This window comes from Cyprinodon tularosa, unplaced genomic scaffold (genome assembly GCF_016077235.1).
Source record: "Cyprinodon tularosa strain WSP-4 unplaced genomic scaffold, ASM1607723v1 ctg388, whole genome shotgun sequence".
NCBI classification, from domain to species: Eukaryota; Metazoa; Chordata; class Actinopteri; order Cyprinodontiformes; family Cyprinodontidae; genus Cyprinodon; species Cyprinodon tularosa.
Genome location: NW_024039105.1, coordinates 266837 through 411015, shown reverse-complemented (window position 1 = coordinate 411015; position 144179 = coordinate 266837). Strand labels below are relative to the sequence as shown.

The 144179-nt window shown below is 37.9% G+C and overlaps 6 protein-coding genes across 7 annotated transcripts in view; 2 read left to right on the top strand and 4 right to left on the bottom strand.

The window, feature by feature from the left end:
* Window positions 1–23284: 23284 nt before the first annotated feature.
* Window positions 23285–26762, bottom strand: gdf3 (growth differentiation factor 3). The gene is made up of 2 exons (XM_038297480.1): window positions 26454–26762; window positions 23285–24323 (listed from the first exon to the last, which is right to left on the bottom strand). Exons 1-2 carry the CDS (start codon window positions 26722–26724, stop codon window positions 23470–23472), a joined length of 1125 nt encoding a protein of 374 aa, XP_038153408.1. The 5' UTR covers window positions 26725–26762; the 3' UTR covers window positions 23285–23469.
* Window positions 26763–34435: 7673 nt separating this feature from the next.
* On the bottom strand, window positions 34436–74169 carry trappc10 (trafficking protein particle complex 10). 2 transcript variants are annotated; one of them, XM_038297456.1, is made up of 24 exons: window positions 74150–74169; window positions 68043–68198; window positions 57973–58054; window positions 54655–54790; window positions 47852–48051; window positions 47241–47436; window positions 47042–47153; window positions 46691–46938; window positions 46471–46617; window positions 45672–45786; window positions 45302–45378; window positions 45038–45129; window positions 44166–44306; window positions 41818–41927; window positions 40969–41501; window positions 40654–40795; window positions 39250–39408; window positions 38806–39035; window positions 37682–37782; window positions 37397–37520; window positions 36578–36742; window positions 36281–36461; window positions 35149–35343; window positions 34746–34993 (listed from the first exon to the last, which is right to left on the bottom strand). In XM_038297456.1, the coding sequence occupies exons 2-24, from the start codon at window positions 68101–68103 to the stop codon at window positions 34746–34748; spliced, it is 3795 nt and encodes a 1264-aa protein (XP_038153384.1). In that variant the 5' UTR covers window positions 68104–68198; window positions 74150–74169. The 2 variants fall into 2 exon arrangements, with proteins under 2 accessions (XP_038153385.1, XP_038153384.1); XM_038297457.1 differs by lacking the exon at window positions 74150–74169 and having other exon boundaries at window positions 34436–34993; window positions 68043–68103.
* Window positions 70956–72970, top strand: LOC119791362 (the record flags this gene model as incomplete). Its single annotated transcript, XM_038297432.1, has 10 exons — window positions 70956–71036; window positions 71168–71287; window positions 71366–71401; window positions 71496–71573; window positions 71681–71758; window positions 72322–72372; window positions 72444–72488; window positions 72584–72648; window positions 72728–72869; window positions 72965–72970. Coding segments are annotated over 10 exons (702 nt in total), but the record flags the coding sequence as incomplete, so codon positions are not given.
* Window positions 74170–77274: 3105 nt separating the features above from the next.
* cnga4 (cyclic nucleotide gated channel subunit alpha 4) lies at window positions 77275–88420 on the bottom strand. The gene is made up of 7 exons (XM_038297448.1): window positions 88188–88420; window positions 84656–84757; window positions 84446–84552; window positions 81475–82058; window positions 81132–81377; window positions 79050–79215; window positions 77275–78315 (listed from the first exon to the last, which is right to left on the bottom strand). Exons 1-7 carry the CDS (start codon window positions 88337–88339, stop codon window positions 77525–77527), a joined length of 2148 nt encoding a protein of 715 aa, XP_038153376.1. The 5' UTR covers window positions 88340–88420; the 3' UTR covers window positions 77275–77524.
* Window positions 88421–94181: 5761 nt separating this feature from the next.
* On the bottom strand, window positions 94182–128707 carry fam160a2 (family with sequence similarity 160 member A2). Its single transcript, XM_038297450.1, has 12 exons — window positions 128384–128707; window positions 120746–121185; window positions 115714–116118; window positions 114623–114853; window positions 112149–112394; window positions 109511–109678; window positions 109074–109153; window positions 107705–107874; window positions 104421–105779; window positions 101127–101305; window positions 100609–100771; window positions 94182–99204 (listed from the first exon to the last, which is right to left on the bottom strand). The coding sequence occupies exons 2-12, from the start codon at window positions 120869–120871 to the stop codon at window positions 98900–98902; spliced, it is 3432 nt and encodes a 1143-aa protein (XP_038153378.1). The 5' UTR covers window positions 120872–121185; window positions 128384–128707; the 3' UTR covers window positions 94182–98899.
* Window positions 128708–140340: 11633 nt separating this feature from the next.
* LOC119791382 overlaps window positions 140341–144179 on the top strand; it is a 9863-nt gene continuing 6024 nt past the window's right edge. The window contains exon 1 of the mRNA XM_038297447.1: window positions 140341–140413. The gene's annotated coding sequence lies outside the window, so the exon portion shown is untranslated. The remainder of the gene's footprint in view (window positions 140414–144179) is intronic.

The following is a 144179-nucleotide window of genomic DNA, read 5'->3' as shown; positions in this document are numbered from 1 at the left end:
ATAGGCACTTTAACGAGTGCCTATGAAACCAGTGCGAGAGCATGCATGAGCCCATTTCTCCTCATGCATGCTCTGTTTATAAGTTCCTGTTGGCATCGCTCATACGCTTACTTTCTAACAGAAGATTTGCAATTTTTTCCACTATGACAGACTCATCACCGGTACGTGAAAATGGAGACGAGCACGTAGGACGACCTTACGTAAACATACAGTATCACCACAATGATTGACAATAAAGACCACTTATTTTGATCATCCACCCAGAAAAAGAACATCCTCCACTATACCTTTAAACTTCCAAATGTCATGGTAAGTTTAGGTAAGCTTGTGTACAAAAAAAGAAAACTCATTTTGACACAAGTGATGTTTGCTAATCTCTTCATTGATTTTTTTCTCCAGTGCTGGTGACAGGATATTTCCACCTGTGACCATCAGTACAGAATCATTTTCTTTTGCTTTACTCTGAGTGCACAATGGAAACAGTCCAATAATAATAAATATTTAATAATAAACAATAACCTCAGATTAAACCTAAATACAACTTTATGTTTATTAACTGGATGGATGAAGTAAAAAAGAAGAGCCTTCTTGTAAAACTCCTTCTCGCCTGTTGATTTGTAATTAGCTCTTTAACTCATTCTCTTTGTTAATGTAAAGAAACTACAAAGGAGGACTACCATCAAAAAGGAAGACAGTAGCAGTTAAAATGGTTTCATTTATATAAATTTACAAATGACTTTGGCAGGTGACTGAGATCTCAGAGACACTAAACTGATGTAACTCCAGGCCAATGCCTAAGAACTTCCTATATTGCTTTTTTTCTCTTTAAAAATGTAAGAACTCTCCCGGGCTTGATGATGAAAATGGCTGCTTCTTTGTGCCACCTAACCACTGATGATGGTAAAGTAAAAACAAAGGAGAGCAAAACTTTTTTAAACATCACATTCTTTAATGCTTCACAGTAAAGTTATTTCAAATTGGTATCACCTAAATCTGTTTTAAGCGGTCCGTTTACTTGTTGCATGTATTTGACGTGTTTTAGATACATATACTCTTATTTCGAGGACTTTGAGGCGCTCCTGCCTTTCCATTTGGCCCTAAGCAGTGGCTTAAAGGAGCTTGGTGAAAGTTCATGAGGTTTTGCAGACATTTCCCCTATAGCATCACGTTGAAATGACACTGGTGTTGCGTATGTGCATTGAAGAAAAGGAAAAGCAACTGCCCAGGCGTTTTGTTTAGAGGGATAATACCTTCTGATGTTAGAAAGTTAGAAAGATTGTGTGATGATCCTGGCCCTGGAGCTGATTCTGCGTCCAATTTACTCTCTGGTTCAGTCTCCACCCTCTCTGCAATTATTTCTACTGGTTTCACCTGTCGCCACCTGCATATAAGCTCCGTCCTGATCAGTCTCCAGTGCAATGATGTAATTTGGCCGTGTAGACAGCGGAGCCTAAACAAAATTATCAATAAATACAGCAGTTTTATTCAATGCACACATGCATTTGAATGTCTTATGTGTGCAAATTCACCACCGTGAAGCCCTAATATCACATGCATAAGTGCATGCTCATTCTCTGTGCAATTATGGCTTGCTTTCCGGGTGGCCATCTCTCTTACTCCCACATGGAAATTTTCCTTTTATCACTTTGAGGTTGGTAACCACCCGAGAAATTAAATAGTGGCTGTGTTAGATTTTGGCAGGTGCGTCCTCCGAAGGACCCAGCATACCTGGACTGGGTCCTTCTGAGGCTGTGAAAATGAGGAGGCCAGAAGAGTTCAGCTATAGATCCAAACAAACTGAGCCTTCTCCAGCTGTCACCACCCCTCACTCAGGTTAAGCTCTGTAGCCCAACAACCATGACAGTTGATGCACAAAGCAGGCAAAGAATGGATGCTAAACTACATACTACTGTTCTGTATTGAAAATATTTTTTGAGGAGCTTTAGCAGCAGTCATGTCATCATGTCATTGCAGATTTTAGATTTTTTGTTCCCACACTGTACAGATAATCAAATCTGTGCTTTACAAGGACAAGGACAGCTAAAACCTTTCAATAAACCAGACATTACCTGCCACATATCTGACTCAATAACCATTTAGAATAAATATTTGCATTAATTAAAGACAAAACTACTAACATACTTGTATTATATTAAACTACTGTTCTGTGCCATTTCCCTTTTTCCTCTGAGCACGGGGCAGCCATTTTGCTTGGAGCAGCCGGCTTGCTTGGACTCGCATTATATTACGGAATACCCAAGGCACAGAAGGATCAACATATTCTCGTTATCAGTTCGTATGAAATCGTACTAAAAGTTATGCACACTATTTCGTACGTTTTGGATGTTTTTCCTCAAAAAAAACAGATCAGTGCGCATGCGCTGGCAGACAGACAAAAAAAAGCAGATCCACGGACAGACGTAAAACTGGGAAAAACAGTGCAATAATCAGTTATTCATGTCTCTAACTACGTTGCTTGCTGTTTTATGTCTTAGGGTTAGGGTTAGGGTCAGGGTTAGGGCTAATTGTATTTTTAATTCTATGTTCTTGAATGGTGCGTAAGATGCACATGCACGTACGACGAAAAAAAACTTCCAAAACTTAGGAAATTACGGCGCATAACTTTTCATACGATTTCATACGAACTCATAATGAGAATACACTGGAAGGATACAGTAGACCCGTAATTCAATCCATCAAAAAGAAGGCTGCATTTGTGGACCGCACAACGAGGGGTATTTGCCTGTGTTCGAACTTACGCTCTAAACCCTAACCCTTCAATCACTGTATAGAATTTATGGGGAATATAGTCAGAGAGAGGTTCACTAGTATTCCTTCCTTGTTGGTCATGTGAATCCGGCTTCTTGCATGGTGCCTGCGCTATCTTTGTTCTCTCTTGCCCAAAAATAAATCTCATTATTTTTTGTGAGGAGAGCTATTGCAAAGCTTTCTGGGAAATATCTGCTTGTCTAGAGACCATGGTTGCATACTACTTTTCCTAGTGCATTGGGGGGATTTTTGAATCCTCTACCATTTCATCCACTAAACAATTGGACAGTCATAAAATGACGTAACCCATATAATGCTCTTTATAGATATTGGGGCGAAAGTTCAGACACAGCAGCTGAATCCAGACATGCCACAGCATAACACTATGATGTTTGCCCTCCGGAATCTTTAATGTTTTCTTCCTGGTTATGGCTCGTAACAATGCTGTAAATTCATGCTTTTGCTCACTAATAACACATCATAGAGAATACAATGCAAAATTAGAATATGAAATAAAAACAAAACAGTTAAAATATGAATCTATGTCTGACTTGGGGAGTGGCAGCCTAGTGGTTAGGAAATAGAACTTGGAATCCAGAGGTTCTGAGTTCAAGCCCCATTTTCAAGGACAGCTACTCTGGCTCCCTGAGCAAAGACACTTAAGCCCATACTGTTCCCCGGGCGTCGCACAATGGCAGCCCACTGCTCCCCAAGGGGATGGGTTAAAATGCAGAGAGTCCATTTCGCTGCTCTGTACTTGTGACAGTGTAATGACAATAAAGTTGAATTCTATTCTATTATCAATCAGGTATCGAATGGATCTTCTGTTTTTAATTTTGATGCACTTAATTACACGATTCATTTCTTAAACTATGAATTTGGTGGGATATGGAAGTTATCAAGCATCACTTTTAATTGTGGCAGAACTGGTCTGGATTTAAAAGTAAAAAACTTAATTGGTTACACTTGAATGCAGACAGGATATAAAATCCAAGAGCTCCGTGACAGTTGTTTACTGGAGGGTGAAAAAAATCCTCGGTTTTCACACAAAAACAAAAGCATATTGACTGAAGAGAAAGAAAATTAAAAAGAGACGATTGAACTTCAATCTATCAAAATCATTCCCCTAATTGCTTATTTCCAAAAGAAATTAACAAAGAAAATGTTTTTTGCTGAAAAAGGAAACAATCTCAGAGGGATGCAGCAACAAGAGCATGGGAGCACTGTAAAAAAGATTTTCAACATTTTCAATTTTATTTATGTATTTGATTTAGGTACAGATCATTGTCTTAAAGAAAGTCTGGTCTGGTCAGTCCTCTGCCTGATTATGGCACAAGAGCTACGCATAGGTTCTATTATTTCATGTAAACAGGTTGGAAAGGGGAATATTTCCCTCTGAATTATATTTCCTGAAGACAAACTACTGTAGATGAGTTTTATTTTTGAGTTAAAATTATACTGCAGATAAAAAAAAAACATCCACCCTCTACAGTAATGAGTTCCTATAAATTAGTTGGGTTGTTTGCTTGCATAACCATGATATGAGCTTTTGCTGAGTTAAGCTGTCAATACAATCCAAATTGGATCAATATGTTGTAAATCCAGTTGGTTTCTGGTCTCTGAGTCAATATAAATAAACCAAAGCAAGCTTTACATTCATCAGAAAACCTTGGTGTAAATAGTGAAATGAACAACCTTTAGTTATAAATACAAGGCTGTCCTGTTTCAGATCTTTGGTCAGGAGTTCATGCTGTTTCTTTGCAGTGGGAGGCTACACCTCCTTGCCCTCAGACTATGACTGATAAAAACCTCACTGAGACAGGGTTTTTCTTTCTCTGGAGAGGACAGTGATTTTAATTTTTCATTTGCAGACCATTGATTTTAACTTGTCTGCTGTGTAGGTGGGATGTAACCAACCTTTGCTCAAGAATTCAACAAGAATATGGTGGTAGGGTCACATTAAAATAGAAAAACGATTAAATGTTCAACTTTCTAAATTAACCTTTGGTTCATTATTATAATCTATTGACCCCACTTTTTAATGCCAAACATGTTGATGTAGTTTTTGAGCATCATTTTTTTTTTTTCTTAACCACCTTACCATCTTATCAATGTATGTAATTACATCTCATGTGTGACTCTTTAAATATCATTACTGTTTTATTTTATGAATTAGGACTCTTAAGATGCTTTCAGTCATTTAAAAGTGTGTAGTGCTTTAAATTCACTATAGGTTCAAAGTATTTTTTAACATAAAAATGTATAAAATACACAGAAAATATACATATTTTTAGCTATATCAACATAGAACTAGTTAGCCAGACAGATAAACAGACAGATGTGTCATTTACAATGGATTAAATAAGAATAATTATGTATTTAGGATCATATAATTGACTCTAGTTTATAAAAAATATGGCATGCTCTATTGTCATATAAAACAGATCACAATGACATTCTAAAGTGTTTCAAACATTATACATTTTGTTGTAAAAAGGATATATTCTTCACACTGTAACTCTTTAAAGCCTTGGTATAGTTTGACTGTTTTAGTCGATAAACAAATAGAATTAAGATATTTATCTTATGGATTTGCAAAGCTAATTTATAAAACCTGAGTTAAATTGCATAAATGGAGGTCAAAGCAAACTTTCCAGCTGTCACAGAGTCATTTGAATAAATAATCCTCTTTATAAAAATGAATCTTATCCCCATGAAGGGCTGTGACTTTAACAAGAGTGTGAATATCTAATATTGGTGCTTGATGCCCATTAAAGCACCATTTGTTTACAAGTTAATGTGAATGCGCTGGAGTGCATCAGTGTGAAGAAAGAGCTCAGCCGTATGATTTCTAATTAAACACTTCAACTGCCACATGCCCACACACACACACACATACACATATATGGGAATATTTGTGCTAAAGGGTCAGTGGTAATGGTGTCACCGCTGTCTGCTGGGTGTCCATTTGAGGTGTAGAGGTGTGTGTTGGTGGAACCCAGCTGTCACCTCATTACAGGACACTGCTGGCCAGAGCTCACACTGACATCCAGAAGCTAAATTAAAGGGTTCTACTTCACTAAAAGTTTTGTGGAAAGCTTTTCTTTTTTTATTTGCTGATGAGTTTCTGTAAAGCTGTTGGAAGCAGCTTTTACCATGAAATGTAAGAAAAAGTCTGCTGTCATTGCTGAGAAGGGCAAAGTAGATGTTTTGTAGGCTGAAATCCAAACAAGTTAACAAAAAAATCTCAACAATGGCAGCTGAAACTCTTACATTGGTCCAAGTCAGTTTGATGACATTTGGCTTAGAATGTTGACCAAACTAGCAAGGTTAGTGACAATCATATAACTAAGTAGCTTAGTTATACTCTGGAGGTTCAGGTTGGTTTTGTTGAGAGCTCAGCTATTAGTGGTGAACTTAACAGACTTAAAATCTGTAGAACAGAAGAAGATCAGTGGTGGAAAGTATCAAACTACATTGAATCTATTACTGTACTTAACCCTTTATAGGGCACTCAGTGAAATACTTTGAAAATCCAAATTTCAAGCCAATGGTATTGGAATCCAGGACAAGACCTTATTACATTTGTATCATTTAACAAATATGGTTATTTTGATGTCAAAAATTGTCAATGTAATAAAAACAAATGCCAACTTGCCCAAATATATATAAGAAAAATAACAAAAGTACTTCTATAAAAAAATGAGAGAAAGAAACACATTTTTTTGGTACAACATAACCTTAGAGGCATTAATGCTGACATTGGCACTGACATTATTTTAGCTTATACACCTAAATATAACTGTTAACTAGGCTTATTAACATTTCAATTAGCTTTTTACCCTTTTCTTGACTTTTTAACTCTTTCTTTCAACTTAATTTACAGTAGTAAATACATCATTCATTGGCTCATCTAACTGGTCAAATGCAAAAATAAGATGTAGAGCCATGTAGCAGTATCTGGATATAGTATAGTAGTAGCTGGATATAGATCTTGTGCTTCTAGATCCCACTGAGGGATGGGGGGGCTCCATTTGTAAGGGGGTATGCAAGTGATCAAAAACGGTAACTTGCCCTATAAAGGGTTAAGTACTTTTTCGTGTATCTTTATTTTAATTGGTCATTTTTTTGGGAGGTACTTATAATTTTCACTCCACTACATTTCCAGGAAGTTGCTAGTTACTTATTCCTTTTGGCCCAGCTTGGCTTTGTTATCCGCTGTTTCTGTTTTTCTCTCTTGAAAGTCATTTTAATCATGATGGATAGCAGCAGGCCTTAATCTGGACACCACAGTTTTAGAGATTTGCTTGACATTCCACAAATTTGAGAAACTCAGGGCAAATATTCTTTGCAGTTTTATTTTATCAAGGAGTTGTTGCCATGTGGCCAAGTTGTTCAGTAGGACTAGTTCTCAAAGCAGAGTTGCGTCTTCTTTGTGGGAACAGATCCTTAAACCTCTATTCCATATTGAAAGAATGAGGAGAATCATGACACTACTGTTTTCTTCCTGGTTTGTTTTTAAATGAAAAATAATAATCAAAATAGTTGTCCTTATTTTTATGGCATTTTTATGCTGAAGTTTAGAATTTGTAGCAGTGTTTCAATGCATCAATGCATGCAATGGTTTCTGAGAGTTACAAGGTTCTTTAAACTTACTATTAAACCAAGACATGTACTGATATTAGAAAGTTTTATTTGTATTTGTGAGTACTCAACTACTTTTACATCCATGTACTGTTGAATACTTAAGTATTTTTAAAAGTGAATACTACTTTTACTTGTTGTTAAGATTTGACTATTAGTATCAATACTAACAAGTACTACTGTTGGTACTTCATCCACTACTGGAGAACTTGTAAAGTGGGTGCAAAAAAACTTTAGACTCAAGGTTCCCATTCCAGTAAGATTATATCCTTAAACATAAAACCAAAGCCACAATAACTGATGAAACCCCAAGAAACCCTCATTAGTGGGTGGGCAAATCTTGCATTAATTTATATTGTCAGCCATCTATGACACAGAAAGCCTGCATGCTTTAATAGAAATATTTATTTTTTGTTGTTGTTCCTTCACATAGGAAAGTATGCATATAAAATGTGTTCTTAAGTTGCCATCTTTTAAATATCAAAAGTGACTCATCATACTTCAATCTTATTGTAAAGCTGACAAAAAAGGAAGTGAGTCTATGCTGCACTGTTGATGCTTTAAAGAACTGTCATATATTGGGCTAAATATTTCCTTAATCATTCCCTGCACCTTTGGGGGAATGCAACAGCAGAGTGACAAGCTTGTCCGTGTCTTGACATGCAAATGTCTTAGTGGGTGACCCAAACTGTAGGTTAGCATGTAAATGATGCAAAGGCTGGTGTTGCCAGGCAGGTTACATAGTGATTCCATTATCATTGATTAGGTGACGGAGTGCGTGGGCTTAATGTGTGTCAGAGTGAAACACACACTGTAAAAGGATTAGAAATATCAGAGCCAAGAAGAGCCTTTGTGCTGTCTGAAGCTAGGACGTTGGCCAGTCAGTAGTTAGTGTCAGACGGAGGTAATTATAGAGGTCAATGGGACAATGACTAAGAGAAAAAATTGACTCACAGCATTTTAGGGGGACAATTCAATCAGATCATAGAGTCAGATTGGTAAAAAATGTTCTGTCTTAGAAATACTAGCTGATTGTATGAAGTCATTCATTTGCAGGATACCTTCCTCTCGGATGAGCTTGTTGTGAAGACGCTTGCATTTTGTCATTAACTCTAAAGAAATCTCTCACACTGAGCATGCATTCAGCGACAGTTGAGAGGAAAAAAGTCCCTTACAACAGTAAGAAACCATCAACTGAACCACGTTCTGTAGGAGAGGCTTCTGCCAAGGGCAACAGGGGTTCAAAGGGAGAGACGCCGGCATACAAAAGGTAATGGTAAACTGGCTCCAGAGATTCCACTATCTAGGGAAGTGTTAAGATGAGGTCTGAGCCTGTTGTCATATTAAGGGATGAAAGAGAACAGATACAGTTGCTCACAGTTGAAGCTGAGTCCATAGCTTTGTCGAGACTACACTGAGAAACTCATAGGCAGCAGCCCAGCTGATATTTCTCTCCAGGATGGTGTCACAGCCAAACCAGAAAAAGAAAAAGAGAACATAAAGTTATGTGTTCAACTACGGTAACAAATACTACAGAATGGGAGAATAGAGATAGAATGAAGCAGAATGATGAAAAGTAGACCCCATGTCCTCCAGCAGCCTAAGCCTCAAGTAGCATAACTAAAGAAAGAAGCTCAGGGTAACCTAAACATTTTAGATGAGGTAAGAGAAAGGTAGAGCTAGGGTTCTGCTTTTGTATAAAACAGGATTTTGCCAGTAAGCTTTGGCAGTAAAGCGAATTAAGTCTCTGCCCCGTGGTTTTCATCAGTTTCATCAGTTATTAAATATTGCAGGGAAAAACACATCATGGTAAATGATCTTGCTTCATCTATTTTAATCTTACGCATGCTCTGTACATTCTATTTAAGAAGCAATCAAACATCAATAACACCCTCTTCCTGTAAGGCATTCCTGTTGCATATTTAATGAACTGTAAGTATTAAACTCTTGTGCATAACACACTTACAGCACTGGTAGTTATCTCCTGTCTTAATGGTATTTGTATCTCTGATCATCTTGATGTTTTTTTTATCCTTCCACAGAAAATCCAAAGAACTGAAAAGCTCACAATAATTTCCTATTAAAGTAGGCTACTGTGATAATATGCATAGATTAAACCCTCAAATGTATCAATATTCTGGTAATGATGCCATTTAGGCAGATAGGCTTCAATTATTCAAATAGCACCCACCTGGTGAATAAAGTAAGATATTTTAATTTGATTTTAAAGCACTTTTCTGGAAAATTTAGCCTGAAATAAAGAAATGAAAAGGCAACGAGCCTACCCACAGAAACACCCACATCCACTTCTTACTGAGATTCATGGCTCGTGGGCTCTGCAGTGGTCTGCTCCACACCTAACCACTAACCAGCCACCCCATGCTGTGAGAATACACACACACATACAGAGACAGACAGCATATTAACACTTTCATCTGAAGCCACATTGCCCCCTGCTGGTCGGTACAGAAACAGCCCCTTTGGTGTTAAAAGGTTTAGATAAGGGCTAATCAGCTTCCCTTAGGGCACGTGAGTATTTCTTCCATATGAAAACGAATGACATTGTTTAATGATAGACTCCTGCTGATAGTATAGATGAATTTTAATTTATGTGTTTCTCACAGAAAGATTTTACTGAGGTTGTGTGTCTCTTTAAGTAAAAAAAAAAAATCCATAATAGATTTTTTACTAAATGAAAAATACTGTGATATTTATTTCAACAAAATCTTCAATTAAAAGTATGTTACTAATTGCACAATATCTGTCTGATCAGCATTGGTCATTTATAAAAATGTTTGCCACACATGGACAAAATTGTTGGTATTCCTCAATTAATAAAACAACTGTCACAGAAATAATTTTAATCTAATAAAAGTAATAATGAATACAAATCTATAAAAATGAACAAATGAAAATCAGACAATGACTTTTCACCATGTTTTAACAGAATGGTTGAAAAAAAATATGTGAAACAGATCTGGATAAAATTATGGTATCCATAACTTAGTATTTTGTTGCACAACCTTTTGAGGAAATCACTGCAATCAAAAGATTCCTGTAACTGTTAATAAGACTTCCATCTTTTCTCAGCAGGTATATTTTTCCCACTCCCCACGTGGAAACTTCAAACTCCCTCATGTTTGAAGGGTGCCTTTTCCAGAATGCATGCTTCTGCTCCTTCCAAAGATGCTCAATAAGATTTATGTCAGGGCTCAAAGAAAGTCCATTTCAGGATCGTCAAGGTTTTCCTCTTTGCCCGGTCTAACTAACCTGACTCCGCCAGATGGATTTGCTCCGCATATCCATCTGGAAACCTTCCATAGAAGTAATTTTGGGAAGGGGCAAAAATACTGGTTAGCTGATTGGCCTATGTTGGTGATAGACGGGCCAAATAAACCAATCAGATCAATGAAGCATATGACGTAACAGAGCAACGACGAAGAGGAGCCAATTGATAGATCAAACTCTTGCCGAAACCAGTCGGGAGAAGAGCAAAAACATATTTTCCTCTGAGAAAAGCCTCCAGGGCAGTGTTTTGCTCTTCTTTCAGTGAAGGAATACAGTGTAATTCCGATAAAACTTGCTTGATAGCCACGCTAACGCTAGTTTCATCGGCTGAAGCCGCCATGTTCTTTAGACTGAACTGTCGCGCTTCTCGTTGCGTCACACCTCAACCCGCCTCAAAGCCAACGCTGATTGGACGTTCGTTTGAGAGTCTTCAGACTGATCTGCGTGTGAAACCTTGAAAGCTCGCGAGATCAGGATGGTCTCACGAGGCCACAGTCTACCTGGACTGGGTCCGTGGGAGTCCGTGAAAATAAGGAGGCCAGAAGAATTTTGGCTGTGGATTCAAACAGGTCCAGCCTTCTTTGGCTTTCATCGCCTGTACACTCTGTCGCCTTAGCAACCGTGAAAGTTGACACACAAAGCAGGCAAACAATGGATGCCAAACTTTTTACTACTGCTCTGGGTGCTAATAACGTTTTTTGAGGACCTTCAGCAGCAATACCATTGTCGCAAATATCAGATTTATAGTGCTCAGACAACAGATATGTTAGAATCTGTGCTTGAATTTAAGCCAAACCCATTTGCAAAGGGACAGACAAAACCTTTCAATGAACCAAACTTCACCAATCAAATTTGTGACTCAATAACCATTTAAAACAATTATTTTCATTCATTTCAGATGGAACTCATCATATACTTGTATTATATTAAACTGCACTTACAATATTTACCACTGTTTGGCAACATTTATTTTTCTCCTCTGAGCATGGAGCAGCCAGCTTACTTGGACTCGCAATGAAACACAGGATACCAAAAGCTACGTAGGATGCATTGGGCCTTTCCGTCAAAATGGACAAAAAGAAGGCTAGATTTGGTGTCACAATCTGAGCAGTCCTTGGTGCCACGCTATGACGGCTGACGGATCTGGCCTTCGGAGGACTCAGTGGCTGAATTCGAACTCAGCATAAGTTTGCGTTTTGGGTAATTACACTGTTGCAAGACCCAAGACCTCTGACTAAGACCAAGTTTTTTTTTTTTAGATTGGTCAGCAAATTTCTCTCTAGATTATATTGTACCCTGAAGAAATTGGAGACACCATATGTCAGAAGAAGTAATACAGGCCGAGAGCCTAACAGAGCCTTCTTCATTTTTCAGGGACAGTGTTCTTTTCTTGATATTCTTCATTTGTTCTCTGTTAACATATTTCCAACAATATTTGTTTCCAACAATAGTTTCCTCATTGGCAGTTTCCCATTTAGTTCACTTAGACTCAAACAGCGACAGATGTTGTGACCATACTCTGATGTTTCTAGAGTGTGAAGCTTACCTTTAATCTTTTTAGAGGTGTGTGCGGGCTCTATTGTTACCATTCATTATATCCTTTTCTTTATTTGTCTTAAAATTTCCTCCTGTGGCCACATCCAGGGAGGTTGGTTTTCTGAATATGTGCATCTGTAGTCAAAAGAACATTAAGTTGCTTGAAGATGCTCTTATAGTCTTTAACTTTAACATACTGGTCTATAATTCTCTTTCTAATCTTCTGAGAAAACACTTTCCTCTGCTTCATCTGGTCCATGTTGAGTGTGGTACACACCATGCCTCCAAACAGTACAGCCACCACCTGTAGCCCAATATACAGGTGCTGGTCATAAAATTAGAATATCATGAAAAAGTAGATTGATTTCAGTAATTCCATTTAAAAAGTGAAACTTGTATATTATATTCATACATTACATACAAACTCATATACACTATATTGCCAAAAGTATTTGCTCACCTGCCTTGACTCACATATGAGCTTAAGTGACATCCCGTTCCTAATCCATAGGGTTCAATATGACGTCGGTCCACCCTTTGCAGCTAGAACAGCTTCAACTCTTCTGGGAAGGCTGTCCACAAGGTTTAGGAGTGTGTTTATGGGAATTTTTGACCATTCTTCCAGAAGTGCATTTGTGAGGTCGCACACTGATGTTGGACGAGAAGGCCTGGCTCTCAGTCTCCGCTCTAATTCATCCCAAAGGTGTTCTATCGGGTTGAGGTCAGGACTCTGTGCAGGCCAGTCAAGTTCATCCACACCAGACTCTGTCATCCATGTCTTTATGGACCTTGCTTTGTGCACTGGTGCACAGTCATGTTGGAAGAGGAAGGGGCCAGCTCCAAACTGTTCCCACAAAGTTGGGAGCATGGAATTGTCCAAAATGTCTTGGTATGCTGAAGCATTCAGAGTTCCTTTCACTGGAACTAAGGGGCCAAGCCCAGCTCCTGAAAAACAACCCCACACCATAATCCCCCCTCCACCAAACTTTACACTTGGCACAATGCAGTCAGACAAGTACCGTTCTCCTGGCAACCGCCAAACCCAGACCCGTCCATCAGATTGCCAGATGGAGAAGCGCGATTCGTCACTCCAGAGAACGCGTCTCCACTGCTCTAGAGTCCAGTGGCGGCGTGCTTTACACCACCGCATCCGACGCTTTGCATTGCACTTGGTGATGTATGGCTTGGATGCAGCTGCTCGACCATGGAAACCCATTCCATGAAGCTCTCTGCGCACTGTTCTTGAGCTAATCTGAAGGCCACATGAAGTTTGGAGGTCTGTAGTGATTGACTCTGCAGAAAGTTGGCGACCTCTTCGCACTATGCGCGTCAGCATCCGCTGACCCCGCTCCGTCAGTTTACGTGGCCTACCACTTCGTGGCTGAGTTGCTGTCGTTCCCAAACACTTCCATTTTCTTATAATACAGCTGACAGTTGACTGTGGAATATTTAGGAGCGAGGAAATTTCACGACTGGATTTGTTGCACAGGTGGCATCCTATCACAGTTCCACGCTGGAATTCACTGAGCTCCTGAGAGCGACCCATTCTTTCACAAATGTTTGTAAAAACAGTCTGCATGCCTAGGTGCTTGAATTTATACACCTGTGGCCATGGAAGTGATTGGAACACCTGATTCCAATAATTTGGATGGGTGAGCAAATACTTTTGGCAATATAGTGTATTTCAGATGTTTATTTTGTTTAATTTTGATGATTACAAATGACAACAAATGAAAATCTCAAATTCATCATATCAGAAAATTAGAATATTACTGAAGACCAATAAAAACAAAGGATTTATAGAAATGTTGGCCAACTGAAAAGTATGAACATGAAAAGTATGAGCATGTACAGCACTCAGTATTTAGTTGGGCCTCCTTTGGCCTGTATTACTGCAGCAATGCGGCGTGGCATGGAGTCGATCAGTCTGTGGCACTGCTCAGGTGTTATGATAGCCCAGGTTGCTCTAATAGTGGCTTTTAGCTCTTCTGAATTGTTGGGTCTGGTGTATTGCATCTTCTTCTTCACAATACCCCATAGATTTTCTATGGGGTTAAGGTCAGGAGAGTTTGCTGGCCAATTAAGAACAGGGATACCATGGTCCTTCAACCAGGTACTGGTAGCTTTGGCACTGTGTGCAGGTGCCAAGTCCTGTTGGAAAATGAAATCTGCATCTCCAAAAAGTTGGTCAGCTGCAGGAAGCATGAAGTGCTCTAAAACTTCCTGGTATGTGGCTGCGTTGACCCTGGACCTCAGAAAACACAATGGACCAACACCAGCAGATGACATGGCACACCAAACCATCACTGACTGTGGAAACTTTACACTGGACTTCAAGCAACGTGGATGAAGTGCCTCTCTTCTTTTCCTCCAGACTCTGGGACCTTGATTTCCAAAGGAAATGCAAAATTTACTTTCATCAGAGAACATGACTTTGGACCACTCACCAGCAGTCCAGTCCTGTTTCTCTTTAGCCCAGGCAAGACGCTTCTGACGCTGTCTGTGGTTCAAGAGTGGCTTGACACAAGGAATGCGACAGCAGAAACCCATGTCTTTCATACGTCTGTGTGTGGTGGTTCTTGAAGCACTCACTCCAGCTGCAGTCCACTCTTTGTGAATCTCCCCCACATTTTTGAATGGGTTTTGTTTCACAATCCTCTCCAGGGTGCGGTTATCTCTCTTGCTTGTACACTTTTTTCGACCACATCTTTTCCTTCCCTTCGCCTCTCTATTAATGTGCTTGGACACTGAGCTCTGTGAACAGCCAGCCTCTTTAGCGATGACCTTTTGTGTCTTGCCCTCCTTGTGCAAGGTGTCGATGGTCGTCTTTTGGACAACTGTCAAGTCAGCAGTCTTCCCCATGATTGTGTAGCCTATAGAACTAGACTGAAAGACCATTTAAAGGCTTTTGCAGGTGGTTTGAGTTAATTAACTGATTAGAGTGTGGCACCAGGGGCCATCAATTTTGAACCTTTTCACAATATTCTAATTTTCTGATATGATGAATTTGAGATTTTCATTTGTTGTCATTTGTAATCATCAAAATTAAACAAAATAAACATCTGAAATATATGAGTTTGTATGTAATGTATGAATATAATATACAAGTTTCACTTTTTAAATGGAATTACTGAAATCAATCTACTTTTTCATGATATTCTAATTTTATGACCAGCACCTGTATATTCCCACTGACTGATTACAAGGTTGTAAACACATGTGATGCTAATTAGTGGATGAAGCCTCAGAGCATAACAGATTCAGATTCCTTTTTCAGATTCAGGTTATTTCTATGACCACTGAGGGTTTAATTGAATTAAAAGAGCAGATTGGTTCAAGTCTGCTTGATTGAGATGATTCACCAGGTAATGAAGCTAATTAATAATCCTGTTTGCTTTGATTATTTTTTCATGCATTATGTCTGCCAGTTCAATTGTCTCTGAATGATTAGGTGAGGCCACACAGAAAATAGATCTGTGATTAAAGTATTTCTCTGTAATGTAATTTGGGAGGTTTGTAGAGGAAAGAGAACAGCTTTGCTTTAAACAGATGATTCACATTTACCTGTACAATTTAAGCCAATTATTTGACTGGAAGATGGTAAATATTAATGATAAGATAAGCTTTAATTAAATTTTGGCCCATTTTTCCTCAATGTTCGCTTTTCAGTTTAATCCAGATTATGTATAAATAAATTGCTTTTCAGTTTTACTGATTTACTAATTTACTTAGTTAAATGAGCTGTTTTTGACAGCTTTAAACTGATACTGTAAAGAGAGGCTGGAGACAAAAATCCAGACAGGAAATAGCAACATGTAGGGAGTCAGGCTGAGTGGTTCTGGCTCCACAGGGTTCCTCTTGACTGGAACTGGTTATTCATTTCTCAATATCTCTGATCATGTGGGAGAATCAAATCACAGGACGAAACAAAAGTCAAGCTGTAGAGCGCTGAAGCTCTGCTTTTCATTCGGTTCTTCAGTGACTGGCTTAAGAATCTATAAGCTTTTTTTAGACCAACATTGGCGTGTTGTGGGGGTTTCAGATAATTAAAACAATAATGTAGATTCATATCAGTTTTTAGAGAGATGTGAAATTAAAAAACTACTAATTTGCTTGTAAAACACTGAAGTCATTGTTTTCAAACTATGGTGCATGTACCAATGTCGATCTTTGCTCCCAAAATAAATGCTGATGGATATTTGTGAAGTAAATGCAATTAAATGAACAGTAATTTAGAGCTAATAACCACAAAACTATAAGACAACTTACCCATGTTCTGATCTGAAGAGGAGAAATTTCTGGCATTTTCTAACTGCTAGTGAATGATCAGCTCAACGACTAGAGGGAATAATGTCTATTAATAATGTATGCCTTTTTATTTTGTGCACCAGCTAAATATTAATCAGAGGAGGTTGTGTTGTACTCTTTGATTGAAGGATTTTTAATAAGAAATCATGACCTATGCACATGAACTACTACTACTTTCCATTCAAGGTAGCCATTTTGGACCTGAGGTGGGATTTTATAGGATTCTTAAACTCACACATTCGACATTTAATCATTGATTGATTGGCAAATTTTTCAACTGCAACCATGAAATTTCCACTTCTGAGTAAAAATGGGACTCATACTTAAACCTAACATGTTAACAAATTGTCTGTTACCCCAAAGATAAGTTATGCTACTGATTTGTCCTCTAAGGCAGCACCTGAACAACAAAACATTATTGTAACAGAAATTATTATTATTGCTATCCCTAATGATGTCATGTTTTTGTAGTTGATAGGACTCTAGCGCTTTATCAGTTTATCAGGATAAATTGATTATTAAAATAGCTGTCAACAAACTTAGCAATCTAATATTGTTATTACAGTATACAGACTGAAACATGCTGTTTGTTAGAATAAAATCAGATCAATGCGTTATTTAAGCGTAAACACTATAAAAAGCATCTACATTTTGCATTTAAATGAACAAAACCTCTTTGTCTAAATATGCTCTATCCAGAAAGTCTCAAGGGGCATTATTTTAGCTTCACCTGGTTCAAATTCTGTAAAACCATGTAGAGTGCCTTTTCCTATCAGATTATAATTCTGTTATTCTAAAATACCGTCGCAAGATAAATTGTTTAGAAAAGTTCCGTAAAAATTCAAAAAATATCCACTGGACTTGGTTTCCAAGATTTGAAGACGTTTCGCCTATATAATATGGGACTCAAACTCACTGCGGATCCAGACATCTGAATTGAGAAAGCTTCCTGGAGAGGTGGGGAAACGTCTTCAAATCTTGGAAACCAAGTCCAGTGGATATTTTTTGAATTTTTACGGAATAACTATGACCTGGATGACTGAGAACCTTCATTAGCATGTTTAGAAAAGTATTCATCAGTTGCAGCAAAGAAGCTCTGATGTTAAGCCCTAAAAATTAAGTCATTGTAATTTTACTTGAATGTTTTCATGATGTAAATTTGAACGCACACATTTTTAAACAATTCCACTTCACATAGAAAAAGTTGCAAATCATGGTAAGTTCTTGTTTTAGCGTGCAAACCTCACAGTACGTTTAACGTAACCATAATTCTCTAAAATAAATCCTCTGACTATCTTTCCTTTGCTAATGTTGATTGAAATACAGAATAACTAACTGATACTCTGAGCATTGCTAAAAATAGCTGAACTGGCAGCAAAGAAAATACAATCACAGATCTAAGTGGTGAGTGGGAGGGGATGTGGGGGTGGTTGGTATAAGCCACATTGGCCCACTGGCTGAATGTAAGAAATGTTACAAAACTTAATCTGGAGCCAAAAAAAAAAAACTAAAGACAGTTTAAAGAGGAATTTATCTTTGCGGTCAAAATGTGGAAACTGAATAGATTGAACTTTTCCTTTTATATAATCTATTAAACATTAGCAATATTGAATGACCAGAAAATAATTGCTATAGTTTATGTGCAGGCAGGTTTAAAAATGTGTATTAAATAAAATTGCTCAAATTGTAGGATTGATTACGGCTGTGATTTTAAAGCCTGCAGGGTTTATAAAAGTATACTGATGCATATAACCTTTTCTCCTTCAGTATAGAGGTTTTGCTGAGTCTATTATCCAATTATACTATCCAATTTATTAAGAATGTCTTTATTTCTTTCTGAATACTTGAAGGTTTCATGAAGGCCTTGAACTCCAGCCTATTGAACAGCTTTTAACTGTCTAAAGTTAGGCTAAAGTCTGTGAGAAACCCGCTGATGTAAAACTAAACAGAGATGAATTAGTCCTGTTGCTCATCTATCACTGAATGAAGCTTCATTTGGGAGTAGGAGACACGGGTTGAGCGTCAGTTTTCGAGACGGGAAGCAAAACACTGCTGCGAGTCTGACTATTAGAGATTGAGCGTGCAGTGCTGCTCCCAGAGGGCGAAGTGGAAATGACTTTGTCTTTGACAGAAAGAGAGCTGTCGAAGCGCTCGAGGCTCTTTCCTTTTCCTGCCCAATCCCACCCCCCACCCCCGCTGCTAAGCTCACTCTCACTTTCATCCATCTTCTGTGTCTCTTCAGCAAAGTTACTCTGGGTGAAGGAACAATATTGTTACAATACGACTGAAAACAAATTGCTTCGTCTGATTATATATAAAACAATTAAAAAGGAATTAGAATAAAAGGGATTTGATCTTCAAAGACGTGTGGCTGGTTCATTTCTATGCTCTTCAAATAATAAGTCATTCATATCGACTTAATGCCATTGTACACCTCATTTTATCTATAGCAATAACGTGATTAAAATAAGACAGTGGTTCCATTGGTATGTGAAGCTCAAGAAAGTGTTTAGAACCACATACTGAAACAGTTTCTGAAACAATCCAGTAACTTGTTCAGCAGCCTGTTATCTGCCTTCTTGCAGGCAGATCAATGTGGTGAAAAGAGGAGGATATTGGTCGAAAAATGGGTTTTTGTTGCCGTTTTTCTCACGGTCTTGCTTCTGTTAAGTTTGATCCGTATTATTCTTTGTTTTCTAGTTTCATTGGTTTAATTCCTATTTAGTTGTGTTTTCTGGATATATTTGAGTTCTTAGGTTTTTCTTGCTTGCCCTCTGTTGGCCTCTTGAGTCTGTCTCCTTTTCCCTAGCTCCTTCTAGAAGCCTCTGCTCACACCTGCTCCCAATCAGCTCATTAAGCCTGTCATTGTTCAGTCTCTCATAGGCTATGTTCATACTGCAGGATGAAGTGACCCAAATCAAATTTTTTGGCCCATATGCGACCTGGATCTGATCTTTTCATGGCAGTCTGAACAACACAGATCCGATTTTTTCCAAAGCGACCCAGGCCACTTGGCTATGTGGTCCTGAATCCAATTCGAATCTGAATGGCCAGGTCGGATTCATCCGACCTGAACGTCATTAATACCCGACAAAGGTCACTATTTTGCATCTTGCTACGCGGAAGCAGCAAGAAAAACAACAACCATGGCAGATGATGATGCGGAGAGCAGTATTTATGTTTAAACATATTGAAAAGAATGAGTCTGTATGGTTGGAAAAGATCGCTAGATGCGTGCCAGCACTACACTTCCCCAAACACAGAGCATGCTGGCCTGTGACATCATTGCCTCCTCTACTGCGCATGCGGGACACTTGCATTGTATGACTGCAGTTCACACAGGAGATCACATACAAGTTGCATATATTTGGAAATATGAACGACAACGCAAAAAAAATGCTGCCTCTGTTACCTGTTGATAACTCCATTAAAACTACAAGAATTCACCTCTGCCTCACCGCCTCTGCATTTGGATCCTGAAAAAACCCTCAACCAAACCCTGACAGTTTCCAGTCACAAATTTATTCTGTAAAAATGTTATCCACATTCTTCATATTTTAGATTATCCTTAGGTTATGGCCTTCAAATGTTGATAATTGTCCATTTAATTTAGTATATATTGGGCTCTAAGATATTGTCTCTTTGCAAGCATTCTTTTTGAAAGGACAAGCTTGTGTTTTCCAAACTGACATGCAGTTTTCATTATCAGATATCACTCCAAAATCTCAGCCTAGAAAACACCTTACAGTCTAGCTGGCTATAAAGGGATCTTGCTGTTTCTAGTGTCAGGGCTCTGATCCCACCTCCTGAATCCAAACGCTCTATGGTCAAGAACAAATGTAAGGTCTTTTCCATAAAAATGTCCAAACACTTTAATAGCTCAACAGCCTGTCATTAAAGTAGTCAATGTCAAAGGGCCTGGAGTTTATTACACCAGTAAAAGTCCAATACAGGCTCCTTACTGAGGTTCGATTACTCTAAATGTCAGCGTCTCCCTGACCTTACCCTCCACTCTTTGGCTTGCCTTCTTTTAATGAAACCATTATTAAACATTTTCATAATGACTTTGTTTCAATGAAGATTTTATCAAATTGATTTTATTAGCAGCTGAGACATAAGGACACTTCTTTGGCACTTTATAAAAAATAAATAAATAAATAAAATACCTTTACTCTCACAATACTGCAAAAGATATAGACATGCACCCAAGCATGCGCTATATATACACTTTATAATTGTAACACTTTCTGAGCGGAAATCTATTAATCAGGTACAGTTTCTTCCAACAGAGCCTGCTGTGTTTCCAGTATAAATGCTTATCAGGCTGTTTTGCAATTAAGATATTCCAATCTTTATTCCCACGGCTATAGATCTATGTTATTTATTAGAAGAAGAGCAGAAACAACTTCTACGGCTTAATAGGACCGTTTGGAGAATCTACGGTGTGGTAGCAAATGTAAAGAAATCTCTATTTAATATTAAATCTAAAGCTTGTGAAAGTGATTGGATATTTCAAAGGTGCATAGAATAAAACCAACAAGGCTGATAAATGCTTCATTTAGAGGATGTACATGACTATCTAAAATATGTACCTCAACATGGTCATGCATGTTGAATATAAGTAAAAAAAAAAAAAACATATTTAATTACATCTTATTTAAGTAACAACTAAATTTCATTTTACATACAAACCACTGTACATTTGCCAAAAAAAAAAAAAATATATATATATATAAACACCATGAAAGACTATTTAATGTAAAAAGACAGCCTTGGGCTGGTTGAAAGCTTCACGACTTGCAGGATTTTAAGTTGAGAATCCTTAATGGTCTGCCTGGCTGTGTGTTTCCTGAATGGGGCAGCCTTTTGCCGCTGCTTTTTGTATCTCTAATTCGGTCTCCTTGAACCCCAGTCTGCCTCAGCAGATGGCCGTTCACACTGAGCCTGGTTCTGCTGGAGGTTTCTTCCTGTTAAAAGGGAGTTTTTCCTTCCACTGTCGCTACAAGCCTTCTTAGTGTGAGGGATTGCCTTTGAGTTAATGAGTCGATGCAATCAACTGGTTTTCCTTAGATAGAAAACTTTGAATCAATTTGACTGTATGATCTGGTGAACTGTAAAGTTCTTTGAGATGACATGTGTTGTGAATTTGGCGCTATATAAATAAATTGAAAGAAAATTCCTCACCTTTTAGCTTGTAACCTAAGAAGCACTATAGAGCAAGACAATCTGAGGCACTTCAGCAAGTCCACCACTGAAAAGGGTTTCAGTCTAATAAAACACATAATTGAAATCTGAGATCCTGGAGTCTTAATCTGTTAGATTTTACAAAAATCTTCCCACTCCTTGCTAGCTCACAAAATTCTTTGAGTGATTTATATTTCTTATTAATACATGATTGATTGAACATCTAACCTAACTTGAAGTCTACATTTTTATTTACTCAGGTTAGGGTTAACCCCTCTTTTCTTGATTTAAGATCTGATATGTCTCTGTGGGGCAGAAAAGAAGAAAAGCACTTTTTAACTTCCCACTATAGGAGCTACATTCGCCCTACCTGGTCTTTTTCACACCGCCGAGTTTCTCTGTGAAGCAGCTACAAACAACATGCCAGCCTCCCCCGGTTGCTGGAGAGAGTGGCGGTTGTCATGGTAACCCCCCAGTGGTTTGTCCTGTTTGGTGATGGAGGGGGTGGGGTGTTATCACGCAGGAAGGTGAGATAAGAGAGTTTAACTCTTCATTTAAAAGATGAAAGAGCTGCTGATTGCCGTCTCTGATCCTCACCGTTCTGCTGGTTTCTTTTTTTATCTTTTAAATGGCAGAAAGGCCAGCATCTGTCAGGACTCTGAGGTTTCTGCTTCAGTGAGGGTTCCATTTTTACACTTTATGTTTAGGATTGAAATATACGGTCTTATAGACCAGGTCTAAACAAGTATAGAGAGGTTTTTCCTTCATTTATTCCGTCCAAAATGGTCTTCCTGATCATTCTGACCCATTCAGTTCAAAGTATCACTATAGTCATATAATTTACATTTCTTAATTTTTCCTACTGGGTTTAAATTGTGAGCTCCAGAATGATTTTCTACACTTTTCTACTGCACTTTAACTCACCACACTTGGGTCTCATTCCTGTTAGCCGTTATATGTTTACAACAGAACCACACAGTCATGCATTAACAAATGTGAAGCCTTTATGAGGCACCGCTCTATCAAAATGACTCCAACAGAGAGACAACAGCTAATCCAGGTGGTCCCAAAAGAGCCTAGAACGGCTAAAGCCTGGCTTTATACTGTGAGTTATGTTCAATCGTTGCACGCAGCTACAGCTCAAACTGCAGGATTTAAAACTTCGTAGCTCACAATGCATGTTCTCACACTGTGCGGCCCAATGCTCTGATGCGATCCTACGACTCCCGACTGAATTTCAAACATGTTTGATTTTCTTACGATTCCTGAGCTGATTGCCCCTCGTTACACCCTGCACACTACATGATGCACGACAAGCCTGAAAGCCAGCCAGATTAAAAAATCCTCGCACAACTGGAGAATCAGCCTGAAAAGGGCAAAAAAAAAAATATACATATATCATACAGTGTACGTCCGACTTAAAGCCCTGCAGGCTCACTAGCATTTTAGTTTATAGGATCTTTTTCCTGTTTAAAATCTTCAACATCAATTTTGTTTGTTACTATAAAGTTCCAATTAGTTAAAAGAAAACAAAACCAAAGTAGATATATCTGAATCTTATCTTTATTGAAAATACATTCTAACATTTGATCACAGTAGTCAAATACAAATAACAATCTCTTTACAATTCCTTAAAAAATGTTATCACATAAAAAAGTGAAAACGTATCAATAGGGAAAAAGAATATATATAACTTCAAAACTGTTGGTAACGAGTAAAAAAAGAAAACGTCCAGCGGCCTCACCGACAGCCGCACTCGTCCACCACCATGTCCTGGTAATGTCGAAGCACCACGTTATCATTGTTGTCATAGTAAAGCATGGAGATGGGGGACAGACGGATGGGGACGCAGCAGGGCTGAGGCGTCCCCTGTGGGTCCAGGGAGTGGACCAGGGTCTGCAGGATGGCGTGGTTGGTACCGTTCAAGCTCTCGCTGAGCGGAAACGGACACTCGCCGTGGCAGTAGTTGGCCATGTAGCCCTGCGGCGCGATGATCCAGTCCTGCCAGCCCACGTCTTTAAAGTCGATGTAGAGGCGGCGAGCCTTGCACACGTTGCTAGGCGTCACAGGGAGGTGGACGGCGCTTCTCCTCTGCCGGGAGCGACACTGGTGAGGGTTCAAGGACACGACCACCAGAGAGGCCTCTATTAGAGGAAAAGTTAGAGCCGCATCTAATGGGAGAGAGTTGCCTGGTAAAAATGGGATAAGCTCCTCTGGTTCGGAGCCCAGCAGACTGAGCTCCACGACCAAGCCGTAGTTGTGACCCGGTTTGCGCCAACTCTCCGCCAGCGGCGTCAGGTCCATGGTGATGATGGTTGGCTCCAGCTGTAGCTGGACTGACTGCGACAGCAGGAGTCTGCGGTTAGCCTGAGGATTGGCTCCCCTCAGAGTGGCTCGGATCACCTTATAAAGTGACATGCTGACGACTCGGGGCCCCTGGAGGTGCTCCGCGGGCCTTAGAGGCTTCCAGTGGAGCTTGATCTCCAGCTGAGCCAGAGACAGCAGCTCCACAGGCTGCAGGACAGACATGTTGAAGAAAAGCTGCTTCTCCAGACAAGCCTGACAGCTGATGCTCCAACCCGAAACCAGCCTGCCTGCAAAACACCAGCAGGGAGAAGAGCGTTAAAACAAGGTCTGCTGAGGTAAAAAAAAAATCAAGTTCATGACAACATAAATGACAAATGAAATTTCACAGCCCTTTATTTCTCCATGGAACAAAGTGTGCCTGGACTCTGTAATTTAAGTAGCAGTGTCGATTTTTGGTGAAGCAGCTTTCCTGCGTTATTTAAAGAAAAGGGCCTTTGAAGAAAAGACTTTACCCGAGCCTCTTCTCTTCTAAATGAATCTGATGCGTCTGGTTTTCTCTGCCTCATTACTGAACAATACTGTGATCAATAAATAACACTGCATCTCCTCCAGAACCTGCATGTAAATCCTGGTCATTATTCCACTCCCAGAGCCTAATATTCTATGAACAAAGAGAACACCAAGCTCACCAGACAACTTTTCCTCCAAATCCTATGTGCATTTTTTTAAATTGTGATCACTAAATGTAGAAATTTGGTTTTAGATCAATAAGGCTTTTGTCTACATTTTGCATCATTGCAGGTGATGCAGCAAATAACTGAAACAAAACAGAATTATTCAAGGTTTTTACATAAACATTAGTGCTGAAACAATGAACCAGATTAATCAAGATTAATCAATTATTAAAATAATCATCAACTAATTTAGCAATCGATTGATCCTTAACTGGAGTATAGAGACTGTAAAACATGCCTATAGCTGACAGAGCGACCCACTTAGAGCAGGAATTATATCAAAATTGTTTAAAAAAAATACGTAAACATATTGCATTTAAGATTAAAAAAGAAAAGTCCTTCTGTCAATATGCTTTATCCAGAACTCCACAAGTGGAAAATATTGAGTTTCATCTCGTTTAATTTCACTAAAAGTCTTCTTTAAGGAACCTTTGGATATCCGATTATTAATTGATTAATCGAAAAAATGATCGACAGATTAACCGCTTTGCAAAATAACCTTTAATTACAGCCCTAGTAAACATTAAGTGTGTTGGTATGCATATGTAAACAAGTTATCTTCAGAAGTGATCCAACTAAACATTGGATTTAATTTGCTCAAATCTTCATCTAAGTATGCATTCAGCTGTTCTATGAAGGACTAAGACATTTGTAAAGGCACCAAATATATATATATATATATATATATATATATATATATATATATATATATATATATATATATATATATATATAGTATTTGATTTAGGAGGCAATATGCTGACAAATCGGGCATTTTTAAGGGGTGTACCGATTCAGCTTTTTTTATTCCTGATAATATTTATTAATATCAGCCTTAATCATACATTCTTCTGTTATTTATTTTATAGCATGTAATGAAAAAAGGGCTTGATAAAGTGATATTTGAAGGAGAGCACTACCTAAAACTATCAGGTTTGAGGAAATCATCCATTCCTCATTCACCAAAGAGTTACATAAACTTTAAACAAAAGCAGATGAAAGTGAAGATTTTCTATGAGCTTCTTTAGATATAGTACGGTAGTCTTTTTTCCTTGCTGATACTGGACAGATTTCTGATAACATTGGTTGGGGACATTTCTAGCTTGTATGGAGCATACATTCTGCACCAGGTGAAACATGGTGTTCAGGAGGAAGGAAAAAAAGCTTAGAAAATGAATGGAGATGCTGAATGTGCAGAGAAATCCTCAAAAAAAGTGGATGCTGCATAAAATGGATCCTGCAAAAGCTCCTTAAGGTTAAAGCTGAGCCTAAAGTGTAAAAATCAAATCATCTTCATGTGTTTGGATGGTCCAGATCTACATCCAGCTGATTATCTTGGTCATTTCTTTTTATTTTAAACAGATTTTTCAAAAGTTTCTCCTCAAATCCACCAAAGTTCTGGTATAATCCATGTTCAAACCTGGGAAAGACCTGCAAAATCAGCTGATCTGACAAAACACTAAGTTATGGGAGCAAGATATAATTGATCAGATCTTTTCAAGAAAGTTTTCAAATTTTAAATAAAATAAAACTCATACAGGTTTGTTGTTGAAACCAAGAGTTCATAAACAGGTCAAATAAAATTTAGGTTAACATTTCTCAACAAATGCATTTAATAAAAATGCATGAATGAGAAAACTGCTTCATATAAAGTATGGTTTATCTGTCTGCGGGGTCACCCACCTTGGTCCTGCACATAGCGGATGATGTTGCCGCGGACCCCGTACTCAGACACCGTGCAGGGGTCGCCCTCCCGGGCCTGCTCCTTCTCTGACCGCCGGAACATCCTCCAGAGCTCGGAGGGGACGGGCCGCCGGTGGCTCCCTGCGGACTGCGGCCGTGCAGGGAGACCTAGCGAGCTGAGGAAGAGCCGCTCCCGGGTTTTTAGGTCCTCAGAGTCCGACATGGCCCGAACACCGAGCAGCATTAGGGCGAAGAGCAGCAGAGGAGTCATGTTTGGTCCCTGGACTGATTGAGTCTGTGGTTTCTCACCTGCAGCGCCTGCTGTTGTAATGCAGTAGCTTTACAATGTAGGTCAGGATGGGAAACACTGCCCTCTGGTGGTGTTCTGTACCCGATGTTTAATAAATGCGCGTGAAAATTCTACAGGTTATGATCCCAGTCAGTTCCAGATAATTAAAGTCGTAGGGAAATCATATTTAAATGTCAAATCATTCAGGCTTAAAATTTTTTATAAATGTACTCTTTATCAAAAAAGATTCTGTTAAAAAAAATATCTTTTTTTTTTCATCTGATCTTTTCATGGCTGTCTGAACAACACAGATACGATTTTTTTTTTCCAATGCGACCCAGGCCCCTTGGCTATTTGGTCCTGAATCCGATACGAATCTGATCTTTTCAGATGCGACCTGTGTCTGAATGGCCAGGTCGCATTCATCTAACCTGAATGTCATTAAAACCTGATAAAGGTCACTATTCTGGGTCTTGCAATGAAGAAGCGTCAAGAAAAGCAACAACCATGGCGGACAATGATGCGGAGAGCAGTATTTATGTTTAACCATCTTGAAAAGATTGTGTTTTTATAGTTGGGAAAGATCACTAGATGCGCTCCGGCACTACCATCCATATTTACTTCCGTAATAACAGAGCACGCTGGCATATGATGTCATCGCATCCTCTACTGCACATGTGGGACACTTACGTTGTATGACTGCAGTTCACACAGGAGATCACATACAAGTCGCATATATTTGGAATTGTGAACTGCAACACAAAAAATCGGATTTCACAAAAAAAAATCGGAATTAAGCATCAAGGCCTGCAGTGTGAACGTAGCCCTAGTTATACGTCAGCCTGAACACTTAAATTCAGCCAATCATATATTGACGGTCATCTGTCAATCAAATGTTTTTGGTCATAGCATCTTGATTCATATTTCGCAGCTAATGAACGCAACAGTTGAAATCAGAAACAAGAATCATTTACTTTACCATTGAGTTACGTCCCAGTGTTCACGGGGATGGACATCTGTGTCTTAGGCAGGCGTAGAGCTAACAGAACTGGCAGCGTTGCGAGGCAAGGGCTCAAACATGTACGGCTGTAAGCCTTTTTCACCAAACCAAGCTTCTGCCCATGGCGTCCTCTTCCACAACATCTTCATCCACGCTTTTCTCCTCTAAACAAAAAATGTGTGAAGGAGGAGACTCATCCACGACCTCTGACACAAAACTCTCCTCCTCTTGCATGTTTCCGCTGTCCATGGCGTTCCTTGACAATGTTGTTGCAAAGTCACCAATTTAGTGCCACTTGGTCCCTATGGATTTTCCCATTGGGAACCTACTAGCACTAAGTTGCTAACTGGTTAGCAAGATGTTTACGAGAAACCGGCCACAATCAAACTTGCTTGCAAACCTTCTGCTACAACAACCCTGCCCCCTTGACAAACGACCAATCACATTTACTTCATTCACTCGTGTAAAGTCGCGCACCAGTCGGGAGAATTCGGAAATGCAACGGTTGGAATGGCCGCTTCCCTACAACTTTAACTTTAAACGGTGGTCTCACACAGATTTTGTTTGAAGTACTCGGTATTGGGGGATTCACAATGGAGGACAGACTGCTTATCGACAAGCTACGTTGGCCAGACAACTGGGCTACGTGAAAATTCCAGATGGAGCTTCTGCTGAAAGCTCAAAGTCTATGGGGCTTGGTAATGGAGACAGAAACATTTGCAGAAGATGCTAACTGAGTTGCCTGAGCCAAATTTGTCTTCAAACCTGTTTTTCAAGTTTGAAGACATTTTGCTTCCCACCCAGGAAGCTTTCTCAAACCATAATGTCTGGATTCACATTCACATTACTAGTTACATTGAAAGGACATTTTGAGAGCGATACCCTAGCTCAGGGGTGTCAAACTGGTTCCAGAAAGGGCATTGGCTGCAGGTTTTCTTTCCAACCAAACAATAGAACACCAGACTCCATTCATATCATTAAGTGAGTCCAATCTGAACATGATGACTTGATGAGATGAATGGAGTCTGGTGTACTATTGTTTGGTTGGAAAGAAAACCTGCAGCCACACGGCCCTTTCTGGAACCAATTTGACACCCCTGCCCTAGCTTATAAATTTTTTCAAAAGAACTGTTTCCGGTGTGAAATGAAGGAAGGAGAAACGATAACCAGGCATTTGAAAGCGCATGAAGGACTTCACTGATCGACTTGGTGCTATCAGTGCTGTAATTGAGGAGAAGGATCCGATTGGGACATGACTGGGTAGTCTTCCACCCTGTTATACATAAATTGTGAATGCTCTAGAAACAAAGATAGACAGTCTGACTCTTCATTTTGTGCAGCAATCATTGGTAAACATTGCTGTGGGAAGTTAATACATTTCTTTTGAATATTTTGGGAAATTATTAAAAAAAAAATATTTTACTATTATGTGCATTTGGATTTTTAATAAAATATTTTAAGGCCTAGTCAATCAAGTTCACGAACGTTACGTTGTCATGGCAAAGTCAAGCAAGCTAGTGGCAGCAGCAGCAGGCTAGTAATTTTACATAGTCTAATGACAGAAACGAGGAGGAAATATGGCACAGAAACTTATTTCAGATTCGTCCTCTCATGAGAGACTTTATCTCCATGACCTCACAGCGCACCTCAACATTTGGACACCTGTAACCAGGGCACCTTGTAGCTCAAAGTAAGAGCACGGTGCCGCTGCGCACTTTCATATCTATTCGTGCAGTTTATCGTAACCATAGTAATTTAGAGGTTTATTTTAATCTTGTGTGTTTTGCATAAAAGGATTTTGGAGCTAATAGTCACGGGTGACAAAAACACAATGACTCTGGTTCATGCCAGCTGAAGTGTATATGACAATAAAGTGGTGGATGTCAATCTGTTTACTTACTAAATTTTATATTTTTTTTAATAGGCCTATAGGCTCATAGGTCTCTTGTCCATAAAAAAAGAAGAGAAAAAAACCCATTTTAACAGCACCCCTGTTATTGCTATAGCTAAGAATCTATTTGATCATTCAAGAACCAAGCACATAGACATACGCTATCACTACATTGTGAATGTGTGCAAAATGAACTAATTCTACTGCAATATTGTTCTTTTTTATTCAATATTTACACTAAATTAAAACATGAAAAAATAAGCTAGGTTCATGATGCAGAATAACCTTCCTATTTAATTAAAATATATTTGATACTGCATATTTGTTTTGAAAATAAACTTTCAAAAACGTTTTTTTCCTTATCTATGTATGTTAAACCAATTTTTTTCCCTCTGTAAAAATGTAAAACCCATTTACAGATGGTAAACATATGCAAAAAGGTAAAACTGAAAACCGCTCAGAACAGAAACCGCTTCATTGACCAAAACTCCTGCCCTTTAAATTCACTGAGTAAAATTTAATCTTTATCTAAAGATGATCACTCTTGCATTAAGTTTTCTAAATATGTATTTTTATTTAATCCTATAAGGATTCAACAGAATCATCATTTTGTCTTCATTCAGAGCCAGTCTGGGGATAAATTAACTGTACTTCTGCACTTTAAGAGGCCTTTATTAAGGACAGGTTTACAAAAGACTTCATATAAAAAAAAAAAAAACAATTGTATTAAGGGTAACATTTTGCTGCTAAATAAAATAAGTTTGACTCCATGTTAGCATTTCATTGTTTGTGGAATCTATGTTAAACTTTAACACTCAAACTGAAATAAAATCCTGCTTCAGGATGCAGCCATACAAAGAACTATAATTCGGTTTTATTCACTTTACCTGCTAAACATAGACTTTTTGTGCTCCTTTGGTGGGTTTAGGGCTCCACCTGGTGCACAGTGAGGGTACTTTTCAATTTTTAGATTTTTTTTTTTTTTTTTTTTTTGATTGATTTAATAACTTTTAACACTGGTAGTTTACAGGCTAAAATAACACTAGTTAATCAGTATAAACCTCTCAAATATAGAAGATGTCATAATGCATAGTGATAAAAATATGATCCTAATCCTTTATTCTTACTGTATCTCTTTTCGTAATAAACTCATGTGTCTGGTTCTGAAGTTGCAAAAAGGTAAAAAAAAAAAAAAAAAAAGACCTTACAGAGGACAGAGAGAGCTGCATCAAGAACATAGATGTAACATCTTTGTACACTTTATAAACTTAGCAAACTGATCAGTCAAAACAATAAACATTAAAGCCTTAAGAGACATAAATCAGCTTTTTGCTTCAAGTTGATTAAAATGCTGGATGCATTTTAAAACATTTCAAATATCTTTTTGTGTTTTCTGTTGTACTAAAATGTTAAAATGTAATGAAAAAACTAAATGATTTCAGTAGTTCAGTTCATTATTATATTGATTGAATATATATGGAGTTTATTTTTTTAAAGATTTTGCAAATGTTGAGTAAAAAAAAAAAAATCCAGACTAATCAATCTGGTATGAATAAACACATCTTTGCAGAGAATATGCAGTGATCAGTCTGGTTTAGATAGATGATTTAAAAAAAAAGCCATTAATAAACTTGACGTCACCTCTAGGTTTAGCTCTGGTGACTCCAACCTTTATCTTGACAATATTCAGTAGATTTTCTACAGCAGAGATTCCTAAAATATCAGCCTGTTTATATATAGTGGTGCTCTCTATATTTAACAAAAAAATATTTATTTGGGAAATATTTATTTTAAGTAATTTTTTTTTTAAATTTCTAATCATTCAAGTCTTCATTTAAACATATCTTCAATAATTTTATGGGACATTAATTATTCAATTGTGCATTTTACCATTTATTCCACGTTTAATGTTAGAATCGTATTAGATTGATTTCTTTTTAAATAAATAATACTGCTTATTTAATTCAACATAAATTTATTACATGATATATTTTGGCCCTCTATATACCCCTGGGATCATATCACAATGATTGAGGCTCCCCAGTTGGTGTCTTGCGATGCTCTGGAGGGTCGCGACCTCCACTTTGGAGCACAGCGACTTAAATCAGGTATTAGTAATATTGGTAATGTGAACGGATGCAACGTTCAGGTTAGAAATGAAATAAACTCTATAAAGCTCTTTGTGACAGCCTGCTGTCACACTCTGAAGCTGTGTGGTAACTTTTATATTTTTCCTTTTAAAAATTAGCTGCACATTTAGACAATTTTCTTTAGCCCGACTTTAAGTTAGCTTTTTGCAGTGCACACATTTAGTTAACTTTGTCAGATTTTTTTCTTAAAATGGAAATATTAATTACATGTTCTTTGAGTTGCCAGTTTCCTTTGGATCTGCTGTTGAAGGGCTGCAATGAGCTCCAGCTTTCCTCTCAATGGATCATTGTTGGCTAATCAGGGGGTCACACCATTTTTAAAGGGAAGGGGAAATGTGTTTATTTGTTTGAATATTCTTAGATTGGGTAGCTTTGTTAATCAGTTAAATGTAAAAAGTTCTTAGTGTCTGGCCAGTATTTATGTGTTTATTTGTTTGTTAGTTTGTCAGTCAGTTATCCCCCGTGTGTGTCAACAGTGGTCTGATCAGCCACTATTTAAGTTTCCCTCATGTCTTGTTAGGTCAGTTTGTGCTTGAGTTCTTTACGTTAGTACCTTAATTGAACTCAGTTTTGTTGACATCTGTTTTGGGGCCCAGTTTATAGTTTTTTGAAATAAATTAAGACCTTTTTTTGTAAAATTTCAATGGTTTTCTGGCTGGTTTGTGCAAAACCCTCACTCTTCATCAGGGGGAACGATAAAGAAGCTCTGAACTTTGACTCAGTGGATGACAACAAGCAGATGACATTATTCCTCCAATCATTAACTGTGGAAACATGATACTGGAACTCAAGAACTGTGGATTCTGACTCTACAGTGGAAAAAATCGAAATCTAGAGAAGTGATTTTCTCTTAATATAAGTGCATTTGTTCTTGAGTCGAGGAGGTAAGTGAGACACTTTGCCAATGGTACAAGACAATTTACATTTAAAATAAGACAAAACAATAGCATTGTCTTATTTCAGGTGCATATTATCTTTTAAGAGTAAAAAAATCTAATTCCATTGGCAAATCATCTTGTTTACCTACTAAAATTAAGGGGAAATACACTTAATTTAAGAAATATTGACTTATTTATAGATTGTTTTGCAGTGTAGGACCTTTTGAAAGTCTGTTGTACCAAGTACCAGAAACCTCTGGGGTCATTTTTGGTTCAGGAGAGACTTAACAAGAGGAATTTAATCATTCCACCAAACACCCAAAAAAACATCTGAAAGAAGTGGCTTCAGACCCAATGAACCCAGTCAGTTTCTGCCCCAAATGGTCTTCACATGCACCAGTAACCTTTGTTTTTTTCCCTCTACTCAACTTCCTCTCTATTCTGTACCTCCAGCTTCTATAATAGGGACCTTTAACATTTTTGTGGAACATGTGAAGTTAGTGTTCTTTTAAGAAATGCAAATTTCTACCCGTGAAACATGAATAAAATTATGATAAACACTATAAATATAATCACTGTGTACAAAATCTTAATAATCTTCAAGTTTCACTTTAGAAAAAAATAACACATCTACATCTATTAAAAAAACAATATTGGTTTCTACTCAGTTTGTAATAATGGTTAAAATTCCTGTCAGTGAGAACCGGTCGCTACTTTACAATAAAACTTAATTTCATTTTCTCATTTATAAAAACAAGACTTCCTAAAAGAAACTGTCTGAAGGCAATGATCAGTAAGAAACACCCATCATGTTTTTTTTAATGTACCACACATCCAACAGACCGCAACTGAAACATGTTTTTAATACAGTTGGCAAAGATCCTTTTTAATTTCAATCATTATTTACAGATCCGTATGTACAGAGTTCAGAATACAGCAGGTGGTCGAGGGGCGGGGCAGACGTTGCTGACATTCCTCCTTTCCAAAACAACTGATTAAATAGAGGACTGCCTTATTTCTTTCATTCAACCAGATCAGCAGCATGTGTGCATAGCTCGGACATATACCAAATAAATATGCACATGAAGCGCCGTATAAAAGCGATCCCAAAGATGGCGGACGGCACTGCAGGAGCCTCACCTGATCACCCACACGGACAAAGAACCACAGCAAAGAAAGAAAAAAAAAAACAAAGCCTCATCAGCCTGAGCTTATTTTATCATTGGGTTCATAATTAAGACTTAAGGATTTGTTTTTAATTTAAATACATCTTCATGACTTAGATAAAACACAGAACATTTTTTCCTTCGGTAGTTAAAACTGAGACTGTGCTTTTAAAATGTTTGAATTATTTGACGATTCTTTTTTTTTTTTACTCAGCTGCTGATTATGTCAGATGATTCACTTTAATACTCAATATGAACCAACATTAGCTAGAGATACAGCACTGGTTTAAAAAATTGACCCAATTTTTTTTTAATTCAGCATGAGGCTCCGTCTCTTTAGTGCTGCTGATAGCAGCTCTGGACTCTAATTCCAAATCATAAAGTTGAAATCCCAGTAAGGTACATCAGGAGGAAATAGACATGATAAAAGCCTTTTCAAGGAAATATTTTCACTTAATTATAACCAGATGTTTGAGAGGTCCAGAACGTCATTACGGCGGGCTGCACCAACTCAGTTACAGTACTTCAGTAGCAGATCATGGCGTACAAACATCAAGAGCTTTGGTGCAACATCAGACAATCAGGACTGTTTTCCTTCAGTTCCGATTTGATTCTTCAGTTCATATATATATTTATATATTTATATCTATAAATCCATTCGGTGAGATATGTACAAAGTATGGCAAGGAACATGTTTTTATTTAAATTTATCTTCAGATGTTGTTGGCTCTTCGCTGCTCAGTGAGTCATGTTTTTAGTGAATTGAACCTTTTCATGCGTAGGTGGGCGAGTCTCTGTCGGCGGTCTTAGACACAGACCCGGCCCGGACACGCTCTGTCGCTCAGACGAGTTCATCCAGAGAGGCTGGGAGGGTGAAGTCCCCCAAAACTGGTAGCGTGGGTAGCCTCAGCCCCAGGGTCATGTGGCGTTGACCTCCATGATGTGGTCGTCGGTGGTGGGCAGAACCAGAACCTGCTGTGAGTGGCTGTTATTGAACACCTGTCCCGGGCTGAAGGGTTCGAGGCGCGGCATTGCCACGCCCTTCTGCTGCTGGTCGCTGCTGCCCACTGAGTGGATGCTGCCTCGGCTGCGGATGCTCGCCGTGTCTGCCTGGTCGTCCAGCGTATTGTCCAGCAGGGACAGACTGTCGTTCTCTACACAGCTGTCTGTGGGCGGCAAGAAGAAAAAAAACTGAAGGAGGCGGTGTAAAGTGTCTGAGTTGCTGCTGATATCTTAGGGATGTAGTGACAATTCTGGCAGTTAAATGAGCAGAATGAGAAAAAAAAAAAAAAAATCATCTTTACTCTCAGAGGGACCTTACCAGGGTCTGGCTGGATGGCCGCTGCAGCGTTGTGTGGCAGGTACTTTAGGACCTTGATTTTGGGGAAGGGCAGGTGACCTGCGAACAGCGGCATCACCTCGATCTGCACCTTGTGCGTGGCGTTGGCCTTCAGAGGCATCAACACCATCCCAGAACTCTTCCCACACACGGCCCAGTTACTGCTGCTGTCGGCCACTAGGGACACAAACACAGTGAGTCAGGCTTCAACTATTCTTATGCTTACATTATACCCAATAAAGTCCCGGGCCTTTTTATCTATAACCCATCTATAGTCATACATGTATGAGTTCATGATTACATAATCTGTATCATATATAAAATTATTCTCTAAATCTTTTTTGCGGTTTTACACATTTTGTAATCACAGCCTCAAGGTTCAGTATATTTATATACTGAACAAATTTCATGTGACAAACCAGCAAAAGGTGAAAATGATGCATTGTTTCCCATCTTCTCTATAAAAGAAAAAAATCTGAAAAGTGCGGTGTGCTCCTTATTGAGCTCCGGACCTTCTTCCTGCTGCATTGAAGAGCTGCTTGTCAGTGTGATTCGCAGTGTTACTTTTTCTACACTGTACTTATATTGATTACACAACCAATGGTGGATAACGTTTTATTTATTTATTTATTTTTTTTAAGGATGAAGCAGATTATGGAACAAGACAATTTATATTGAAAATAATAAAAGACACTTGCATTGTCTTGTTTCAAGTGCATTTTATCCAAATATCTTATTTTAAGAGCAAAAATACTCATTCCATTGGCAAATCCTCTTATTTACCTGCTCAAATTAAGGGTAAATACACTTCATTTAAATTTTTTTTTACTTATTTCTAGATTGTTTTTTTCCAGTGACTGAATGCATGCGCGTATCGGCTAATGCAAGGAGGAAAAAAAACAAAAACAAATATGGGCTGGCCAAAGTATCGCTCTAGCTCTAATGGTGATAACTAGACTGAATGATTGAGTGTTTGAGCTAAATACACTTTAAATCTTTTAAAGCTTAAAACTATTGAGAAATTGAAAACAAATCCCTGAAACATAAAGCAACAGGGGTTTGATGATAACATTTATTAAACAAACATAATGTAGTGTTCTAGCTGCTAACATACCTTCATACATAAGCTTGGTGTTTTTGAGTCCATCAGTGTCAGTTTTGCTGTCCTCAGCTATCTCTCCTTCCGAGGGCTCAGTCAGTCGCGTTATACACACCTCGAGTCCACAGACTAAACCAGAGCGGCAGTGCTGCTCGCCTGGAGGCGGCAAGATCTCCGCTCTGACGCTGTACAATGTCTGACAACAGGAAACAGACGAAAAGCTGCTCCAGTTAAATGTTACTTTTTTGCAACATGAAATTAACAGCATAACTTCAGGAATGAGGAAGAAGAAGAAAGGTCTTAGTGACTCACAGTGACTCTCTCTAGCTGAAACTGGTAGTGGAAGGGCTTGAAGGCAGAGGCGTCTTGGTTAAGTGGACAGAAGTTGGCTGAGAAAACACACTGCAGACAGGAGGGCAGGTCGTCCTTCCACCTCACCTCCCACAAGCAAAACACGCTGTGCTTACTGCAGAGAAGCTACATGGGGGCAAACATCAACACGTGTTAGGGATCAGTCATGTTCTGACTGCTTTAACATGATTTTTAACAGGTTTGCAAAAAATAAATACCACTTATAACTAATTCAAATCATAAAAGTAGTTAAATGATAAGACCAAAATGTTCTTAATGGATTTAGAAAAGTAACAGAGTAATAGGGCAACCCTGGATGACAGAAAAATAGAATAATATATAAAAAAAATATGAATGTATTCAAACATAGTTCAGAAAAAAAAATAGGATACTGTTAAAAAGTTGTACATTTACACCAGAAAATCACCACTTTCATTTTATGAAATATTAGAGGACTGCTGGCATTTAAATGTGATAAATGTGAGTTTGGTCTGACTTAAAAATGACAGAAACTATCTTGCTAAATATTGAATATTTTTGCCTTTAATCATAGAATTTTAAGTTTATTATCGTTTCAACATTGGAGAATTTTAAATTTTTTTTCTTGAAAATATGTGAAATTCATCTTTTTGGGTGAAAATGTACTTTGCAACAACATTTCTACTTTCTGCTTTTAAGGAACATTTAATCCCAACATGCCAGAGAATCCCTTAAGGATGATTAGCTGAATAACATTTACAGCGCACTATCTTCTGTTTGGAGCTTTTATTTGTTTCTCACCTGGTTTGTTTTAGTGTTTAAGGACTGTAGCTCCAAAGATGAATGCTGCTTCTCTGTCAGTTTCATGTCTGTCAGTGTGAAGTTCATATCTGACACGTTCTGCACACACACCTGGATGTACTTTCTGTGACGTCAGACAGAAAAGAAACTGATTAAAAGACCCAAACTATTTATTCAGTTAAATTCCTGCTTTCAGTTTATAAAATAGTAGTTCAGTTTACTAAGTACTAAAATATAATCATTTCAAAGTGAATCAGAGATAATTTCATGATCATGTAGACTCACCTGTTACCTGCTGAAAGCAGTGAGTGTTTGGTCTTAAAGGGGATGTAGAAGGTGAGGGCAAGCAGAGTAGAGTAGATCGACCACGGACAGTCGATAGACATCTGGGAACAGAAAACAAAGCTGTATAATCCTCCCAAGTTTCAGTCCTCGTCTCTTTGGTTATGTTCACATTGCAGGCCTTGATGCTCAATTCCCATTTTTTTGTGAAATCCGATTTTTTTTTTTCCGTTGAAAGTCACATTTCCAAATATGTGCGACTTGTATGTGATCTCCTGTGTGAACTGCAGTCATACAACACAAGTGTCCCGCATGCGCAGTTGAGGACGCAATGAAATCACAGGCCAGCCTGCTCTGTGTTTACGGAAGTAAACATGGACGGTTGTGCTGAAGCGCATCTAGCGATCTTTCCCAAGCATAAAAACTAAATTTTTCCAAGATGGTTAAACATAAATACTGCTCTCCGCATCATCGTCCGCCATAGTTGTTGGTTTTCTTGCTGCTTCTTCATAGCAAGATGCAGAATAGTGACCTTTGTCGGGTATTAATGCCGTTCAGGTCGGATGAATGCGACCCGGCCGTTCAGACACATGGCGCATTTAAAATGATCAGATTTGTATCGGATTCAGGACCACATAGCCAAGTGGCCTGGGAAAAAAAAAAATCAGATCTGTGTTGATTAGAGAGCCAAGAAAAGATCAGATACAGGTCGCATATGGGCCAAAAAAACAAGGGATTTGGGTCACTTCAGGATAAAGTGTGAACGTAGCATTTGTTCCTAAAATCTTTGTCTTGGTTCAGTCGATAGCATTCAGATTGCTCACAGAATAACAGAGATTTATATGCATAAACACTTGGATATGAGGGAACACCCACAGAGGTTCTATGTCTAATACTGACGCTCTGCTGAATGCGTCTAGATTTAATTAGGACATGTGGATAATTAATCAACAAACTAGACAAACAACAACTAAGCTGTTAATTTTCTACCGTTGAAGTCAAAATAATTCAAAGTTATTAGCTAAAGGGAAATATAATAAATAAATGTGATAAATACTATCATTAAAGATATATTCCAAAATATAAGATACTAATAAGATTATTAACAGAGGGATTGAAGATCTCACCCTTTGGTCAATGGCGGTCATTGGGGTGTCAGGATGGCTGTAGCTGCGGGGTCGATGGCGCACCTCCCCGTTGGTCAGCCTCTCGTTGGCTGGCCGCTCAGACCCGGAGGGGATGATACACAAGACCTCGAGCTGGAACTCAAGAACTTGGTAGGGAAGAGTGGGAGGTAGACTGATGCTGGTCACCTTTTCAGACGACTGGATGGACAAGGTGCTTTCACCCACTAACTCTGGAACAAGGAAAATATTTACAACAGAAATAAGTACTACAAATATATGTTGGGAAGCCCTCTATTTCTTGCCTAGTAAATGTTCTGAAAAACACATGCAAAAGAAAATATTCTCTCACAGAAAGAGAGTAAGCAACCAAAATCATCAATGAAAATCCATGGAAAACTGCATCAAAGCTTGATAAGTGCCTTTGGTCAAAAAGCAGCTACTAACCGGCATCGGGGCTGCTGATGCGCGCCGTGCAGCTGGAGGACGGCAGGATGGGCATGGTTTCCGTGTTGCTGAGCTGCAGAGCATCTCCTTTCTTCACAGTGTAGTGACCCGTCAGCAAAGTGAACTTTACCAACTGAGGCATACCGGCCAACAGAGGCTCTGTAGACACAGAGGAGCAGTGAGCTAAAGAACTAAACAAGCCATCTGTTTGTCTGTAGTGGAACCAAAAGGCCAGAAGGGAAAGTGTATTTCTAAGGCGTCTGAGGGCTGCTCCTTATGGGTGGATTTATCATTCTAAGACAGCCGAAAGTGACATTTCAATAGGAATGGGAATTGAAAACCGGTTCCTGTTCAGAACCATTTCCGATGTGATCCAATTCCACGGCACCATTTAACAGCTCGCTTAACAATTCTCTTAACGATTCCAGGCAGCACGACTTTTGTCACGTTTTTTTACGCAAGTTACCCACACAGCATTCAGTAAGCAAGTACGATGTGACCAGGCGTAAGTCTAGAAAAGCAAAACTCTAAGAAAATGGCATCCCATTGGTTAAACCGATCCAAAGTTTGGCTTCATTTTAAGGAAGAGAAAGGTGGCAACAAGGTGCTTTGCAGTCATTGCAAAGTGGTAATTACATCCGTGGGAGGAAATACATCCAACATGCAGAAACACCTGCGCACACAACATGGCATACATTTTAACGAATGCTGTGTTTTTGATGCCTTCCAGACAGAAGCTAAAGCTACGACCAGTATGGAAGGCAACTTGGTAAGTAGCTAGTTTTATATCACTGGCTGTGCTTAATGTGGTTCCTAGGAAATCATGTTCCATTTCTGGAAATAAACCCATTTCCTACCTCTCTTTGGGGTTATTAAGGGTTTGTGTCTTTCTCGTTAATCCACCCCTTCATTGCTAGCATGTTTAATCAGAACTACTGGTAGCTGGAATTCTTACATGATTCTAGCTATTGCAATATTAAATGTTACTAAAATTGAGTCCTACTGTGATTTGAAAATTGCGCTTTTCTAAATTTCTATATATTCAAATGCAATTAACTGCAGAGCCTAAGTCACATTCATCATTACTTCCATAAACGAAGCGCTGCTGTGTCACATATACATTATTTTTCCGTTCTCTTTAGTGTCCTGAATGTCTCAGACTTCGCATTTAATTGTTAACATGAGAGAAAACCACAAAAAGTATGGATTTAAAAATTTCTATTTAATGTTTAGAAATTTCAAAACATTAAACCATTAAAGCAGCATCTACAAACACTAAATTATAGCCAAAATAATTTTTGTTCTCGAAGCTGTGTGGTTAATAATCACGTTTGCACACCAAAGAGTTTTTTTTTGTCTTGCAAGATGGTTTGTTTTCGTGATAAAATGTAAAAAATTTCAAACCTGAAAGTGGCTCCACTGTGAGCTGGGGCTCCTGAGAATATACTTCATATCGGACCGATGGGTAAATAGGAGACAGAACAAACTGTACTTCCCCAACTGTGGCGCACAGCTGACGTAACGTGTAGGTACCTGGCTGCCCACTCTGGAAGAAAAAAATAAAATAAAAAAAAAATCAGAGAAAGGCTGAAAATCCTTAGGCAAAATGTGGACAGACAAAAAATGAAACGATAACATGTCTTCAATTTACTTTTTAGAGTAAGTTGAACATGAAGATTAAAAAACAAAACAAAAAATACAAAACAGAAAGTGCTTTACGGGAGCTGTGAAGGTGATGCTGTTGTTTCCAGGCTCCAGCTTGACATTCTGCACCTTCAGCATCTGTCCTCCTTCCTTCATGGCCACAGTCGGCGGGCTGACGCAGTTGGGCGTCTCCGGTGGGGAACCGTTTTCACGCCGCCGTATGATCAGGTGAGTGTTTTTACACACCACTCCTACAGAGCTGAGAGAATTGTCCGAGGGACTCCTGTCCTGAATCTCGTCCATTTCTAGCGTGGGACCAGCAGTTGTGGAGGAGTTAGGGCCTGCTGATGAGGTACCCGGTTTAAACTCTATTGTCCCTTGGTTTGTTTGCCTCGTTGCCCCCTTGGACCTCCCATGAGTCCCTCCGTGATCAACGTCAAAGTGAATGCTAGCAGCTAGTTGCTGAATACACACAGGAACAGGCATCAAACACCTGAGAGTGAGCTCCACCTGCAGCACGGCTCCTGAGTGCACAGAGGCGGTGGCAGGGTGGAACTGGAGTCGAGTCAACTGAGCGAAAACATTCATGCAGAGGGACACTTTGTGGGCTGTGGAAGATGGAAAAATAAAACATTATGGTGCAGGTCTTACATCTTTAATTATTTTACACACTTTCCTTGTATTTTACCATTTTCTTAATCCATCCATTTTAATTTGACTACTTTTGTTTTTTGACCATTTAGCTCTAAAGGCTAAAGACGCTGCGATTCTATCAGAAGTTATTTAAAAAAAATGACAAGTAGATTTCAATAGAACCCCTGCTAAGAAAGTAACAGACAATCAAATAAAGTCACCTAACTTTTACAAACATAAAGAAATGCATTTACTTTTTTTTTCATATATTTATCGTTACTGAATACTTACAAGGGTTTCCGGACCGGCCAGCAAAAGAGAGAATTTCCTGACAGAAGTGCTTCCTCTCCTCTGTGGAGAGGTTCACATCACCAGCCAACAAGGCACTGGTTCGCAAGTAGCTGCAGATGTTGTTAAGGAACCGGATCTATAAAATCACCTGCTTTAGAAGATCGTCTTTGTACATCTAATGACCTTTCAGGAGACCCATATACAGAAGGCATTCCGAAAGCCGGTCCAAGAGGGTCGCTGTCCTGCAGGTTTTAGAGGTTTCCCTGCTTTAGCACAGCTGATTCTGATGACTGCAGTTCAGCAAAAACCTGTTAATCGGCAATCAATGAAAATCCGCTGTGTAGAAGCAGGGAAACTTTGGGGATGCCAACTATACGGTGATGAAAATAAGTATTTGAACACCCTGCTAGTTTGCAAGCTCTTCCACTTAGGCTACGTTCACACTGCAGCCTGAAGTGACCCAAATCCGATAATTTGACCTGTATCTGATCTGTTCATGGCTGTCTGAACAACACACATTCGATACAAATCTGATATTTTTAAATGGCCAGGTCGCATTCATTGACCTGAACGGCATTAATGCCAGACAAAGGTCACTATTCTGGGTCTTGCCATGAAGAAGTGGCAAGAAAAACAACAACCATGGCAGACGATGATACGGAGAGCAGTGTTTATGTTTAACAATCTTGAAAAGATTGTGTTTTTATGGTTGGGAAAGATCGCTAGATGAGCTCCAACACTACCATCCATGTTTACTTCTGTAAACAGAAAGCATGCTGGCCTGGGACGTCATTGCGTCCTCTACTGCGCATGTGGGACACTTGCGTTATGACTACAGTTCACAAAGGAGATCACATACAAGTCGCATATATTTGGAAATGTGAACGGCAACGCAAAATAAAAATAAAAAAATCGGATTTCACAAAAACATCGGAATTGAGTATCAAGGCTTGCAGTGTGTGAACATAGCGTAGAAATCATGGAGGGGTATGAAATTGCCATTGTAGGTGCATGTCTACTGTGAGAGACAATCTAAAAATCACAATGTATGATCTTTTTAAACAATTTATTTGTATGATACAGCTGCAAATAAGTATTTAAACATCTGTCTATCAGCTAGAATTCTGACCCTCAAAGACCTGTTAGTCTGCCTTCAAAATGTCCACCTCCACTGCATTTATTATCCTGTATTAGATGCACCTGAGGTCATTAGCTGCAGAAAGACACCTGTCCAACCCATAAGAATCCAACTACTAACCTGGCCAAGACCAAAGAGCTGTCCAAAGACAATAGAGACTAAATTGTACACCTCCACAAGACTGGAAAGGGCTACGGGGAAATTACCAAGCATCTTGCTGAAAAAAGCAATAATTAGAAAAGGGAAGAAGCTAAACATGACTGTCAATCTCCCTCGGAATGGGGCTCCATGCAATATCTCAGCTCGTGGGGTCTCAATGATCCTAAGAAAGGTGGGAAATCAGCCAAGAATTACAGGGGAGTAGCTGGTCAATGAACACCAAGATTACCATGCCTACTGTGAAGCATGGTGGTGATAGCATCATGCTTTGAGGGTGTTTTTCTACACAGGGAACAGGGCGACTGCATTGTATTATGGAGAGGATGACCAGGGGCATGTTTTGTGTGATTTTGGGGAACAACCTCACTCCCTGTTAGAGCATTCAAGATGGGTCGAGGCTGGGTCTTTCAACATGAGAATGACTCGAAGCACAAAGCAAGGGTAACCAAGGACTGGCTCTAGAAGAAGCATATCAAGGTTCTAGCGTGGTTTAGCCAGTCACAAGATCTAAAGCCAATAGAGAATCTTTGGAGGGAGCTCAAACTGACTGATCTAGAGTAGATCTGTGTGGAGGAGTGGGCCAAAATCCCTCCAGCAGAGCGTGCAAACCTGGTGGAAAACTACAGGAAAAGTTTGACCTCTGTAATTCTGTATTATACAAATAAATAGACACACACACACAAAAAAAAAAATCATACATTGTAAGTTCTGTTTTTTTTTTTTTTTTTTTTTTTTAGATCCAATCTCTCACAGTAGACATACACCTACGATGACAGTAGTGATGATTTCTAAGTGGGAGAAGTTGAAAAATAGTAGGGTGTTCAAATACTTATTTTCCTCACTGTGTTTGTTATAAACAGAAGCTAAAACCAGATTTGAGCCAGAACTGGTAAATGTTTATCATCTACTTGTTTTATTCACTAATTAGACATGAACAATTCTTTATGTACTCTTCGTCTTTTTTTATACAGTAGAAAGAATGTCCTTATCCAAAAATGCCTGAATAGATTTAGTTAGTGTGTTCTTGTGGTTAGTCATCAAACAAGGATACTCTTCTGTTCTGCCCAGCAGTTTCTGACACTCTGCAATCTGCCTCCTGGTGTGCGTTACAGGAAGGCGCCAACCCTCCGATTCGTATGACTTCAAAGCCTCCTTCATGAAGGGTTCTGCCCGCACAGGGTCGCCCTTCCTCCTGTCAAAAACACAACCATGTAAACACACTCAAACATTTAGCTTGTTCTCCTATAGAAAACAATGCATAATTATAAATGTGTGTTTTTTGTATTAAGGATTTCTACAAAGACAAAATAAAACATATTTTCCCAGACTCAAATCATTACAGTTCTCAGCCTTTTTTAAGGAAGCCTCAATAAAAAAGTAAGTCATGAATTTCTCCTGAATTCAGCTAAGTTTTAGTTCAAATATATATATATGGATCTTTTTTTTTTTTTAAATAGCAAATAAAGTCTGAAAACTCCATAATGTTATAGACTGAGTGGAAAGAAACCCAGTTGGAAATTTTAGTATTGTAGACTTTCTTTATGACAGAGAGTGATATCAAATGAGTCTATATAAAGACCGTATTTACACACTTTCTTTACTTTAGATGCATCACATCAGCAGATGCAGATCACATTTTATCACTGCCACAAGTGCGGTTTTATTAGCAATCTAGTATTAGCAGAGCTCTGTTCTTAGATCACAGCAACGTAGATGCATTAAAGTAAATCTGATTCCTCCAAAATTCTCGTACAAAATGAAAACTATCTGACCAAACATCAGAGTCGTCTGTGGATATATGAGCAGTGTCTGTGCGGTTGCTCTGTGAAAAACTAATGTAGAAGCCCAGATGTGTTTGAGCATTCAGACAGGTGTGAACCCTTTCTTTTATCTAAGTGAAACTTGAGCTCATCTGTTCCTTACATGTAGAACTCGGCCAGGCTTTTCCCCACCAGTCTGGCGGACCTCAGCCGGCCGATTGCTTGGTACATTTCCATAGCAGCATGAGAGAGTTCCTGACGCAACAGCGAGCCAACAAGGGGGTGTTGAAAGATGATAAGTGAAGAAGGGAGGAGAGAGGAAAATTAAATTAAAATTTTCAAGGATATTACATCAGAAAATGTATTGAGTGAACAACAGGAGGAAGAATTTCTACTGAAATACAAGCTTAGAGTGAACAGGACTTACAAGATAGTGCCTTTCGAAGGCTTCGACAGATGACAAGGCTTCTTTGAGCTTTTTGTAAGGACTCTGCAAACTGTTGACTGTGGACAAAGACATTCAAAACAAACATGGTTACTTGATTCCTTTGATTTCAATACAGATTTTCATTTAATTTCTTTAATCGGGTGTTTTTCCTTTTGCTAAAATAGATTGCTTTTCTTTGATGTGAATTTACAAGCCTGACTGAAAATTGACTGAATCAGCTGGACTGCTATTGAGGAAGGCTGACTGCTGATGCAAAAAAAGTCAAAATAAAGAAATAAGAACATATGTAGGTGATGAAGAAATCTAAAGTGCGGTTCAAAAAAATAAAATAAAAACAGGCCAAACTCACCGGTTTCTGGTCTCTCATCCCCGAGTCCTGCCAGCAGATCCACGGTTCTATTCAGGTCCTCAGAAGTCGGCCCGTTTTTTGACACCAGGCCACAGAGTTCACCCAAACACTTCAACTACAACCACAAAAAAATAGAAACTAAGTACTGTTGCTTATCCTTTTTAAGCTTAGATTTTTAAATGAAATTTAAATACAAATTCTCTTCTATTAGTACATGATTTGTGACACTTGTATGAAGAAAGTGAGAAATTAGGAACTTAAAAGATCTGCATACGCTCTTATTAAAGATTTAAGATGTCTATTTTCTAAGTTTATACAGGTCCTAATTCAGAGTCAAACCAAAAACTGACTTTGGATTCTAAGCCTGAAGGTTTAATTATTATCTGTCAATCATTTAATATTAATTTAAGATATTCTCCAATTGTTTTTAAATTTCACTTCAGCCAAAAAAGTATTTCAGGCAACTGATATTATTTTAAATATTGCCAGAGTAAAGATGCTAGCAATAGCCTAGTACTCTGAGAGACCCCTTTATTTTACTTAAAAACAGGGGCTGTAAAACAAAACATGAGTTTATTTAGAACCTTACCCTAGTCTTGAAAGACAATAGAGACAGAGTTACTGAATAAGACTATCCTGACTAACTCATTTGTATGGATTACTAAAAATATCTCGATTGATAGATTCCTAGTAATTTTGTTTAGATAGAAAATAAGGGGAAAAAATCCTACTCTTATTATACAGTAAAGAAAAAAAAGACTGTCCAAATTTGTAAGTTTCTCAGCATATTGCTTTATACCTTGTCTGTAGCGTAGGCCCAGAGTCCCACAGTATGGGAGCAGCTGGCGGCTAACTGAACCGGATCGCAGCATCCCTCGATTCTGTGCAGAACCTCCAAACAGCTGAGGAACACCCAACAGTCCAGCGCCCCGTCGATCACAGAGACCTTAACGAAGAAAAAAAGCATTTTAGGAGTTACGTGGTATATGGTGCGTGACGAATGCAGGGGCTGAGTTTACCTCCAGCAGCCGAAGCTCCTGAACACAGTTGTGCAGCAGCTCTAAGGCTCTCTGGGTGACCTCCCATGGTCTCTGCAGGAAGATAAGTAAAGTGCACTGGCGAGAGAAGAGGTAGCTTCTCAGGTCTAAAAGGCTGGCCTCTCCTCGTTGGATGCTGTCCCTCTTTTCCATGTCGATGGGCCGCCGAAGCAGCAAGCCGCTCCAGTTACGCACCGGGGCGCAGAACGAGCCAAGCCAGTTAGCCGTATCTGAGGAAAAATAGCTAGTCAGAACCAAAAATACACCCTACCTCCAATTATCACTGTAAATGGGATACTTGAATCTAAATAATACTACAGAGAACCCACTTACCTCCTGCACCAAAGTTTAGGACATACTGAGTAAAAAGAGCATCTAGTTCATCATACTGGACTAAGGCATCCTCAAACTGCTGCAGCATCTCGAAAACAAAGGCCAGCTCCTCCTGCATGATCACAGGCATTACAGAAAGCACGTCAGAGCACATGCAGGGCAGAAAGCTGATAATAGTGATTAAAGATACTGAGGGTACCTGAACCATGAAATATTCACAGAAGCTCCAGCCAGGCTGAGTGCGTTTCTCTCTGAGAGTGCGCATGTCGTCCTCAAACCGACCAAGGTTTTTAGTGAACGACATGAGGAGGAGAGTCCGCAGCTTCAGCAGCAGGGCATTCCAGGATTCCAGGGACCGGGACGAGTCCTTCAGGGGGTCAGATAGAACCACACACCTGAGCAAGGAAAAAATACAATAAGAGAAATATTTAGAATGAAAAAATGTCAAGAATTAGTTTTGTATGGATCTTATAACTAGAATCATCTAAAGAAATCAAAGAATGAGATTTTCTGCCTTTCCCCCCCCCCAAGAAAACTACGGACTATCTGGGGATGATCAAGACAGAAACACATGTCAAATCCAGTCTACGTTAACAAGACGATGACAAAAGGGTGAAGCATCAACTAGTTGTAGACACACATTTAAATCCCAGGGTAGAAACCGAGCCTCACGCTCAAACTGACAGTTTAACAAAACGAGGAAGTGCTTGATAACAATATGCTGTGTGGGAAGTCGACCTGTTTCTCGTTTTCAGACACGTTTTTTTCTTTGTTGGAAGCAAATTGTTTGAATTGGAGAAGCTTGCTGACCTGTCGTTCTGCTTGTTGCAGAAGTCGCTGCGGATCTTGTCCACGATGGAAGAGCGAGGCAGGATGTTTGGCTTGTTCTTCTTCTTGGTTTCATTGCTTTCAACAACAATGATGACCCAGTCCGCCGAGCTGTGACTCCGAAGGGTGTTCTGCCAACGCATCATGTCCTCCTTCACAGAGCTCTTGTACGTTTCTGTGTCCTATAAAAAAAGCACAGGTTTTATTAGTACAGCAGGTGGTCATGTGTTAAAAGCTGAGTGGGAAAAAAAATCTCTTTACTCTGGCACATGGCACTGGGTAGGTCTTTATAGTTTATGAAGGTGATGTTGGATTGATTAGATATACAGTGAGGATCAAAGAGGATTTAAAAGCAGGGGATTGGATTGATGGGACATCACACCCCGTTTCTTTCATTGTTTATTCGATTTCATTCAACACTTTAAACATTTTTTATTTTTTCTCTGACGTGAGACAAACAAACCTACAGAGTCTGCACACCCTACCATATCCACGGCTGATAACTGCTGAGGCTCTACCGTCTGTGCTTTTATTTCAGTCTCATCCGTGCCGTTAGCAGAGAAGACCTTCAGCTTTGGTTTGTGGATTTTAATCGGGCTTTTTCCTAACAATCATTTGACAATGACTTTACAGGCACATCTCAAATAATTAGAGCAGTGTGAAAAGTTCCACATTTTTATGACTCATTTCAGAAACAGAAACTGATCTACAGAAATCATTTCAAGCATTTGCTTCCTGTAATTCTAAATATTATTATTCATACATTAAAAAAGTAGATCTCCTGTCTTAAATACAAAAGTCAGGCTTCTCAAAAGTAAATACTTTACAATACTTCTATTTCATGGAATACGTTTTCTAAAGCTGGGTAAGATGTTAATTACATCTTCGCCTGTACTATCAGAGCAGTGGAAGGAATTTTTCCTCAGTAATGTGTGTTTTGCAAAGTAACAAAAAATGCTGCAGCAAAGCAACAAAACAATGCTGCGGATCAAGTGTGACCATTTCCCTCAATCAAAACCACCTACCATAAATCCTCTAATATTGGCCTGTATTCCATTAGCTGCCGGGTCTCTAACAATGGCCGGTCTCTCTGTTGGCGGAGGTAAATAATGGCTGGAATCGTATACAGGCCGGGGCTATAATTAAAACCAACAATGTTCCTGGGCAGTCCCTACTTGTAATAGTAAAATAAAATTACCACAGAGGGGCAATGTTTGCTAACGAATCCAAGCCGTTAGCATGGGGAGTCCCATGCTTACACCGAGATCGTAGTGGCCTTACACAATCGTTCCAATCTAAAAGACGCATGTGATTACCGGTAGGTCTGGCGTTAACCAGGCAGCGTTAAAATGACAGACTTTTGTTGGCCTTCGTTGTTCTGATTTTCCCTTGAAATATATGATATGATAGCCTACTTCCAGTCTCCAGTTTCCGTTAACTGTCCCATTTTTTTTCCAACTTTGTTTTGCAAGTCGGTTTGGCCAAGATTCCATTCTGTGTAGGCTTTTTTACCCTCGTATTGCCATGCAGAAAAATTGCAGCTGCTGGAAGATGTCTGAATTACCGATATTTGTTGATAATGTTCTGTATACAGTTATGTTGACTGTAATTTTTCAATAAATTACCCTAGTATTTTATAGGTTCAAAGAGACACAAAAAATTGTTTTATTCATTTCACTGGTAGTCTGTTATGCTCAAATAGAAAGAGAGGCCTGTCCCTAATTCTGGCCTCCTTCCAATAATGGCCTGGACCTAGATGTATCTGAGTGACAGAGAGGCCCCGTCCTATATTAGAGGATTTACAGTATATCCAAAGGACTGATGTGACTGGAAATTCCTGCATCAAGCATCCTGACTTGGCTGAAGCTCCAGAGAAGCATTCGTTCTAAATTACTTGGAAATGTAGAGGATTTAGACATAATATGAATAATTTGTTATGTAACCTTCGACGGGGTGGGGGAGAAATCAAGCCCTCTGGAGAAGAAGCAGTGCTTTAAAAAGAAAAACAAGCTGAAACCTGTGAATCATTTCCAAATCACTGTTGTTTGTGATCAGTTGGTGATCATCAATGCTGCTGTGCTCACATTCAGAATATGTTTGTTTTGGAAGTATTAATTTAAAGTACTATGGAGGGTCGTGCTTGATTAAAAAAAATGTTTGCTTGAGATGACATTAGGCATGGAAACACGAGACTTTAATGAAATGCGATTTGTGCTGCCTGACTTTCCTGTGACTGAATCTCGTGTTTTTGCTGCTTCCTGGTACCACAAGAAGTCAAATGAGTGTTTGGTTTTAGCAGAGCCATAGATGCCTGTATCACACAGCTGGAGAGGCTTTTATCAGGTTCGCTGGTTTACATTTAAAGCGTGCACCGCCAACAGGTCGCATAGTTAGGAACACTAAACACCTGTTCTCCTCCGTCCTGGCATGCAGAGACCACAAACTGTGCTTCATTTTGGAAAGAACTTTAATTTCAAAGTGAATCACCTCGACATTGTTGAAGACATGTAATCTGAAAAGGGGACATATTGTTTTGCTTTTTTATATTTTCTAATGCATGAAATGAAAAAATAAGCAAATTTATTCCTCCTCCAGCTGTGACTATATGTTGTGCCACAGAGATGTTGTCTGAGTTGTAAAGTGTTTTACAGAAAGCTAAAAACTAAAAACCTGTGCCAGGATCTGAAGCTGTAAACACCTCACTGCTGAATGTGAAAGTCCGGACACAAATTAAACCAATATAGGTTGTCATACAAAAACTACAAAACTTTTTACATTTTGTTAAGTTGCAAGATTTTTCCCGCATTCTATGTATTTTACCAGGATTATAAGTTATGGATCAACAACAAAATATTGCATAATTACATTAAGAAGAAAATCCTTCATGCATTTCAACATCCCCAAATGTTTACTCTACATTAGATTTGTACTGTAAAAAGTGTTGTTACTCAAAGATTTACGATGAATAATTTGTGGTTTATGAGATCAAAATATTGTTAGGTCCAATAATTAAATATATATACTTTAGGTTTTTCTTTCAGTGTTGTAGTGTAACTGCCAACCTCTAGAGGGTGCAGCTGTTCATCCTTAAATTGAGCCTCACTGGTATATGCAAGAGAAGGAGTGTCAGACTGAAAGCCCGCTAGAGCAGAAACAGATTTCGATTTGGAGTCTGGTGACATTTAGTGGATCGATAAGATGAATTAACTTTCAATTATTTGATAATTTCCATCGCTGGTCTGCATTTGTATCTCGCTGAGGCTGTGCTTTCACTATCATTACAGCTGCCAGTCTCTATACCAGATCGGCACATCTACAAAGTGTACATTTCTTCCTCATTCTTTGAAAGTTTTCTCAGGATGGAGAATGTTTGGGAATATCTATGTCAAGCATTTCTGCAGATTTTCAATTGAATTTACTTCTACATGTTGATTGAGACAAATGAAAATGAAAAAATGAAAATAGAGACAAACTATTCCATAGTAGCTCTGACCGTTTAAGTCAGCTGAATGACAGGCCTACCTAAAATTCAGTACTCTATCAATATGCATGAAAGTATTCAACATGGGATACCTTTTTCAATACCATGGGGATAAAAAAGCCTAACAAAAACTCATGAGATTTGTTTTAGTCTCAACATGGAAAGGCCTTATCAAAATAATCTGAGATACTGGTAGTTAAATAATTGTTCAAATAAACGCTAAATAAATAACCCAAACATACTAAATTTGACAATATTTTAAGATCATTTGAGGTATTATTCTTTTAATGTGCAAATAATTTAGGAAAAACCCCGAAAACGAACATTAACATAAATATGCAAAGAACACTTGTATTTGCTATTGATACCATGCTAAAACAGTATAAAATCTATATACAGTGTTTAAGTATGTATACGTTTGACAGCTTTACCTTCTAAAATGTTTCTTGCAAATACTTCAATGTATTAGTCTCCCTTTGTCTTAGTCTCCCTTTGTCTTGTATTAAGCTCTTTTATTACCAGTTACCCTGACGTAGATAAATACCAGTGTGCTCACAGCGTGATGCTATTTTTACCACCATTTGTTTTCACCGTGTGTTCAGGGTGATGCGCAGAGGTGGAGTTCTGCCAAACTCAGTGATCTGCATGCAACTCAAAAAGTGAAAAATCTAAGCAAAGCACAATTTTCAAGTGTTCTTTATGTTCACTAAAAACAAACCAGACTTCTTTTTTAACTCCAAACTTTTAATTAACTGATGGACTTAACATATTTGTAGCTTTGCAGTTTCCCATTTTCTGAGGATGCATCAAAAAGTGTCCAGACATTTTATAAGCTTGGGATATCGTTTACACTAATGTTCTGCAAAAAAACCTGATGTATACACAACAGCTGTTTTTTTACACTGATTAAATTAAATTCAACTCTGACCTTGAATTATTTTCTAGGGGTATCAGAGTAAATTTTTTTTCATTTACCCTCTTTTATGGTACACTTTTTAGATTTCGACACCCTTCTGCTTCCAATTATGCACTTTTTTGCATCGCAAACAACTGCAACATCACAAAAGGCTCATGGAGGGAGGATAATGTTTGAAAGGACCTGTATGATGAATCAATTAATAAGCAAACAAAAAAGGGAGTATGTTAAATGTGCAGTTGTAGTTCTAATGTGAACAGCTACATTTTCAATCTCACTTTAAAAAAGATTATGTCTACCATTGGTATTAAACATAAATAGCTCAGTGAGATAGTCTTTTTCCTTTTCTTCAGGTTATAATGTAGGGAGTGGAAATGTAATTCTCAGGAGCTTTTAAGTGTATTGCTGTTAAGGTGTGGGTGTATCCAGCTTAGGTTTATGAGTCCAAACACTAAACACACAGCAGTTGGGAAACGTCATGAGTCACACGCTCCTGACAGAACTTCCTCCACTAAACGAGCTGCTCAGTCAGCAGCAGCAGGTTCCTGCCTCTCTCTGATTTACTTCAATCTGTTTCTGTTTCCCAAAGGTGAATGGAGAATGTGGAAATATTACAATGGTCGACTGGTGAAGATTCTCAGTCATCCAGGTCATAGTCATTCCAAAAAACAGAAAATTACAAACAAACCACTGGACTTTGTTTCCAAGTTTGAAGACATTTTTCTTCCCATCCAAGAAGCTTTTTCAATTCAAAAGGTCAAGAATTGCGTTGAGTCCCAGGTTTTATACAGTAGCCTTGTTTTTTTTTGTTTTTTGCTTGTTTTGTACATTTTCAAAACAAAAGCAAGGCTTTGTTGGGCTGCTTTATAAAACCTGGAACTCAACGCGATTCCTACAATGGTAGAGTTTAATTAACATTTATTAGAGGAGAAAACTCTCTTCCCGGTCACAAGACGTCCAGAAATAGACTGAATTCTTCATCTGAATGTCTTCTAAAAGGAGCAACTTTCACAGATTTATCTTCCTATAAAACATAATTCTTCTAATGGGTTTGCCATGCTGTCTGTTGTGTATGCTAGACACATACAAAGACAGAAAACAATATAAAATGGGTATTTTCCAAATGTGGGCCATGTGGTTAACAAGTTATTTCGATGCCAAGTCTTTGTTATGAGTCCAATCTGGACATTTTAACTCACTATGCAGGTTAGACTCACCCGGTTCATTAGCTGAGCAGAATAAACACATGATATAGAGATGACTTGTTTAATCCACATCTCCTACCTCTGAGATTTTCGATTACAGGAGAAACTGATTTTTAAGAAACCTGAAAACCCTGAAAGGAATATGAAGGTTGTTCCTCCGGATGAACAAGGAGGAGTAATCGTCAGTGTGTGTGTCTGGGCATGTGGTTTTTACATAGTGGGGAACATTTTCCATAAATCATAGCACATCCTGGGGGGTGTTTGCTCTAGTGGGGACCAACGTCTGCTCCCCAGGAGTACAAATACTGTTTTGAGCTTAGGTGTTATGTTTAGGACTTAAGGACAATTTATGCTTCTGACGCATAGCCTCTGCAACCGTCAAATCTGTCTGTGTGACCACGCCCCCCTGCGCAGAGGTTCTGCAACTGTCTTCGCGAACCTAAAAAAAATCCTGACTATGCGTCGGACGGTCGCAAACCCGCGCAGACCTCAAGCAGAAGTGTGCAGACAAAAAGCAGCTGTGATTGGTCCTTGGTATGCCTTTCCGGCTGTCTGTGTGGTCGTCCTTCTCGATTCGGTGCCAGGGCGCGTCATTTTTAAAAACCAAGTAATAACAACAACAATGGACAACTACGACGAAAGGTTAATCGAGGAGGTTTGGAAGTAAAACCACTTGTACGATGCCTCAGACAAATTATATAAATAAATATATCATCTTCGATGTCTCGCAACTTTAGATCCATCTCCGTGATATCTTGCAGCTGCTCTAATGTTGTTTTGGAAGATAAACACTCCTGCCGGAACCGCCAAAGTTCTCGTGACCATCCACCGAAGTTCTCGCGAGTTCTCAAATAGGGTCCACCTTACGTTTTGGTGGGAAACTGCTGTACGTCCCTAGAAATTCCAGACTGACTGTGCAGAACCATACCAGCAAAACTGGTTCACAATCAGACGCAAGTGACATTTTATGTGTGCGGTTGCAGAAGTATAATCTGCCCTTTAGGTGTGAATTGAATTTAGGTTGGGGTTAGGGTTGGGTATTAGCCCATAACGGTTAGGTTTAGGCTAAGGGTCACAGTTAGCCTTTAGAAATGGTTTAGAAATGACTTAAAGCCAAATTAAAGTAGCCATAAGGATAGAGAAACATGCTTGAGTTTGTGTGTGTGCGTTTAGATCTACTCACACAGCAATCCGTCCAGTAGATGTGGAGGAAGGGGAACGTGAGAAGAGCCTTGTTGCCCTCCTTCGGGAGGAGCTCCTCCTTAAACTGGACAAAATTAGCTTCAAGGTGGATCATTTTTGGAGCACGACCGTATGTCCTGCACAGCAGACAAAGCAGAGTTATATGGCCTCATTTTGCTGCAGTGGTCATCAAAGTGACACGACTTTATTTGCTTCATGAAAACATATACAGAACCTGTAGACCATTATTCAACAGTAGATCAGCAGCTCTTTTACAATATGACCTCCTTACATATTGAAAGGGTTCTTTGTAGCCATTTTTGACTTATAAAATGATAAATAATCCTAATTTTAAACTGCATCAAACCACTTTACAATAAAAAAAGGAAATAAAGAAAACACCTACAGACAAATCAAGTCAACTACATAGTTCACCTACCAGTTGATCAATCATCGAACCATGCAATTTAGTTCAGTTTATTATTCAAATAAGTTCATAGGTTTTCTATGTAAGGAAACCCTGCAGGTTGCATTGGCTCATATACTGCCAGCATTTCCAATGTGTTTAAAAAAATGTGACTGGATTTCCCCATCCAGACTAGATCTTGTGCATGTCTTGCAAAACTGCATTTTCTTTGTTTATCTTTCTTTCACAGTTTTAAGTATTTTAAAGTAACAATCATAGTGAAACAGAGACTATATTTGGCTGCTGCAGCTTCCTGCCTTTATGATCTGCTGTTCTCATGTATACTCAGCTTTCGATTTCGATTAACTTATTTATCTTATCTTCACTCTTTAGTGCTGACTCACTTTAATGTAATCACAACCTTAATATAAATGGTATAACAGTTTTTTGTATTTTTTTCTTTTCCAAAACAGCCAGTAGTTTATAGCTTCTTTCCTAAAACGCTAACCAGGTAAAAACATGTTTTAACTGCTTAAACATAAATAAACTTATTTATGCAAACCACATCATTCAGAGTTCACAAGGGGAACAGCGCAGTTATAAAACTAATGATAAGATCATATCTGCTGCCATATTTGCTGACACCAAAGTAGGAATCAGCGCTTCACTGAGACCATGTGACAATGTGTTTTGTTGCTACAGCTTTGAAATTTGAAACCTGTTGAAGTTGAAAACTTAAGACCAGTTTAAACCCTTTTATTCTGATGTGGCGTTACTGAATTGGCAGCTTTTCATCAGGTATCAGAGCTTCTCATAGGAACTTTTTCTTTTTCTAATCCAAGCCTCTAAAATGGGGGGACTTTGGCTAACAGATAACTAAAAGGCTTTAGTAGCTGCACCATAACTCTCCTTTCTCACCTTGTTTGACCTTTTTTCAAATAATTAAATACAATGCAACAATACATCTATTAATAATAAGAAAAATAATAAACATAATCAGTCTGGAGACCATCGATAATTTTTCCTGAAATAGAGGTTGGTTACTTTTCCTATAATAATACTAAACTATAAATCAATCTCTCTGGTTCCTCTTCTCAATCCTCAGTAAATAAATCTACCAATACTGGTTCTATGCTCATTGCTGCTTTAGTACAAACCATTATTTGAGGTTCATTACTGGTAGAATGAGCAATAATTTGTCTCAAACCAGAAAAGATCTCTTCAGTGATCAACTCAAAATGTTTCAGTCCCCTGGCAAGCTTAAAGGAGAATTCCGGTTTTTAACACTTTTAGCCCATTTTCTGTAGTGTCCAGGATGAAATCGAATGATCGACACCAAAATTTTGACAATTGGTCCTGTCTCTGCTTTTTGGCTCATGCAGAATCCACCCCTGGCTGCTTCAGAATGGCTTCCATAGTGCATGTCCGATAATGTCCTTAAAACAACCTTAAACGTTCTTTTTTTTAAATATGCTACTCACCGGGTCGTCAGCGCTGTTCAATGATGTTCCAAAAAATGTTTCGTAAAGAAAAAACGTTCCTGTAGTGTTTTATTTAGCATTTTGTAAATCCCATTGAGTTCTGTTGGAATAGTCAATATTCCCCTGCCACCGGAAACGGGGCCTGTTTACACAGTTGTAGTCTTTTCGCTTCACTCTGTGTACTCCGACGTCGAGAATCAAGAATCCACCTTTCGTATTCCATTTTCAGAGTTTTTTAAAGTGTTTAACAGAGACGTTAGCACCTCGACGTTGGAGTACAAAGAGTGAAGCGAAAAGACTACAACTGTGTAAACAGGCCCAATTTCCGTTTCCGGTGGCAGGGGAATATTGACTATTCCAACAGAACTCAATGGGATTTACAAAATGCTAAATAAAACACTACAGGAAAGTTTTTTCTTTACGAAACTTTTTTTGGAACGTCATTGAACAGCGCTGACGACCCGGTGAGTAGCATATTTAAAAAAAAGAACGTTTAAGGTTGTTTTAAGGACATTATCGGACATGCACTATGGAAGCCATTCTGAAGCAGCCAGGGGTGGATTCTAAATGAGCCAAAAAGCAGAGACAGGACCAATTGTCAAAATTTTGGTGTCGATCATTCGATTTCATCCTGGACACTACAGAAAATTGGCTAAGTGTTAAAAACCGGAATTCTCCTTTAACCTGCACTTCAGTTAATTTCTGCAGATAATGATTAAATATAAATTTTTTATTAAACGGGGCATCTTAAAAAACATGCTCCATGACTGAATCCGGAAAATAAAACAGAGGAAGACCTCAACAGCAGCTTCCTGTAGTAGTGTCTTCATTGAAAGCGGTAAGAAAAGTGAGCTTTCTCACTCTTCTCCCATTTATGTTTCAGTCTGGAAAGTTTCTGTGACAGATTTGTCAAATTATCCTCCAGAGTGACTGACTCTCCTCTAACATCTATAAAACAGCGCTGCCAGAAAGTTACCAGCAAGAGGAAGTGATCTCTGCCCTGACTTACATCACGTTTCTCTACAGGAGCTGAGATTATATTGTTCCTAAGATTAGATTGTTAAAACACTTTACATTAAAGTATTTCTTCGTTTATATTTTAACTCTTCACTATTACGTTATTCTTATAAATTTTTCTAAGGCCCACATGTTTGTGACCATTTTTTCTATAATCATTTTGCTGCTGTAAACACCAGAATTTCCCCATTGTGGGATAATAAAGGGATTTTCTATTCTATTCAATAAATCAACCTCATAGTCAGTAACAGTGGTTTGTGAAAATTGTATATATTTACATTTATAAATACTGACATTTTTTTTTTTTTTATCTTCTACCACAAAAAAAAACAAGATGTTCTTTATATTTTCTTAGTATTTTTCTCAGGTTCAATATAATATTTTACTATAATAGATTTATCAAACCAAAACCCACCTCCTCCACTCCATCGGCTCCCTGGGAAGCTGCTGAGCCAGTGAGGTATAAAGAGACGTGAACAAGCCCTGATCTCCAGCACCTAGGATGAAGAGACACAAGAAGGTGTAAAACTGAGATCCAGAAAAAAGTAACTTAAGAAAAAGTAACTTAAGAAAAACAACAACAAAAAAATCCGACATAAATAATCTTTTCTTAAAGAAACAATATTTCAAAGATAAAGCTAAAGCAGAGAGTGAGAGGAAAGTTTAAACATAATTTTTTTTAAAGCTGTGATTTGATTTCACACCAAATGATCAATTTAAACAATCAACTATTATTTAGCTTGTTGGTTAATCTTTAAATCGTTTTTTCAATCATTAATCAGATTTTTATAATGCTGCTTTATAAGAGAATTTGAACTGGTTAAAATTAAAACTATGAGTAGTGAATGGAGAACACATTTATAGAATTTAGAAATAAAGGTTCTTCATTAAATGCAAAGTTGTGCGTTTTCCACATTTTTTTATTTTCTACTCCAAACCACCTGTTCTAATGATAAAAACATAACTAAATTAGTTGATGATTCCTTCAATAATAAAATAGCAAAGGACTACTGAACATGAACTCTTGAGCAAACCATGACAGATTTAACAAAAATGAAAACACGTATCAGCTGGTGGCAGGTGTGTAGAAATGAGCCATTTGCAGATCAACGTTTCAACTATTTAAGCTAAAGCAGCACAAAAACGGGAATGTCTCATTCAAATCTAGTAATAAGGAGCTTATTATCATGACTCAAAACAGGCAAACATTTAAAAGAACAGACCCTAAATGCCCCACCATCTTTTTAAAATTTCACTGATTAGCTTCTTTTTCTTGCAGACTACTAATATGAGATAAATTTTTCTCCACTGTGACCATAAATGCTCAAATTAAATCCTTTAGATTTTGACTTTATTCTATTGAAATATATTCACATCACTCCTTTGTGCTCATTTCGAACAATATCATTGAAATTTCCTTTTGTTGCGGTTAGCATTGTGTTATTATAGTAGAATTGACTGGGGTCCAGTCAGTTATATTCTCGTCTGCTTTTGATCCCTTCTCACATTAAAATAAGAATTTTAGCTCAAACGGTTAATCAAATGAAAAAAAAACAAAAAACAAAACCTTTAACTAATTTCAAATTTAAACACGTTCTTGTTGTTGTTCTTTGTGGTAATTTCCAGAATGTGGTTAAGCTTCTGAAAACGGAGCCAGTCACCGCAGTCATCATCATGTTATTACTACAGTTAGCGGTTTGGTGTGCAGCAAATGAAGCATGTTCATACATATATGAGATGAAACCCTCAGTGTGGAAAACAACAGCTGACAGAAACAGACTGTAAAAATCTGCTGAGGTTGACCACTTCTGAACATCCATTTAAAGGTTTCCAGACCCCAGGGATTCCCATAAATAACATTGTACAAGCTCCCTATATTCCTTTATTTACTTCGGATGCCGGATAATCCAGTTGCATTCCCAGCCTAAGGAAACCTTCAAAGGAGAGCTTTTTACCAAGATAAGCTTTAAAAAGCTGCCAAAACAAAATGTTGACCAAACAGCTCCGGTTTATAAGGGCCCACAAAACAACCTAAAATTTTGAATTACAACAAAAAAATATCTTAGAAATGAACTTGCTAATTAAAGATATAGTGGGGGGTTTTCTAGAATTTTTGAAAAGACCCGCCCTCTCCACTTAAAGACAAAAAAAATGTACATGCACAACCCTGTACCCGCTCCTGAGAGGGAACGCCTATTAAAGAGAGCATGCACAAGCCCATTTCTCTTTAAAAGTTGCCGTTTGCATCTCTCATACAAGCTTATTTTCCCAAAGAGGATTTACAATTTTTACGGCATTAGGTAAACGTATCACCAGAATGACTGACAGTTAGGATGACCACTTATTTTTTGATGATCCACCCAGAAATAAAAGATCGTACTGTATACCTTTAACTTGCATTAATCTGTTTTCTGTCTTCGGCTTATTTTCTTTTTCTTGAGAGCCTCCTTCTAAAGCCATTTCCATAATAAAACTAACAAAAAGAGTCATAAATAGGGCTGCAACTAGAGATTATTTCACAAATCGATTAACCTATTAATCTGACTTTCAAACTAATTAAACCGGGTGAAACTCAAACTTTTCCAATTGAGGACTTCTGGATAGAGCATAGTAACAGACAAAATATTTTCTTATTTTTTTTTTATCTTAAATGCAAAATGTTTCTATATATATATATATATATATATATTTGTTTTTTGTTTTTTTTTCCTTTTACAATCTTGGTATAATTACTGCTATAAGTAGGGCACTGTGTCAGCTAAAGACATATCTCTATACTCCAGTTAATGATTTTTTGATTACTGAATTAGTAGATGAATATTTCAATAATCGATTAATCCGATTAATTGTTTCAGCTATAATAATATACTCATCATCATTAACAAAAAGTATAACTTACAGGGTTTGAAAACAGGAGTTGTGACAGGAAGGAAAATAAAATTCCTTAAATCATTACTATTATTACTCCTTTAATTTTCAAAGCCGGCTAGAAAAGTTAGCCAGTGGTGACAAAAACTAACATGGCCAATCAGCAGCATAACACTCAATCCTCAACAATACCCACGAAACAAATGCTAAAAGATGTTTTCTACCTTAAAACCTTTAAAGGTTCTCACCCTCACCCGCATTAAAGACTGTCACCAAATATTTTCAGGTAACAAGGTCCTAAATGTATGATGCCGTAATAGTTGCAAACCATTTTGTCATCCTTTGCAACATGGATATTCAAAACAGTAATATTGTAATAATATATTTGATCAGTTTGCTTCCACTCAATGATTATGCACGATCCTGTTGGCTTTAAAAATTCGGAAATGCAAGAATTTTAGCTTAAATGTAAAAAGTTAGTGGCTATTTTTGCTACATAAAAGGTTCACAAAGTTTTAACAATGTGTATCAATGAAAGCAGCCAAGCCTCAGGAACACAAAGGGTTCACATACCTCCATTTAAATGCACTCCCTTTTTAATTGCATAGTCATCAAACAAAACACAGCTGGAACAATGCAGATATAAAAGCTCTCAGGTGTTGTAAAATACATGCACAAGGCACCAGATGTACCCATTAACAGACTGAATCATGCGACTCAAATCAACAGCACAATTATTTTACATACAGAATAGTTACGTTTGGGCATTTTCTTAAGTTCCCGTTTAAACAGGTAAAAAAAAAAAAAAAAAAAAAAAAAAAAAAGGCCCCCGTTAGCCTTCACGTTGCTCTAAACAGAACCAGTGTTGCTACAGTTTCAGTGTGATGGACTAAAGGTTCACCCTCCTAAATATAACCCTGGGTTCACCTTTGCTCTCTGCTCACATAAAGGTTTTTGAAAGTCATGTTTAAGTAAAAGCAGATATTTGAGGTCCTTGTTAAATGATGTCAGTCATTAACTACACTTATCAGTCAGTCAATTTTAACAGTTAAACCATTGCTCTAATAAATCCGTCTTGTCCTAAATGTAAACGTCTTCACTCTTCATAACGACATTCAAAAGTGAGACCAGCTGCTGCCATCACATATCTTCAGTTGTAAAAAGTTAATGGACTGTATTTCTGATGTTTTTATGTTTATACTGACAACTCAGAGAACTTCACGTTATAGCTAAAGTCATCCAAACACAGCTGCAATAATTAGCCGATAAGCATATCAAATTGCAACTTGGGGTTAAATGCCTTGCCCAAAGCCCATTGATATGTGATAGGAACAAGATGGAATAGAACCCTCAACCTGACCATCAAGAAGACTACTCTTTAAGGCTGATTTATGCTCAGAAACCAGGTTGACTGCGCCGCAGGTATTGCAGATATACCCCCTCCGCTTCCACAGACACTCTTGTGCACCTCTCCAAAATTGTAGGTGAGAGCAGACAGGAGGCTACTGATTGGTCAAATCTGTATCTGCTCCACACTATCAAGTTTTCCTGTTTGGTACCTTACCGGCTTGTTATATTTGTACGACCACCGTTTAGGAAAACGACTCGTGAAGTTGGACCAGCTAGAAGAGCGAGGTGCGCGAGAACGCTGGAACCCTTTTTCCACCTGGATCCCCGCTCTTTTTCACTCTCATGTCCCTCCGTTTTCAGACAAATTTGCCCCCACTTCCTCACCGCCTCTGCCGTATCTAGACCCACAGCTGGATTGTGATTGTCCCTCTTGCGTTGTGGCGTGGAATAACATAGCACAGACCACGCTTCAATACTGGGCATAAATCAAACATATCTGTGACCACCTCACTGCGACACCCTGCTGCGGGAGGATAACCAGCCCTTAAACCCCCAGGCACAGTTACCGCCGGCTAAGTAAGCTTTAACACTTGTCACTGACTTGGCTTTTAAAGCCAACTGGCAGATTTATGGAGCTAGGGTACAACATTTTCTGAAGGTTTTGTAGATGAATGGGAACAAGACAAATGCCACAATTCTAGTTTTCAAAGTACACCTTCAAGACAGCAAGCAGATGTAGCTTTTAGCATACTACTTCAACGAACTGGTCCTATTAAAACTGCATAAGCAGGATTGAGATGTACGCTAGATGAGGATGGTTTCACTACAGTCAGATAAACATTAAGAGAGGACTGACAAAGCATCAGAGGTGAAGTAATTATAGAACACACTATAAGCTCGGCGGCACACCAAGAGAGAGACTGTGATTCGGACAAAGTATCTATCACTATGACGATGAATGATAAGTGTAATAGTCCATATCCTGTAAAAATCAACTTTTACCTTTTATCTAGGGCTGCAAATAACATTTATTTTACAAAGCGATTAATCGGACAAGTTTTTTTTTTGATTAACTGATTTTAATCAGATAACCATAGGTTCCTTAAAGAAGATGTTTTACAAAAGTAAACCAAGTGAAAACTTTTCAGCTTGAGGAGTTCTGGATAGAGCATATTGCCTGATCGAACAGTTTTTTTAAATCTTAAATGCAAAATCCTTGAATATATATTTTTTTTTTACAATTTCAGTATATTTTCCTGCAGCCAAGCGGTTTTTCAAGGTGCGTTGCTCCAATTCAACACTCCAGTTAACGATCAATCGATTACTAGATCAGTTGACGATTATTTCAATAATCAATTAATCACAATTAATCTGGTTAATTGTTTCAGCCATAATTTTATCTGTTATAGTGCCATTTATGCATCACAAATCACACACAAAGTGAGGAATCCTGATAAGTTCTGGTCTCTGATCAGCCGCCCAAACAAAAAAGAAAAACAAGAAGAAAAAAAAACACTCAGCAAAAATTATCGGCTGGCTATCAGTCTAGATTTCTTTTTGATTCAAAGTTTGGATTAAAAGGCTCTTTTAGCAGCTAACCAGCACAGTATGAATAGAAAAAAAGAACATTTCCTCATTACCAAAAAACAACAACAAAAAAATCCTTAATAACAAGAAAGAGCATGTCAAAAGTTATGATTTTATGTGCAGACAAAGCTTTAAAATTCTTTAAATCTCACTACAATTAAAAAACTTGCATGCATCATACTCAACACAGCAACAAACTATAAATCACTATACATGCCGACAGAAATTGGCAACATGCTTCTAATTTATATTTGGTGAACACTTAATGGTCTTTACTGTCTGCCAGTTTGGTACGAGTGGGTGAAATAAGATCCTACCAGTTTCCTTTTAAAAGGTTCTGAAACAATAATCTCTACCTTCAGTCATTAAGGGCAGGAGCCCAGCAACATTTAAATATACTCTGCTTCAACACATCACACTCTAATATTAGCTTATTAGCAGAGCTCTGTAAATCAGATGTGTGCTTATGGAGCAGTTTAGCCATTTGATTCAGATGTGCTGGCCAGAGAACATTTCTAAAAATTGCTGAAAACTGGCCTTTCCAGATTGGACATCACTGCTCTAAAAACATGCTCAAACCTAAACTGAACTATGAAAGCTTATAGAGAATTTAGTAGCCAATAACAAACACAACCCCATAAGGTAAACACATGTTTAAGATATAAATCTAAGTCAAAGTGTACCTGACTTCAGCTATATGTAGGCAGAAAGCACATCATTTACTTAGAATCAGAAGACGGGTAAATATCCTCTACTGCAACTCTTTATGAGTATTATAAAAGAAATGAAAGATTTACTTTACAATATCTACTTCTAACACAAACCCAACCTGTATAGCCCTGAATGTAACAGATTAACAGGCTAGATCAGCATCCGAGAAAGCTAACCTCACTCTCATACTTTAATTATCCATGACTTGAAGAGGTCTATATTTGACCAAAAGTAAAATATAAAAATAAGCATAACTAACAGTATATTCCAGACTAACTGTGAGATTTCAATTCTTAGCCAGAACCTTCTTTTAAAAATACGTCTTGGCATGATAGGCTGGCTAATGGCATCATTGTCGCCTTACCCTTTCGAAAGTTTCACCCTCAAAACCTTTGAGATTTTCTGCCAAACCATTCCTATCATTCTGACTACTATCTAAGAGGAAGGAAAAGTGAGACCATGAGCAGTTTTCTCTGGTTGTATACGATGTACAGCAGCAGAGCTGAGCTGGCTGAAAAAGGGCCCCTACATCATTAACATTGATGAAATCTGTTCTTGTAAAATAATCACTGATTTAAACATATCTTAGATTAGAACAACCGTCTATCCCATTATGGATATAAACTGATAAACAGCCTATTCACCACTTGAAGAGATAAACCAATTAAGCGGAGAATACATTTTTACAATCGTGGCCTTAAGCCAGGAATAGTTTTTTAAAAGCCTCAGATCTATTCGAGTATTTTTACATTTTTGTTAGAGTCATAAAACTATTTACATTTGTTAGAATATCTGCGAAGTAGGGCTTCAACTAACAAATTATTTTGCAAATCAATTAATCTGTTGATTATTTTTTTCATTTAATACACAGATACCAAAGGATCGCCTGGTTTAATTTTGGAAATTAAACCAGGTGAAACTAAAACCTTTCCACTAGTGGAGTTCTGGATTAATGGACAAAAAAGTTTTTTACAACTTAAATGCTAAATCTTTATGTATTCTTTCTACAGTTTTGGTATAATTGCTGCTATAAGTGGGTCACTCTGTCAGCTAAATGCATGTTTTAGTGTCTCTATACTCCAGTTAATGATTAATTGATTACTTCATTAGTTGACAATTATTTCGGCAATCGAGTAATATTGATTAATTTAATTTATTTTTATTTCAGCCCTAGTGCAAACCACAGCAAAAAAGGGGTGTTCATCTCCTACACTGCAACTATCTTCTAAAATTGTTTCTGCATGTCAGCCCTGTACGGGCTCGTGTGCGTTTGTGTACGAACCCCTTTTTGCCTCTTTTGACAGCTCAGGACGTCGATGCGCAGCCCTACCAGGGCAACGCAGTGGGACCTAATAAGCAAGAAATCAGACTGTCAACCAATCTAATGTTCATCTGGTTGGTAGTGGTCAACCCCAAAGTGGAAACAAACCTGTTATGGCCCCACACACTTAATTCCCTCATCCATAATTCTTGCTAACTCTGGTCCCTGCTATTTCATCCATGTTATGTTGTTGAACAAGGAGCACAGCTGTGGATTTTAGCATGATAAATTAATGTGTTTACTGAAAATATGGCACCACTGAGTTTTATTTTGCACTTTACTAGATTAGCATTAGATTACGAAAAGAAGGCAGTGATGGGCTGAGCCAGATAAACATCTTTCACAATGAAATCCCAAAGAGGGAAATTTCATTTCCTTTGGTTTTCAAATGCTTGGATCCCAGTTACAATAAAATCCCAGTTTATCACACTTCAAAATGGATCCAGACTAAGTTTTCCTTAATTTGTACACATATTTCAAATGAATGGGTAGAACGAAATTACTGTATCACTGACACTGTCGCAATAGAGGGTTAGAAATTATCCCATTTGGAAGTTCTGTAATGTATTCTAGAGTTAATTCCAGTCTTGCTTAATTTAGAAACATGTACATTTGTTTAGTTATTTGCCAACTATGGACACCAGTTCCTCTTCGAAAAGGCAGGAGAAGAGTCCAGGTGAGAGAAAAACTAGAGACAGTTTTACATTATCATATGTCATATAACATTGGGTAATAGTAGTTTGCTCTGGTCTATGTATAAATGCAGCAGAAACAGGGAGAGACAGCACCTTCATTATAATGACATTTTAGCGGGCTAAGCCCCTGGTGATGAAAATCTCTAGTTCCCCCTGTTCCTCAGTAAGGTCTAGAAGCACAAGATCTATATCCAGCCATTCAGCAAAGATACTGCTACATGGCTCTACATCTTATTTTGGCATTTGATAATTAGACAATTAGATAAAGTTAACAAGACAAGAAAAAAAATGTAAAAAGCTAATTGAAAAGCTGAAAATTAAAGTTAAAAAGTTAATAAGCCTGGTTAACAATTATATTAAGGTTTATAAACAAAAAAATGTAAATGCCAGTATCAGCATTAATGCCTCTAAGGTTATGTTGTACCAAAAATAATGTGTTTCTGTCACTATGACCGTTTTTCATGAATTTCTTATAGAAGAACTTTTGTTATTTATTCTTAATATATTCCGGCAAGTTGGCGTTTCTTGTTATTACATTGACATTCATTTTTGCCATCAAAATATCCATATTTTTTAATGTTACAAGGGTAATAAGGTCTTGTCCTGGATTGTAATAACACTATTGGCTTCACTGAATTCAATTCAGTTCAGTTTATTTATGTAGCGCCAATTCACAACACATATTATCTCAAGACACTTTACAGTTCAACCAGATCATCCAGTCAAATTGATTCAAAATTTTCTATCTAAGGAACACCAGTTGATTGCGTTGACTCATTGACTCAAATGCAACCCCTCACACTAAGCATGCCTGTAGTGACAGTGGAGAGGAAAAACTCCCTTTTAACAGGAAGAAACCTCCAGCAGAACCAGGCTCAGTGTGGGCGGCCATCTGCCGAGACCGACTGGGGTTCAAGGAGACAGAAGCAGAGACACAAAAAGCAGCTGTAAAAGGCGGCCCCGTCCAGGAAACACACAGCCAGGCAGACGAGCTCCGAGCCAGCTCCCATGTCAGAGGATGAAGAGAGCACATCCAGCCAGTCACAGTCAGAGAAACAGGACTAGACTGAAAAACAGGCAGATCTCCAACATCTATAAACAAAGGTGTTGATGGCAGCAGCACAGCTGAGATTTCTCTCCAAGTGAGTGCCCTATAAAGGGTTAAACACGACAAGTCCATAACCAGAAGATAATAAAAATAAAAAAAAGTACACAAAAGTAAATGCTTTTGAATGCATTTATAGCAATGATAAAGGCAAATGGCCAAATTATCTGATCTCTATTAAAGCTGATTTAGGACACAAAGAGCTGTTTAGTCAGAATCACCAAGTGTTTGCTTAAAATAATGTAGAACTGTGCTTTCTAAATGTCCTAATCTGCTCCCAATTCATAATCCCAATTGACGTTGACTTTGGATTTTCTTAGTCAGATTTCCTTTATTTCTGTGCACTCTTGCGCCTGGCTGCTAAAAATGGAGCAATCTGCGGTGAGAGAGATGCAGCTGGCATCCCCTCCTAAAATAACCTCCCTAACAAGCTTCCAGCAGACACCCGGGGATTTATGAATGGTAACCTGGCCTCAAACATGGTCTTCCTGTTGCTTAGAGAGAAAACAGTCGCAGGATAGCAGTCAACAGGACGCAATCCTTCCCAAACCCGCAGCAAACAGACGTGACGTTCTACAGTTGACTCGGCCTAATAAAACAGAGAAGCTCCAATGTACTAAGAAATGCTGTATTCTATGGCGAAAATGTATTGACAAACGCCAAATTAGCATTTGGCGGTTGTATTACAATAACACCGGTAGAAGCGAAGTCGCCACATAGGCTAGCAGCGTCTCCAGGCTGAGGGTGACAGCCAGCTCAGCTAAAAAGGAGCTAATGACTGTAGCTAGCAGGCTAACTGTCAAGAGAAGCAAAAGTGAAGCTAACCGTCCCATTTTTCAGTCACTTACATGTTACTATCGGCTTGTTTTCCATGGTATAGATGGCTGGCTTTTCCTCTTGACTCTCCATATGTTTCAGCGGTAGTACCCCATGAAAATAACATCCAAGCGGGGCTTTATTATTAGGAAGTGCTTCTCTGAGTAGCTCAGTGGAATCGGTGGGGCCTGTCATTACCCGATCCGTACCGGAAGCACGATCCGTACCATCAGCTCATTTGCGCCTGCGCGAACAGAATAACTTCCGGTGGCAATATTTCCTTTTTCTTACGTTTTTATTCTTTTGTATTTTTTAGAGGCATGGGTTTCTTTTTGTATATCTTTGTATTTTCGTCAATATTGCATTTTCTAAAAATAAAAAAACAGAAATACATAAAAAAGTTCAATCGTCTTGTGATAGTTACTTTGACTGCTCTGAGCATGCGCAAATATACGTCACACAGCGTTTATATTTTAATTTATTTAAATATTTGATTTACTCTGTACTTAACGATGCACTCCAGCAGTACTGATCCCACAATGGATTCATTTGCTACCTTTCGATACCTGCAGTTTTTCATTGATAAGGGAACATTTCCCGAAAATATGGATTTTTATTCCAGAAAAAAAATTAAAAGGATGTCTCCACATTTTCAAGTTAAAGGTAAGAAAATTAAAAAGTAAAACCAGCCAGAAAAAATATTCATTTAATAATTATTTAGTTTATAAGTCCATTTAATGTTTAAATAAGAATGATACAATTTTTTTTGTCCCTGGGAAAGCAGTCTTTTCAATTTTAAATCCAATATAGAATATATTTCACATTTAAGAAGATTATGTTCTTATTTCTTTCACTTTTTATTCTAGCAAGCATGTTACGGTCAAAGTAAAAGTATATATTTAAAATGTTAAATGCGATAATATTTTTTACAATTTTAAACTATTTATTTATATATTTTATCTTGTATGCTGTTTGGGTTACTGCATTTCTCTGGGATGCACAAAAATATCTGTATGCTTTAAATTTTATGTCTTTGCATGAAAAAAAAAACATAAAATATGTTTTATTTATACTGTTTTCATATCATTCCATCCAACCATTCTTCTAACAGACAGCAGACTCTTCTACGTTGGTCCCAGACGGCAGTTCATGCGGCTTGTGGTACTTTCTGAGAAAGAAAGAACATCTGTCTTGATGGAGTGCCACAATAATCCTGGTACTGGCAACCACAATGGCAGGAGGGCCACTCGAGACAGGGTTATTGCTGGGTATTATTGGCTCACCATCACAAAGGATGTTGATGAATGGGTAATGTAAAACAAATTAATTATGGCTCATACCTTCCATCACCTTTAATTTTGAAGACTTTTAGCATAAAGAATGTAATACACAATTAATAGAAGCTATAGGTTGTCTTTAGCTGATTTTGTTGTTTATCAGCCTGAATCAACTACACAAACAAATTTTCCTTTCAGGTCAAGCGTTGAAAACTGTAGCACCGGTTCTACATTCAATCAAGGTTCTAATTTTTTTAATTTATAGACTGAAACACAACCACTGTTTTTATAAGTCAATATAACCCCTTTCCATTATATCTTTCTATTATTTGTTCTTTTATTGTGTGGTAGGTAAAAGAACCCTGGGAGGTTCTTGGATTGGACCTGATTGGGCCATTGCCAGAGACCTCTCTGGGACACAACTATGTCCTCACTATGACCGATCTGTACACAAAGTGGGTGGTTGCTAAACCTCTACGAACAAAGACCGCTGTAGAAGTTTGTTCAGCAATCATCTCTAAGCTGTACACGTTTGGCCTAGTGAGAAAAATAATAACAGATCAGGGGAAGGAGTTTGTGAACCAGGTGAAATTTTATCCATCTTCTCTTCTGTCATTTTTGCAAACCTCAGTCCTTTGAAGATATTTATGTGTTCCCTGCAGCTCAATGACAGTATCTTTAAACTGCTGAACATCCAGCATGCTGTGTCCAGTGCATACCACCCCCAGACCAATGGACAGGTATTTAGCCTTTGCTTTGCAAGAACTTCCATGTTTAAATCAAGTTGCTTTATTTATGAAAAAACATATCTTTCATTTAGGATGAAAGGACAAATCAAAATATAAAGCGTGCTCTGAGGAAGTACGTCAACGAAAGCCATAATGACTGGGACCTTCACCTTCCTGCAGTTGTTTATGGAATTAACACTGCCAAGCAGGTAGTACACTAGTGTTTCATTTGCACAAAATATCTGAAAACAGATAACCATGAACTTTTTTGCTATCAGTCTTCAACCAAATACACCCCATACTTCCTCTTGTTCCACCGTCACCCACGTCTGCCCGAGATAATGAATACCTGTCCAATGGGAGACAACTTTGAGGTTGGTGATGCAGAGGATGAAATCGATAAACAGCTGACTGAAGTACACAATCTTAATACCAAGGTTTGTAAATGTTGAGAAAATACTAGAAATAAGATTTTTTTTACAATCTTGCCTAAAGTGCATTTCTATTTTTGAAGGTTCTTCAAAATATTGAAATGGCACAGGAAAGACAGCAAAGGACTTTTGGAGACCGGAAATGCAAATTTACCCGTGTCGCAACTGTTGAGGCTGGGGATGAATGTCTGATTTCAGGGGCTTCAAAAAGGCCACGTACAGGGGACACATTGACCAGCCAGCACAGAGGACCTTACAAGATTGGAAACATTACAAAAAAGGGAGTGGCCACTGTGCTGAAGGGATCAACAACCATGAAGGTCAATGTGTCCAGACTGAGGCCCTATTATAGGTTAACAAGTAAGTGCTTTTAGATGTTCCACACTTCTGTGTCTTTGTGTTCATATTTTTACTTCATGTGAATAACTGAAAAAATGTTGTCATCATATATACAACCAGATGAGCAACTATCTGAAGGGCAGCTCCTCAACGACCACGAATACTCCTCTAGGGACTGGCAGCAGGAGCTTTCCTATTGTTTTTCTGGAGCAAAGTGGGAACGGGATGTGAACCCAGTTCAAGAGGCTCTTGTATGCTTTGACATATTTTGCTCTGAATCTGCGCCTGACTGGCTCTGCTAATTTAATCTCCTCTCCTTTCTCACATTGCTGCCCCAAATGTAATAACTTCTCCTGAAATATTTTAATTTTCTTTCATTTAGCTATGTTACATATTGGACCAGGATTGTTCACCTGCTGAGCTAATTGTGAAGGAGGGAAGTGTGTGCCTTACACGTGAGGATTTCTGGTCCTTGGGGTTAAGTCAGTGCATGGAATCAAATGTAAGTATTCTTAAATGTGTCTCATAAAACCTGTAATATCTGACTGTCTAATCACTGGTTAATTTCAATGTTTTTCAGATTGGAAATGCTTGCCTGAAAATAGTAGAGGAAATGGCAAAAAGATTTGTAATTAAATTGCCTAGATCTTCATATTTACGCCCTGTGAAACAATTGAAATGCTTAACATCATTCTTTCTGTTTTCACAAGGGAAAAGACATACACATCTTCAATCTGTATGTGGTGCCCCTGTGGAAGGCAGATGTGGATCCTTTCTGTTCACTGCCTGTAGGTATTTTCGTGAATTTATCTATATTGCTGTCCTCCTCACTCTTTCTATTCTTCAGTGTATACAACATGTATGATGTAATATTAATGCATATTGGTATTATTAGGACCTGACAACGAAAGACCTTGTAGTTTTCCCAGCATGGAGCCAACAACAGGACGCTGCTGATCACTACCTCCTCTGCGTAATGACAATTTTTGTATTTTAAATAATCTCAGTGAAGGATTTATATGTATTGCTTTTTAATGATGTGATAATAAAAAGAATATCAATTGCAGGTTCTACTGGTAAAACAGAGAGAGATAGTGTTTCTTGACTCCCTTCGACCAGATGGTTTTGGTGACGAGGCCTACAAAAATATATTTAGGTTCAAGCTATATTGATTCACTGGTTGTGGCCTATTGCCAGTTCTGTCTCTTTGGATATATGTTCATAAAAGCCTCGTTCTCAGGCTAGGTGTTCATAAAAGCCTCGTTCTCAGGCTAGGTGCTCATAAAAGCCTCGTTCTCAGGCTACTTGCATATTTTAGTGTGTCACCTTAATCTGAATTTATAATTCAAATGTATGCAGACGCATTGCAGCCTTTATTGATCCAGGGCCATGGTCTGAGAAGACAGGGAGAGACCTTGAAGTATGTTTGTAATTATCAAAGTGTAAAATGTTTGCAGTAAAACACATATTTATCGCTCATATATTGTTGTACTTTTCTCTAATTTTACATGTGTCTTTTTGCTTCTCTTTGCTCAGCATTTTCCTCTTCAGTCCAACGGACATGACTGTGGGATCTTCATGTTAATGGTATTCACTGCTTACTTAAAGCTTTTACTCATGGCTCAAACTGTGTATTACAGTTATTTGATGTTTTACAGTATGCCCTCTGCATCAGCACATCAACCCCATTTACCTTTTCCCAGGTATGTTTATTTTAGTTTTTGGGGGGTTGATTACATTGAAATTTTTCTAGCCGCTTGTAATTTTTATTATACTTGCTTTTGCCTGTTTTTTCAAGTGGGAGATGCCAACCATTCGCCGTTGGTGGTGCCTCCAGATAATGGAGAGGTTTTGCATTGAAGGGTACTTTCACACAGGAAACTTCAATGTCTTCTGTATTTTAGTTTACTATGTGCTAATGATCCTGTTGTTCCATTCAAAGGCATGGACAACGATTTGCTCACTGGACAGAAGAATCCTCCCATCTTCTTGAAGGAATCCTGGAACCGGTCTTTAGGGTTCCAAAGTCCACCAGTGCAGAGACTTCCCCCAGAAATGGTTATGGTGGAGAGGGCAATGCGAAGGTGTGTGTTTAATGTTTAGTGCTAGTGTAGCGAGGGTGAAAAGCATCAAGCTCCTGGTTCTGCTCTTTTCCTGATCACCTCTTTTGAAACTACAGAATTGAGTCACGTGTGTATATATATACTATATAGTATTTTACGTTTTTTTATGTACTTTTTTCATACTTTAGGGACAGACACAGACCCTGAGGGACTTGCATAAAGCATGGGACTGGATTCAACAGCACAAAGCCTTATTCTGTGGGGAAATAGGAGAACCTGAAGTCTTACAGGTGAGCAAGCCCAGGCAGAAAATGGCCCTTGAAGGATACAGTTCTGCAAAGGATCCCTTCTTAATTTCCTTCCAGTATCAGGAAGACATGGAAATGTTTTACATCAACTGTGTTGATGTAATGGGACTAAAGGTCAATACCATGTTTTGCGAGCATAGTTCTTAGAATGTTTGTATAGTCAGTTCTTAATAAGTTTTAAAGGTTTTCTTTCTCTCTCTGAATTATTTTATTCTCTGCCCAACTTTTCTAACTACCATTTTTTTAATAATGTATGCTTTGGCTTTGTTATGTGTTCTTTGTTCTATTCCCTGTTTGGTTTTTGTAAAAAATAAACAATGTGGGCATTAATGACGAGGTCTTCTCCTGTTTTTGATGTGTACACCAGAGGGCGCTAAAATATCAACTGATAACTTTAACGTTCTTAAAAAATCTATTTTATACAAGAGTATTTGTGTTCAAGTTTATTATACAACTTTATGTAATGTAAAACATTACAATATGGATTATATATATATCTATATATATATATCTATATATATAGATATATATATAGATATATATGTGTGTGTGTAAACAAAATTAATGTTATTAAGGAATAAAATACATTTTTTTTTTCTCAAATAAAAAAATAATAGAGTGCATTCACTCTATTATCATAGAGTGCATCAGATAAACGTTACGCAATAATATATTCCCAGACTGCTCCTGGCATGTCTGATGATGACGTCAAGCAATACAATGGATTGAATTTAAAAAGCATCCATTTCTTCCAGAAAAGTCTTCAATATTGTCTTTACGGTGTAGTTTAGTGTTCTTTAATTATTTAAGGATATAAATAAAGTTTTTTCAGTACCGTAATTACATTATTTTTTGGCGACCCGGAAGTTATTCTGTTCGCGCAGGCGCAAATGAGCTGATGGTACGGATCGTGCTACCGGTACGGATCGGGTAGCGACAGCATAGATATCCATAATAAAGGCCTTTATTATGGATATCTATGAGCGACAGGGCCTGCGTCCCCACTGCGCCTCCCGGAAGTACGTAAGCGCTGCGTCATTAAAGGGCCAGTCTGTCATTTTTTTTAGCAGCGTAAACAAACGAGGGAACTATTTAAAAAAGGCCAAGGACCCCCAAAATGATGGGGACCCCCTAATTATATATATTGTATGAAATTGTGTTATACGAAACTGGTCCTATAGTCACTTACAGATGGAGTCCTGGGATTATTAAAGTATTTCTGATCCTGATTCCTCATAGATGGGACAGGTGTTGTGAATGAAACGGTGACCAGCTTGGAAGAGCTCCTGTGTTGCTGAATGTGTGCATTGGTGACTGAAATAAATCTTCTGCCTCCATTTATCTGGTTACTACAGTGTGTTGAATTCATGTTAATGTGGATTTAAAGGAATTTCAATCAGGGGCAGAGCCAGATGGGGGGCCAGAGGTGGCCATGGCCACCCTTAGCCAATCATTGTCCACCCCTGTAGCCACCCCAAGCATTTTTTTCGCCCTCTAATGCTACGTTCACACCAAAAGCAGCAAAGGCAGCAAAAACCCGCACGCTGCTTCATTTTTAATGATTGTACAAGTTTAATTCTGACACGCGCAATATTAAAGTAGGTCTACCCTATCCTTTGCCTGTAACAATGGCAGCTATATCTGCTGTGATCAGTAGGTATAAAGTCGTTTTAATATGTTTTTAAGTGAGAAAGTCAACCTGAAAGCATCATCTGTGCAGTCAGTTCATCCAGATTACCATTTTGCATTCAAATATTATTTCCCTGTTGGAGCCGCTCAGACCCCTACGTACCGGCGCTTTCAGTAGAATTCCCATTCAACAGCAGCCTCTGCAGCAGTAATACTCTCAGGGGGAATGTTCAGTCTAAATTTTTCATATATTAAGAATTACTCAACAGCTAATATGCTGTGGTTAATTATGCACGTCAAAATACTAACATTAAAGTTGAAATATATAGAATTCATGCTCACTTCAGAACGTTTGGTGTTATATGGGGTAAAGAGAAAATTCTCTGCAAGTAATCTAGGAGTCTTCAGTGAAATCATAGATAAATAACTAATTTAATAAAAATGTAGATATTAGACCCAGTATATTAATTTTATGCAGAACAACTTCTGAAAGTAGAAGTAGTAAATAATGAAAATGGGAAAGATGTTCGCCCCAGAAATTTTGTCCACTACTTTTTATTTAGAGAGCATGAATGTTTAAATATATTTAATGTATTTGATAGTAAAAGCTGCAGGAAAGTATAGTTTGCCTTTATTTAGAAAACATGGATGTTGTGCTCGTTGCTGTTGGAACAGTGTAGATTGACCATGAGGTTCTGACGCCTATCCGCTTTCAGCCATCCCTCAATCTACATTGGTTTTTGACCTGCCACCCCTATTCAAATTTTTTTTTTTTTATTAGCGGAAAAAAATGCAGGGGGTAATAAAAAAAAAAGTCTAATTAACCAAAACTTTTGCAACCCCCATGCTGTACCTCTATGGACCACCTAGGGCTCATGGACCGCATGTTTAAGACCTACGATTTAAAATATGACATTCTATAAAAGAATAAGATCATAATTGGCTTTGTATGATATTTAACATAATCTTTTCCATGTGTAAGTTTTAATAAAAACGAACTTGGAATTGTAGAATTGAAGAATCAGTATTTCAAAACATAAGGTGGTATGAAATAAAACCAAACTATGAAATTAAATAACTACATTTCAGAAAAGCATTTGGGTTTCATTTTATTCAATTATCTCTATATAAACCAGAATTCCCAAGTTATTAATACTTAAAATGATTAAAGTATTTATGAAATAAATAAAAAACATTTTTTTATTTTATTTTACCTTTATTTTACCAGGAAGTCCCTTGAGATAAAATCTCTTTCTCGAGGGAGACCTGGCCAAGAGGCAGCAGTACAGTAAGACATATAAGAACACAGGACAACATACAAGCTCAGCTACATCCTACATTACAGGTAGGATGCAGCGACACAAACTGATTTAAAATGTAGCACAGTATTTAGAAATATATTATTTAATTTTTGTTCTAATCAAATAAGATTTAAATAGTATAGATTTCTTTAGAATTTGAAACTCAAAAACAAGATTGAAGAAGGTGCACATCATAAACAGTGTGGTAGCTGGTTTAATTAAGTTTCAGTTCTTTTGTACCAGTTTTTTTTATCTTTGGAAATGCAAACAATCATTGGTAACATCAATAAAGATTAAATGTAAAGTTTGAAAAATTAGTATAGATTAAATTGCATAACACATAAAGAAATAGAATAGTGTAAATATCTGCAACAGGGTAAGTAAACATGTGAGAAACTGAACATCTGTAAGGTTACATTAACCTCTTACACCCTAAGGGGGTATAAATAAATTTCTACCTGACAAAAACACACAAAAGTAAATAACTTATAGCCTCAAAGCTATTAGATTTAAGAAGAAACTTTTGGTAAGTCTGTAAAGGTAAGATGTCATAGAATGGTTTTCTGATGTCAGCACCATTGTAGCTTTGACCCTGCCTGAAATATTAGGGACAAAATACAAAATATTTTGCATTTTTTGAACCTCTCCAAAATTTTCTTTGAAATAAACATTGCAAAACACTACCAAAATATTATTTATAGCACAAAAAAGTAGTACAAACTTTCAAATCTAAATGTTGTGTAAAAATATACCAAATTTGGACTCAATCAGATGAATCATATTTATTTTAGAATGGTATTAGTGAGAAATTTCTTAGGCGGAGAGGCCATTTTGGCACATTTATCCATAAATGTCACCAAACTGTGCAAAATATGTTTTTTACATCAATACTGGGGGTTTGGTAAGACTACGAGGTCACGTAGCAGCTGGACCCGCCGGTGGGTCCGTAGGGTTCAAGGGGTTAACTACACCCTGACATGCTGCGATCCATGGGAAATAAATATATTACAACATTGTTTTGAAGGAAATCAGAAAATATACAATCCACCCATCCTTTCTTCCCCAGTCAATCGCAGGGCAACACAAAGACAAACAGTATGATTCACATTCACCATTCACACTCACACCTAAGGAGAATTTAGAGAAGCCAATTAAACCTAACAGTGATGCTTTTGGATTGTTGGAAGCCGGAGTACCCTGAGAGAACCTATGCATGCACAGGGAAAACCTGCAAACTCCATACAAAAAAGACCCCAGGCCGGAAATCGAACCCGGAACCTTCTTGCTGCAAGGCAGCAATGCTACCCACTGTGCAGCTTAAATATTCACTCCATACAAATAAACTTTCTTGACCCTTAATGGGAAAACATACTTTCATAAATAAGTGCCATCTATACAGCTCTTAGCAAATGTCTGGTTTGGTTCATTTTGTTTACCATTAATCTGAATCCTTCTTGTCTTTTCCATCTGAGTCTTCTTTGGTCTTTCTTCTTCTCCCTAATAGTTCTCCATCTCTGGATTGGTTGTCATCCCTTGGTTCGGTCTCGGCTCCATCACCTTTACCGGGTCTTTCATCTCCTTTTCCCAAGATTTTCTCTTTATCATGTATACTGTCTGTCAGATTGTCTGGCTCCTTCAGATCAAATTTGTTTCCCTCTACTACTCGTTCTGTTTCATCCTTAGTACTTTTAGTGCTCTCACCATCTCCTTCTTTGGTCACATCACCATCATCGCCAGCTCCCTCTTTTTCCCCATTTTCTTTTGCATCCCCCTCCTCCTCTCCCTCTGCTTCCTCCCGCTCCCAGTCTGCTTCTCCTCCAACACCCTCTTCTCTTCCCATGGCTTCCTCTCCTCCTTGTCCATCATGTGGCAGGTGAGTTTCCAGCAGAGCGACCTGCAGCTCCAGCTGCTCCACTCTGGCCTGCATCTTTTTGTTGCTTGACTCTAACTCCATCATGAGGCGTGCTAGTTTGGTCTGCAGATCTTCTAGGTTCCTCTCTAGCCTCTTAATCTTTGCTTCAATATTCTCAGCTTCCACCTCCTCCACCTCTGCCCTTTCCTCCAACATGCCCATCTTGACGAGGATCTGCCGGCCTTTCTCCTCTAGGTGACGCTTGGCTGCAGGAAACTCAGACAGCACATCAGTGAGGTCCTCTTTGGACAAGCTGAACAGGTCAGAATGGCCGATGCTTTTGATGTTGGCAGTGCGGCGGTTTCCTGACTTGTTGCCTTGAATTAAAAAAAGTTAGATTTCCTTAAAACAAGACAAGGATTTAATATTTCAAATAACATTTTCCTGCAAGTTAACACAAAATCCATAATTTTATTTTGTCCTGATATCAACACCTGCAGGTATTGAAATACACCTTTAGTAATCAAGTTTATTCCTCTGAAATGCCTGCAACATCTGTTTGTGTTTTGTTCCTCTCTTTTTAGATCCTATAGATGCCTTTAAATTTTATTCTTGCCTATAAATTAAAAAGAAAGTGTTGTTGGTGGTATTATAATGTGCCTTGTTGCAGAAAACTGACTCAGCTTTAAACCACAGTGTTTATTTTCGAAATTACATCCTGCCTCTCATTAGACAAAACCTTCTGTTTCATGACCCTTTAGCACCATCTGCTGGTCAATGTTGGTATCACATCCAGTTTCTGAGTTTATTTAAAGCAGTCTCATTTATGTAGCTACATATATATATATATATATATATATATATATATATATATATATATATATATATATATATATATATATATATATATATATATATATATATATATATATATATATATATATATATATATATCTTGCCATTTTGCTTTAAAGACACATTTAAATTTTTTGTGTGATTGTATGTTTACTATGCATTTGTTTAGTCCACAGAAAAGGAAAATATGATTCCTTTGAACACATTCATTTGTTCATTAATCATCATGACAGAGTCAGCAGTTTTTTTTTCCTACCTTTGATATTAAGGATACTAATTTCTCCAAAGAAGTTCCCTGTACCCAGCACTGCATATTCTGTAACCCCATCATCTGCTACAACTGCAAGCTTCCCCTCTTTGATGATATACATCTCATGGCCGACATCTCCCTTCCTGCAAACATATTCGCCGGGGCTGAACACCTACAAGATGAGAACCACAAGAACAACACCATGTTAACAGAATAATAAATAGAAATAGTCCAAGTGTATTTCACACTGGGAAAAATAAGTGCACTGTAATTGGTTTAGTTCAAATGAACCTATATTAAAGAAGAAAAAGATTGAAAATAACTGGAGATGGATCAATCAGCCAACTTACATCTGAATATTTTATGTTTGATTTAACTATAAATAACAGCACTTAGAACATGTACTGCTTGTGCTCACTAGAGAAATAAAAAAGGAAACTATCTTTAATAAACACTTACTCTAAAATAAAACATTAAAAAAAATATTAATCAATATAAAAATTTCAGCATATTTTCTGCAATATTTCAACACCAAACTCTCTCCTTCCTTGAAAAATCCCAAAATATGCACCAAGGCAATAGTTTTGTTTAAGCTCTAAAATATTTTCATGATGATTAATAACTTACCATGTTAAAAAAAAGCACATTGCTCCCTGCCAAATGTACTAAATGTAGTCTAATGTACTGAATTTAGTTAAATCCAATTTATTTGTTTTATACAATAAAGAAGCTGCCTTTTGTTCCATCACTAATTATTAGCTTATCAAGGCAGTGTTATTAAGGTATACTAGATAGATTTCACTCTTGTTGTAAAACATAGACTAAATGATTACAGATTTTGCATTTTATACTAACATACATTTTATTATCTTACATTAATATTTAGAAGTTTTAGGATTACTCGCTGTAAAAATAAACATTTGAAATTTCCAAAAAGCCAAAAACCTGTTGACCCAGAGGTGGTTCTAGACCAACATTTACGAAGGGGACCAGAGCAGGGTGGAGTCTGTGTTTTTTCATAAAGACACAGAAACAAAGGAATGTAAAAAAAAAAAAAAAATAATCAAACATATTAAGTGAACCATTTCCAGCTCTGAAAGCAGCAGATGAACATTGTCATCATGCCTCAATAAGACTGAACTAAAAGTGTAACAACCTAAGGTTTTGATCCTTGTTGAAATACAGTTGTACTAAGAATTGATTAGTCAAAGGGATCTATCAATTGCATTTTTTCTTTTTTTTTGCCAACACATATTATAATTTATTTCTTCTAAATTTATTTAGCATTATGTTTTTAGTACTGGGGCCAAAAAGGCCAACTGTACCATTAGCTCATTTATGCATGCGCAACCTGATGTACATCCTGGTTGCCTTTGATTTTATTTTGTAAAATAAACCTTAGTTACATTGGCGTACTAAACTATAATGTGTTAAAGGTTAATATTGTATTTCTTGAGAAAACAAATGCCTTAAAATCCATTCTGTTTAATCACTCGTCTGTGCCCGATCTGTACTGGAAATGGGATCCTACACTACTTCCAGCAGCTAACTTTTTTGGCTTTGGATTTAAACATAAATCTACTCTTTTTGAGTTTTGTGTTTTCCTTTTATGTAAACATCATGGTATATAGTGCGTAATCTAAATAAAGAAACAACTAAAATGCAGATAATCATATTTTGCCGGTCTGCTCTGAGCATGTCCGATAATGAGGTCAGACAAGCAGTTTAATGGAGAAAATGTAAAAAGAAACAAAAATGTTTAAAAAAGTTAATAAAATATTGTTTAAAGATGTTTATTGGAATTTTTTAGGGAGATAAGGATAGAAAACACAAATTTTAGTACCATAATTATATTATTTAACCCGGATGTATATCTGGTTGCGTATGTGCAAATGAGCCGATGGTACGAATCGTGCTTCTGGGACGGATCGGATGCTGCAAGAGAGCAGATCTTATAGATGCTCCATAATATTTGCTCATTTCTGTCTGTTCAGTAAAACTAAAACAGCCAAAGATTCATGTGGCCATGTAGATAATTATATGTAGATATCAGTGGATTTCTGCGTGTAAACCTCAGCCCCCCCTGACCTGAGGTGTGAGCTTCAGAACCAGCTCCTCCAGCAGACTTTTCTCACAGTTCTGGAAAATTGTAACTTTGGAAAGTGTTGGAAGGTGGACGCTGACGGCAATATCGGTTCTCATGTGTAACGGAAGCTGCTGCAAGATTTCGTTCTCCCGCATGATCTTCTTGTTGATGTGAAGATGCTGATACCAGTTGTCGATGCGTTGTCGAAGCTCCTTGCTAATGTGGTGGCTACGCAGGTATGCTTTTACCTGAAAGGAAAATACGTTATCGAAGATATTACAGCGCTACTTTCAGATGTATTGATTATCTGAAAAAAGCAACATCTTTTTATCTCATGGAACTCACTAGTTCATGGTTGGGGAAAAATACATTATCTCTGTCCCTTAAGCTTGTGATGACATTCCCAACATTACCGACGATTGATGCGAACACCAGCACAGCAATGAGGAGGTCTGCAATCATAAATAAGTACTCCTCCTCCCTGCTTGGCAGAGGGGTGTCTCCTACAGTGGTGAAAATCTGGGCTGAGAACCAGAAGCAGTACAAGTACTGGCGCCGCATGGAAGCAAACCTCGTCTCAGTGATGTTGGGGTAAACCCAGCGATCGCTTCCAAAGCCGATGTAACTGGATAGTGCGAAGTAGAGGCAGGCGTTCCAGTGGATCAGCACAAAGATGTAGATCATCAGCTTTGTGATGCGGAAAGTATTCGGGTAAGAGGTTCTGGTCTCCATGCGGTCTAAAGCCTCGCTGAGTCGTGGAATATGAAGGAGGCGGTTGACCCTCACTAAGGGAGTTTCAATACCAACGGCAAAGTAGAGGAAGTCAGTTGGCAGCAGAGAAACTAAATCAAACAGAAAGCGTTTAGAGTGCAGGTAGCGTTTCCTCAAACGAGTCAGGTCCTTGATGAGGATTCCTTGGTCTAAGAAACCTACAGATGAGTGAAAAGGAAGTTTGTCAGGAAAGATGAAATCATCACATTAGCCAGTTTTTTTATCATATAAGTCTCAAATGCATGTTTTTTTCCTTAAGATTAGACAAACACAACCCATCAATTAGGGAGTGCTGGCCTGGTGGTCAGAGCAGTGCGCTTGTGCTCTGAGGAACTTGCAAATACCCAGTTAGAGCCCCACAGCCTGCACACTGGGTCCCTGAGCAAGACCCTTAACCACACACTGCTCCCTGGGCGCCGCAAATTGCACAGTGCAAAAAAATAAAAATCTTAATAAGTAATTTTTTCTTAAAATAAGTGCATTTTGTCTGGAATTGAGGAGGTAAGTGAGACACTTTGCAGATGGAACAAGACAATTTACATTTAAAATAAGAAAAAAAACAATTGCATTGTCTTATTTCAAGTGCATATTATCTAATTATCTTATTTTAATAGTAAAAATATTCATTTTATTGGAAGATCATCTTGTTTACCTACTAAAATTAAGGGTAAATACACTTAATTTAAGAAATTTTTACTTATTTCTAGATAGTTTTTGCAGTGTAGCCCACTGCTCCCAACAGGGATGGGTTAAATGCAGAGCTAAATGTCTTCAGTGTGAGATCAATAAAATTCAATTATTATTATTATTAAAACTTTATAACATTAGCCTGTTAGCTGCATTATCATTCCTTAATTAGATCTGCTTTTACTCACTAAGTTTATGTACACATGTTATTAGGCTACAGCTAGACAAAAACATTAACTCATTTAAGCCACACTGTGAAAGGATTTTGTAAACTATGTTGTAAATTTAATCACAAATTGGTCCTTTAGTACTTTTCTAACTTGAGAACAAAACAACAAGTTTGATTCACAGGATTGAAGGGGAGCTCTAGAAAAAAAAAAAAAAAGAGTTAAATGTCTCAAAGAATCAGAAGTATGTTTTAAGATGGTTTAGGAGAGGTTTACGATTTAATTGCTCACATATGTGTCTGAGAAGTCCTGAGACTGCAAATATTTGTGGTTTTTAGAACATGTTTCTTGGGCAACACGGCTTGTTTAACATTTTCTTTATTTTTTACTACAATAGTGCAAAAAAAAAAAATGAATAAATTATTCACATTATTGTTCTTTTTGTTTAATATGAATCCCCAGGGGCTGCACAATGGGTAGTACTGCTGCCTTGCAGCAAGAAGGTTCCGGGTTCGATTCCATTAGCGTTAATCTACACTAATCACTCCAATCAAACAAGCAAATCAGCATTGTTCTAATCAAATCACAAAAGACAGAGTAGATTTCAGAAACAACAACAAAAAATTATGTTTCTACATAATAATACACATTGAATGGGCTGAACAGGTATTATGTGTAATCACACGGGAGACTCCAATGTGGCTGCAAGGCACATAGCTTTTCATTCACCCCATAAAACACAATAGTTAGTTTGAAAATATAATTAACTTTACTGCATTGATGTGAATAATAAATTAATGTATATTTCTAATGATTTTATAGTTAAAATACTAACGATTAAAATGTCAGATAAGTTAGGACACTCCATTTAAGAATATGACTGCTGCCCCCCTGTGGTTAAGAAAGGAACTGCTGATTCTGAATGTGGTAAATTAGACCCACAAGGAAAAAACTAATTATATACAGGTAAAAGCCAGTAAATTAGAATATTTTTGAAAAACTTGATTTATTTCAGTAATTGCATTCAAAAGGTGTAACTTGTACATTATATTTATTGATTGCACACAGACTGATGCATTCAAATGTTTATTTCATTTAATTTTGATGATTTGAAGTGGCAACAAATGAAAAAAGGTGGATGAGGACAAAAAAACAAATCTAGTGTTTACCATTTAGAGCTGTTTTTTTTTTCAGTATATCTTTTTATTTTAATGCTTTTTATACATCTTAACCTGAAATCCTTTAACAGACAAAAAAATGTTCATTCATTAAATGTTTAATAAAATCTGGCATTAATCAACCCTTACAATAGTTCTATTTTAATCATATTTTTAAATTGCATTTTAAATCTCTTTTTTTTTATTTCTATTTAGAGATTAATTGGGCTTAGAAAATGTTTTATTGTTTTAACTGAAGATTAATTAATAAAAAATGACTGTATCTGGCATTTTGGCTAAGCTCACTTCCTAAAACCGAACCATTTGATACCTAAAAAGGAAATATGAGAAACACAAGACCTCAAATCTTTAAACGATGTTTTATAGCAACAAAAATTAAAGTATAAATTATAGATTTATTGCATCTAGATGCTCTGTTGATTTATTATGGTGCTTTTTTGTTGCATGTTAAATGTTTGTTTACATTTGACTTTGGAGACTGAGTAATAATCAGATCGGAGGAAGTGTGTTTACCAGTATGAAGAGTGATGGTCATATCAGCAGCATACATCAGGTCTGACAGATAGTCCAATGTGAGCCACACAGGGAGGTAGTTCAGCCCAATCGATGTGAAGCAGGTCCTGATAAAATAACAACCAGCAGTCCTTAGCATCAAATGATATCTGTTTACTACAAATCGTTGTGTTATGAATTTTTGATGTGCGTTTCATTGCCATTATTTACCTTAAAATGATTATTACCCAGTTGTAAACAATGGGCACAATCATCACCTGTAACCAGACGTAATAAAAGGTCTCTGCAGGATCAACAGTCCACTCTCTCCAACTAAGAGGGAAACAATAAAGGAATAACAAACAGGAAAAATTACTTTTGATTCTTATCTAATTTCATTAAGTCTTGAGTAATAGTTTGATCAAATACATCCTAAATATAAAGTGACTTGTAAATGTTCTTCTACCTTCTGGCCTTTTTTTTTCATATTAACTGTAAAACTGTCATATATTAATTTAGGATTTGATGTGAACGTATGATTTCGATGAAGAAGGAGAAGCCCTTACATTTCCTGAATGCCAAATTTGGGGGGGGGGGGGGAACAATGCTTTTGCCTTACCACAATTTGATCTAAAATAGGAAATAATATGACAGAAGTCTAAATGCACTAATACATGGCTGATGACCTAAGCTGACATGCAGGGCGAAGGGATTATTAAACAAGGAAACAACAAAGAAGGCCATAGTAACTGTGGAGGAGCTACAGTGATCTACATCTCAGATGGGAGAACTTTCAGCAGTGGTGAAACAAATCTGGCTTTGATATTAGGGTGGCATAAAAGAAGGCCAAAAGAAGTGCTGTTAAAGGTTTCCACAAGCCTTGTGAAGGACCGATGTGGAAAATGAACTCTAGTCAGATACAACCAAAGTTAAACGTTTTGGTGATTATATAAGATTTTTGGGTCTCATGCAATAATGTTTCTTTTGAACAAATCCCTTCTTTAATCCTTCATATGAGTAATTTAAGAAACATATGCACATTTTTTTGTCATGATCTCGCTGCTGATGAATGGCTTAATGGTTCATTCCATTCACCTATCTAGCTACGCCCAGTCTCTCATCACCTGTCTCAACTGCTCCAGTCTCTATTTAACCTGCCTGCTCCAAGTCAGTGCAAGATTATTCCAGCCTTTGGTGAGAGCTCTCCAAGCATACCTAACTGTGTTCTGATATTCCTGCTCCATGTAGCCCTAAGACTGACTTCCCATTCTGATCTGTTTGCCTGACCTGTCTTCAGACTCCTCCTGGCTTTTGCCTGTTGACTAAACTTGGACTTGCTTCCTGATGCCGACCTGGATTTCCCTTCGGTCCCTCTTCGGATCTCTGATCTTTTGGCCTGGACTTCTATGAACCTCTTCGACATCTTTGGCTTTGGCTTCTCCCTCCGGATAATCCTGCCTTCCTTTGTCTGCTTGGGTCTGTTCGTCATGCAGTTCTGCAGTTTTGAAGCTTCAACGTCTATGAATCTCTGGGGAGCTTTCACCACTTCCGCTGCACACAGACTAAACTTTAAGACTAAAGTTTCCTGCCTTAGACGTCCCTTTAGTTACTGCAGATCTTCATATTATCATAAATGTTTTTGAGAAACCAGTCTGTCTGTCTGCTTTGAATTCTTGGCCCTGACATTTTTCTCTTATTCCTAATCTTCTATCAGGTACAAGCACATTTTACCATGCTCCAGACTTGATATAAGAGTCTTGTGCAATCAGTCAAATGTTAACCAAACCTAGTTTATTACTAAATTATAACATTTTTTGTTTCTTAGAATCAATTGTCTATTTTCAGGTTGCATCATTCCATATTATGCAACTCTGCAATTACAAATATCATTTTTATTCGCTGTTGACAGAACTATTCTTTACTGCAGCTGGTATGTTGGTATCCAGAAGAAACTGGTTTAATTTGTCGTAATTTAATCAAAATAATAGAAATATGTATCAATCTACTATTGAAATCACATCAGGAACAGAAAATGGACAGAAATTTCAGCAAAATTCCTCTAGCAATGAGACTTGCCTTCATTAAACTTAATGGCAGCTCCTCGGTTGTGCAGATTTCCATTTCTTAAGAATGTGCGCTTATTTACACACAGGTAAACAGCATCAAATTTACAATCATTTACTGAAGTTAAGAATGTTTGTTGAATCTGACGTGTCGCATTCATAAAAGCCCACAGAAGGAGAAAAAGTAAGAGAAATTTACAAGAGTACGAAGATGTTGTTGCATGAGACCCATTGTGTCTTAAGAAACGCAACATATCACCCAGCAAGCGCCATCCACAAGGTGATGGCAGCATCATGCTGTGGGGTTGCTTTCCCTCATTTCAGACAGAGACGATTGTGAGTTGAAGGGAAGATAAATTACACTAATTAAAAAACCAGCATACAAATATTGTCCATGTGTTAGAATGCTCTAGTCAAAGTTCTTATTTTTTAATTTGTGGCAGGATTTAAAAACAGTTTCTGACAGATGCCCTTCATCTACAGAAAAACACTTTAGTTATTTTGCAAAGAAGTAGAAAAAAAACAGTTACTAGATGCTTGAAGCTGTTTGGGACATGGACTGAATGATAAAGCTAAAACTTATGTCATGACATATTTCTTAATTTAAATCAACACAGTATAACTTTAATACTTATATAAACAAAATAAAAGCCTTAGGAAGACAGCCAAGAATGCCCACAACACAATCTTGTAAAAATGTATAACATTTTTCTGCCATTTTATAAAACTTCTCAAATAAAACATTTTAGAAATACTGGCTTCAAAAAATAAAAGAATAATCTGCAGTAATAAGCTGCAATATAGATTTAAATATCGGACATGTCAGTTTAAAGTTGTTGAATAGATTTCTTTTGCAATATCTCCATTGAAGTATTGTTCAGCTCTAGTTAGGAAATATCCCAAAAAGTTATTTCTGTATTTGCAGTGATGTGGTAGTAATAGAATTATTACAACTCGTACTCGTTACAGGACCAGGGGAAATGGGCGCCGGCGCTCTGGAACGCTTTCCTTGCACTTACTTGATTCTGTTGATGTTTTTAAGAGTGAACTGTTTAAGAAGGCATTTTAATTGTTGTTTTGTGACCGTAAATGTATTTTATTTTAATTTTTATTTTGTGAAGCACTTTGTGACCTCTATGTCTGTGAAAGGTGCTATATAAATAAACATTACTCCCTACCACAAGTAGATTCCCTTCAAATCTTTCACTGTAAAGGTTTAAAAAAAATGCTATAATTTTACTATTACGTCACTTTTAAATTAGAAATATCATATACAATTCTAACTGAATCTATTGAGCTTTGTAGTTGAAACAATCGTTTAAAGAGTTGAAAAGGTTGACCTCGCCTTGTATTTCTGATTTTTTTTGTAAATATGACAAATAAGAACTATATGCCAAATTAAAAGGCAGTTTATCTACATTGTTTTTATTACAATAAAGCTACTTGAACCAGGAAAAACTATTAATATGGTTTATTTCCTATTCACTTATGTTATCAAAAACATAGTTTAATGTCAAAAGGCTTTTTGAGAAAGGTAGATAATGACTTCCTTCCTTCAAAAGAGATAAAACCAGAGTATATGCACTTAAATGAAGTCACAGCCTCCTCATGCTTTTGTTGGGTTACTAAAATCCTGCATCAGATGAGAAACTTTCATTTGCAATTATTATTTTTGCTGAGTAACATTATCAATTACTCACTTGAATTCAAACCTCATGTTCCAAAATGACCTCTTTTTCTCGCCATCCTTGCCTCCATCTTCGCCTTCCTCGTTCATTTTTTGTCCATGATGCCACCTGAGCAGCCTTCTCCATCGGTTTGTCCTGACTCTAATGTTACCTAGATGATCCATTCTTAGAGGTATTTTCTATCTTTGCTTCAAACCCGGGCACTTGGCGTCGGACAGACCTGATAACAAATGGGCTCTACCTGAGCAGTGCCTAGTGATGCTGGTCTCTATGGAAGGAAACGACAACAGATGTCATAGATACCCAGGGAATTCTTGCCTCCCCATAGAAAAACAAGGAGGTCTTTATCGCTTCTTTTTGAGCTACTAAAACAAAACAAATGCTGAGACAAAGTCATATAATGAGAAATGACAATCCTAAAACATGCTGATGAGGCAATGATACAGCAACCACCCACAGGTCGAGGTAATAACACATTGCATTTTCTCCTCAAAATTAATAAATTAAAAGCAGGAAAAGCTAAAGTATGAAGATTAGAAAAAAAGTTTAATAAAGGTTAAGTAATGATGTCTGGTTCACAGGATTTCACAAACTGCAGCATAAAAACTGTAGCATTACTAAGGATGAATTAAATGTTGACCAAGAAGTTGGTCTGATATATGGAAGAGGCAAAATTAAAGCAAAGAGATTAAGGTGAAACTAGGAAACATTTGCAAAGTTCCACAAATACCAATCAGAAGTTAATATTTGACAAGAAATAAGGTTGGATTTCTTCATTTAGGCAGCATTTATTAACCTTTATTAACCCACAGATACAGTTTCCATATATTCTGTTTGTTGTTGAAAGATAAAGGATTTATCTCAACACTTAAGAACCAAAAGGAAAACATGGAGAGTTTCACACACATCCTAATTAAAATTGAGCAGCCGGTTCTTCACAAACAGGAGAATTGTTGAAATAATATTGAATAAAGGAGTCTAGATCCTTAAGAAACATCTAAAACAGCTTCTCAGGCATCAGGAAGATAAGGCTCACATCTAGCAGATGTTCTCCTTTAGTGAATACGTTTGTGCAATAAAGAAACAAAAAATCTCACACTCAGATTGTTTGCTAGAAGCATAAAAGGAATAGATTCTAATAAAAAAAATTTTTCACAGTCTTAACTAAGTAAATATTCTAAATAAAACTTATCAAATCCAAACAATAAATAAATAAAAATGTTTTATATTATCAGGAGTGACCAAACCTTTTCATAGACTGAAATCCTTAACTGTGGACACCAAAATCAATATTTTAAATTATAAATCCAAATAACAGTTATCAACAGATAGTTTGCATTTATGTATCTATTTCTCCTGTGCATTTTCAAGGGACTGGTCTTCAAATATCCCTGATAGGTGGGGCTAAATTGCTCATGCAATTATTTCATTTTATTTTATTTTGCAAGTGTTATAAGAGGGTGTGTTGTGTTTTAGAGGTAGTTTGAGAGTGACAATGAAAGAAAGATGAGGTTCAAGTAATAGAGTTAGTGGTAATAATGAGAAAAGTTATTTAAATACGGGACTACAGAGAGGAGGTGGAGCAGCTGGTGCAGAGATAACAGCCTGATCCTGAATGTGGAGAGGAAGAAGGAGACCATTGTCGACTACAGGAAGAACCGGCCTAACCAGGCTCCACTGCTGATCAACAGCTCAGCTGTAGAGGTGGTCAGCAGCACCAAATTCCTGGGGGTGCACATCACAGACACCCTCACCTGGACTGTAAACACCACCTCCCTGGTCAGAAGCGCTTGTACATCTTGCGGAGGATGAGGAGAGACCACCTGCCCCCACCCATCCTCACCACCTTCTACAGAAGCACCATAGAGAGCGTTCTGATCACCTGTCTCACTGTGTGGTGTGGAGGCTGCAGCGCCTCAGACTAAAAGAAGGTGAGAAGAGTGGAGAGAACAGCAGAGAAGATCATCGGGGCTCCTCTTCCCTCCATTAAAGACATTTCATACCAGCTCTCAGTGTCTCGAGCCTGTAACATCCTCAATGACCCCTCACACCCCCACCATGGACTGTTCTCCCTGCTGCCCTCTGGGAAGAGGCTTTGCAACATCTGCAACCAGCAGGTTCTGCAACAGCTTTTCCCCCACTCCCATAAGACTGTTGAACTCTAAACTGGACTCTGCATCACACTCGCAACATTGTTTTGCAGCACCAATATGGCAGCTTTTATAATATTTTTAAATAGGACACAACTCAATGTTATACTGCATTTTGTATGATATTTATTTTGAATTGCACTGAACCTTCCATATTGATCCCCTTTTGCACTACTATTTTTTTTAAACTGGTTTAATATTGCTGCGCTCTATAAATGGTTGTGTTCATTTCACTGTGGTAAGCTGTGAACAACGTAATTTTGTTTTGTATACACTCAGTGTATACAAAATGACAATAAAGTTTAATTCTTAAATTATAATGATAATAAATATTATTCATAGTGCTTTTCACTAATGTAGTCTATCTCAAATTGGTTGGAGTTGCCCTGAAGCCTCAGCAGCATTGCCCTGTATGGGAACACTGTTGTGCTCCAGCTGCCTTTAAGATCTTGGGAAGAAAATTTCTTTGTCTCATGAACTATGGAGGCGATGATATATAGATCAAAATGATCAAGGCGTGTATGATCATCTGCCGGCCATGCAGACCTCTTCACATGGGGGGTAGCAACGATCCCCACCTGCCAAATTCGTCCAGCCTAAAGGACACTAGACCATCTCGACCTCCTGCCCCACAACATCCGGTCAGGGTTACTTTACATGACGCCACCATCAGGTGCTAAACTTTATTGCAGAAACCATCAGCAAGAACATGAGTAATGGCAACAGGGGAGCAACAGCCCCAGAACGATTGCTTTTGTTAAGGAAGAAAAATCTGCTGCGAGTTAAAGGCAAGGCAGCAGCAGGGATTGTGGTGCCTGCAATGACTGGCAACTCTCTGTTAATCTGGAGCATGGCCTTAAACTCCCCCAACATGTTAACACGTGTATGAAAAAAAAATGTATCAATGCATTCAGAGATATAACAGATTAGAACACTTAAAAAGGATCAAATAGGAAGATCAAAGTCTACCTAAATAGAATAACCAAAGATTTACCTATTGAAAAGGTTTTGCAGCACTGACTTCAAATGGTTCCAAAATCATGTCTGAGCTGCAGTGAAGGACTAAATAATGCACAGGGTTTTGGTTAAAAAATCTAAATGGAAACATACACTCACCGGCCACTTTATTAGGTACCCCATGCTAGTAACGGGTTGGACCCCCTTTTGCCTTCAGAACTGCCTCAATTCTTCGTGGCATAGATTCAACAAGGTGCTGGAAGCATTCCTCAGGGAGTTTGGTCCATATTGACATGATGGCATCACACAGTTGCCGCAGATTTGTCGGCTGCACATCCATGATGCGAATCTCCCGTTCCACCACATCCCAAAGACGCTCTATTGGATTGAGATCTGGTGACTGTGGAGGCCATTTGAGTACAGTGAACTCATTGTCATGTTCAAGAAACCAGTCTGAGATGATTCCAGCTTTATGACATGGCGCATTATCCTGCTGAAAGTAGCCATCAGAAGTTGGGTACATTGTGGTCATAAAGGGATGGACATGGTCAGCAACAATACTCAGGTAGGCTGTGGCGTTGCAACGATGCTCAATTGGTACCAAGGGGCCCAAAGAGTGCCAAGAAAATATTCCCCACACCATGACACCACCACCACCAGCCTGAACCGTTGATGCAAGGCAGGATGGATCCATGCTTTCATGTTGTAGACGCCAAATTCTGACCCTACCATCCGAATGTCGCAGCAGAAATCGAGACTCATCAGACCAGGCAACGTTTTTCCAATCTTCTATTGTCCAATTTCGGTGAGCTTGTGCAAATTGTAGCCTCAGTTTCCTGTTCTTAGCTGAAAGGAGTGGCACCCGGTGTGGTCTTCTGCTGCTGTAGCCCATCTGCCTCAAAGTTCGACGTACTGTGCGTTCAGAGAGGCTCTTCTGCCCACTTGGTTTTAAAGGGTGGTTATTTGAGTCACTGTTGCCCTTCTATCAGGTCGAACCAGTCTGGCCATTCTCCTCTGACCTCTGGCATCAACAAGGCATTTCCGCCCGCAGAACTGCCGCTCACTGGATGTTTTTTCTTTTTCGGACCATTCTCTGTAAACCCTAGAGATGGTTGTGCGGGAAAATCCCAGTAGATCAGCAGTTTCTGAAATACTCAGACCAGCCCTTCTGGCACCAACAATCATGCCACGTTCAAAGTCACTCAAATCACCTTTCTTCCCCATACTGATGCTCGGTTTGAACTGCAGGAGATTGTGTTGACCATGTCTACATGCCTAAATGCACTGAGTTGCCGCCATGTGATTGGCTGCTTAGCAATTAAGTGTTAACGAGCAGTTGGACAGGTGTACCTAATAAAGTGGCCGGTGAGTGTATGTATATGTACAATATGGACATATTTCCACTTAAATATATACATATATATATATATATATATATATATAAAAGTCCTAAGCAGTATTTAGTCATTCACTGCAGCTCAGAAACTATTTTGGAATAAAATTTGTATATTGTTGGTAAAGTAGGTTTTTGGGGCAGGTATTCATAAATACCTAGGATAATGTCTCTTACCCCATTCATGAAGCTGTTGCAGAACTGGAGAGCTCCTTTAGTGACAGACTGCTGCACCCTAAATGCACCAGGGAGCGTTATCACAGATCCTTCCTCCCATCTGCTGTAAGACTCTATAACCACCACTGCTCCCAGCAACCTTTTTAAGTTGCTACATTCATGCTGATTTTTACACAGTTATTGTCTTAGTTAAATTACATGCTGTCATTTTTGAACTCCCTGGTGTTGCCATTTTTTCACGTCCATTACTGTAAAAATGTCCACAGCTGTTCTTCTTCAGATGCACAGTGTTTATATTGTACTTAACTTTGTTACTTATGTTATTTTTATACACATTTTTAAAGGTCCATATTTGTGGGACTGCTTTTGCAATTTGCACAATTTCCCCATTGTGGGACAATAAAGGGATTTTCTATGCTATTGTAAATCAAGTTATTAGAGACCCACATTTAAAAAAATGTTTTCTGGGTAGTCATCAACACTGCGGATAACTAGCTAGAAGCTGATTTGGTTTTTTCATTCTGAACTTTTTCCTGCTCCTGCATAACATCCATGCATCAAACTTTTTCCACTTTGAGTAACTTCATATTAGCTCTGAAAGCAGTTAATTTAAAGTAATTTTCTGAAATGTCCTCACATTTTTCTGTAAGGAAATGTAGTTATTTGACTCCAAATAAATTATGTTTAAGTCCAGAACATTGTTCATGTTTAGTCTGGGGCCAAATATTATTTTCTATAGGAATCAAGTTAACCAAATTACAAATTTAAGCACTTAATTTGTCACCATACTTATAAAAAAATTGAGGCAGGAAACTGAAGTAGTACATTAATAAGCTTATAGATCTTTTGAGTCAGTGATATCCATCAGAGTTTAGCTAAATAGTACATAAAAATAATCAGTTTGATTGAGCTGAAGAATTAAGAAACAAGCTACTTTAAAAGATGAGGTCAGGAATTAAAAATAAAGTATCATCTGAAGTATTATCTAAATTGTTTTTAATAATTTTGTAATTCTAGTAAAGTCTCAAAATAACTCGTTAAAATGATTCAGATATGCTTTTCTTCCTTTTTTCTAAAAGGACATATCTGAGGTTATACATAAGGTGATAATTCCTGTCAGAGGAAAACCTGAAGTATTCCATGTGCGGAAAAACTTCCACATGTTTATATATTCCTGCTAAACTAGAAGTTGGACAAAAAAAGAAATAAACAAAAAGGGTCCATCCAGACAGCTCTGGTTGATACCTGACCGGAACCATCTCTCATTTTCTTACAGATGCATTATATTAACAATGACTTCTTTTATGTGATTAAAGTCAGATATACATGTTTGCATTGGGGAATAATTTATTTGTAAGGCAACAAAAAAATGACACAAAGACAAATGTGATATTGCTAAGCAATGAATTTATAAATTAATACAAACTTCCCTTCGTAGTGTTCTTCTGACAGCTTTCCCACTATGACTATTTGTCTTTTTTTTTTTTTTTTTTTTTATATCTCCTAGCGATTTCAAAATAAAAAAATATTTACGACAACCTTCATCCTATCATCATTTAAAGACATTTTCCATTCTGCTCGGTCGGTTATTTTCACGTCTCATTTAGACCAACTGATGTGATTGATCTTTTTCTTTTTTATGTATATATATCTATACAGTATTTACATGTTAAAATCATTCAACATCTTCATTCAGAGCTTCAAAGCGGGGATAGGAGAGCGTGTGTTGCATAGATTGCACAGGGAATGAAAAAATGGAGAAAGGACACTGAAGAGATTGTTTTCTATCATGAGATTAAACAGGGTACAATATCAGCCCACAATAAAACAAATTTTTCAACAATGAAAATAAATGAAAGTAAAGCTGAAACTCAGCATGGCAGGAAAATTTAATTCAAATATTAGACAATAATAACATTTTAAATGAATATCAGATCAGCTGTAGTGTATAAATATGCAACACTGCACATAATGTCAGTTTTAGTTTTACCAATCCACATTTTTTGTTAGTTAATCAAATGAAAAAATAATCGATAAAAACGGACAATTAAATAAAGAAAAGTTGGATAAAGCTTTTTTTTTTTTATCTTTGAAGCATAATTTTGAGGAAAAAAACCTAAAGAAAACCTGCAGCTAAATGATTCAAACCCTCAGCCAGACTGGTTAAAACTTCCAATCGCTTATATGAATTTATTAATTATTGATCTTTTCTACTTTTATACCGTCTCCTTTTTACAATTACCATTTATTTTGATAGCTGGGAGTGTTTAGAACAAGAGGCAGCGAATGGAGAGCTGAGTAATAATTAGAGAGACAATGAAGCATTGATTAGATTTGGCATATCTCAATTCTTCTTTTTTTGTTTTGTTATACAAAATAAGGACTAAAAAAAAAATAAAAGGTTTGTTTACAGATTAGGAAGACGTCAAAGTCCCTGGTAGGATATATTCCCTTTATATGCCTCTTTAGAAATTTTTTGTATCTGTCTTTTTATAATATGTAAAAAAAAAAAAAAAGAAAAAAAAAAAAAAAAAAAAGCTAGGGGAAAGTAAACAAAAATGTTAAACACGTTTGGGAGTGTGTACAAAGAGCATAACTTAAAAAAAAAATGAATAAGCCTGAACATTACAAGCCTAAAAATCAAAATTGGCACATTCTATCAAATGAGGTTTACTGTACTTATTTCCCACTAAGATTATTCCTACACGGAAAATCTTAAAATATACATTAAAAATCTATACATTCCAATGTACAGATTTGCGGGTGGATGTGGGGGCTGTGGGTTTCAGGCGATTGTCTTTGGTGTTTATGGATGCAAACAGATCACTACATGACACTATTCGATCAAAATAAGAACAATCATATTTACAATTTAATCCATCTGGTTGAAAAGTTGGTAAAGAAAAAAATAAATAAAAATACAATCTTGTAAAAATAGAAACCTGATGGGGGGAGATTGATGGGTGTACAGATGGCAGTGGATTAACTTTACATGTAAAGAGAGACATTCAGTGAAAAACCTGCTTTTCTTTCTTCCAACAACTGCAGACAAAAAACTAAAAAACTCATCAACACTTCACAAATACTCACATTTCTCTAAGCCTGGCCTAAACGGGCATGCAGAAGCGTTTTAGTATCGGTTAAATTAATAATTATGATCTGGTATGAAATGGGTTTAGAAATTCGGTAGAAAAGTGGTGCAATGAAGTACCAAACTTACAAACATGATAATAAAACATATGGCTTCAGCACACTGAAAAAAGCCTTTTTGTTTTCTTTTTTTTTTTTGGTAAAGATGTAAATGTGAAAAGATTTCAGATCTCAGTAAAAAATTCTTTACAGGATGGCAGTTTTTTTTTTTTTTTTCTGCCACAACTTGGAGAACGTAAAGGAAACCAGTCCCATGATAAGAAGCTGAGCCACTGATAGTCACGCTGCTCTCTAAAGAGTCTCCATAATTCAAAATAGAGATGCACCGAAAAATTTCCAGCCAGTTAATTTGCCGTAAGCGGCCGAATGGAAAATGTGGAGCTATTTGATCTTTTTCTGTTTGGTGATTAAAAACAAACACTCTTATATATGGATGCAAACTTAAATGTCGAAGAAAAGGAAACTTAAGTTTCACATGTTTCTCTGGTTTGGATTAACAAGACGATGCTAATAACGTCGCCATTCAACGACGTTTAGCTTGGACTGTAATAAACAGGAAGTGGAGGCAGCCAGCTGGTGCGTGGAACATGGGTTTTAATGAATATGTTGCAATTGGACAAGTTGTATGTACTTTATCATGTAGTGATGGTACAGGCCTTCCAGAGACACTGAGAGTGGATTAAGATTCTGATGTGGTGGAAAGAGTTGATCAATCACGTGAAGTCAACTTATTAAACACATTTAAATGTGTTTCTACCTCCTATTTTGTGCATTTACCCTTTTCCAAAAATAAAGTCAAAAATCACCTTAGGTGAGTGGAAAAACTTTGTGAAACTTAGTGAGTTGATTGAAACTTTGTCATTTCCATCCAGCGATTCTTAAAATTGCACATTAACAAACACTGATGGAAACACGTCCAGTTTTAGGTACCAGAAGGGTTTAGGAATAAAGGCAACATAGAGATTATGGGAGCTTTACACTTTTAAAGAAAAATTAAGACTGGAGTTTAATCAGATTGGAAGGAAGAGAGTAGAAGACTTAAAAATTAAAAAACAGCAACGCTAAACGTCTTCTGTAAAGTGGCTCTGCTATTATCCATCCGGGCCATCAAAGTCAGTTTGTCAAGGAACATGCTGGAAATCAAAACGGCGTTTTACAATTCTCACTTTAAACAGATTTACATTCCCGCGGACTTAAACACTGCATTGAATGCACGGCTAGCATGGCTAGCAATGCTAATCTCTGAATGTAAATCAGTTTGGAGGCATTAAAAACTAATAGTAAAATCCTGATTTACAGGATCTGCTCACACAGTCTGATCCTGAATCTGTACCTTATGTTAAAAGCAAAAAAATTAAGATTGCTGCTCAAGAAGAGGATAAAAAAAATAGCTTTTTTCTTTTCCATTAAAACCTTTGAGGAAAATTATATTGTCAGTTCAAAGCTTCATTGAAACCAGAAATCAGCACCAACATTTAGATTAGTGCATCTCTATAAAAAAAAAACAAAAAACAATTTCAACTTTTTTTAAAAGTGCAGAAAACAAAACGTTTTTCTCAGATGACAATAACCAAAACAATTTGTAAAAACATCTAACACTGAATAACTGCAACTTAATTCAACTTCAGAATGCTGATCACAACTGGCTTCATTAATTGAACATCCTCACATGCACATTAATATCTGGTACCTAAGAACAAACTAAAGAAACAGTAGCTATGACACAATTTAAATTCATGTTAGTGTTAAAAAAATAAACATATATAGCAGCATGTTAATTTTCAAGACAAGTTCTTTGATCAGGCTGGCCTTTTAACTAAGACAAAAAAACAAAGACAAAAGTAAAACAGAATAGAGATGGCTTATTTAGACCGTAATTAGTAACTAACTAATTAATCACAAAGAGATTTTCTTAACCATTTTAAAGTCAAATGAAAATATGCCCCGGCTCTGAAGAAAATAAACAATGCTAGCTCATAGATCTTCTTAAATGACTAAGGATTTGACACATTACTGTCTTTTTTTTTTTTCCCAGCCTCCTTTATGGCGATGGGCTGATGACTCAGTAACGGCCTGAAGAATCTAGCTTCACCCTTTGGAAAGGAGGCATTCATTCAAATAAACTTACACAATGGCACATGCCTACACCCACATGCTGCTGATATGTCAACTAAAAGGTGCAAATCAAAAGAAAACAACATAAAACTGGCATTAATTACCTAACACTTTCTAGTACATTTTCTAATTCCTTTAAAAATAAAAATGTTCTCCCTCTCCTCATTTTCCAGTTTTTAGCTATCCAATCAAGACCATGGACTCTGACAATTTAGTAGAATCAGATCATTTTTGGCCGATCCTAAATGGACGAGAAAAAGCATTGATGAAAAGCTAAGATGAGGTTGATATACAAATACAGACTCTAATTAAAGTTTAATGTTCTCCTGCCAAGAAATATTTGGTGTTTGTCTTCATCTTGATGAGGAAGGGACCTTCGTGTCTGTGCTACCTGAGAGCACCCTTTCAAATGAAAACATGAGTATAAACTAGCACCAGTTTGTGCACCTACATCTTTTAATCGGTCACATGATACCATGGCATGGTACGATTATTTACAAGCTCCAGAGTCTTAATTGTTTACTGAGATTCCCTGTGTGCAGAATGTAAATAAAACACATGATATGCCCAAGCTCTAAGTTAAAGGAGTGAAATAGATGTTTCAGTATCTTAGTATCATATTGGTAGAAAATGCCACTGTTTTCCTCCAGTCTTCCTGTCTGCACCGTCGCAGATGATTATTTCAATGATAGAGGCTCTCAGTGCTCCAGTCTGGTGAAACATTTAAAAGTTTAAAAAAAGGGAAGCCAAGAGCCAAGATAGAAGGGTCTGTTTTTACCAGTCTACTCCTCAGCATTTTGGCTCCGAGGGAAAGGTAAAGTGACGGCGTGCTCTTGAGCCATGGCTGCCAACTCTTTGAGAAACTCACAGAAAATAACAGCACAGTACACTGCGTTTTTCACCCGCAGCGCCTCCGCTTGCTTCTCGAGCCCCGACGAGCCGCTGCCCCCCCGGAACAAAGCGCTGTGCAGTGATTGGCCGCCGTCCCGGACGTGAGCGAGCGCCAGCTGAGCTGCGTTCCGGGCCCGGGTGGGACTGTTGGTGTGTCGGAGGATCAGTTCACCAAGAGATGGCTTCCGACTTTTAACTAGGAAAAGGAAAGAAGGAAAAAAGAAAAAAACAAGAACAAAACTAAGCAAAGGTCAGAATTTTTTTTTCCACAGGCCAGAACTTCGGCACCTGTCTTATTTATAAAAATCCCATTTATCCCATCTGGGCACTTTAATCTTATCCAGTTAAAAAACCTCAGCTTCACTTCAACCACAGATGATGCTTTTAAAAGTCCGAAAAGAAGTGAAATCATCGACTTCAACATCTTAACGTGTGTATTCAGTCAGTAAGTCAACTTAAACTAACCGTTAACTTCAATTTAAACTTTCTCAGTTTTCATGCATTTTCATGCCTTACACTTAATTTACTCAAGTTGGAATCAGATTAGGGCTGCAACTAAGGAGTATTTTACAAATTGCTTAAGCTGTTGAATATTTTTTCGATTAATCGACTAATAATTGAATAGCCAAAGATTCTTTAAAGATAGACTTTTTACAAAATTAAACCAGGTGAAACTCAAACTTTTCCACTAAAGGAGTTCTGCATAGAGCATGTTGACAGATGAAACCTTTATTTTTATCTTAAATGCAAAATTTTTTATATATATTTTTAGTGGGTCTCTCAGCTATGGAGGACCAACTCTGCCATATTTAAAAATAAATACAGAAATAAATAAATGCTCAATAAATAAATAAGCATACAATTAATTGCCCACCAAAAAAAAAACAATAAACAAATAAATGTAGGTAGAAATTAAATTATACAGTGAGACATCAATTTATATATCTCTTTTAATTAGCATCTTTATTTAGTTGCCTTTTTTAATATCTACGTTATTTATTTGTTGTCCGTTATAATCTTCAACTTTAATTATTACTTTTTAAAAAGTATTTATTTATGTGCGTTTCATAATATTTTTATCTGTTTTATTCTTCCTTTCTATTTTTTTACCCTCCTTATTTCTTCAATGCTATTTATTTCTGCCTCTCGTTTTTACATTTCTATACGCATTTCTGCCCCATTATGCAAAAAAAATGAGGAAAGGCTGTGTCTTAGAGAGTCAACTTCTGTCCTTCTGCCCAACTTAAAGTTATTGTAAATTTGTGTCCCTTTTGGGTTTTTTACTTTGCATGTATTTGCAGTTATTTAGCCAGAATCTGTGATTCTGTTCATCCCTGTTGAGATTGGCCTCTACATGGTGCTGAAAATGGTAATTAAATGATTTGCATTAATAAAGAGAAGAAAAAATATTGCTAAAATGGATATGCATGTATAAAATAAATGTATATTTCCTAAAAAAAGTTTTAGATCAAATCTTATGTAGAACATAAAAAAAAAGCCTTTTCCCCCCCTTTTTCAGATTCAGAACTTTAAATATGGGCGATTTTGCCACAAAAGGAAATCAATCCTAACATGTTTCTAATCAGCTTTCTGTACTCACTTAGTGAATCAGAGCGCCGCAGCGGGGGGACTGCTGCAGGCATGTCAGTCCAGTCCAATTTCCCCCGAGCCACCAGGTACTGCTGGGCTTTCCTCAGCATGGCAGGGAAGTCTTCATGAGAAGCTGCAAATGCCTCAATGCGGTTCTTTACAGAACCTAAAACCTGAAGATGGCAACAGAAGAAGGGGGTTAAGCTGAAAGCAGGTATCTTAAGATGCTGTTTGCAGATGTCATGTTATGCTAAAACAGTGGGCTAATACTAAAGTCTTGACTCAAAATAACTGAGAAAAGAACCTTCAATAAAACACTTCAGTTAATTCAATGCTTTTAAACTAAAGCCTCAAAGAAGTCAAGGTGGGTTCAAGTTGGAAAATAATCCTTAAAAAGAGCTTTATGGAACTTGTTCTCTAGATAAAACTGAAGCAGTTCATCATCCAGCCAGGACTGTACAGACCAGGTTTAATGGAGGCCAAACTGGACCCTCATCAACCAAGACATCTCAGCTTTAGAAGGTGTACCTGGATCAGTGACTTGACGCTGGGCTGGAAGACCATGTTGGTGTTGAGCAGGAAGGAGCGCAGGAGAGGCTGAGGATAACAGGCCAGCTGGGCTACGATGCCAGTGAGCAGGATGTTGACGTACAATGAGTTTTGGAGCATGTTCTCCAGCTTGGCAAACAGAACCACCATAAATGGGCCTAAACAAAGACAAACAGGCAGGCTGCTGATTGGATAGATGGAAAGCAAACTTTCGATTTAACTTAAATAAAAACAAATCAGACCTTTGAATGATTATAATCTTTATCAGGTCGATCATCCAGTTTTTCTTTTTTATCATAAAGATCCAGATTGGAGCCATTTGATGGCTGAAGACATTACTCATGTAGGAGAAGCTTTTTGAGCCCTGCTGGTGTTTTTCTATGCCATAAAAACTGCTATAGTGCCTTCAAAAGTATCAATGCAGCTCTACTTTCTTTCATTTGGTCATAGTACAACCTCAGCCTGGGGGACCTCAGTCTCCTTTGTGCACAATCATCTCTGTGCTGGATCACATAAAGGACAGTTAATTTTGGATGGACCACCTTCCTTCCACCCATCATCTGTAGAGATCTAGGGCCACAAAAAAAAAACCTTCTTTCTCGACTTCACTAACCCTGAACATGATGTTCATACTTTAATTTTTGTATTAAATAGTGCTAACAGCTGGAAAAGACTTAAGAGCCTACATTTATCATGTTGTCTCTCTAATGAACACAATAGCTGCTTCACATCCAGCGTAGTCTATTTGCTAGCAAACAAATACTTTGCTCGTTTCATCTTCTGATAACACGTAAAAAAAAAGTAAGAAATGTTCTGTAGAAACTGGTTCTTGTCCTCACTTCATTCCTTCTAAGTGTTTTCATATGTTAAAGTTGTTATTTAGACAGATTACAATATGAGTGATGGTAATGGAACTTCAATTTCTCTTTTGTGTACAAAAGCCTGGTCCATGAAGTGGAGTCTGACGTTAGCTTCCTTTTAAGGTGCTCCACCTCAAATTTGCAGATCAGAGGAACCGGGCTTTCATGTGGGGTAGAGCTGCTTCTGCTCAAGCTTTTTCTCTCCCTTTCCGGTTCAAATAAAGGATGCCCCCAGCATGATGCTGCTACTACTGTGTCTTCCAGCTGCTCCTGAGAGAGCCTGAAACTAAGCGGAAGCTCAGAGGGGATCACAGTTTGTGTTGCAGCGTCAATGCTCTGGAATAACCTGCCTCCTCACATTAGAAAGGCCTCTTCTCTGACCGATTTAAAATCTCCTGTCAGAACCCACCTTTCGCTTTAGCTTTTAGCACCTAGCAAGACAGTGCATTGAAAAAATAATGCAATCATTTGTGGCATTTACTTAAACATGTTTAGTCATTTTAGCACAACTGTTTTATTTCCTACCATGCTAAAATAAAAAAAGTTAAAATAACTACATATAGTTAAGTAGATGCCGAGAAAGATTTTTATTTTTATTTTTCCAGTGATGGGTTTATTTTAACCTTTTATTCCTTCTATCTTTTAACCAGTTTTATTGCTGGTGAAGATCCTCAGTCATCCAGGTCATAGTCAACCAATTTTATTGATTTGATTGTGTCAATGTTATTTTTACTAGTGTTGCACAGATGCCATTTTTTGACCCGGATACCGATACCTGGCTGTGCAGTATTGGCCGATACAGATACCATAGCATCTGTTTAAAATGTGTATATATAAAGAAGTGCATACTACTTGGATGTAAAATAATCGCCATCATGGCTTTGTCAAGCTGCTGCCTACCTTTGTGAAGCAGGAAAAAGACTAATATAAAGTGAATCCAGTAGAACTTTTTATTGCCTACCTAGAATGGGTGACAATAGTTGAATAAACTTTTGGCTCTCTAAATGGTGCCATTTTAGCCCCTTGAACCCTACGGACCCACCGGCGGGTCCAGCTGCTACGTGACCTCGTAATTTTACCAAACCCCCAGTATTGATGTAAAAAACATATTTGGCACAGTTTGGTGACATTTATGGATAAATGTGCCAAAATGGCCTCTCCGCCTAAGAAATTTCTCACTAATACCATTCTAAAATAAATATGATTCATCTGATTGAGTCCAAATTTGGTATATTTTTACACAACATTTAGATTTGAAAGTTTGTACTACTTTTTTGTGCTATAAATAATATTTTGGTAGTGTTTTGCAATGTTTATTTCAAAGAAAATTTTGGCGAGGTTCAAAAAATGCAAAATATTTTGTATTTTGTCCCTAATATTTCAGGCAGGGTCAAAGCTACAATGGTGCTGACACCAGAAAACCATTATATGACATCTTACCTTTACAGACGTACCAAAAGTTTCTTCTTAAATCTAATAGCTTTGAGGCTATAAGTTATTTACTTTTGTGTGTTTTTGTCAGGCAGAAATTTATTTATACCCCCTTAGGGTGTAAGAGGTTAGTGCTGGATATTGGCCCTGCCTGATAGTGGTATCGGTGAAGCGCTAATTTCTACCAATGTTTTAGCTGTTTTGTTTTTTATCTTTACTGTTTTATGTTTTATTTATGTTTTCTGTACAGCATTTTGGTCAGCTTTGGTTATTTTATAAGTGCTTGATAAATAAAATTGGACTGGATTGGATAAGACCAAATTTGAGTGACCAAAGTTTTACTTTGACTAATCTGCAGGTTCTCCAGTTACCATCAGCCTCTATACCGTCTCCTTGGCTAATGATCTCCTTGCAGTTCCAGTCCAATTCATTATTTGGTAGATTTGCAGCTGCATTTTTAGAGAATGAAATCAAATGTGTTATACTGTTTGAAGCTTAAGATATTGTTTTATAATCTGATGCTCCTTAATCATGCCGTTTGCTCTTCAAAAAAACTTTAGAGATCTTCACAGAGAGGCTGGTTATCAGTGAGATTAAATGACACATAGATGGACTCTCCTTACTTTAAAGTTTGCTGCTAAAGACCACACGCTTCACTGAAATGTATTAAGGAATACCGAGGCAAAAAAAAAAACATTTTGTTAAACATTATGTTTGTCTTCAAAACTGAATAAATCTGCAAGGAGCAGGTGTGAATGCTTTTGCAAGACAGTTCCTCCCAATACTGTTTTAATTCTCTTTTGAGTTTTACTTCTTTAAAATCATGAACATAACCACAAAATTTAACATAAAAGATTCAGAAAGTCAGAAGAAATGTTAATTAGTCACTTAGCTGTACATCTCAAGTGTTTAAGACTCAAAGATCCTCAGGTTGATATCATGAAAACCCAACCACGGCGCCTCCACTGAGAGGATAACATACCTGTATACGGTTGTGAGGCAGGCTGGTTAAGCGGTTTGGCAGGACTGAAGATTCCCACCTCAGATCCCTCCCCCTTCCCGTCACTGGCTAGTTTTGCATTGAGTGCTGTGGAAAGCTGTTCCTCTTCTAGCTGCTCGGCTGACGGGGAGTCTACAGCTGTATCCGACGGCTGGAAGGCAGCTTGGCTTCGCTCCTTCACCCTGTCCTCCAGCTCTCTCAGCTCCTGGGTAAAGGCCTCGATGGTGATGCCTTGACCGTTGGCATCTGAGGGGAGCTGGGGGTCGTCTGGAGACTGTTCTAGCAGCTCTTCAATGAGCCGCTCCACAGACTGCTGCGATTGGTTGGTTTCTGGAAGATCTGAGGATGTGCTGTGTGGGCCTGAGATGCTGTTAGTCAGCTGTTTGGTATGAGGGGCGGTGGTTTGGGTGGGAAACTGAAGAGATTTCCCATCGCTGCCGTTTGTGCTGCTGAACACGGATTGGGCGACAGCAGTGTGACTGTGGGTTGGGTAGGAGATGGGTGACCCGTTCTGATTGGCGTTTTCATCCAACGACGGTTGCTCTCCCAAGTCTCTTTTAACTTTCTTCACTTCTAGCCCTCTATCCCGACTGTCCGAGCAGCCGTCCCCCTGTCCGACGGTTCCATTGTACATAGGCTGGTAGCTCACAGTGATGGTGGATGCCGATATGTGCTGACTTGGCAAAGAGGCGGAGTGTGAGGCTGATAACGGGGAGCCTGCAGATGAGGAAGGGACGAGAGGTGGGACGGGTTTAGAGAGTTCCTCCGTCTGCAGCGTGCGCTTCTTGGAGCGCGGCGTCAGACTGATGCAGTTGTTTTTGCCTATCGTGACATCCCATTCGCCGCTGTCCCGATCCGAACTGCTCCACTCCGACCGCGCCGCCGCCACAACGGCAGCCCTCTGCTGGGCTGGAGGAGTACTGCTTCCTCCATGCTGGAACGAGAAGTGCTCTGGAAATATAGCCATGGAGGGGTTAGAGGTGGGGGGAGGGGGAGGCGGGGGGGCTGTGCTAGGGGACGGGTTTTCTCCATCATAAGGGGCGGACCAATCACGGCAGGCCCACGAGCAATGCTCGATTCCCCGACGAGCATCCTTAAGGTACTCTAGGTAGCCTGCATCCCACTCTAGGCAGTCTGTGTGGGTGGAATGCTGATGATGCATGGGACTGTCGGGGGACGGACTGTGGGATGGACCCGAGTGGAGTGGATCCACGCTGGGGTTGGAAGGACCCCCTCCTCCTGATCCACTGCTGCTGCTCTGCTGCCGCATGAAGAAGGATAAGCGGGAAGGGGTGCTAGGTCTGGGTGGAGCAGGAGCTTCAGTGCTTGGATTGTTTAGAACTGTGGAGAAGGAAGCAAACCAAAGGAGAAACATTACAAAGGCAACCAAATCTCATACTATAGTTTGTGTCCAGAATCCCTTTCTCTATATACATTAATGCGTGAACAAGGTAACCCAAAGATAAATCTAGCATCTAAACCTATAAACCCTTCCTCACAGATTATTTTGAATGGAGCAGGTAAACATTTTATTGAACTGCTTTCATTCAAACAGTCGATCCAACAGAGGGGAGTGTTGGCCTAGTGTGTTAGAGCAGTGTGCTTGTGTTATTAGAGGGATGCAAGTACCCGGTTTGATCCCCACAGACTCCACTCTGGGTTCCTGAGCAAAACCCTTAAGCTGTGATTTCCCCCCCGGACGCCATACAATGGCAACCCACTGCTCCCCAAGGGGATGGGTTAAATGCAGAGGTAAATTTCTCCAATATGAGATCAATAAAAATCAATCATTTTGGCAGGAGTGGCGGCCTAGTGGTTAGGGCATAGAGTTTGGAATCCTCAGGTTCTGAGTTCGAGCTCCACTCCCACAGACTGCCACTCTGGGTCTCTGAGCTTGACCCTTAACCCCACACTGCTCCCCGGGCACGCCATGATGGCAGCCCACTGCTCCCCAAGGGGATGGCTTAAATGCAGACTTGCAGAGAGTTCATTTTGTTGCTTTGTAATAAATAAAGTTCTATTAATCAATAAAGTTCTATTAGTGGCTGGATGGCTCAAGTGGTATGTCACCCGTCCTGCAAACAGGAAGCCTGGCTTCGTATCCCAGCTGAGGAGAATGAGCTGCCAGTGGGGGTCCCTGAGCAAAACAGCCTTAAAGGAATAGTACACCCAAAACATGATTAGCCTTCATTTTCTACTCACCCCCATGCTGAACAACACCCTGGAGTACTTTTTTGATATCTCAAATGCATCTGGAGATCTGGGAGGCTTCTTGCTGTCTGCTGACATTCAAATAATGGAGGTCTATGGTGCCCGAAGCAGAAAGGTCCAAAAAAGTCCACAAAAATGTGTCAATATTCCTCCATACTGCTCGTCCAATGTATTCCAAGTGTCCTGAGTGGGTAGCATCCATAATTTACTCGAAACGAAGTCATTTAGAACGTTTTAGAGCCTAAACAGTAGTGTATAGGATTTGCTAATAGCGCCCCCATGCGCGCTCACGATTCTACGGAAGCCGGCAGACCAAACCAGCGCATTCAGCTCGGCAAAGAACTCATGCTCTTCCTCAACACTGAAGTCCTCAGACATTTTTCTTTCGTTGTTTCTTTCTTTGCACAGGTAAACAGCACATTTCTTCTTCTACGCTTGCATTATCGGCAGAGCAGACGCTGAATGCGCACTTTCTTCCGGTTTGGTCTGCCGCGGTTTCCGTAGAATCGTGAGCGCGCATGGGGGCGCTATTAGGAAATCCTATACACTACTGTTTATGCTCTAAAAACATTCTAAATGACTTCGTTTCGAGTAAATTATGGATGCTACCCACTCAGGACACTTGGATGACATTGGACGAGCAGTATGGAGGAATATTGACACGTTTTTGTGGACTTTTTTGGACCTTTCTGCCTCGGTCACCATAGACCTCCATTATTTGAATGTCAGCAGACAGCAAGAAGCCTCCCAGATCTCCAGATGCATTTGAGATATCAAAAAAGTATTCCAGAGTGTTGTTCAGCATGGGGGTGAGTAGAAAATGAAGGCTAATCATGTTTTGGGTGTACTATTCCTTTAAAGCATGACCCCAAACTGCTCCCCGCGCACCGCACAATGGCAGCCCACTGCTCCCCAAGGGGATGGATTACATGCAGAGTTGCAGAGGGTTCATTTCGTTGCTCTGTACTTGCGACAGTGTAATGACAATAAAATGCTGGGAAAAAAACAACAACAAAGTGTTTAGAATTCATTTTCCACATCTGTTTGTGGCTCACCTTTGCCCCAGAATGGATTGTCGTCATCCCGATCGGCGGAGCTCGTTGCGTTTAGCCGACAGCACTCTGGAATCAGAGACAGGAATTTGTTCGCAGACTTCCCGTACATGTCCGTCTCCCTGATAGCGCGACGCTGACTCAGCATTACATGGGTGCAGGGCAGAAGATACCTTGGAGCAAAAGAAAGGCACACAGAGTCCTCATTTATGTTTCTGTAATGATTCATGGTCCAGACACTGAAAACTACAGTGCACACATGTGACACATTTTACAGGACAGTAGCACCCAACTGTCAAGTTTAAAAGGACTAAAAAACAGTTTTATTTTATTCATTTTATGCAAAAATCAGAAAAGAAAGTGCGGCTAAAATGTACATTTATTAACTCACCATTACTCTGATACCCTTAAATAAACTATATTGCCTTCAGTGACTTTCTAAAGTCAGCTAATTATTTAAAAGTCTGTCTGTTTCTTATAATCCTAATATAAATAGAGCTGTTCTATGAAGGCTTCAGTGGTTGGTTAGGGAACATTAGTAAAAGAGATAGTTAAACAGTGTATTAATAACTGTGTTATTAAACGTTTTATCTAGCTGTGATGACATGGACTGGTCCAAAGAATGCATTCATTAAGTTTACAATCACACTGAAGAGCAAAGTTAAACCACGATCATCACAAAACGCTGTCGTGTGCGATTCCTTGAACATTTATTCTGATTGCAGAAAACACTTTCCTAAGCTTTGATTTTTAACTTTCTGATTTAATGCAAAAATAAAGGGCTAGTTCTCTAATTTTAAAGGAATTTCATCAGCATCTGAATATCTCAAGTTCTGAAACCACCTGAACAATTCTGAAACATCCAGGGCTTAAAACTGTCTGCATGCAACTTTTTAACATTTTTCATCGTTCCCTAAATTAACCTTTTTCCCCCCTTTCTGAGGTGCATTTTTGTGTCTTCAGCTGTTCATCTTGACTTATAATACTAATGTTATTTAGCGTGTAGTTCTGTGTAGATGTTCTTGCCACTATACTCCATACTGCGAGATAATAAACAGTGTTAAACTCTTTTTTTTCTTTTAGTTAGAAAACAGAAAATATACCAAATTTCTCTATTGTTGGCCTTGGCAGCACATTAAATGAGGTCCTTCTAGAAAACAACAGTAGTATGATAAGTGAAAACTGATTATATATTTTTTTTCTACTCATTACGGCCCATGGAAAATTTCTCCTTGCTGAAGCGTGCATTTGTCACATTCACAAAGAAAACAATGTTTTTCTTAAACCTATCCAAATCCAATCTTGCATCCTCTCATCTCATCAGCTGACCATACAGTTACACCCCCGATAATAAAAGCTGAGGAAAACTAACCTGAGAACGAGCTGCAGCATGATGTCTTCACAATGCAAGGACAGGAGAGTCCTGAATAGACTCAGAGAAACCATGCAGAGCTGCAACAAGAAGAAAGCTGATGAGCACATGGTGACACAGAAATCATCTGCATTCAAACATCAGTTCTACATTTATCCTCAACTAGAAAAGTGGAGAAGTAAAAATAAGTACAGTAGTACTGTAAAACACCCTTTTTAACATTTCAGTTGAGATTTATTTCTGAATATAAACATCCAGTATAGAATTTGGCTTCTGCAGCAGAATTGAGCTGATTTAGCTTTCCTTTGTGATCTGAGGAATCAGAAGCTTCTCTTTCCTACTTTCAGTTTCCGCCCTCAGCCCACACAGCACCCACGCAACTGTGTTCGTTTTAAAGGCCTGGAGGCTTTCAGAAGCACACCCACATGTATACAGACCCTTGAATTGCTGCTGATGCGTGTGAGCAGCGTGTCTAGGATGGTGTCATTGTCGTGGCGATGCAGCAGGATGAAGCGCAGGAAGGTTTTGAGCAGCGATGTTTCTGTTATGCTGCGCAGGAAAAGATCCAGGTAGGCGGTGCTGGCTATCATCTCGTCCACCGACGACTAAACACACACAAACAGAAATGCTGTTTAAAGAAGAACAATGAGGCAAATCTCCTCATAGGACCAGATTTAGAGAAGGACGTTCCAAAAAAGTAAAAAAACAAACAACTGGACTTTGTTTTCCAAGTTCCAAGATGTTTCTCTTCCCATCCAGGAGGCTTTTTAAATTTAAAATATCCGAATTAGCGTTGAGTTCCAATTGGTCCAGGGGTGACCAATTAAAAATAAGCGAGGTCCGAATAAAGAAAATCAACAACCAGTAACGGTCCGGAGACATTTTTTTATTATAATCTGTTACTTCATACCCGAATTTAACACTGAAATAAAATGAGGTGTTTATGCATCAGTGTTATATATTTACTTTTTAAATAATGAAAAAAAAGAACATTTTTCCAAGTGGTTTTTTTTAAGTAGAGAACAACAATCGTTCAGTTTGGTATATTGACAATTTACTGATTCACATATTTTATCAAAACCCTGAACTGACCGTTTGTTTTATTTATTTATTTATCTATCTATTTTTTATGTCTTAATGATAGCAGTGGGCTTTATATTGCCCTGCAAGGCTTTAAACCTGGGTTTGAATGGAGACTAAGCCATTCTCAAGCACATATCAAGGTGCTCATTTTGAGCCTGGATCCATATTTATTTTTAATCATGGTCATGGTGGAGAATCCTGCTTCACAGCAGCAGGTTGAGCCAAACATACTCAAAATGTGGAGGGTCATCTTTGAGCACGCCATTTCACTTTTCTGTCACCAGTCTAGTGCAGTTCTTCCAGCCGTCCACACTTTCTTTCACTTTTTCTTATCATCTTCTCCTTCTTTCCAACAGCTCAGCTTGCCACAGGTTTGCCTGCTAAAAGTAGCTAGCAGCAGAGACCCAGACTGACAGCAGCTCATTGGCTAATTTGTATCACATGTAGCCTTGTCCTGGATGCTCTGGAGGGCTTTGCCGTACAAATAGGAGAAGCGGCGCAAGTGAAATTAAGATACTGCCGACAGACAACATGTGGTAATTTCTAGGGATGCACAATATAATCGGCCCCCTATCGGTATTGGCCTGTATCGGCCTTAAAACTGAATATCGGACATCGGCCACCACACTGATATTTAACCCAATATTTGATCAGCTTCTGAGTTTCTAAAGTCTAAAAAAAAAATACTGCTTCTTCTTCCTCAAAAACTTCTTTTTTACAGAATTAAAAACTTCTAAAGACGAGGGAAAAAATATTGATACATTAAAATATCACAATATCTTCATATGCTAATATATTGCCATATCAAACTCTTTTACTAATGAAATATTGCTATATGTCATCGTTATGCTACAAAATCCCCCGAAAATTCATACATTTTTTTTAACATCGGTATCGATATCGGTTATTGGCTACATGAGTTTTAAAATATCGGCATATCGGATATCGGCCAAAATCCCAATATCGTGCATCCCTAGTTATTTATAAATGTTTTAAATCAATTTGGGTCCGGATTAGCAAGCAGGTGGTTCTGTGACCTCTAGAGCAGCCGAACAAACCCATGCTTTGGCTTAGAAAATGTGCAAATTGAATCAGAAGAACAGGATCACCCCTTAGTAATGGGGAGTTGTTCATATGCATGTTATCTAAGCCATAACAAGGCTTTGTTTGGGCTACTCTATAAAGCTTGCAACTCAATAATTAATTAATAATAATTCAGACATTTTAAAGTGAAAAAGCCTCCTGGGTGGGAAACGAAACATCTTCAAACTTGGAAAACAAAATCCAGTGGGTTTTTTTTATTACTTTTTTTAAATGACTATAACCTGGATGACTGAGAATATTCACCAGCACTTAGAGAAGGACGGTTTCTGCAGTTTAAACTAATTACTGAATTGTCTTCTGAGGAAGAAACATTAGTATAAGAAAATTAAATCGATTTCTTAACTACTTTTTTTGCCAGGTTCCCTTCAACTTAAGAATCAGGAACAATGAACTAAACTGAAACACTTAAATATTCTACCTTCTTAATCTAAGGCTAGAAGAATAATTGATCAATCACTTTTTTAAGGAATTTCATTTTTGGATCATCTGGATTTTTAAATTAATCCACTCCTTTGGCCTTCATAGACAACTTCAGTTCATCAGTTGTTGCTTTTAGATGGGTACTTAAAACTGTACCACTACCTGAAAACATTTAGTTTGGTTATTTTTAAAGTCTGTTGTGAAACATGAGAATTTTACAAGCTTTAATTTCCCTGACCTTCAAATTAAGGTGACCTCTCAGAGGGGATGATTGAAAACAAAGCTAGTTTTTGAAAGTGGTATACGTCATTGGTCATTTTTTTATAATGAAACTTGGTAAAAAAAAGAAACTCAAAACTAAATCAGAGATTAGATTTTAAAGTCATTTTGCCCAGCCCTACTTTAAATAGTTTGAAACACAACTATGAGGACTATTTCTATCCAAAAAGATCAGGTTCTAACTCGAACCTTGTGCAGGGCAGGGCCCATGACGGGGACGAGGAAACCGTTATGGAGGTAGTCCAGGAGCTGAGAGCGGACCATGGGATGTGCGACCTGCACCACCGCGTTGCAGAACTCCAAAGAGTTCATAAAAAGCACGAGAGACGACACGCCGATCCAGTCCTCCCGCCGCAGAGAATGCCAGTCATCTCCTCGGACTTCGATCTTCCTGGGCAGAGAGGAGTAGAGGGCGCTGAGCCCCGTCGCCAACACCTGGTTAAAAAAAAAAAAAAAAGACTTTAAAACAATTCAACTAAACAGGTCATTTTGGGCTTATTTTACTTTAGAGTTACTTGGAAGAATAGCTGTGAAACAGAGGGACAAAAAAAAAAAAGGATTTGAACTCCTATTTAGTTAAAATAAACATTTTCCTGATTGTGGTATGTGAATAGAAGTATTGTAAAATAATCCAACTATTGAAGTTTGAAATTAAGATAAAAATAACCAATAATTAAAGTTAACATCCTATAAAAACCAACAGAGCAAAACAACGAAACAGATAGTGGAATAAATTTAAATAAAATCTAGATACAATACAAATTATATCCTGCTTTTTTATTACTTCAGTGTCAAGAGTCCCTCACGAAACACCATTTATAAAAAAAAATGTGAGTCTAAGCAGGTTTTTGTTTAATTAACATTTTTGAGTGTCTAAGCTGTGTTAAGCTTTGAGTCTGCTGCAGATCAAGGCATGTCTGCTTCTCTACAATGAGAGCAGCTGAAACACTATGAATAATATTGAAAGCACCAACTTTCTAAAGCAGAAGCTTTTCCAGGAAAGTTTGTCTGCAGAGAAAAATAAAATGCATTCAAATATATTATTTCCAAAACTTGAACTGCACGATATATACATATTCGCATTTTCAATGCCGTATTAATGAGAAATTATTATTATTAGCAAAGGACTGCTTGGATGCCATTTCTGATGGGATGTACAATTTTTGTGGGTTGCATTTAAACTCTTCCAGTTTTTTATCTACTTGAGAATGGAGTCAACTCTTCCGACCTAATCTAGACTGCAGCTCAAAGCTGAGGAGGAGGGAAAATCTTTATTATAGAATAGGCACTAGGGAGAAAAATCTGAAGCAATATTATTATCCACGTTCTAAACTTGATACTGCAATACTTCCAGTAATTATGTAGTCCTACCAAAGGGAGAGTAACCCTATGATACAAAGAAAACAAACGATAAGTAGAAAAAAAACAAAAAACAGTTTGGCTTGAGTAATGAAAAAAATGTTTGAAAAGCTGAAAAGTCATTTCTTTTTATACTGCTTCGTTAATCAGGAGCCACTTTAAAAAGCTGAATGTAATGGTTTGGCGTGCCAAGGTGGAAAAACATTGTGAGTCAGGCGTCGGGTCCTTAATGCCACCTCCACTGGACCTTTTCAGCTGTAAGTAGGTCAGACTGAAAGTGAGCAGAAATAGCTCAGCCAACTGACTGCCAACAAAGTCAAGTCAGATTAAGTCAAAAAGACTGAGATATTGATCACTTTAAAAAGTTAGACGCAAACCTCATGGTTTGATTCTACAGACCCTGCTATCCCCACAACTCTATCAGAAATCCATACGTATTCCTACATGCTCTCACTGCAGGAAATCATTAAGAGCACCAGATAAAATGATGTGCAAATGTTACTTAGTAAGTCTTCATTCTCATCTGGTGGAAGCTAAAGGAAACTGAAGATGGCTTGCAGATCAGTTTTTGTCTCATATATTGTGCAAATGAAAGCTTTAAATAGGTATTGGCTGAATCTGCTGTTTTTGTAGCAAATGCGATAACGACGAAACGTTGGAAAAGGTGAAGCAATAAACCGGAAGAGAGAGAGAGAGAGAGAGAGGTTTTCATGTTGTCCTTTAAGACATCAATGTTTCTTATACATGGGTTATTTTCTGAGCTGGTTGCAAGAAACTATCTGATAGGATGTAGATAAGGATGAGTGATCTGTCAGAGTGCATAGTCATCTTCTTCTTCTTCTGCAGCCATTACCCGCTCCACCTCTTAATGCACTAGAGTTGCACTGCTCACACAGCACACCCTTCATTAAAAGGAAGATGCAGAAAGCAAGCCAGAGTCCCACTTTTTAAGCTGTACACAGCATTAACATGGAGGACGTTTCTCTTTAGTAATTTATATCAATTTGATGCCAGAGCAAACATGACTGATGATGAATTTATCAGAACATGGAGCTACACAAAAAATGAAGGTCAGCATCACTGACATCCTAGATGAAACTGAAAAAAATATAAAGAATAATATAGCTATAAATAACAATTTACTCTTTAGTTTTAAATTCTACAGATTTTAAGTTGATGATATAAAAAACAAAACCCTAAAACTAACCTCTTCTTTACAATTTTGAAAATCAACCTTCATCTGTTTAGTATGATACAAAGGATTTTAAAAAATGGCAACAGAAGGAAACAAAAGTTGAGCGCACCGGGCAGAAGTAGGAGTTTTCAGTGATGTATCGCGCCACTGCATCGTGACTGGCCGAGGCCGCCATGACCAGCAGCAGTGCATCTCGAGCCTGCTGTCCGATGGCTCCATCCCGGTGGATGAACGGCACCAGCAGGGAGAAGATCAGCAGATTGGTGGAGCCCTGTTTGGCAGGTGCAGCCTGGAACAGCATCTCCAAGACCACCGGCTGCCGAGCCATGGTCACACAAACCTGTCGGGGGTTAAAAAATAAACAAACAGGAAATTATTGGATGAAAAGGTGAAAAATTTCCTGTAAACATTTTTTGCAAATCTCTTATGTTGCTGCTATTTTTCACTTTTCCATTACTGTAAAAATGTCCACTGCTGTTATTGATTTTTTTATTCTCTAGATAGAGAGAATTATAATGTAAAAAAATTGTACCGTAGAATACTCCATTTCTTTATTTTCTTATCTGTTGTTTTTATAAACTTTTCTAGGGTGCACATAGTGTGACCACCTCTGCTGTAACCTTTTGCTGCTGTAACACCACAATTTCCCCATTTTGGGACAATAAAGGAACTTTCTATTCTTCTATTCTAAAAGTAATATCAATAAAAAGCATAGTTACACCCGTTAACACTATCAAGACTAGATCTTAAACATGATGTACAGATTCTCTCCATCTGACTGAGCTTCAACTGTTAAGCAAAAAAAAAAAAGCCAAGGGAGGTTTCACAAAGTAGTGACTAAAGAGACTCACAGATCATTTCAAAATAAATGTAAAAACGACTGCATTTTTTTTTCTAAACTTTATTTGATCCATCATATGAAGCCTAAATACACATCCTGAGGTTTGCGGTTCATATGATGAAATACGGCTGCCAAACACTGAACAAATATAAATAAAAGTCTAAGAAAAGGTTGAAGCAGATAAGGTCCAAGCTAAGTTAATTTAGTTATTTGTGCCAAAATTCTATTTCATATTATTTCAGGAATAATCCGGTGCATAAAAAAAACTCTAAAAAAAGGAAACCTCAAACTACTAACATGAAAACAGTCCTATTAATAACAATAAAAGTATCTGGGTTTTTTTTTTTTTTTTTGCAAACCTGATTAAGCAGCAGTACAAGGCTGTTCTCCAAAGCTAAGGGACAGCCGAGTTCTGGGTCAGCGCATGCTCCCAGCAGCCTCAGCAGCGGGTGAAGTATGGCCGTGTGCTGCAGCAGAGGCTGCTGCGACTGGCCGATCAGCATCTCGAACAGCTTGAGCAGAGCACCCTGACTGTCTGGGTCCAGGCCGCGCCGGAGGTGCCACTGAACCAGGCGCTCCAGGATGTTCTCTGTGACCACCAGCTCCAGTATCGGGCCCATGGGCGGCGCGCATGAGCCGCCCTCCGTGCTCTCCGTGGGGCGCTCCTCCGCCAGCAGACATAACATCTGGTCGGTGTTATTTCTCACAGCTGTCAGGTCGTCGCTAGAGGATGACGTCTCTCGCTGATCCAGAACCCAAGATACCTGAAGAAAATAAAAGCAAATGTTACAAAAAAGTTAATATGATCCTTTGATTCATTATTAACCTCCTCCTAACTTAAAAAAAAAAAAAAGTTTAGGCAAAGAAGTGGGCATTAAAACTTAAAATGCTCGGCTGAGATACTTTTAAAAGAAATGCAATGAATCATCTCAACAGCTGCAGTCGAGCTCAGATCTTTGCATGAAATACTGCGTTATATTGCAGAGCTTCACATGTCCTCCAGCAACAAACTTCACATTAGACCCTAATGTTTGGGTTCTCCACCCTAGCCCTCAGGATTCATCATGTTCTGGAACTGAGTGCCAAAATGTTTTGCCTCCTGAGCCTGACATCAAACCTGCTGCAACCTGTTTTATCCCCCATTCATTTGAGTTAGATGTGTGACAGCGGGAAAACACCTTAAATCACGCAAACAGGACCAAGAGCTGCTGCTTTATGAAGTTAGATTTGTTCCATTATGATTGCAAGCAAAGAACACGCTTTATATTATCATTATTATTAATAAATGGAAATACAAACAAGACACATTTTATAAATTGAAATTTGAAAAAAAAACTTCAGAAATTAAACTTTAAAAGAAGCATTTTAATCAAACAGTGTTACATTGCTTTCAATTTTATTACTTTTTTTGCTGTTTTCAAAGTTGTTGTTTTTTTTATTTACAGATTTTATATATTCAAACGCTATTTTTGTTTTTACTTTTTTTTAAATAGATATATTTATTTCAGTTTTTCATATAAAGTTTTACAAATTGCATTCCAATCTGTGAAATGCAGTTTCATAGATCCCATTCTTTTCACTTCAAGCCAAATACAAACGCTTATAAGTTTGCTTCTCCCTCCAAAGAAAGACCCACCATTAGAAGGGAAGAGAATGTAATCTTGAAAACCTGATTTAAAAAAAAAACAAAAAACGGGGACAATAAAGTCAGTAGAAAAAAAATAAGATTGAAAAAAAAAACATGTTTAAAATATATAATATATACGATTTTTGGGAGGAAAAAACCCTGAAAAATATGAATCTTGGAAAACAACAAACCTACTCTCTACTTTATTTACTTATTCACTTTTTTAAAGTTTAATTTTTGAGCTGCATTTTTTTTCCATTTACAAAATATATTCTTTGTTTGCAATAATAATGGCACAAAATTCATTCCATACCATCTTAAAGGATACGCCCAAACTCTACGTGAGGTAGACACTACAGTGACCTTATTAGGTGATGAGCCGGTAACCTGCATCCATTTTCAACCTGGTTGTGTTATGGCTTCAAAAACAAACCAAGAAAAATGTTTCTATCACAGCAGGACAGAGCAGGGCGAACCAAAAACCGACCCTGGAGAGCCCCCATCCAGCAAATTTAACAAGGGTCGCTCAAAAACAAGAACTTTAAGGTGGAAAAAAAAACATTTTTAGCTTTCAACATAAGAGGTTTCACAACATTATCAAGAACAAGTGTGATGTGTGGAGTCACAGTGAGTCGACAGAATGACTCGGATAAGGCTGGTCATAATGACAGGTCAGAAAAAACCACACCAATGATGAAGCTGTTGAGCTAAAAAAAAAAAAAAATACTGGTGCAGAAAATGATGCTTCAAAAACAAAGAGAAAATTACTGCAGGAACGCTGTGACAAAAGTATTCTTCCCCATAATCTATATTTTAACCTTCTACTTACTTAAAAAAAAAAAAAAAAGCATGTAATGCATGTTAGACAGAGTCGTGGTGTGATAAATTCCTTTCAGTCAGCACCACAGTGACTTCTGTAAATAATTTTTTATTGAACAGACAGCATCCAGTCTAAGGACAAGCTGAAAGAGCAAATGTCCCAGAAGCATTCCGTCTAATGCTGCCTTGGAGCTATTTAAGACATCAAGAGGAGACAGGGCGCTGTAATCCATCAAACCTTTTATTTTGGGGCTGGACTTGAGCCAATCTGGTTGTTTAAGTATACCGGCTACTCAAGCCATCACCAAAACAGGATGAACACTGATCTACCCTCCATCACTGGTCAGATCTATTAACACTTTGACAGAATAACATCTGGAACCGTCCACCATTGTGTTTTTTAGCTAAATATATATAGAAATTTAAAAAAATGGGTTCATCACCTAAAGATACAGAAACACCGGATGACTAGAATACCTTCAAAACCTTTCCCTGTGGTTGCACAAAGACACATTTGGAGATTTCCCTTTGCAAAAAAAAAATAACGGCAATCATGGCATAAAAACTAAAAGAAAAAAAAATATCAATGTTTTAGGTTTTAAAATACAGTACAGTTGGAAAGCAATGAACAGCATTTATGTTTAGCAGGTGGCTACAAGCACTACCTGAGCAAATAGATTAATAAAACTGATAAAATCATCTTGATTAAAGGTGCTATTGTTTTTTTATAGTATATCACACACCTTTATAGCTTAGTGATTTTACCTAAGATAATCATGCTACATCTGATAAAAAATAAAAACGATTTCAAGCTTTGTCCTTATTGTCAAAATGGGTCTATTTTCTTAAAGATTAAGAACAACATACTGAAATACATAAGATTACAATGTACTACTGTATATGCAAGAATATGTAAAGTCTTGCTGGAGGAGCTATATATCCCATCAGTAGAAGGATGTGATGGACTTAAGGCAAAGATTGTGTTAATAAAGTTGGGGAAGCACCACTGAGGATGCTGTAGTATGCATATGGTGCCAATCCTTTGGAGTGTGACACTGTAACAATGACGCATCAACCCCACTGAGCATGCTCATCCGACAGACGTAATGGAAACACAGCGAGGTGCCGGCAAAGAGGCTAAAGCGGGGTCTTTTCTAAAATTTATTGAAAGAGGTTGCTCACATGAAAAGGTAAAAAAAAAAACACAACACCAGTACTTTAGAAAATTCTGCTCTGAGTTCAGTTCAGTTTATTTCTATAGCGCCAATTCACAACGCATGCCATCTCAAGGCACTTTACAGTTCACCAGTTTTCTAAGGAAAACCGGGTGATTGCATCGACTTATTGACGAGAATGCAATCCCTCACACTAAGCATGCTTGTAGTGACAGTGGAGAGGAAAAACTCCCTTTTAACAGCAAGAAACCTCCAGCAGAACCAGGCTCTGTGTGAGTGGCCATCTGCCCAGGCTCCAAGCTCCGAGCCAGCTGCCAAGTCAGAGGATGAAGAGAGCTCATCCAGCCAGTCACAGTCAACAAATGATTGCAGAAGCACAGCTAATATTTCTCTCCAGGACGGGGTCACAGCCAAGCAGGAACAGACGAGGCGAAGCTACTATGAGAAAAAGCAAATTTACACTTTCTCATTGTTGAAATTGACCTATGAATGATAATATTGTACCTAAAAATGATCTAATGTCTTCCTTATGAAATTTCCATCTCTAATCAAGCACAGATACTTCCCATAATCAGGACAAAAGTAATGTTGGAACAAATACAAAAAAGTTAGCTAGCGGCATTCCACCTCAATAAGCAGGAAAAAGCGTTTCAGAGTCTACATTTCCCTGGATCCCCCTACGCCAAGCAAAGCCTAAGATGTGATACACCAAGGTGTACACCCTATGAAATATACCGAGCTAAAAGCCTGATATACACTGACCAAGAAATGACAGGTATATATACAAGTCTATATAGTCCCACATACTTGTGCTTATGGAGCAGACAAATTGACTGTAAAACCTGATTTCTTTTTATAGCTTTCAATTATTTTCTTAAAGTCGCAGGGAAACTGCTGTTCCAACGGTTACAATTCCGAATTCTCCCGAGTGGTGCATGACTTTAGAGGAGTGAATAAAGTGAATGTGATTATCAAGAGGGCAGGATTGTTGTGCCGGAAGGTTCACAAGCAAGTTTGGCTGTGGCCGGTGTCTCTGAAGCATCTTGCTAACCAGTTAACAACTTAGTGCTACTTGGTACCAATGGGAAATTCCATTGGGACCAAGTAGCACTAAATTCGTGACTTAGAAACGACACCATCAAGGAACGCTATGGACAGCGGAAATGAGCAAGAGGAAGTGGTGGATGAGTGTCCTCCATCATAAATGACTTATTTAGAGGAGGAAACCGGGGAGGAAGATGTTGTGGAAGAGGACTTGGTTTGGTGTAGAAGGCTTCCAGCCGTACATGTTTGAGCCCTTGCCTCGCAACGCTGCCAGTTCTGTTAGCTCTACGCCTGCTGAAGACACAGACATCCATCCCCAGGAACACTGGGACGGAACTCAACGATAAAGTTAATGATTATTATTTCTTATTTCAACCATTGCGTATATTAACTGCGACATATGAATCAAGATGCTATGACCAAAAAAATTTGATTGACAGACGGTTGTTATAGAGTGCCTTTATATACATGTTTAAGCCAGAATATTTTGACATTTAAATATGATTTCCCTACAACTTAAACACTCACAAAAAAACAGTAATGTTCATCTTTATATAATCTTGAAATTCATATCTAAACATTGACAATAAGATGCAAACATTGGACATCAACATGTGCATTTCAAAAAATGCTCGCATCAAAGTAAATAAGACAATAGAAAAAAAAAAAAACAGGTTGAGGGTATTGAATAAAAGGTTTACAAAGTAAGTATATTCTTTAGCGCACCTGTCTCCAGTGGTTCTCAAACACCATGAGGCAGGTCTCTGGGTCAGCAGTGCACGGGCTGGAGGGGGCAGCGGAGGTGACGGCGCTGCGGCCGGACCGTGGGTTCAACCTGCTAAGCCAACTCATTCCGAACCCGGCAGGAGGCAGGTGAAAGGTCTCACAGACTCAAATACAAGGGGGAGAAGAAAAAGAGAAAGTCTGAGTACAGAGAAAAAGGGACCGGGACAGAAGGAGAGGGTGCAGGAGGGGGAAAAGATGAGGGAGGGGGAGGCGATTCCAATCGGAGAAAATAGAAGGACGATCCTGGAACGAGCTGTCACTACTGATCAGCGAAGCAAGTTGCTGATTCAGAAACTTTGCTATCCTGTCCTCCCTCTGGACCCTGTCATCCAGTCTGAAGCCAAGACCACTCCATTGCCAATCAGGACGGGTTCGCCACCCTGGGAAGACAAACAAACAAACACTTACTGGTTATCTTTTTCTATATCATCAAAACAAATTCTGATGATGTACAAAGAATCAGTTTAACAAGAATGACTGAATAGATTTTTTCAAACAAGCACATCTCTACATGCACATCAAATAGTATCAACACACACTGTGCATCTGTAAAAACAAGCAGCATTAGATATAGATAAAATAAGATGAACCAAGAAAGATACATTTCTATATTTCTTCTTTATTTTGTTTTTTTTATAAGCCACTTCAGTTAACAGTTTACAAGTGTCCTCTAAAAGAGAAAACTACACCAAGTCCTCCTTTATGTTTACTACAGGAATATCAGCCTGTTACCATTATATCTTTTCTTTATTAATTCATATGTGTTTCACTAATTTGATGTTTAAAAAGAAAAAATTAACTGTGAAAGTCTGTAACTATAAAATTATCTCTCAAATTTCTTAACTGAAAGTTGAAACATGTAAAAAGGTCCGCTCTCAATTTGAGCTTCATGTTTCATGATAAAATGTAAAGGAAGTAGCAACAGAGAAGGAACACTTCATCTCACGCAAATTTTAACCACAATTTTCTTATCAGTAACGTGTTAAGTAAAAACTCTAAATTTGCATAACAGTCTTCACTGGATAAAAAAAAGCACAAAAAATGTCAGTTTTCTGGAAAGAAATGAAGCCTAACCTACATGTTTTTTTTTCCAAGATGCAGTCAATGAGACCTTCTACGGTTCTTTTATTACCCCGTTCACTTGTAAAAGATGAGAATAAGAGGATGGATGGGTTTTCTTTTCTGCCCATCAGCCAAACACATAGATTAGCAGCTCAAACTTGATTATTACAACAAAAAACATCTACTCAAGTAAAGATGAAGTTTTAAAAAGAAAAACAAGAACACGAAGAGGAGAAAACTCAAAGAAATGGATGACAAAGTGGCAGGAAAAGCTGCAGGATTTTCCTTTTTTAAGGAAATATTTGTGTTGTGTGTTTTTAGCCAACCCAAGTGAGTCACTGTTCTTTAAAAACGCCTTTGTAACAACCCGTTGCTGTAATAGCAGCAGCTTAGGGCTCTGTCTCTGCCTGCTTTGCTTTAACCGACATGACCATCCAATCTGACTCACCAGCTCAGACAAACTGGATGGAGCACATCTGGAGTAGCAGTTTCAAAGTCTTTAAACTAACTGGCTTTAGTCCTGGACTTTGACTGGGCCATAAATGCACAGATCTATAGGTTTCCGCTGAGGCTTTGGCTGTATATTTAAGGTTGTCATGTTCTAGGCCAGGGGTCGGGAACCCAAACTGCTTAAAGAGCCATATTGGACCAAAAAATAGATCTGTCTGGAGCCGCAGAAAAGTAAAAGTCTTATATATGCCTCGTATGGCCACACAGGCTCTAAGTGTATTATCCCACTATAGAAAAGGACTATGTGGGCTTAAATATATAATAAGCATTCATGATTAAATGTTTATCCTGGAGCAAATGTCACATAGCAGCATGAGGTGAGGTAGGAGCAGTGAACGCTCTCACTGCGCGCCGCTTCACCGCCCTTCACCATGCCGTTTAAGTTTGTTGTTTGTGTTGGGAGGAGTTGATTGAGTCATGAGGAACCAAGCAGGAACTGACATCCATCAGAGCAGTGTTCTCTAACCCCGAAATCTATATATATTAATATACTTTTAGGATTTGGGGAAAAAATGGAAGAAAGTTCCAATTCCTGCATCAGAGCACTACCTGTTTGATCTGTGGACGGTTTTAAATTCTTGCAACCAAACTAGCAGCAGTAGTGCAGTTTGGAGATGCAATCCACTTCTTAAATCTATCTGTGCTCTCCTCTAATTTATCCAGAAGTTCTGCAATTACCCTTTTTCTCTCACTCCCAACTTGGTGGTCGGCTGCATATTTAGATTGCCTTTCCTTGAAATGCCTTTCCAAATTTTTTCTTTTTATTTTTTGACAACCTCTGATTACAAAGCAAAAATGCAGGCAATCCTTCCGCATTGATAATGAAAGCAAATGATTCGTTCCATTCTTTGAATCCTCTTTTCTCATCAGCCATCTTCCTTTTTTCCTTTTGGGATCCATGGTCTGAGACACACCCACCGCTTTGTTTGCCTGGCGCCGCACCGGTTGCAAGTTATGACCACTGATCTATATGACTATGATGCAAATTATTGTTTAAATGTATTTATTATGCAAATGTTTACAGCATTGGAAAACATAAATAATTTTTGTTTGACCTACTGCACACCATATTAAAGCAACAACAACAAAAAAATCGATTTTCATACATTTTTGAAAAAGCTCCAGGGAGCCGCGAGGGGGACGCTAAAGAGCCGCAAACGGCTCCGGAGCCGCGAGTTGCCAACACCCGTTCTAGACCTAGAACCTTAACTTCCGCCTCTTTTAGGTTTTCCTTCTCCATCAACACTGATCAGCTTCCCTGTCCCTAGTAAAGAGCAGCAGCCTCAGAGAGTGATGCTGTAGCCACAACATGTCGTCCCTGGTAAGATGGGATGGCTTTCTTCGAAACGTCCATCAACTTTTTTTGAGTGCATAAAAATCTCACGCCCTTATTGAGTATTAATCAGTTAAATGCTCCTCTTGCCTGACAGTGTTAATTGATGACCATCATGTTTTGGTAGGTTCAGCGTGGTGTGATACTTTCTTAATGTTAAAAATAAAATTTAAGCTCTCAACATCCACCTCATTTTGGGAAATTCTCGCCTATTTTGCATACCCAAATGGAAAAGCAAATAACTGAGAAACTGTAAGCCCAAATTACATTTGTGATACATTATTGAAAAGCTAACACCTTCTAGTTTCTGAATATATTAAAAATTGGGTGAGTAAAACAGCCCAGGCTGCATCAGTTCAAACATGACTCAATTTTTTTTTTTTTTTATTATCGAAAATAATAGGTAATTTTTGAACAGCAGTAATAAAGACATGCTTTTTCATGTTTGCATTTTGACATGCTGCTATATCTGTTTTAATTGTGCTTTGGTGCTCACTGTGTCCATAAAATGTACTTGGTGGTTGAATTGGGGAGAATCTAAGCTTTCCTAAGATGTCTAACATGTCTATATTGGTAAACATTTTACCGGTGTAATTTTCATGCATTGAGTTATTAGTTGTAAACGCTTTAAATCGGTGGGTTTGGAGAGGTTAAAAAGCCCCCTGTGAAGTTATTCTGAACTAAAGCTACAGTTTCGTCATCCAACCCTGCATTAAACCATCTACTATCTGATGTGTTGTGTGGTTTCCATGAAACAAAGCAGAAGCTCTTTCACAAAACACAAGCGTTTACACCTGGAATAAAATGCACCAACATATTAGCCTAGTAAACTAGCCCCACCTGCCAGCGGTCAAAATCATTTTAGCCTGTGAGTTTGGCCTAGCCTCTATCAATGCCCCAGGCCCTAGAAATGGCAGGCCAATCACAAAGCAGAGATGTGTTTTGAATTTTTGGATGCAAGGCGGGTGGGGTTTTGAAGGCGACGACAAAGCTGCGCGAAGCTGGAGAAAGCACAACAAGGAAGATGGCAACAACTATTGAACAGTAGCATGCACTGCGGCAGCAGCAGCTTTCAATGGAGCGCTCCATTGAAAGTTAAAACTTCTCTGTTCTGTTGCTGTTGTTTTATCAAAGTACGTTTTAAGATCATTTGAGGTGAGAACATTATACTTTAAAGCGTACCTATCTGGTCCATACCGAATTAATGCATAATTAAAAAAAAAAAAATTTCCGAAGTTGAGAGGACCGCGGCAACCAGCGGACCTCCGAGGCTAACGGCAGCCAGGGCCAACCGCAGCGCGTCTGCAGCGGTCCTGATTTGGCATAGCCATGCGTGAAGGACCGCTGGCTCTGATAGTGATTTTTGACTCAGCTTTGGAATCAGTTTAGGAAGGATTAGACTTGGGGTTTTCGTTGAAACATGAGCAGGAAGAGGCTCTACGCTTACTCATATTTAAGAAATACGTATTATGTATTTTACCGACAGGCTGTTTGTTTAACCCACCAGCTTTCTGTCATGCTTACTACGTCACAGTCAGTTGCACTCATTGGTCAGAGCTTTGGCCAATTGGCACAGATATGGTTTTAAAAACAATGAGTTGTTCTCATCAACAATCTTCCGATGTCTCATTCATCGGGGCCGGACTAAATTACACATTTAATCTCACATTTAGTCTGGTTTATCAGGCTACCAGCATATAACAAAATCGTAACAAAAGGGGCAGAAGAGAAATACACTCAACACTTTGAAGATTTTATTTTTTTTAATCAGTTAAATATTCTTCAATCTTTTCTTTTGACTTCGTATTTAAATGTTTGTGTTTGTTAAATCCAACATTACGAAAAGTTAAACGCTGTATTACATTTTTTTGGAACTGAGAATTTATGCCAACAAAGCATCATAACTGGATCCACGTGTTACTTTTAAAGGAACCTATTCCTTTAGTTGGGCTTGAATCAGCAGATCAGGAACCTCCCTGATGAGGCAAGCAGGGTTATAACAGGCTAACGTGTTCATTGTTACAGTGAGAAAAGTAAACACTAAAATAGTTTTGCAATATTTCTTATGGCAAATTACAACATGATGTGGATAAATGACTCATGATTTCTACTTGGGGTCAGACATGAGTTAGGATTTCATCCAGAGTTTATTTACTTTTCCAACAGCAGCTACACACAAATAGATCTGAAAGACAGCCAGGGAAGTATTTGCAATCTTTTTTTTTTCTTTTAATGATTAACCACTCCTTAATTTAATAAGTTCCAACTTATGAGCTCATGCAGAGCACTCTGAAGATGTGAATCGAAACAAAAGATTAAAGCAATACTGTTTTGGCAAAGAGTTGCCCTAAATATTTATCCAAGCAGGTCGGGACATTTAAAGCCCTTCCAAGAATATATTCTGAATGCGGAAATTCAGGTCTTCAGTCTTTTACTTTCAGGTCGCTCACACACAAAGCATCATAAAACAACTTATAAAAACGAGTTCAAAGTGCAGCTACAGTTTCCATTGAAGGGGGGGTGGCGTGTCCTAAAGACCTGATTTCAATGTTGGTCAGACAGCACACCGTTCAACAGATTGTTGTTATTTGTGGAACAATCTGTTATTTTAATCATAAAGAATTGCCTTAAAGTCAAACTCAGGATACACTTAAAGCAATTTTCAGGAATTTCTGTGATTTCATGCACTGGATAAGCCGAATCCTAACAAGTTAGTCTTTTAATCACATTCTTGTCCTTTTGTATCTTTTAACCTTTCTCCATTTTTCTTTTTACTGACGAAACTTCGAAGATAAGATCAGATCCTGCTGTGACAGTTACAGAGGGGAGGCAAGAAGAATGCAACTAAAGAGTCACCTATCTTAATAAATTCACCAAGTTATAAATAACATCTGATTCATGATAGGGCTGCAACTAAGGATTATTTTGCTAACCGATTAACCTGTCCATTATTTTTCTTGATTAATAATCGGATAGTAAAAGGTTATTTACATTTTTTTTTTACAGAATTAAACAAGATTAAGCTAAAACTTTTCCTCCTGTGAAGTTCTGGATAGAAAATATTGACAAACGAAAACATTCTTTTTATCTTTAATGATAAAAATGTATATATTTCTTCACAATTTCTCAGTTAAAGGCATGTTTTAGAGTCTCTATACTCCAGTTAAGGAAGAATTAATTAATAAATTGAATTATTTCAATAATCTATTGCTTACAATTAATGCTTTCAGATCTATTTCTTTACTTAATTTGCTCATGAGTATACTTGAGCAAATATATCAACTAAATGCAATCACGCATGTCCTGCAACAGGGTCCAATTTAATAGCAAATACCTATATGGTGTTATCATCAATAAAAGGCAAATGCTATCTTCCAAATCTGATTTTAAAGAATACTTGTGAGCAAAAACGAGTCAATAAGTTTCGCTTTTACTGCACAAAAAGACAGTCTTGATATTAATTGAATCAAGTGAAACACAAGTGCATCTGTAAGTCAGTTCGTCTTAATACATGTAGCAAGAAATGACGCTTATAAGGTTTTATAAAGTTATTCTTTTAAAACCATCACATGGAGCATACATCATTACTTGGCATATAATATAATAATACATGTAATAATCTTTACTGCATTTGGTTGTGTTTTTTTATGTCTACTTCACTTTAAACGCAAACTTGTGGGAAATGTTTTTTTTTACATATTAATTTTCTAAAGATGCAAAACATACGCACAATTTTATCTTCGAAGCAGATAAAAATCAAAAGTTGAGTATGAAACATTTAAAAGGAAAACTGATAGCATTTTAAACAGTTATCTAACCAATAACATGGGGAAAAAGTCAGAATTCTGACTTTAATCTCAGAACCTGATAGCATTTTAAGCAATTATATAACCAGTAATAGGTTCATGGGTTATAGAGGCGGCTATGAAATGGGGGTTAAAACAGCTCAAATTTAAAGTATAATACCTTTCTGGGCAACACAGGTTCACTTTTGGGTTTAAAACATTAATATAGGCCAAAAAGAAAGCAAGACGACCAGCTAATGATTTAAATTTAAATTATAAACCTTGAGTTTACATCCAGATACTAATGAATTCTGATTATATGCTTTTATTTTTACCTATACAACTGCTGCATATTTGGTGAAATAATGGGAAATGCAAAACAAAAGTCATAGAAACTCCAATTTGCTTTGATTCAACATGGGATTGTCAGGTGAGAACGCAGATTATTGAAGGGTTACTGTTTAGCTTCAGAGTTTAGAGATAACAACCAGAGGAATGTGTGTGTCTGAGTTTCAGGATCAGCAATTAAACCAAGGAGGTAGGAGTTCACAGTCCTACCTAATGCCTTCAGGTCATATGTTCATGTCAGTCACTGCCTATGACAGCAACTCAACACAGATTTTTTTTTTCAATTAAATATATGGATTTTGTTAATGTCTAATATAATAATCAATCTTAACAGGAGGTAGAGGTGCTTCATTTCACATTAATTGGAAAACAATCAATGTAATTCAATTTCGAAATTATCTAGCAACGTTGTTTACATGTAAGGATAACGTATTTATATACATATACACAACAACCATAAAATAATAAATACACGTGGCTATGAAAGTATTAAGGTAAAAAAAAAAATAGCCTAATGTAAATCAGGTCAATAATACACACCTTGTTTTTCTATACAGGAATCCCAGCAGTTGTTGGGAGGAGAAGGTTTCCTTGGATAGCAACCTGCTAGCTTCCAGCTAACGCCTAGCTGTTGATGAATTCCACAATGTCAGGGCAAAAACCGGCAGACGGACCGGAACACAGCGCAGAAAGCAGCGGTGAACCGCTCCACACTGACCCGGCGATGCTAATAGACTAACCACTCCTTCTCTGGGGCAGCAGTGCATCCTGTTAACGGCAGATAAACATCCCATTTGATGATTTCTCAAACAGTCTTCCCTCTCCCGCGGCCATCTTGCTTTAACTCCTCCCACACAGCTTGACTGAGTCACAGCGACGCTGCTGCTCACAGCTGCATGGATTCACAGCGACCCAAACCCAACCGATCCCGTTCACTCTGGTACAATGTGTGCTAAATGGCCCAGTGGAGGAGCAGTGCTGCCACCCCAAGCAAAATTATTATTATTTCTATAGTGCAAACATACAGGATTAGGGCCACTGAAAAAAGAAAAAAACTGATTTTTAAAATGTATTTCAGTTTAATATAGGAAATAAGTTAGAATACTGACTTTAATTTTAGAATTCTCACTCTAATCTCAGAATTCTGACTTTAATCTCAAAATTCTGGCTTTAATCTTAGAATGCTGACTTTAATTTCAGAATTCTGACTTTTTTCTCAGAATTCTGAATTTAATCTCCGAATTCTGACTTTTTTCTTAGAATTCTGACTTTTTCTCAGAATTCTGACTTTTCTCTCAGAATTCTGACTTTTTGTCTCAGATATATGGCTCTAATCTCTGAATTCAGACATTTTTCTCACAATTCTCACTTTAATCTCAGAATTCTGACTTTAATCTCAAAATTCTGGCTTTAATGTTAGAATGCTGGCTTTAATCTTAGAATTCTGACTTTTTTTCTCAGAATTCTGACTTTAATCTCAGAATTCTGACTTTTTTTTCTCAGAATTATGACTTTAATCCCAGAATTTTGGATCTTAATGTATATGGGCATCATGAAGGTAGAGATGTGGGAGCACTCGGCTTCACTGACAAAGATGTGAGTTTTTTTGGGAGGGCCAGTAACACATTGTGGGAAAATAATCGAATTAGGCGACTTTTCACGTGCCCCAGGAGTCCCCGGTGATGCTATTTCATTAATGGAAGAGCAGAAGGTGATTAAAACAAGAGAGCTAGTTTAGTCTCTAAAACAGATTTGGCTACGGCTTGATGCTAACATGTTTGTTTGCTGTGAGAATGTCAGAATTCTGACTTTTCCCCCATATTTAACTGAAATAATATTTAAAAATCAGTCAACTTTTTTTTCCCATTGGCCCTAATCCTCTTCCGTACAAACAAATGTGTGTGTGTGTTCAATAAAATTTGAAACATGTTCAAATCCATGGGTCCGATATGTCAAATAAGCTTTATAGGCATTACAGTTTTAAACATATCACCAAAGCACAAGTTTATTCAAATATATATATTCAAAATAAACTCAAATTCAAACCTTACATTAATTGTAGTAGTGCTGCACTATATATCACACTATATAAAAGAATAAATAAAACATTCTAATTATTATATAGACGGATATGGAGCATTGAAGGCTAACAAAAAAATAAAACGACCCCCATTCCAAGGGGCCAGACCCCTTCGTCCGTTTCAATTAGCAGTTTTCAAAACAAAAACAAGGCTTTGTCGGGCTACTGTATAAAACCTCGAACTCATCCTTATTCCTGACATTTAAAATTGAAAAACCTTCTTGGATGGGAAGATAAACATCTTCAAACTTGGAAACAAAGTCCAGTGGATTGTTTTTAATTTTCTTTTTATTCTAATCTAATGACTAATTGAGTTTCAAATCTCCACTGATGATAATACTTTTGGTCTTTTTTTAAATTGGGAGTTTGGTATAATTTATATGTTATTATTTTGAAGAAACAGATCTTATTTCTTTAATTGTGGCGTTATCTTCTGTGCTCAGAGAGTGTTGCTGTTTCATAGAAGTTCTGTGTTTGTATGAAGCAGGTTCTGGCTCCATCAGGTGGTTAGTAAATTTTATGCAGATCAGGGTAGGGGCAGTATTTGAGTTAAGGGGGGATGGGGGGATGCCATCTCCCTTCTTAAAAAAACCCTAAAAAATCATCCCCCTTCTTAAAGCTACAGTGTGTAATAATTACAGGGATATACAGTCAGAAATGTAATATATTATACATAACTATGTTATTTATCATCATCTACGAGCTCAGCCTCTTAACCTTAATATTTGCGTTGCCTTAGAATTCGTTATTTATAATTACATTGGAGCGGGTCTCGCAGCCATGGAGGCAGACATCTTTGCGCTACGGCAGCGCAGAGCCAACAAACTAGCGATTGCGAGATCGCCCATTACGCTCGAAAGTAACTACGGCAAGTTGAGAGAGATGAACTGAGACGGTACTGAACAATAGATGGCAGTATATACTATCTGTAAAATTATCTATGTAAACAAACCTCATCACTTGAGAAGGTAGGTGATGCGGACGTCGTGGAAGACATTTTGTCCCGTCACGCTCGCCGTATTGTTGGGGGGGAGAAGCGGTGGGGGGGAGATGTTCATGTTGCTGCGGTCTGCAGTCCGGACGTTAGATGTCGCTAAAAATTACACACTGTAGCTTTAAATTACCACCCGGCAGGCTTACGAGTAGCCTGAGCAAAATAAATAAAATCAAAGAAGTGTCCTACCAAGCTATGAAGCTGATCCCTGTGGGAAATTTGTTCTCTGCCATTGTCCCTAACTATGTAGGGGCAGTGATAGCCATGCCAGTCCAGGGACTGACTGCAGTTCTACTGAAAGTTGCCTTGGTCAAGGTCACTCACCAGACACGGAACAACCACACCATGTATATAGCTTTATGTTAATATACCATATTTATTAGGCTATGTATGCTTCCAAAAGAACTTCCACTATCCCCCTTCTTTTTTTATAACTAGACTACTGGGTAGGGGTGAGTATTGGCATGGGCGTTGCGATAAGATACGTCACGATGGGTCATGATACAATATATCACAGTATTGCAATGTCACCATATATTGTGATATTTTCCCTGCTATAAAAAATTGAATGTAAAACCTCTGTATATGTTCATCTGATAATATTGAGTATTTAGTTATTTTGGTTTTGATGTTGCTTAGGGTTCGAGTCAGTCTTTCACTGTGACCGCCTCAAACTACAGATATAGCACTGCATCGCACAGTAAAAGGGCTCCACAGCGCTATCTGCCCAATTGGCAGTACAAAGGTAGCCCATTTTCCCTCGTTGTTTTAAATTAAAATGTTTTGTTTTAAAGAAATCAATATTAGGAACTAAAACGTCAATACTATATCAGGCAGCCAAAAATTACGATATATTTCGAAAACGATTTTTTTTTACACACCCGTAATCGGGGATGGACATTCATCCAGTTCTCTCCTTGACAGCAGTTGGAAGTTATTAGCAATTAGCAAGACACTTAAAAAAGGAGTGGTTCTGAAGATGGCAACCACAGACCACTTCTCAGTACCTATGCTTTCTGGCTGAGGTTTTGGTCATTTTTGAATGTTGGTGGTGCTTTAATACTCGTGGTAGCATAAGAAGGACTCTACAACCCACACAAGTGGCTTATGTAGTGCAGCTCATTCAGGTTGTCACATTGATGTGAGTCTGTCAGCGTCGGGTCCAGGGGGGCTCCCAGAAGTACACCAGGAAGTCAGAAGGGCCACCACTTTTACTATGCATACGGTCAAAAAGTGATGCAAAAAGCTTTGTGAAATCATAAAATGTGTAAATAGTAAATCCAATTAAAACACAGTTAGTGTAAAACACAACATAGTGATTAGAGAATTTCAGAGAAAGTGGTTTTGCGATATAGCGGTTGGATCTTCCTCCCCCATCTTCACAACAGACAGAGGAAATACAGAGGGAAAGAGTGAAAGGTATTTCTCTGCATTCTTTGATAATTTCCTTTTTAAAATGTATGATTTTCGCCCAAATGCTTTTAGACAATGTGAGTAATTGACACAAAACCTATTTTAAATATAGATTGGGAAATCCAGTTTTATTATATTCAATATTTCTATTAATCTTTAATCTGGAGTTTGCTCTCATAGTTTGCTTTCGTTTCCCATTATATATATTAAAATCATTTAATATATTGTCTCTCCCTAAAAAAATAACCACTACCCCAGATAACCTTATTAACATGAGAAGAGTGATTCATTCATTAGTCTTTTAACAGAGAGCAGCTAGCAGGCAACTTTAGACACAAAGCAGAATAAAAAAAAAGTGCAGTAAATTGCAAAAATAATGCTATGGACATCTAGCCAGCGCTATAGGACATCAGTTTATACTGTATGGTTTGTCAGCCGGTGATGTCAGAATTAAATTATGGAAAGGCAAACATGCAGAAAAGCACCACTTTAATAAAATTAGGTTTTAAAAAGTCCCAATGGTATGAAATCCTGCCAAATCCCATTAAATTGCAGTATTTTAACACCGACTGAAAGCCGGGAAAAATCCCAACATTTTTGTGGTTGTTGAAAGCTTTTTTTTTTTTAAAATGCCCAGTGGGGTTCTGTGTCCTGACTAAATAGCTTTTTATTTTGTTGTATGGCATTTGATACACCATCTAAAACAGTGTTTTCTGAAATTAACCATGGCAGCCCATGCTCTTCTTATCCAATAAGTTTAAACTCAATTCATCCAATAAGGGAAGGCTTTTTATGGTGAATTTCATACATTCTTCTGCATCTGTGTTTGCTTCTGTATTTATCTCATTAAATGTCATTAAATTAGTCTGTCTTTCAAGACAAAAGCAGAGCAGAAAATACACAATACCTGTCTGCCATAATTGAAAACTGAAACGTATGGAAATTCAAGTTGTAATTCTTGTCACCTCCGCCAGGTGTCACTCACACAGTAGCAGCTGTGCAGAAACTCTTTCTGAGGACATTTGGTTATAATGCTTTAAAAAAAGAAGGAAAATTACCTTTGACTACTGTGTTGTTTTTCTATAAACAGCTGCTAAAAAGATTTTGATCACTGAGCGGGTATGCATTACAGACTGATAACGGTTGTTATCATATAAAATGAATATGTTATAGTTTTTACTGTCTGTGTTTCCTTGTTTTTCTTCTTTATAGTAAATATCAGTGATATCTAGAGGGTAATTTCCTTTTATCAGCTGACAGTTTTAAACATGAATTTCTCATGCATGCAACAGAAAAATTTAATTTAATTTCCCTTTTCATCATCTCCTTTATTTAATATTTCTGTAATTTTATTTGATGATTTAATTTAAGTAAAACATGATTAAAGCAAAACTAATAAAAAAAAAATGCATAAACATGTTCCTTCTGTGCATTACAAACCTAAATACTTATTATTCATCATTACTCATACATTTCTTTTGTGTTAATTTAATACCGTACTTTGTTAATTTAATACTGTTAATTTGATACTTAATTAAAGCGGGATATTGTTGTTTTCTATGTTCAGTACTTTCATTGTTGTGTTAATGTTATTGTTTATTATGTTTTTATTATCCTTATTTTTTTTACTATAGATGTCAGTATGCCTCTTTGTTTTATGTGTCAGAGTTTTTCTTAAAATGAAACATGTAAATGTCATAAAGTGCCTTGTGTTATGGTTCTCATTTGTTGTGACTCTGAGTTTTCAGTTATCAGTTGTTTTGTTTTTATTTTCCATAATATTCTAGCATTCTTTAGTTACTCTCTGTTGCCCCCTTGTGATTGTTTTCTTTCCCCTTGGATTCCCTCTTGCCAGTTAAACCCACACCTGCTCCTCATTCAGCTCGTTAGTCCATCCTTTTGTTTGGTTCTCCTTAAATACTCCACCTCTGCAGTCACTCAGTGCTGGTTCCTTCTTGTTGCTGTATTGTCTACTCTGCTCGTCTCTCCCCGGCTCCTCAGACTCGTTTTTTGCCCTGATGTCTCCATGGTTTTGGTTTGTTTAATATTTTAAGTTGGATTTTTGGATTTCTGCCTCTGCTACCTTTGGTCTGCAATTAAACCTCTCAGAACTCATCTCTGCTTCACTCATCTCTGCATCTGGGTCCTCAAGCAACCTCACCACCCATTGTTGACACCTTGATGAAAGAAATATTTCACAATAAATATATTTGAAAACAATATTACACAAGTTTTTTTTTCCAGGTTTTTCATATGCTTTCTTATCTTTGATTTCCCACTGCTTATTTCAATGATTGAATTAGGAATTTTCTGAATCAACAAAGTCTCCCAGACAGGCATGCTGGGGTTGAACTGTTTTGTGTCAAATATGCAGAGCAATAAGTGGTTACTTATAGCTATTAGTTTTTCATGATGAATTTCTTCTAAACTGAAAATTAATTTCAATGCATGGGACTCAGACAGTTTCTTTCAATTGTTGAATGTGATCAAATATGTCCTCTTTGTAAGATTATTATGTGACTTATGAGGATTATGTATGGAGGGATTGAAAGTAGTGCATTCTATGACTTTTTTGATAAAAGTTTTGCGCTTTCTTAAATATACATTAACTAAAGTATGCTCAAACATGCTGTGTATTGAAAAGCACCCGTCTGGTATTCTGTCTTGCTTGTGTGTCCCCACCCTGACCATTGGTGTACATCCTAACCCGTGTTAATTACCTGCTGTCTGCTTGCTGTAAAATATTCATTGTTGCGACCCACCCTACTTCCTCTTGCTTCCCACTTTAGGTGTCTGTCTTAAAAAAACACGTTTGGCTAAATAGCTGTTAGCATATGCTGATAATCTGATTGTTATGGTTTAAGAAACGCTTTACCCCCTTTGCCACAATGCTTTGCCACTGCTCTGATTTTTCTTTTAACTCTTGCATCTGCTGCTTTGGATGAACATCGATGCTTGAAAGTTCAAAGCACCTGAAAATGAAATGGCCCGGACAGGCAGCAGCCAGGGACCTCATGCTGCCCCATGCATGTTCACTATAGACTTTATAAACCAAACCCCCCTTACTCTCAAATCACATTTAGAGTGAAAGCGCCATTAACTCTGGTTTGTACTCGACACATTGAACTGTGTGGTTATGAAGAATTGTTAATTTCTCTGAATTTGCTGCTGACTAAGCACACACTGCTCCCTATGGAATGAACAAGATGTAAACTTTTTTCACTTTAATAAATCTTGGCTATAAGAACCAGGATCACCTAGAGTATACAGTACATGCCTGCAGTGCATGTTGAGATTGGACGCTGGGAGCAAAGACCTGCACAGGGCAGCACACCAAAGCGAAACTATAACTAACCCTATGGATAATTTTTTCTTTTTTTTTGCTCATGGACTAAAGTAAAAAAAAAAACGACAACATTTCAGCTACATCTAAAGCATAGTTTCTCTTAATGAATGTTGATCAATGCTTTTTGTTCCCTTGAAGGCCCATAACTACCTATTGAATTAATTCTATGAAGGCGACTAGCTCCTCCTAAACAGGTACTACCGAACCTGATAAATTACAGGTGAAATTGAACACACCTTTTTGAAACAGCACCAGATCTCTGGGATGCCCTCTGTTGGAATAACCTGCAGGGATGGAGCACACAGACTGAGATAAAACTCTGTTTCCTAACAGAAACTCTGCATCATTCAGTGGCAGGAAAGGCTGCTGATAAACACCAGAATATATATTCAGATACATTCATGTTTGCATGTCTGCTTCTTAAAGGGTTGCCTAGCAACAGAATCTAGCAGATGGTACAGCATCCTCTCTTTAATGCAGTCCATCCTCCTATGGAAGTCAGTCAGGTCTTGAACATCAGGCAAACATGCTTCCATCCTATGATAACAGAAAAAACTAAGATCAACCTGATAAAGATTCTAATCATTCAAAGGCCTGATTTCTTTTCTTTTAGTTAAATCTTTGCTTTCCACCCATCCAATCAGCAGCCTGCCTGTTTGTCTTTGTTTAGGCCCATTTATGGTGGTTCTGTTTGCCAAGCTGGAGAACATGCTCCAAAACTCATGGTACGGCAACATCCTGGTCACTGACATCGTAGCCCAGCTGGCCTGTTATCCTCAGCCTCTCCTATGCTCCTTCCTGCATGGTATCATGTGACCGATTAAAAGAAGTAGGTGCACAAACTGGTGCTAGTTTATACTCATGTTTTCATTTGAAAGGGTGCTCTCAGGTAGCACAGACACGAAGGTCCCCTTCTCATCAAGATGAAGACAAACACCAAATATTTCTTGGCAGGAAAACATTAAATGTTAATTAGAGTCGATATTTGTATGTCAACTTCATCTTATTTTTTTGATCAATGCTTTTTATCGTCTATTTAGGATCGGCCAAAAAATATCTGATTCTACTAAATTGTCAGAGTCCATGGTCTTGATTGGATAGCTAAAAACTGGAAAACAAGGAGAGGGAGAACATTTATTTATTTTTTTATTTGTAAAGGAATTACAAAATATACTAGAAAGTGTTAGGTAATTAATGCCAGTTTTATGTTTTCTTTTCATTTGCACCATTTAGTTGACATATCAGCAGCATGTGGGTGTAGGCATGTGCCATTGTGTAAGTTTATTTGAATGAATGCCTCCTTTCCAAAGGGTGAAGCTAGATTCTTCAGGCCGTTACTGAGTCATCAGCCCATCACCATAAAGGAAACTGGGAAAATAAAAAAAGACAGCGCTGTGTGAAGTCAAATCATTAGTCATTTAAATGATCTATGAGCTAGCATTGTTTATTTTCTTTAGAGGCTGGGCATATTTTCATTTGACTTTGAAATGGTTAAGAACATCTCATAAGGCATTCACTTTTCTTTGTTCTTTTGTGTTTAATAAATTAGCAGCTAATTACTGTCTGAAGAAGTCATCTCTATTCTGTTTTAGGTTTGTCTTTGTTTTGTGTCTTGTAAAAGCCTGATCAAAGAAATTATCTTGAATATATGCTGCTATATATGTTTATATTTTTAACACTAACATAGATTTAAATTTGTGTCATAGCTACTGTTTTTTTAGTTTGTCGTTAGGTACTAGATATTAATGTGCATGTGAGGATGTTCAAGTAATGAAGCGAGTTGTGATCAGCATTTGTTTTTGTATTTATTGAGACATTGAACGTTGAATTAATTTGCAATTATTTCATGTTGGGCTTCTTGGGCACAGTGAACAGTGCAGGTAGCAGAACAGGTAGCACTGCTTCTTTGCAGCAAGAAGTTCCGGGTTCGATTACAGGACAGGGTATCTCTGCATGGAGTTTGCATGTTCTCCCTGAGCATGCGTGGTTTCTCTCCGGGTACTCCGGCTTCCTCCCACAGTCCAAAAGCATGACTATTAGGTTAATTCGCTTCTCTAAATTGTCCTTAGGTGTGAGTGTGTGTGTGAATGGTTGTTTATCCTGTTTGTCGCTGTGATGGACTGGTGACCTCTCCAGGGTGTAGCCTGCCTCTCAGAGGCAGAGATGCACTGATATCAGTGTTGGTGTGGATTTCTGATCTCTGTTTTTTTTTTAAGCTTTACCTTACAATATATTTTTTTCCTCTTGGTTTTGATTGAAAAGAAAACAGCTTTTAAACTTTTTCTATCCTTCTTGCCTTGAGCAGAAATATATATATATATATTTTTTATTACTCTCAGAAGCAGCATCGTAATGTATAAGCAGATGCTTTAAATTAGTTTTTTTTTTTTTAAATGCCTCCAACTGATTTACATTTAGAGATTAGTGTGGCTCGCTCTGCTAAAACTCCACCGGGTACATTGTTCATTTGCTTGAGAATTTACATCTGTTTAAAGTTAGATTTAAAGTTAGAGTTTCTAAAATGCTAAAAACAGTTATGGATTACAGCATATTCCCCAACGAACTGACTTTGATGGCTCATTCTTGCACTCTCTTCCTTCCAGCCTGAATAAACTCCTCAAACTCCATAATTATTCCTTTTAAAATTATCTTCTTAACTTTATTCTCAGAAAAACACACTGATAATGAAAAACTTGTTTCCATCAATGTTTTTTTAATGTGCATTCGGAAATGTGGCATTACAAGAACTCAGGGGAAATGGAAAAGCTGGAATAAATTTTCCAAAGCTTTTGGGCTTGCTTTTTATGGGTTTTGACTTTTTCAGAAACAAGTAAATTGTCTAAAAAGGAGACGAAAACATATTTGTTGAGTAAATTCTTCCATATGCCACACTAACCTCACATGACAATCGGCTTTTTCCACTGCCAGCTTCAAATTGCAAGCATTAGAATCTCACTTCTCTCTCTATGTCTCTGGAAGGAATATATCGCCACTTATGACATGATAAATTAAGTACAACTTGTCCTAATGGAACACATTAATTAAAACCTCGCTCTATTACTGATCCATACAAGCTAGTTTGTTGCTTCTACTTCCTATTATAGCCAAGTGAGACATCATTCTATGACCAAATTGCATTGGTTAATTCTCCCCAAACCATTTGGAAAATGGTTGCTGGTATTGTAAAGTAACTATGAGCTTATGTCCTTTTGCCTGCAGAGAACAAATTTAGACAAAGAAAAAAACATGACATAATGGTATTTTAGATGAATATCAGATCAGCTTCATTTATATATTGGATACATTTATTCAGAACTGCAGATAATGTCAGCTTAAATGTATAGGGGAGGATGTTTTTTTTTGAGTGGATCATCAAAATAAGTGGTCCTCCTTAATGTCAATCATTCTGGTGATATGTTTCTGTCAGTCCGGTGGTGAATCTGGCATAGTGGAAAATGTGCAAATCTTTTTTTGAGAAGTAAGCTTTTATGACCGATGCAAACAGTAACTTTTAAACAGAGCGTGCACGAGGAGAAATGGGCTCGTGCACACTCTCACATGCCTTTACTGGGCGTTCCCTCTCGGGGAGCGGGTACAGGGGTCCTGTACCCGTTGCTGTAATCCTCCACTATACCTTTAAGTGAGGGCAACCTCTTTAATACCTGTTTTTAACAAGAATAACCTGGTGCTATGATTTTAAACACTGCCTTTTAACATAGAGAGTTAATTATCCTGCTTTCAGAATGTAGGTAGCTTATTTGTATTTGCCTCAAGGCCAGAATGTGTTGAAGGGAAGATTTCTGGGTGGAGTGCACAACAAGCACAAATATCTCCATCAGGGCTCAGTTGTTAAAAGATCAATTTTCTTCACTTGCGTGAAACAACTTGTGCACCTTTACTGTTCTTTTATAATCGCACTACAACCCCTGTTTGTGATGTTGCTGCGGTTATGAACAAAGCTGAATATATGATATTTCTATGAAGACCAGCTTTAGCATGAATATAACTTTTGTGTGACCATTTTTATATAATCTTTTCGTTACTGTAAACACAGTAATTTCTCCATTTTGGGACAATAAAGGCATTTTCTGTTCTATTCTATTCTATTGTGATGTATTGTATTGTTTTCTATTCTATCCTTTTCTACTGTAATGTATTGTATTGTATTCTATTCTTTTCTATTCAATGCATCTAGGGTTAACATATTATATGATATATTTATGTGAATAATTTCTTTTTTATCATTTTTAAACTGCTTGGTTAATAGTTAACAACTAGTATTATTTTGCAGTTATTTCAGCTACCTGTAAATAACAGCTATGAAGCAGGCTTATGAAGCATTTTCCAAAAAAGGTAAACAGTAAATATTTTACCCTCAACATCAATGCTAAAAGAAAAAATCTGTCCTTTTTCAATGTATTATATCAGCTTGACCCATGGGTGAGTGCCTGCATTAGGCATTAATCACTAAATGCACAGTTTAAACACTCCTGACAGAGTAGAGATCACAAAGTGCACAGCTCTAAAGGCTAGGCAATTGTTTAAGAGTGAAAGGCATATCTTTTGGAGTTTGTACACAGAGGAAACCAGAGTCAGCTTGGTGGTGTCTTAGCAACAGCCACCAGGAGGTAAAACTGCACGTGGTGGGGGGAGTGGGATCAGTGGTAAAAGTGAAGAAGATGAGAGACGTAGTAAAGAAACATGAATGGGTAACGCAGAACCGTTACAGGATAACAGGTAAGAGAAAATAATGTATCTGGGTTTTGGGGGTTAAAGTTTTTCTCTTTTTTAATGGAAGCAATTAGAAGTTTAGTTTTTAAACTAAACTAAACTACTAAAAACTATTAGGAGTTTTTAAACATTTAATTTCAGCTTCTTGATTAATTGTGATTGTTGTTTTTATCTTGATTAAACATGTTTTGGTCAGTCTTAATCAATTTCTTTATGAATCAAGCTAAATCCCTTGTGGTATTGAATTATTTCTTAAAGAGTACTTTAAATAAACATAAAAAAAACAGCTGTGACAAAATGCATGTGTAAATTCCGGAGACATAGCAAAAAATGGACAAGGAAAGAATATTAAGAACAATTAATAACAGTGGAAACAAAATAAAAGCAGAACTAAAATAATCTCTAAATTGAAAGTTCTGCCTAAGACCATTTAATAGTGTTGCACTGTTAGAATAATTTTAAAAGTGGACAGGAAAGGGACATGTCTGATCTGGATATGGAGGAGCAGCAAATCCTTTAAAGCTCTATCCATTCTGAGCTTTTTATTAGACCTCTGTTGCAGAGTACAGTTGAAGCAGCTCAGAGAGGTTAGACGGAGCTAGACCATGCAAACTTTTAAGAAGAAATAAAAAAAAGTCTTAAGGTGAACTCCAAAATGGACAGTAAGGCAGTGGAGAGAGGCCAGGTTGGGGGTGATTTGTTCTTTCCTACCAACTCCAGTTACAATTACACATGTTAGTTTTTCGTTTTTCCATTTTGTTTTAATTGCAGTATCTGTTTAGCCCTTGCAAATGTGGGTCACCAGATGAGTAACTGAACCTATCTCATGTTTAATGCAGTTTTTGTAATATGAGCAAGAACCTGAAAAGAAAGGACTAGTGTTGACCCAGTGACTCAGTTACTCCTGTTGCTGTCTAACATTAATAATCTATAGTCAACCTGTGCCAAGATCCACCCCACAATTAAACAGAGCACAAAGACCCCAAAATATATTGCAAAGTATTTGATAGAATTTTTTCTGCAACAAAAAATCTTAATATTTAAGGTTAATAACAGATTGACTTTTTTTTATCTTTATTACAAGAGCTTTAGATATACAATTGTCACAGCTTAACATAAAATTTTTGTCTCTAGAAGGTCAAGCAAAAGCCAACCTACAGAGAAAAGTTCTAGATGCTAATCTAGGTTTTGTTAATTGACGTTATTTTATTTTAAACTTCTTTGTGTCAAAGTTACTCTCTGCTACTGTCAGTTTACTATACTATACTATACTATACTATACTATACTATACTATACTATACTATACTATACTATACTATACTATACTATACTATACTATACTATACTATACTATACTATACTATACTATACTATACTATACTATACTATACTGGCATGGGAGCTGCCTTGGAGCTCGTCTGCCTGGCTGTGTGTTTCCTGGACGGGGCCGCCTTTTACAGCTGCTTTTTGTATTTCTGCTTCTGTCTCCTTGAACCCCAGTCGGCCTCGGCAGATGGCCGCTCACACTGAGCCTGGTTCTGCTGGAGGTTTCTTCCTGTTAAAAGGGAGTTTTTCCTCTCCACTGTCGCTACAAGCATGCTTAGTGTGGGGGATTGTATTTGAGTCAATGAGTCAATGCAATCAACTGGTTTTCCTTAGATAGAAAACTTTGTATCAATTTAACTGTATGATCTGGTTGAACTGTAAAGTGCCTTGAGATGACATGTGTTGTGAATTTGGCGCTATATAAATAAACTGAATTGAATTGAATTGAATTATACTATACTATACTATACTATACTATACTATACTATACTATACTATACTATACTATACTATACTATACTATACTATACTATACTATACTATACTATACTATACTATACTATCCTATACTATACTATACTATACTATACTATACTATAGTGGACCACCCTCTAGGCATTACATTTTGTAGCAGCTAGACTATGCTTACCAGTGATCTGTTAAACACATAAAAAAAAATGAACATGAACATCACAAGTCTTGGACAAGTATCCATATATTATAGCCAATACATATTGCACATATGTTTCACTGCTACAAAATGAACATGACTTCTATGTAAACACAGCAATGACGTAATAATGATATGAATTTATTTTGTACTTTAGAGTAATTTAGACAAACTGCTGCTGTACTAATGGCAGAACCAGCACAAGTATAGGTTCCAGAACCAGCTAAGGGTCAATCCACAATAGTCTCACTGTACCAACTGGAAATTAACTACAGTCATATATTCTTGATATATAATTTAGGATAGAGTATATTTTCCTAAAGCCCTTACTAGCAAACATATTGACATATTTTCACATGTATGCTGTCTTCATTAAAGGTATAGAGGCCAATCTTCTTTTGGCTTAGAATTCTGGGGGATTATCTTATCCATTGATTGTCCCAAATTCCAGTCTAACTCCAACACACAATCTCTTGCTGTGCATGCACACTTCTAATTAGCTTCTATTAAATCCAGAATAGATTTTAAAATCCTCCTCCTCACATGTAAATTCTTGAGATCTGATTGTTCCTTTTGTCCCTAACAGAGCACTTCGCTCTCAATCTGCAGGTTTACTAGTGGTTCCTAGAATTTCTAAAAGTCGAAGAGGAGGCAGATCTTTTAGTTATCAAGCTCCTCTCCTGTGGAACCAACTACCAGTTTAAGTGTGTGAAGCAGACACCCTGTCTAATTTTAAGGCTAGGCTTAAAACTTTCCCTTTTGATAAAGCTTATAGTTAGAATGGGTCAGGTTATCCTGAGCTATCTCTATTGGTATACTGCTATATGCATGGACTGCTGGAAGACATAGGGACTCTTTTTCATCATTCTTTTTCATTCTATCTCTATTCTCACATTCTGTAGAATGTGTTAGTTCAGTTTCTATCATTATGCTCTCTTTGCTTTTTCTCATAATAGTTTCATCTGGTCTGTTACTGTTTGGCTCTGACACCATCCTGGAGAGAAATGTCGACCGTGCTGCTGCCATCAACACCTTTGTTGATGTTGGAGCTTGGCCTTTTTTCAGTGTAGTCCTGATTAGTTTACATTGACTAACTGGATTTGCTCACTTTCATCTTCTGACATGGGAACTGGCCTCGGCTGCAATGCTGTGTGTTTTCTTGATGGGGGCCACCTGTGTAGCTGGTTTACAGTTGCCCTTTTGTATCTCTGCTTCTTTCTGTATGTCTGCTTCTGTCTCCTCCTGTTAAAAGGGAGTTTTTCCTCTGCACTGTTGCTACAAGCATGCTTAGAGTGAGGGATTGCTTTCGAGTCAATGGGCCGGATTTATCAATATCCAATTTTGCGTGCAGTAATTTGCGCTCGCAAACTGGAATTTTGCGCGAGGGGCTGAACCATGGTTTGCGGGTGATTTAACAAGAGCGATTGCGTAACTGGTGGCAGGTGCAAAACTGTTGGAGACGCCCTATTTAAATTATGGTTTTGCGCGTTTTGTGGTTTGCGGCAAAGTAGTTTGTAGTTCGTGCAAACTAGTGCATTAAGAAATTTTAATCTTACAGTGACACCCCCACCCCCTCCAAAAAAAAAAAAAAAAAAAACGGGTTCTCCGTTAGGGCGTCAGGGCGACATGGCATTTAGAATGTCGGACAGCACTTCTGGAAAACGAGATTGGGAGATCCCAGCTCTCGCTGCAACCGTACGCTGGAATGACCCAGATGCAAAAAAGTGCAATGTTGCACTGAGTTTTGTGATATCTGGTATTGCGTGGGTCGTCCT

Excerpts from the sequence above, each read along its gene's own strand:
- gdf3 (XM_038297480.1), bottom strand. The coding sequence starts at position 26,724 with ATGACTCCTCTGCTGCTCTTCGCCCTAATGCTGCTCGGTGTTCGGGCC. Across the intron at positions 24,324-26,453 it reads CCGCTATGTGCAGGACCAAG|GCAGGCTGGTTTCGGGTTGG; the intron begins GTGGGTGACCCC and ends GGTGTTTTGCAG.
- trappc10 (XM_038297456.1), bottom strand. The coding sequence starts at position 68,103 with ATGGAGAGTCAAGAGGAAAAGCCAGCCATCTATACCATGGAAAACAAG. Across the intron at positions 45,787-46,470 it reads GGGCCTACGCTACAGACAAG|TTGAAGTGTTTGGGTGAACT; the intron begins GTATAAAGCAAT and ends TTGTGGTTGTAG. Across the intron at positions 39,036-39,249 it reads CATCAGCAGCCCCGATGCCG|AGTTAGTGGGTGAAAGCACC; the intron begins GTTAGTAGCTGC and ends TCCTTGTTCCAG.
- cnga4 (XM_038297448.1), bottom strand. The coding sequence starts at position 88,339 with ATGGATCATCTAGGTAACATTAGAGTCAGGACAAACCGATGGAGAAGG. Across the intron at positions 81,378-81,474 it reads TTTTCCCCAACCATGAACTA|GTAAAAGCATACCTGCGTAG; the intron begins GTGAGTTCCATG and ends TTTTCCTTTCAG. Across the intron at positions 78,316-79,049 it reads TAGTATCCTTAATATCAAAG|GCAACAAGTCAGGAAACCGC; the intron begins GTAGGAAAAAAA and ends TTTTAATTCAAG.
- fam160a2 (XM_038297450.1), bottom strand. The coding sequence starts at position 120,871 with ATGAGTTGGCTTAGCAGGTTGAACCCACGGTCCGGCCGCAGCGCCGTC. Across the intron at positions 109,154-109,510 it reads GCATCAGCAGCAATTCAAGG|CTCTGCATGGTTTCTCTGAG; the intron begins GTCTGTATACAT and ends TTCTTGTTGCAG. Across the intron at positions 100,772-101,126 it reads GCGTCAAGTCACTGATCCAG|GTTTTAGGTTCTGTAAAGAA; the intron begins GTACACCTTCTA and ends TGCCATCTTCAG.